The following is a 121,896-nucleotide window of genomic DNA, read 5'->3' as shown; positions in this document are numbered from 1 at the left end:
GGGAAAATAAAAAACAAAACAAAAATGTAGCATGACGGGGTGATTCCGTCTCCCCAAGACGCACGAGCCTGAGTTCGGCAAAGAACAAAAACCCTCGTGGCCCCATGCGTCAGATATCCTCAAGAAGGAAAAAAGTGGATAGGATGGGGGTGAAAAATACAGACGAACCTTGTTTCAATTAGAATCGTGGAGCTCCACGTTTTTTCTTTCACCGACCATCGTTGCTTGACACCTTTGATGGCGCAGGATTTAGCTGACAGGTAAAACCATCTCTTCTTGCGAAAACGAATCAATTATAATATGAATTTGGATTGCAAAAGCAGGAGTGATTTTTCGTATATTATCTCTCCCTCTCCCCCTCTCTCTCACGTTGTGTATAAGAGTTCCGCAAGAGTACACACGCGACTAATCGCTATTGATAAAACCACTAGAGTAGTGGGCCAATCGCACCGCGTGACAGATAATAGTGATCAAACGCGACCGACACTGATAGACGCTTACGCAGTCGTGTCGTCCCTTCGAACTCTACTTTCGATTTTGTCCGCTGGTTTGTTCTGTCGCCAAAACCATGAAGCTACTAGCTTCATGCCAAAACCAACCCGGATCACTGCCCCTAATGGCTGTAATTACGACACGGAATCACACACGCACTGCGTTTCAAGCTTCCTCGTTTGGAAACGCTGGACAGTATTGCTTCTCTACGTATGCGAAGTGTTCAGTAGTAAGCAAGGATATTAACCTTTGCTCTTCGTTAGGTCACCAATTACTTGTTTTGGGGTTGTTGTTGTGCTTAAAGCCGAACAGAGCACACACGCGGGCGCATGCACGACTTAGGTAATGCTACAAACAAATTTAGATTGAGAGTGTGGGAGAGAGACAGTCGGACAGAAAAACAGACAGGCAGACAGAAAGAAAATACAGACAAAGGACACTGACAAAAATGTTTGTGGCAAAAATAAAGCTGGGACGTACATTGCAAGTGAAATGTTTTATCTGTTTTATAAAACCTTTTGTATGGAAAGCATGGCCCCGGATGTTTTCTACGTCAGTGCGACCATAGAAATACCGCTAACGCAATATCGGCACTTGTTATTTTGATGATTTTTTTTGTTTTTGTTTGCGCTGTCTGCTTGATAACTCCCTTTAACATGACGCGTGAGCCGCGTGGTGTATTTCTAGGCAGAAAACAGCTTGAGAGAGACTAACCTAACTGTCGGCCTCGGCTGACACTCGTCGCCGCTTTATTTCCATAAAAGCGTCTCGTTTCACTCTGCCTGTAACGGTGGCTTGATCACGCCTGCTCGACTCAGCCGTTGAGGGGATCTCGCAAGCCCGCAGACTACCTTTCGTCCACGACCAAGTGCGTTGTTCACGGCCATTTTTCACCTACTTCCCTTTGTAGCATCGGCTAGATTGAACCATCCAATGATAGAGAATATTTTCCCATCCTCAAAAATATCATCTGATTTCAGGAAAAGTGAGCAGCACGGATTTTTCAAGCCTTTGTCAGGATCAGTGTTTTGTGTTTCGCAAAGAAATCCTACCTCGCCTCGATGTGTGACTGCCGGTGTTGTCTACGATACGATAACTGAATCGAGTGCGTCTTTCAATCGTTTTTCTTTCGCACTTCTCTATCGCGGATTTTTACCAAAGTTGGCAAGAGTGAACGCACAAATCTAAAATTACATTCTGTGGAATTTGGGAGCAAATGTGCATCGTATCCGGAAGCTGCAACCTTTCAACTTGACGATAACCAATTCGGAAGTGAGTCGGTCAGTCAAGGTGAATAGAGAGGCACACGACCCGCGAAGCATGAGCTGGTTGTGAAGATCTTCGACCCATTGCCCATACAGGCTGTACGTGCATTTAATGCCTGTGTTGTATGATAGCTGCTGGAAAACTGAAATATTCTCGAGTATGAATGTTTCTTGGACATTTTGTTGAATCATCTGAAAATAAAGACAGTTTTTCCTCAGACGACCAGAAATTCGGAGGTGTGAGTAACTATGTACCAAACGTTGTGGCACTTATACATCGTTAAATAGGACAGGTGACACGTAGCGCAGTATGCCCAATAGGTTGCTTATTCACGACTCATCGTTAGATTCAAAATCGTTTCTACAGTATACTTGTCATTTCGCTGTGGTTATTTTTCCTGATTTTCTGCCCTGACGGAAGGAAATTTTGCATATAGAAGTTGCAAATAAACTTTTTTTTTTTTTCGCAAGCGCATGCTACGTAACGTCGTTCATGATATAGGACCGACTCATTGTTTGTTTTTCCTACTTCAGCACACACTTCGCAAGAGAATATTTGTAACGGCGAGACACGTGGTAACATACTTGGGAATTCCGCTCTTAATATATCACCTCGTGCCATTATCGTGCGTGCCCGCCGTCATGAAGTGAGAACATTCGATACAGTTAAATCATTCCTCCAATTAAACGCAATTAGCATCGGGAATTCAGATGACGTCATAAAACGGCGTAGAAACGCGAGACCCTTCTCTCGATCATTCCCCACATCTGCGAATGTTTTGACGTCGCCTCTAGCAGACGGTCGATCCGCATCCCGTCTCTTGTTTCCTTTTTGCCGCGCTCCACGAGGACCCAGCGCTCGTCCACGCACACTGTCTTCCAACTCGGAAGTTCAGGGTCAGAGACAGCGAGTCGTGCTGGAGCGACCCAGGTACTCCCCGTGTAGACTCTCGCCATCCGCCTCAAAGTGATTCTGTGCATGGTAATCTTGACTAGTGTGGCGTGTGAAGAGTCCGCGAAGATCCAGTTAACTTACGCCCTTTCGTTCTTCAGTGTAGTCCAAATGGACCAGCAGGTATTCAAAGGTGAGTCTGAGGCGAAAATTCGATCGCCTTTTTCCCCCCGATTGATTTTGTAAAGCAAGAGATAAGCCAATACAGGTCAAAGAAGAATGGAGACATTGCTAGACGTAGATAGTGGTAACAACGGTAAGTCCCCCTTTTTTTCTTGCAAAAATCTTAATTTTATCAGAGGAGGGGATGGCCATGTTGGAATCATGGGCGGAGAGCAACATAAATGAAATTGAAAAGAGATTTTCGTAGATGTGTGTTGCGTCTTTGATGAATCGGTCACACGTATACCTAGAGTAGGAATGGAAAGAAACCATTTTCCACTTCAAACTTCTTCGGAAGAGGAAAGCAATTGCAGTAGGGTATGTAGTAATGGTGTACTACCAATTTAATTAAAGACAGATGAGCGCCATTCTAGAAATCTATCGCGTATATCAATCGATGCGTGTGTATCGATCACATTCCGTCGGCGCGGATGTCTTCGTCTAAGCCCGGATTACTGGCACTGTTATTACTTGAGCTCTCTCCAGCTCTCTCTTTCAGTTTAGGCGAGTAGGTGCGAAACAGCAGAAACAAAAAGCTCGTTGAATCCTTGCTTAGTTCCGCTATGTCCTCTTGACACCAGCTTCCAAGCCCCACCCCTCCCAACACACATCCCATCAAAGCAACGGTGTTTTGTCCATTTCTGTACATCAAAATATAATTCGACAAAGAAGTATTAACATTGTATCTCATCTTAATGAATATAAATGACGGAGAAAGCAGCATAGCCCCCTCTGCATCTTTCGCATAGGGAAACGGTTTGCTTGCGTGCACTTTAGATCTATCTGGCTGCAAGAAGCAGTCACTTCGATAAAATAGATCCTTGTGAAAATTAAGGCTTTTGCTATTTTTTTATGGCCTTCTTTTAGTAGCCGTAAAAGTCCGATCTTTAAACGTAAATAACTGCATAGCGTCTCATGTTATGCTCTTGCGTGACAAATAAGAATATTCCGAGTTTTCTTTCCTGTATGCGTGCACATCAGTCCGCTAAAGCACCTATAATGACACAACCCAAAATATTTTTTTCATCGATGCTGTCACTTGAGCCTTGAACAATGCACGTTATGGTGAAGGCACGTTTGTTTCGATTTTGTAGTTGGAGGAAATCACTTCTGTATTGTAAGAGGCACTGGCGTGTGTGTGTGTGTGTGTGTGTGTGTAAGACTTCAAGATAAGATATCGAAGATTTCCATGGTCTGCCAAACACTTGTGTTTGAAATTTCTTCCTCGACATACACGTAAGTCATGTCGGCGAGCAAAATCTACGAAGAGAATGTCTGCCCTATGGTAGTAGCGGGAGTTAGTAGTAGTCGGCTCGTAACGCCGTACCCGCCTATATTTAGCCAGTCCCCACGTTTAACGAGTTAGACGTTGCGATTGCGTGTCATTGGCGGGCATGCTGATATCAACGGGAAGCTAGTCTAAACTTTTCAGTCTCAATATCTGTTGCAATTCGAAGACTGCGTACAATCGATAGCGTTTGTTCCTACCATAGCAATCTTTCGTAAATACAGATGTATTATTAATTCAATTTGTTTAAAAATACCCTCCTAAATGTAATCTAAGCGTAATTTTCATAAAATTGATCCGTTATCCAAAAACTGTAAGATAATAATATTGCGATGTAGGTACAGACTACGTACACTAATAACGCCGAAGAGTTAACGCAGGACGGGTTGACGAGCCGGGTTGCGTTCACACTTGGTGTTCGTCTCACCTAGTGAGATATAATGTGAATGTCCCCAAGAACGTTCTATTGCGTGATATTTGCAGTTGACACGATCCCATCTAGGTGTCGTTATAATTTCACAATTTGGAGTTCGTGGTCGTATAAATCATAATTATGTAATGTGAGTGTACCCGATGTAACAGGATTGCTTCTTACTTTACTGGACTTTACTTACTGGCATTGCGGTCGACACTACATTTTGTTTTTGTGTTATTTCCGTTTTGCTTTGTTCGGTGCTGAGATTTGATGTGGTATAATGACTGCGCACCTTGGATGTGTGAGTGTGTGTATGCTCCAAACTTTTTCTGTACAGTCTCTTTGTGTGACTTGCTCTTCCCGATATCGTAAATACTCCAAAAAGTGTGTCTGCGTTACCTTTTAGTACCTCGTCCACACCATCATGACATGCCGCTCAGTATATAAACCCGTAACATCCGCCTTGAGTTTAGCCTGACCTCTCCTCTGTTATCCTTTCGTGCCGACATTGATTATAATACATTATGACTTATCAGGTCCATTTCGCGCTATGTAGAACGGAACTTGTATATAGGGCCTACCTCATAATAAAATCGTATTTATTGTGCCTATCGTCAATGAGCAGATTGTGTGTTTTCATAATTTCCTAACTGACTTTGGATATTATTGTGATGTGCATTTTCAATTTCTAATGTTAGCTCTTGAAGTCGTCTCCATCTCTTACTCTCACCTCAACCCACTTCTTTGGTCGCCCTTGCCGTTACGTTAGAGACCAAAGGTCGACGAGAAAAAGCCATCGCCTCACGTCTCGAGATGGGATTCTGAGCTTGAGAATTTGAGAAGAAAAAAATTGGGCAAAAAAGCAACTTCTCGTGCCCTTCCTGAGAAATTCAGGCCGTTTGCATTTTTTTCCTTTGGCATACATTCATCTATTTTGTTACATTTTTTTTCCTTATACCATGCTGCAAGGCCAGAAGGAATGCAGTCATTATATCTATCATCATGCAAGCTATCTTTCTCTTTATATTAGGTATACAATATTATAATGCTTCTTAATAAATCAATTATATGATTATACGTAGTGTATTATGTTGTATATTATATATATGTATATTAACATGAAAGAGAGAGATTTGTCCCGCCTTACCTTTGAACTGAATGAATCTACAGGAGAATATCACGGTAGATCTGTGTAGTGTGCTTCTGTTGGGATATTTCCGTTCTGTACTAATTTGATCATAATTTTCATTACTTTGATTCTTCCTGCTTAGCCCGCAGATGATAAAAAAGTCACAGGTATTGTACCGTGTTGTCAGCGCAGCAGATTATGCACCTCATGCAGTTGGCGTTATTGAAAAATATCGCCTGTAATAGTCAAATATCTTTTGTAGTGTTTGTCAATGTTTACAATGTGCTGACGTCACACACATCGTGCAAACATGAAAGTTTGTCGGCAGGCTGGCCATTAGCGGCCGATAGTGGCTTCATGATTAGCGGAAAGAACGCATTAGATAAGGGATCGGCTCAGAAAACTGTGTTGGAGTCACGCATTTTTAAGGGGCTCTGTGAGACGATGTGATACTGTAACAACTGAAGCGATGCAGATTAAATTTGTATGTTGTTGGGATTCATCTAGAGAAGAATAAACAGAGAATCTTCATCTTTCCAGGGGTTTCAAGTTCTTCTCTGTTTAGACATGGTTTCGGATGTGCTAAATGTGTTATCTTTTGTTTTTGTCTCATGAGCAAGAAAAAATAGAAGAAGAAGAAGAAGAAGAAGAAGAAGAAAGAAAGAAAGTAGTTACGATTCTGATTGTCGCACTATATCAGTATTGAGGCCAGGGACAGAAACTGAAAGACTATAGCAAAACCACATCCATTATGTACGAAGGACATTCTGGCCCATCCGAGAGGGATGATGTTATATCCGGTATCTAGGTTATTTCTGATTTTAATTTTTTAATTTTTTAATCTTTTTTAAGAAGATAGATGGCAAGGACTTTTTTTTAGATAAGTTAAATGACTTTGAAGACATATCTTTGAAATGATTTTAAGAACTAATATTTAGATTGAATTAGAGTATACAACTCCATTAAAGGGTAATTTTGGACTTGTTAAAAATTACCCTGAAAATAAAGTGTGAAATCAATTCACAAGCCCAAAATTTGATAAAAATCGGATAAAAAGTTAGGGAATTAATTAAATTGTATTGACGTTTCGCCATTTTTCACAAAACAGTTTTTGAACGGTCAATATGAATGTGCAAATAGTGAGTTGATAATGACTTCACCTCACAACTTGCCATACACTTTGTACATAATTATAAAGTCTTGAAATGTCTAGATTTTTGTTCAAACGCAACGCCCCATAACAGTCTTAACTCCTAAAATATCGTGGTAATCATGATTTTGAAGTTTTTCAGCCAGGAATATTATGCTTTATACTTATAAAGTAGAGGTGAATTTTCGTCAGTTTTTGTAACACGATCTAAGATGGAAAATTGTGAGGTGAGACGTCATCAGCTCACCCATGTGCATATTCATATCAACTTTTCGATAAATGTTTCACAAAATTGGCGAATCTTTAAGATTTCATAACGTTACCTTTAATCCAATTAAGATTACGAATTGAGAGTATGAAATATGACCGGAACCAGCTAAAAGTAATGCTCCAAAAGTACTATAGTTGGTTCCTTAGGTTGAATGCGTTTCATATAGTGCATAATAGAAAACAAGATTAACCATGAGACCAAAAATGCTCAATTTTTGCGGATAATGATCCTTAAAATAAACAAAAATAAAGACGAAAAAAGAAGAAAAGGGTAAAAATACCTTGTTTACATCAGTTTCGAAAATACTTCTTTAAACTCTATAGGCGAGGGAAAAAGTTTGATTTAAAGAAATAGTGACAAACCGAATCACAATCTGCCTGAATGAATCAATGTCAACAAGATTAGACTGTTTATTGTCAAAGCTTTGATGTTGTGAGTGAAACAGAGGAGCGATGTCTTCATAAGATAAATTTATGTGTGGAAGTAGCCACCATTCAATTCATTGACCCACATTTCTAGGTTTCTTTCATTTCATATATTTTTGTCGAAGAACGTTGTTGACGTATTTTGAGGATTCGTGTATACTGACTACTTGAAAGTATGACGAAATAGGAGGTGGCCAAAGCAATACATACACATTGGGCTACATTCTGCGGTTACAAAAGATTAACTCTGTTAAATAATGATACCTATAGCTCATAAAACTGAATGACGTGAGAATAATGGAACTTCGGAACGAACACAGCAAGTCATAATGATCATATGGCCTTCTGTTCTCTCGGTTAGTCTCTACGAGTCCGTGAAAATGTTTCGCCCTCTCAATCTCGTGTCACGTGATGCTTTTCTTTATTGCGTCGTTTTCTTGCTCCTCCTTTTACAGCATGTCATTTTGGCGTCTCCTTTTCCTTCAGCTCGGTTTGTGCATCGTTAGAACACTTCTTCTTTCCTCCTTGATGGACTCACTTCATCAGCATATCTTCACTTCTCCAGTTCCACAGCCCCCTGGCATAGGTAACGCCGGCTGAAACTCAATTCTGCTGGTAGGTTCAGGAGCCGTAAAGAGCAGCCTTGCCACGCAGTAATTGTAGAAACGTGATGTTCACGATAATAAGTGCATCCACCGGCAGACCGAACGAACGGAAACTCTGCTTCGCGGGACGGAGAAAAGGGAAAAGGGCGCGCAAATACTGGCAGATAGATTGCCTCGACTGATTTTCTCCTAAAAGCGAGGTGGATTTGGGGTTGTTATCAGTCTGAACAATCCCTGTTTGGTTGTCGTTTTTCCTTTCTCTTTTTTCTTCTCTCGTTCTCGTTCTCTCTGTGTGCCTACTTCTCCCTCCCCTCTCTCTCTCTCCATCTTTCTCTCCTGGTTTTACTTCTTTCCTCTCTCCTTCGTCCTCTTCCTCGAACGTGGCATTCTTTGCTTGACCGATGACGGATGGTTTCGGTCTCGCGTCTGATGTTTCTAATCCAAGCGGAACGCTCTGCGGCTCGAAATTTTGATCCGTGGCGACGAAATTGCGTCCTTCCCTCGGTCGATGCGGACGATCGGTCAGTCGGACATGAATTATTATTCGTCGTCCGTTCAGGAATTAATGGATGAAGGTACAGATCTCGGCTTTATACATCCCCCATAGCCTCTCTTGTCACGTTCTACCGCGGCACACTGTATAGTATAGTTTCTGGTTTTCCGCATGCATGTCTTGAGTCTGCAATGCGTTTGAGTGTCGAGAACAATATAACAATTCTGCTTCTCACCACATAGTAATTTTCACAGACATACACCGGGTTTGCTGGATACACATAACATTATGACTAATACTAATTGCGATCATACATGATCAGTGATCTTTGATGATCATTTCCTTTGTATATCGTTTACTTATCACTGTGAATTGAGTTGGAGGTGGATGTAAGCAATGCTGCGTTGTTTTTTAACTCATGAAATTATACACCAAAGATATGACGCAAAAGTGTGGTCATAATCGTCTTACATTGGAATATTTTCGTACTGGAACACGCACTTCCAGCATTCTATCATGTTACCAAGGATACAATGACGCGAACATTATCAAACATCATTTGGTATTAATAGTGCATTGTTTCTTTCATCAAGATCAAATTTCCTCATAAGCGTCTTAATTTAGAAGCAAATTATGTTGAAGCAATATGCCATATTCTGTTCTGATTTGAGCCTTACTATTTCCGTAGAATACCTCCCACAATAAATCGGCAAGGAAGATACAAAGAATATGTTATGAAACAAAACGATTCAAGTCATGATGTCGCGTGATGACTGTTTCGCTGATCTCGACATGGTTCCGATATGAAAAAATTGGGGATACTGTAAATTTGAGAGGCAGAAAAATGCTCTATCGTTGAATTTATCACACATTGCTATCATGGCGTGCCGAACGGGCTTCAAATTCGAACGTTACTGGTGAGATAAGGGGTGTGGAGATCAATTAAGAAGAACACGCCAATATGAAATGGAGCCAAATTAGAAAGGGGTTCAAACACGACACCAATAATTATTTACACCTATTGGAAATGTGTTTTAAAACACCTTCAAACACCTTGCAAAGAGGCTAACATAAAATGAGCTCCAGCTTCTGTCTGTCTCCATCTCTCTCCATCTCTCTCCCGACTCGTATATCTCTGTATCTCTTTCTATCTTTCACTCGCACTCTCTTTACACATAGCATGCCTTCAATTTCGTGTCGTCGTCTTTCTTTCTCCTGATAGTCCCTGAGAGGTATGTCGCGATACCTGATCAACCGACGCGAGAAACTTTTGCGTCGCTGAATTCTGGAATAATTTGCCTGTCACCCCGTCCTCAATTGACGTTCGCCGCCGACAAGTGTCTTGCATGTCAGCAAGCAAGGTACATTAGAGGAATAGTTTGGTGCTGATGGGGATACTGAAGAAATAAAAATCGAATGGAAGAAATAAAATGTGAACATTATAGTTAGTTTCACATGTGTAATGTGAGTGGGTGTATATTGATGGTCTGAAAGAGAAAGCCGTGTCATATTAAAGATGTATTAAAACCACAGATAATCATCTACTGACTCGTAATCAAAATAATGATGGCGGAAATGATCCGTAAAGGTATGTTAATTTATTGCCGACATCAACGGAATGTATTGGACAATTAAAAGCCATGTTAAACTTTCCACGGAATTGCTATCTAAAAGAGCCTAGAGGCATGGAAAATCCTCCTAAGGGCTTTTTACACTTGTAAATTTTTGCTTAGCCCCGGACCAACGGTGGGGCTAAGGGGGGGGGGGGGGCCTTAGCCCCACCGTTGGTACGGGACTATCCTTAGCCCACTTTCTGTTTACACTCGTTTTTGCCAAAGTGGGCTAGCCCCACCGATAGTACGGTACTATCTGGCCCTGCAAAATAGCAGGGGTTAGCACCGCAATTGCGGTGCTAGCACCGCAATTGCGGTGCCAAGCAAGTGAGTGTAAACAGAACGAAAAAATAATCCTGGGCTAAGCGATGGAGACGAAGTCCGACCCTCACTGACCAATCAGAAACGAGGTAATCAAGTGCTGCCGGTGCGTGCGTGTACGTGTACAGTACACAGCGTAATTATGAATATTCATGTGGTTTGGAAAGTCCGGGGCTAAGAAATACGAGTGTAAAAAGGTCAGTTTTCTCCTTAGCCCCGGACAAGAGATAGTACGGGACTAATTGGCCAGTGTAAAAAGCTGAAAAAATTGGTACGGGACTAACGATAGTCCTGGGTCAGAGAAAGTCCGGGGTTAAGAAACACAAGTGTAAAAGCCCTCTATAGAATGAGAAGTAGATTTCATAAGCTATGACCCGAGAAAATGTCGGCCGTCTTGCTTTCTTGATGGGTGTAAGCCAGATTTCAGCCTCGAGGCTTGGGATGGGAAGCAATGATGATAAGGAAGAGACCGCTTGTTGATACCGCTGCATTCCAATGTTTGTAAGTAGGTTGAACGCCGATAGCGGAGTCGTGTACATTCGGGCATCATTATCAGGTGGAGAGGTAGATTTCATTGGATGATGTATAGCCAAAGATGCGCAAAAATCCAAGCACAGCTAACTCAGACCAGGGAGGTGAGCCACCTCCCTGCTCAGACAAAAAGACAACGTGAGCAAACCAAATAACGATTGTCAGTCACCGAAAGCTATATACGGGTATCTTTGTCATTATGGTGGATGAGGCGGATGCAACATTATTGTGGGAGCGGGGTGACTGACTTTTTTTTTTGGGGGGGGAAGAGGGTTGGTGTTTTTTTAAACATAGTAATGACGCTATTTGAATGTTGGTCATCATCTTCTTCATGAGGTCACATTATACTAGGGGAAAAGCCAAGAGATTTTGGTCTGAAGAATATCTTTTTGAGCTTGTCTCTGTAAATTTGCCTTCACATTGTGTCATTTATAGGAGAACGTTGTTATATTTCCGGAATGTTAATTTGGATCACTGTTAAAACCAATGGATTTTGAAGGAGTATAAAGTAATGCTCGGCTGGCTGTAATATATGGGGGAAGTTTACTACTGGCTCTCCATTATAGTTTGATTCAAATCAGCATGATGGAAGAGAAGGCGAAAAGAGGGAGGCTGATATTGCGTCCTTTAGTCCTCTCCGTATTCTGGCCTCGTCCAAGAGCCGAAAATGAACGTGTATCTCGGATGAGGTGGTTTTTACGGTTTCAAGTGTTGCGTGAGAGGAGCGGAGACAGGCACGGGGCGTGCTGATGGCGTAAACGTGACAACTTACGGCTAGATGAGCATTGCATTTGAATTTCATGCCCTTTGTCACCACGACTAGCGATGCTCCAATGTCACAGCTGAGATGAGTGAAGTGACCAAAGGGTGGAACAGAATTTTAAGGAGGCGGAGAAGGGGGAGAGTGCGGGGGAAATGATAACAGAGAAAAAATATCCATTCGTCCGCGAACCTCCTATTTGGTTAAAAAAATAAAAGAGCGTCCTCTACTTTGGTTATACCGACTGATGTTCTACTACTTATCAGTCATGACGTTAATGTTAATGAAGACGACACGTAAAGGAGTACTTGGGTATGTATGGCACATGTTGTTGGCCAGGCTTGTTTGTGTCAGTGACCTTAACATCGCACCAAAGGGAGACAGATGCAACCCAAGGCAGCGGGAACCAAAACGAAGATTCAACAAACTTGGCCATCGGGTTGAGAAAATGAACCAAACATTTTTGGGTGCGCATTCTGTCAAAACATTTTCATTTCGATTGTCTTTCTTGTGGAGGCTAAGGATGATGGTAGACTCCATGACCTTATCGTTTCGAGGTACAAACATTGCATAACCCAGTTCTCTTTCGCTCCCAATCCTTAAGATCTGTACTAGAACGTGCTTTCTTATCGTTACCCTTGACAGACTCGCCGCAAAGATTCACAGAACGGCGAAAGAAACAGCAATCATACACGCATTTTGTTGTGTCAACACCAATTTGTGCGGCGCAGGAACACGAGAGACGTACAATCTTCTGTTCAGTTGGTACCAATATTGTGGAATCGAGCGCGATTGTTTTCTTGGGGTCATAGTCGTTTTCCCGGTCAGTGTCCCTCCACGCTGACTTCATGTCAGCCATTATAATCTGGTCTGAAAATCAGCTGATACCTTCACAGCATCAGCTCTCTCTTTCACCTTCTCTTTCCCTTGCTTTCCCTCTCTCCCCTCTCGATGTCTGCTATCATTTTCGCTCTCCACTTCCGTCTCCTGCGTATTCGTAATCCTCTAGTGCAGCGCCACTCCGGACCGCAAGCCGGGACGGATGACGTCAGGGAATGGCGTTTGGTAGGCACAGCCTGCGGAGTCTCTAGTCAAAAATAACACAGTTCTGTGAAGTAACACTCTTAGAGGAGAGAAAATCACCAATCAATCGATTAAGTCTCGGTATAGTTCCGTGAAAAAGAAAAAAAGATGTTCGTTTCTTTCCCTCTGTGATACCTTCTATTCTTTAGAAAATGCCATCAAGGATGACAACGTCGAGTGATTAATGGCGAAAATATACCGGCAGATGATCATACCAATTAACTCTTTCATGACTATTTAGCTACCTGCACTTATACAACGTCACGGACAATATGAGCTGATGGGACTAACAGGGTTAATGGCGGTTTGCGGTGCACAGTATTGCAGAAGCACGATGTAATATTAATGACCAATATTCTTACAGTGGCATTATCGGAAGATCGTCACACACGCTTCCTGCTTTACGAACACGCTCATTTCAGTTGACTTAGGACTCTTAATCGGGAGTGAGATTTAAGAAATTAAGGTATTATGTTTAGATGACGATAGGAATGAATATACAAACACTGAAAGATGGCAGTTTGACGCAGCTGGTCATATTCGAGTTCGCGATCTTCAATATCGTCTGTAATCATTCAGTCACGCTGTCAAAAGAAGCTATAAATTATCAGTGAATAATCTGAGCCAACCTCCACTAGACCATGGAGCTACTTGAAGCTCCATGACTGGACTAACCACAGGGCATAAGCGATGTGGCGCTAATCAAAGGTTCAGCTCGCTCTCGAGTTCGGACAGTCACCGCGAACAGTGGCTTCAGAATCCTAATTTACGTGTAGTTAATAAAATCGGAAGGTTATATAGAAGCGATGGTCAAGGTCACTACGGTAGCTGGTCGCAAGTCTGCGTAACTCGGGGACTTCGCGTCCATTGCCTATCCGGTATAGTAGAAGCAGATAAGGTTCAGAAACTATCCGATAGGGTCAGCTGAGGTGACGGCATGATGGGGGATGGAGGGAGGTGACCATAGCAACGGACTAAGTCCAGAAGGAGGTACTAGTATAACATACCTCCTTGGTCTAGTCCTAGAATTCAGTCAATTACAGAATAAGTTTGACTACAGACTTGAGCTGTTCGTTCTCTCTTCTTTGTCTCCTCTCTTTCCCGTGTTCTGTACTAGGCTGGGACTGCGTATGGGAGGAATCAATGCGAATATCGTCAAAATGAATGTCCCAAGACTATCTGTAACATATAGATGATGCATACATACATTAGAATGAGGTAATTTAAAGAGAAGTGATCGTAGCAAATAGGTACAAGTTGATAATAAATCGGCATATCGGTATAGTTCTTTCTTGCATTACGAAACGACGACTAATCCATCGTGTGGTTTAATGCTTTCGGAAGCTTTTCGAGTGAAGTACCGGTTATGAGCGATACTCTGTTCTATTCTTTCTCTTTTAATTTGTTTATCGTTCCTCGGTAATCCCTGTACCCTTAAAAAACAACAACACTAGTAAAGGAGAGAAGCCGGTGTAAAATGCGCGTCACTTAGCGGGGCAGTTGAGTTACGTTGCGCCTAATGAAACTCTACGTTGACAATTAAAAAATGGGGGAATGAAAAAGAAAAAAAAAAAGATAACCGCGGCAACGTCCATCGCTTGAGAAAGAGAGGATGAAAGAGGAGATGGGGAGGAGGAAAAAATGGACGTACGCAGCCGCTAATAATAATCAGACCGGATATGTGATAGCTTTCCACACCGCCCGAGCAGGCTCGGCGCGTCTCCTTGCCTCGCAATCGCTCAAACGTTCACTCTTCAGCAGATATGCGCCCAGTTAAAAAACTTCGTAAATCGAAAGCAAGAATTTATTGGAGTTGGTAACGAGAAAAGAGGGCTTGGTTTTCGATGGGGGAATGTCTGCCTGTTGCAGGTCGATACAGTCAGCGTGTTCACCGAGGAATAGCGCGCGATGGGGAGCGATGGAGCGTACGTGCCCGAAAGGCCCCAGGGACATAATTACTAACACGCTACGCTGGGTTCCGATGCTCGGGCTTTGCTTGGACGCACGCACGGGGCTCAGCCCTGCGGCTGCCTAAAGGCCTGGCGATGTATAATCAACTGCCGTCTGCCTCAACCGTGCACGAAATTCAGGGACCATCTTAAAATATGAAGTCATCCAAAGAACTTGCGTGCAAAACGAAAAAGAGGACGTATCTGTACTGCAAAGGTTTCTTGGTTACCAACGATCAATAGAAATATCCATTCTCTTATTTTCCCTTGAATATTGCTTGGGGTGCTCTATTGCGTTTCTCCGGGATTCGAGTTATGGCATTGATGAAATCATGATTAATAATCAATTTGTAGGAGAATATTAACTTCTCATAGGGTAAGTCACATGGTGCCGCTGTGAGATTGAGCAATAATTGAAAAAAAAAGAAGAAGAAAAGAAGTCGCATCTAATTTCTTATCTGTGGGCTTCAGGCATACAGTAAGACATATAGTACGGCAACCGATGTCTATCATGAAAACCTACCGGACGAAAAGAAAGTTAGTATCAGTTCACAATTAGCAAAGGAAGTACAAATACTTTGAAAACAAGAGATTCATCATCATCAACAACGACATTCGGTCTCAATTACGACTATCATTTGCCGTTCATGAAACCATTAACAAACCCATAATTGCGTCGTTTGAAAAGTTTTCGTCACAATCGAGGTCATGTAAGTATTACGACACAATAGGACAAACAAAAACCAGTAAAAACAAAACAATGCGAATTAATAGCCGGAAAGAGATGCAGGCACGCACGCAAACAGAGGGCGACATAAAACAACTTCATTGCGAACATTCCGATAGGTTTTGGCATTCAAAGAAATTATGAGGAAAAAACAAAACAAAATGAGAGGAATCAGAGAGAGAGAGAGAGAGAGAGAGATGGATTATGACGAAGGAGGTGAGTATTTCTTTGGACGTGTATGTGTGCGCATGTATGATGTTTGTGTGTGTCTGTGTGTATGTGCAGGGAGATGATCCCACCTCCCTGGTCTGTGTGTGTCTGTGTGTCTGTCTGTGTGTGTGTGTATGTGTGTGTTTGTTTGTGTGTATGTATGTGCGTGCGTACGTACAGACGTGTGCCTGCATGTGTGTGTGTAATATAGTAAGAGAGTACTAGTAACCCGTACCATGGAGCTGCCTAAAGCTCCATGGCCTTCCCAATAATATGTCGCCTATTTGCAGGTGACGCGTTTGCGTTTGTTGTCGTTGTTTCTTTGAATTTCTCTAGAAACTGTTAGCCCATAGTAGCACGGCGACAGCAGCTGAATTATCGCAGCGAGCGCACATACGGTGATCCCTGACTGAGCGTGCATGCCGCGGCCGCCAACCAGGCAGGTTTTTCAAAGGCCGCTAAATACGGTAAAAATATGGAGAACATGAGATTTTATCTTCATCCATGTGGGAATGTGTCAAAGTTGTTACAGTTATTTTACGCTATATATGCTAACTGATAGTTTTCTACGTCCATGCTATCAACAATGTTGATACAAATATAAACGAAACGAAGTACTGCAGTAAACGGTTTTGCAAGAGAGAGGGTGAGAGAGGTTATTCCCCGTGCGTTGTGTTTTGCAAACAAGGCGTGTCCCGCTTCCGCACGCGGCTGTCCGCTCTCGTAGATGGATGTAGCCATTGCCGTCCGCAGTTTGACGTCAGTTTCTGATTATTTCTCTGTGAAGTGAGTGTGATGTTCAGCTCGCTACGAATTAAACTGGTCATCATTTTAGTCATCCACAATGATGCTATAGGTTCTACCCTCTATAATTTCAACATCAGGATTGATAATAATGACTGTTAAATTTTTGTCTTCAAAATTAGAATGCTCGCTCTACGGCTAAGGCCGCATGAAAAGAGTCATTCTATGCATACTCATTGCATCGTGACACTCCATATCGCTGGATGTTGTCAGCCCGAAAATATCGCATGATTTCATACAGTGAGGCTAATTTCGAAAGGGAAACTACCGTAGCTTGATGATATTCCGAGTAATTGGTAATCCGTGCGGAGTACGTGAAACGTGCTTTACGTGTCGATTGGTTGGGGGCAAGTGCTATATTGATGATGCGTAACCATGACACTGGTAAGCCGATGTAGCTATTGGCACCGTGCAGTCCGACGTCTGGCTTTAGCGAAACCTTCATTTGCGCCTGTCTTATGGTGATTTTTAATCAAGTTCTTGTCCGTTCAATGGCTTTATTTCCAGTGTATAGATGTCAAAGAAGGAATGTTATAAATGGCTGTCCGACCATGTAGGAAAATGAAAGCCAATCCAATGCGGCGAACAAAATGCACTCACAAACACTGCCGACCAAAATGGTGATTCAAAAGTGTTACTATCGGTGTGAGTGATCACTATAAACGAGTCTGCTTGCACGAGACTAGTAGATCACTACCAGGAGGAAACGGAAAGAAAGGAACGTAGAGAGGCGTTGCGTGTCTGGGAATTATTTTCAGACCAAACGAGCGTGACGAGTCACCGCAGGTATAGCCTTTTCCCAAGTCACTCGACAGTTTTATTATCTTCTCGACAAGCGATCGCCCTTACGTTAGCAATGTAGCAAGTGCTTCAAAATTCTAACAAATTTTTCAAAGAATGGCCAATTCACATCGCACAATAAAGAAAGAATCCACCCACACACAATATTTTTTTTTACTCGAGAAATTGACAATAATATAGTTAATGCATGCACAGAGCACAAGTTTTGTGTATTTTCTCTTAAAAAGATAAATCACACTTGATTTCTAGTTTACTAGGTGAATCATGAGTCTAAGGTTTAATCTAGGTCATAGTACAAAGTGTACAAAGAAATTGCACTTTCTGTATGCCGGAGCTAATGTGCGTAATCAGGAAACCTTGAAGCGAGTCAGTGTGTCATGGAAGTTGTTACTTACACGTTAATACCTAGGAATAAGATAAAGAAGTTGTTCTTTGCATTGTGTTTTGCGATTGAGTGTCGATGTTGTCTGCACACTGTGTCCTGCTCATGAACAGCGTGAGATTCAAGACAGGAGTCTGCGCGAGAGACAAATCGATAAAAATGCATGCTTCGAAACCGATCGTAATCCGCCACTCGCAATCACGTAAAACGCGGCTGTGTGTTAATTTTCTCCTGCCGTATCGCGGTTTGAAGTCGCTTGAGACACACTCGTTGTGATTAACATCTCTTGTGGCAAGTTGAAGGAAGCAGGCATATTTTACATGCATTCCTACATGCTCGTTAGGATTCGGCCTCAAATATTTGTCATAGGCAACGCAAGTCTTCTGATCTAGCTATCTTTCCTTTCTTTCTCCTTCCTATCGTCTCTTCCATGTAACAGATTGTGTAGATAGTTTTTCGTTATCTTTATTCTGTGTACGAAAGGTAAATCGTTACTTCATGCGAAAGACGGAGCGGAAACGCCATCGATCGGAAAAGAGGTAAAAAGAAAGAACAGGGGAGAGAGGAAAAGAAATGGAGAAGATGAAGAGTTGGAGACGGTCCCTAAATTTGCGTAAATAGGTCTGGAACCCTGTTCATTCCCGCCGAGTCGTTGACACCTAATCCTGAACCAACACTTGAGCGCTTCAGTCACGTACCGGGATACTCCACTTTCCTCACAGGGGAGGCCGCTTGACTGAGGAATCCAGGCTGCGATGTAAACATTCACTCACGCACTGTACCACGCACTGGATTCGATAGTCTGTGCATTCGAGCCCGTTTTCAAGATACAATCGGTGAACCGTCACAACGTATTTATTATTATTATGCTGTGTCAATCTTATGGCAATTTTTGCGATTGTTCGCAGAACAATAACAGAAATTGATGCTGGATGGGACGCGTATGTTCGCAAAGGGGATACTTGGAGGCAGCTCCGTTTCTAATGATCTGGGACAGTATTCGAGAAGCGAAAATGCTGTATACTGGAACTGATGAAATCCACGTATAGTATCGTGGGTTAAATTTGCCAGAATGGGAGGTAAAACACCCCTTAGAATTTGGAAATAGATAAGTGTAATATAAGAGCATTCGCATGTCCATAAGCGTTTTATAGTGCGACGGCGCCACACTAGTATTGTCTCATGTCTCGTGCTACACGATTGTGATGTCATAATATCATTCGTGATCGTTCAAAACGCTTGAACGTAACCCATGGCAATGTGCTCGGTCTGCATCAGTAAAGTCTAGGCAGTCCTTCTGCGTTTTCCCGGCTCCTCAATAACCCGAGCGACCTTTCCCTAACTATACGTCCGCCCGTCTCTCTCCGGCTCGCTACCGCAAACCGTGCCGACGCCATGCTTGATGCAATCCGACATCGTAAACCACAGTTCTCATCTGAAAGCGACGGTAGGTCACGTTTCAGGCATGCTGTGCAATTTAGCTGATATTTCCCTCGGCCGTCAATTTCCCTCTTGCCATCTCCCTCCCGCGCGCTGGATTCTGCGCGCCATTTGCATTTTCCGGATGACCGTTTCGCGCAGTCTGCTTTATACGCCCACCGACTGCTCTAAGCCTTCATGTTTCCCTCTCGTTTTAACACCCTCGGGGTTCATTTCTCCTCTTCCACTCTCCCTTCTTTCTCTTACGCCTACCCTCAGCCCTTCGTTCAGTCTCTCTGGGTATCCATAATTCCTTCTTTCCTCCTTCGCTATTCTCCTTGTACCCTTTATCACACGGAGCTGGGAGCAAAGAGAAAGAGAGAGGAGAGAGCCTCTTTCACCGCTCTTGCCTTCATTTCTTGGCGGTTTCCTTTGACAACGTTCTGCGCTCATCAAACAGGGGTGGGGTAAATCTTGCCATGGAACGAATTTTACAACTTTTTTCCTCTCCATTCTGCCCAAACCTTACTTAAATAGTCCAGTTCTCTCTCCCTCTCTCTTTTTCCCTCGAACTTGGAGCTCACGCGAGAATTGAAAGGAACGTGCGTGATGGACTCGGGGCGAGCTCCGACCGGAAAAAATAATAAGGAGAAGAAAGGGCAGATTTAAGCCAGGATAGCTTACGGAGACGATGTCAACGGTTGAAATGTTTTCTGCGCAAATATTTCTAAATCTTGAGCTCTCTGGAAAGCATTATCACTCGAATGAACCCAGCAGAACCTCAGTCAGTAGTCTTAAGATCGCACCGTCTCTGTCTCTGCCATGTCAGCTTCTCCTGTTATAAGACTCCCAGCAACCATTCGTTCAAACAAAGACTTCAGTGTCCAAAAATTACAAAGAAGCCAGGATACCCATTTTTTTTTTTAATATCATCTCACAAACTAGTCTGTCTTTAATAATTTGTAAGGAATGTATATTCTTCCCATGCATCCTTTATTCCACAGTTTTTCTGCCCCTTTCAAATTTTGTAATAATGAGTGCAAAACTCACATGTTTCGTTATCGTTGGAGGAATGGGCAGTTGTTCAGCAGTGATATTTTTGTTTTAATTTGTGTCTACTCCTGTGGATAGGTATCGATACTCCTGTAAATCTCTGTGCCATCTTACGTAAAAGTCCTGAGTCCTGTTGCACAAAAGGATGCAATAAAACGTATAAGTCAGAAAACCAAATATAAGGCAAGTATCAGCCAATCAAAATCGAATATTCAGAGACTTTTGTTTTGAGTTTCTGACTTGTGCTTGATCTCCACTGTTATGAAACAGGGCTCTGGTCATTAACCCTGCCATTCACATTACTTCGATTACGAATAAAAAAGAAAGATAATTTACCGATATATGGCATCATTGCCCCATCTATTGCAGTAAAGAAGTATCGCAGTTTCATGAAGGCACGAAGTACCAATACGTCGATAGTCCCAGTCGGGTATGTTAAAAATCGCCCTCTCTACTATCCCCATATTTGTCTGTATCCTGGAGATAATTAGGTGACGATTGCGATCGCATATCGCGCGAGACGAACGCAAATAGAGATGGGCCCAGATAGTCGGCTTCATACGCGCGCGCTCGCGATGCGGGAAGTGATGACTGATAGGAACAGAGTGATAACGCGGGTATGGACTTTCGTACCCCACGTAATGCCGTATAATATAGAGAAGGAGAGGGGATAATACGAGTGAAAATAATACAAATGACAAGTCAATGTTTGGACGGTGTGTTGACATGAGAGCCTGGAATAAATACATCTCTAACTGACCTATTTGTGAGTTCGTTTTAGGGAACGGTAAAGCCGACAACACCCCCTCGTGTTTGGTAACCTGCGCTACAGCGAAGCCCAGATTGCCACTGTAGACGTGGGACGATTATGACGCCTGAGACGGGTCAATGTGCGTCATGAGTATAAGGGAAACTAGGCTCTTACCTTGACTACGTCCAACATTAGTGATATCGGAGTATCATCATGATATGTTTACATTGCAATATGGACGAGCTGAATACAGCAACATCGGGTTTATTTTCGTGCTATTTCCTTATTTATGTTTGCGGCTTATTTGTAAACCTGAGATAGTTATAACAAATTGTGAACTAATTAAAGGCAGGCGATCAAGTTCGTTGATGTTCATGAAACATCGCGTGCGAGTCAGTATATAGCCAGATTACAGAAGAGGGAAACATGAAATTTGAATACTGTAAAAGTTTGTATTCCTCTCGATGTATAACGTTTGTTTTCAAGCTCTGTCGAAGTTTGGCCACTCTTTATTTTCAGCACGATATATTTATTAAGTAGGCTCCTACATTATAAACTGAAACTTCACGCCGGTCTCAACAACCAACATTCGTTTTGATACTTTTCTACGAACACAATTTCAGCCCGTTTCTGTATTTTCCTTTCCGAGCTACAAAGAATCTGAGAGAAAATCCGACCAAATTTCTGTCAGTTTACTTTTCCATATCAAGTCTGTATAGGGAGTCTGACATCATGATAGTTATGTTGATTATCTCAACTAGTTGTTCCTCAAGTAGTCACGAGTGCACGAAACCAATGAACATGTGATTGGCCTTCATAACGAAACAGACAAGACAAGGTAAGGAGAGCAATCATCATGTCATTCATTGCTGTGTGCATCGAATCGTGTTGTCGATGAACATGATGGTAGTATTATCTGCTTCGTCCACTGGGTTACTGTGCTGAAGCTTTCGCTCCGTAAGAATTATTGTGATTTCTTCATTTTGAATGCCGCAACTCCCAAAACGTAAGAATGAACAATAGGTTAAGAGGATACCCAACAAAGAGATTTTTGTTTGTGTATTTTGTGCTTCTGCTGGATAGTATATCCCCCACCAAAAAAAAACAAACAACCAAACATAAACAAAAAAGACAGAAAAATATAAACTATTCCATTTGCTTCCCTGTCATTATACTTTTGACGTTATTCTTGACGACTGAAAACGTTAATGTTTCATTAGTGTGTCTGATAAATGCTCGATGTATAGTAACCATCAATCATCCCATCACCAACACGCAGAGTTTGACAAAGGTTGTTCTTTTTTCCTCGGTTACACTATAAATCTACAATGGGCTGCGAAAGGAGACTACGTTACTCGTCTCATTACCGTGGTGTGGCACGCGAGCTCCGCGTTACGCTTGACTGCTCTAGCTGTCCATTCAACGCAACCAATGTCAGTGCTCAGTCCCAGGCCGAGCCTCGCCAGTGATTTACCGACCAGCATTTTTTCGGACTACCCACCCCCTCTCCCGATGTCATCCTCACCCCACCTCACGCTCTCCTTTTCCTCACCTCCTCCAGCAATAGATCTCCGCATCCTGTTCATAATTCATACCCCAGTTTTCGTCCATAGTCATTTGCATTTTCGATGGATCATCCATCGAAGCACTCTTGAAACGCTCCAAAGCGGTTTCTTCTTTTCTACTCAGAAATTCTTGAGTGTAATTATTGTGCGGTTATGTAGGAATGATAATATAGCAGATGAAAAGTAGCGTATATTGATTTTTTTTTTCAATTCTTGTATACCTTCTCAGCTAGCAATGATTTCCTTTGATATATGAACTGATATACTGTAGAAGCGTTTTATGAGTTACAATAATTGTATTACATTCTTTGCTCGAGAAGATGAGAGGATTCAGTCGCAGTATAATATGCACTTGTTCTGAAAGGACGCTTGTCACTCGAAAATGTTCTGGGCGGTATAAGCCCTGTTAGGCTTTCGGGAATAGGAAGTGAATAAGGCGCAATGGGAGCAGCTTGAGGTTTCTGTTGATGAAGCCTCAAGATTCCAACCGCTTTTGCCCACACTCCACAGTATAAACTCCGATACACACAGGACTCCCCCGTTGAGGAATGTAAAATCAGGAAGTGACCTTCGTCACCCTAACCAGGCCAGCTTTTGGGTCAGGGGTCGTTTCGGGACACGAGTTGAACTCGTAAATGTGCGAGCTTGGTTTGTTTACACAGCCCCCGTCTCCTGGCCGAAGATGACGTAACATCGAGAGTGGCTGTCTGTGTTTCAGAATTCCACCGCGTGCCTTACACAGTGGAGCTCATACTACTGTCAAGGATTTATGCCAACACCACTTTGGAGTTACTGTACTGTTCCTCCATGCCAACATTATCCTAATGAAGTATGATAACTTCTTGACTACCTCCTTGACTCATGTATGTGTAGTATTATAGGCCTACGTAAAGCCATGATTTTCATTTTCATATGAATATGACGCATCGGTTTGTAGGCATGGCACTCTCAGAATTCATGATAATGATAATTATACTCGATGCACATAAGCGACAGTATTTAGAAACTGTGCACTTATAAGTTGTTTCGACGATCAGAATTTCTCGTGCAGATTGAATTCCTGGTGAATATTTCAAGAAAAAAATGGAGGTTGTCACACCCAAACAGCCGAAAGTGATTGCTAAGGCCTTGTTTAAACAGACCAGGGGATGCAAGGAAAATTTGATTCCAAACGCTAGTGTGTGAGTACAAGCCCGCAAGTTTGCACCTTGGAAGAGAGCGAGAGAGAAAGAGAGGGGTAGCGGGAGGAAGAGAGGACAACGTGATAGAAATCATTATCTCTAAACCCTTGGAGAATTTGTGTTTCGAGCGGAGCGGGTTTAATCTCCCCGCTTTCCCCATCGCGCCGCTCTCTCTGCCAAGCTTGTCCTCGCTCCTTCTCACCCTCCGCAAGTATTTTCTCTTCGTCTCGCGCCTCTCTGCTCACCGGCGCAGACGACGCCCGCCTGAGATGGGGGTCATGACCTTGAAGCAAGACGTGACGTGACGAAAGCTGAATCTCGCGAGATCTCGTCACCGATTAGTCAAGTGGGTTCGGATTACCGACCATTTGCGGGGGCCCGACTTGTGTCGTTGAAAATAAGGTCCTTCGCTTACAAAACCTCCGCTAGTGAACATTCTGGCTGGCTGCTACACATGTCAGATGATAATTACAGTGTTGCTATGAGTTATGCTGCTTCACATGAAGTAGGTCAGACCAAGTGGTTATGTCAAAACTTCAATGTTTTTTAGCTTTGGGAAAAACAGCCCATCGTGTATAGTCAAAGCGTATGATTATACTCACTGGCTCTAACCAATGAACTTGGTACATTTTTCTTCTCAACATTCAGTTTGTGTTTGTGATACATGCGTCAGCCACATCACTTCGAAATGATTTTCCCTTCTTTCATTTCTCCATAACACACATATTGAAACACGCACTCCCCTTTATTTCAGTCTTCTGTGTCGTTAATCTACTGAAATGCAGAATTGATCGTTGAAGAGAATTTTAGGGAGAATAGAGAAGAAAGAAAGAAAACTGCAGATGACACGAACAGCTCTCGTTTCTTTCTGCCTGCCGGTTGTGGTGCCGAAAGTATCGAGATAGCTTGTGCAATGATTGTCTCTCCCTGATGATTGCTACCATGTGATGTGCCTCAAGATCTTTTTTCTGGCGAAGCAATTAAAGATGGTTAATTGATTTTGTCGATAGTTTCTTCAATTCCCTGAAGTCTTCAAACATTTGAAAGGAAAAGGATCTTGAATATGATAGATAACGGAGTCACGTTCTCTCATTTTCGAATAGGACTATGTTAATGGCGGGGGGGGGGGGGGGTCGTGAAGCGTTGTTTTCTTGGTGATTGGTTTGGCTCGGACTTGCACTCGCCTGCTGCAATCACTCGTAGCAAACGTATTTCATTAATCACCTCGTAGCGTCATCTCGAGGAGCGTCAAGTTCATTGGTTTAGAAGAAAAAGGGGCGCGTTTTTGCCTAGAAAATCTCTGCTCCTCTCGATTTGGGTCGCCTGCTTAGGCCGTCTTCGCGAATTGTCTATCACTGCACGATCGCCGACCTGCAACCATCAATCATCGAAGCTGAATTGCAGGGCCGGTTGAATTCGCTTCTGCAGGAAAATATACAGATGTAAACTCCTCGTATCGCAACAACCACGAGGGAAAATAGCCGAGTCGTGGTGTTCTCGCGGCAGGTATTTCGCTGCACTCTCCCTGTAACCAGTCATATTGACTACTTCTTTACAAGTGCTTTCTCATTCAAGGTATATTTGACACAGGTCTATACATTGGAAGTATACAAAAACCCCATCCACCATGCACCCCACCCCTAAGTAATATAACAACAGATTGAGTGAGAAAGGAAACGATTTATCAACGAACGCCATAAAAAGTACATAATTATGAACGTGCACACCAAGAACCCCTAAACCAGGGAGGTGGAGTATCTCGTCTCAGTCACTCGCCTCCCTGCATAAACCGAAGTAATCCAACGAGCAAAAACTCGGGTATGTTTGGTGACTCTAAGAGCATCCATGATGATGCTTTGGAGAGGTAAATCGCAGCAAGGTGGGAGGTAGCACTTCTCTGGTAAAACGCGAAGTCATTTGCTGAATAAAAAGCATATAACCTGTGTTTGTCCTTTTGCCTCACCCTTACATTCCTTAAGAATTGAAACAAAAGTAAAAACCGAGTTTCCAGGTTTCCAGTTTAATTACTACTAACTTACAGCAGTGTAGAGTGCGAAACTTGTGCGAACGGACTATTAACGTCACAAAATTGGCATTTTTTGTCCCTAACACACGCACACACACAAACTCATACGAAGTGTGCATACAATATCAACGTTACAATCAAGTGACAAATTATTATGGAGATAACCACATGCAGGGCATGTAAGTTTACTCCCTCTTATATATTTTACAATATTGACATCATTTTTCATAATGTATTCCCACTTTGGTCTGTATTTTCGTCTGTTGTAGGCACTTTCTTTTATATTCTTTATAATTCTATCGATGGGAACAAATTTTCCTTTAAATGCATGTTGATGTACGAAGCGACGGAGAGTAAGCGGTGTATTTTTGTATACAGTTTCGTATTATTGGAGCCGCGTAAACCACTCCGTCCGCGTCTTTAGCGGCAGAAAGGTGGGCACAGACCCTCGATATTCAGACGTGACGAGAGACGAAATGTTCGGCTAAATAGAGAGGCTGAATTAGGAGAGGGAGAGGGAGAGAGAGAGACGAGGGTTATATCCCAAGGGATTGGGGGGGGGGGAGTGGGGGTGACGTGGCTATCGGATTTTGCTTCGATCCGACGTGCCCCGAGATGCAGGCACGAAGTATTTAAAAAGAAAAAAAAAACACACTGTACATCTCGATGATATTTGAAAGTAATGTGCGGCAGACATAAGCCCATCAGTTACGAAGTATCTGCATTAAAGGCATTACGCTATAGCAATTAGTTTAGTATCTCTTTTGCGCTACAATACTCTCAGGCTCGCCGAATACCGCCAGCAGTCTTGTATACCATGGCAACAAGCAATGAGTGCAAGGGGAACGCCACCCAGGCCTGCATCTGCTTGTGTCCAGTGACATAGTACGAGCTATCCGATGGCAAAAGGGACGATTTTATCCTTACCCCCTTCGTCTTTTGAATTATATCAAACCAAAGCCAAGATTTATCGTGTATGTGATTATGGTTAGTGCCATTTTGAGTCAGTATAGACCCGAGAGACTAAGGAGAAATCCCCATTACTGTTTACTATGTTGTAAATATTGAAAAGAATGTAGAGCCTATAACTGTGTGTGTGTGTGTGCGTGCGTGTGTGTGTGTGTGTGTGTGTGTGTGTGTGTGACGGAGGGAGAGAGAGAAGGTGGATGGGTGTTTTGATGATGTTGATATTCTTTGTTTTTGCAGTTTATCTTTCATTTGGAGTATAATTCTGCGTGTTGCATCGCTTGGCATCATCCTTTAGCCTCTCTTAGCCTCCATTTAGCCTTCAGGCTTCTGTCTCTATCTCTCAGAGTATAATTTATACCAGTGTAGCTGGGCTGTATGTCAGTTTGTCTATTTGTCTATCCGTGGAAGTCTGTTTTCTCTATGGCCCCATGCCGTTCTGCCAGATATGCTGTAATGTGGCTAAATTATTCTGAGCACGGCGTCGAGTTCCAGGCCGATATGACGCGACTGAGGGTGGGCGGCTCCCAAGCATCGCTAAGCTAGTCCCTGTGTAATAAGTAAAAGTGCAAATCGGAGGCGAGTGTCGGCTAGGCTGCGTGTCGGAGGCCGCCGAATGCGGTGATAGGCTTTTTTTTTTTTTTTTTTTCGGCGAGAGAGAACCAGGTCATCCGTGTCCCTCCCTTAGTCTTCTCGCGTGTGCGCCACTTCCCAAGGCAACGCATATTATTATCTTGAATTGTACCCCGACGCGACGCAAAAGTGCAAAGATGACGATCCCCTGTATACGTCAGTGACGCATTCCCATGTTGCTTTCAGCAAAAGATCTTTAACGATATCTGGTGGTGCATCCAAATCCCTGAATAACAAACGAACAGACACACGCACACACACACACACACACACACACACACACAAGAAAAATAAACCACCATGGTATACTTTTAGTAACCTTGTCCTACTTTTCCTCTATCTTGTGACAAGCTTTTCCATCCACCCTTTATTAATACTCAGTATGTCTCGGTACTTGAAATGCACTTTACTATCATTAGTTGTTGCCATGTCGGGCAAGCCTCGGACAAGCCTCGAAGATAGCCATTTTGTTTTAAAAGGTGTGGATAAATTTGAATATGATGTTGGCGAACAAGATCCAGCCAGATACCGCAATACCCGATATGAATGCAAGATAAAACATCTCATTTCATCCTCACATTCATAAGATAACTTACGACACAATTTCAAATCGACGGTGACATCTGGCAAAAGTGGTACGTTATACATCTTCCAATTTGCGTCTGTGGGACAGTTTCAGATACACCGAGTTATAGCACATCCATATTCCATACGTCGTATGGATATACACGTGTTGACATGAGACCTTCCGCACCAAGTTATCGTATACAGTGTGTCACATTTGAAGTATGGTGATTCTAAATTTCCCCCAAAACCTGCAATTATATAATGAAACCTAAGCAGCATTTCGTTTATTTGATTTCAGCAATGTGAAAGTGCACATCAATGAAGACTATGATATTATGTCGCAGGTCCTGTCTTTAGGCCTTTAAAGTTGGTTTGTATTCATTTCATTTGCTTTTATACCTCCATGTCTGCACCGAACTGACGTTGTTGCTGTCCTCTGAGATCTGTTTTCCCTACATTACTGAACACGCCGCCAAAGTGGCATTGTTTTTAGGTCTGCGCAACCACTGGCGCCCGAGGCATACCAATATTGTTAGGGTGTTCGTTGACATGGTTGATCGTCGAATGCACACGGTTCGCTGTCCGAGTAATTGGCGCGCCTGTCGCAGCTAAATTTACATAGATGCATTCATAAGGTGTATCACCCGAGATGTGGCCTAATGTAGTGATAATGAAACTCACGATGAGTGTGTTCAATGCTTTAACCGTCTGAATATATCACAGCTTCTTCAGTGAATAATTCCTACATGTTTTGGAAACGACGAACTAAACGTCCCTCTTTTATTATTGTACTGTTGTGTAGCTCATTCAAATAATGGGTTGATATAGCCTTTTTCTGACAGCGTTTATTACGTTTCCATTTCTATAAGCGGAATGGGGGCCTCGGGCAATGCCGTCCACTTGCATGACTATTCGCGAATATCGTAGCACCGTCATTTTTTTTTTCGATCAACAATGGACTTATATAGACGTCAGGCTATCCAGGATACAGAGTATTTCTACCCTTAATCAACATCATAATTTCAGGCAGTTTGAGCACGTCAGGGATCAAATTCAAGTTTAATCTTGAAAACGTCACAGTAAATGCAGTGATGTTGGACGCGTGTATACGTAACAAATTTTATACTTGGGATTAAAGTATATGACGATTGCAGTGATCCGATGACAACACCATTTTGGACGAAATGTAAGGAAAGTCAGCATTGAGCTTCTGATTAAAGCAGACGAAATGTCATTTTTTTTTCAATGGTACGTTATTTTGATTAGAGTGGGGTATATTATGACAGGCTAATTCATCGAATAAAACATAGAACGAAACCCGATGAACGCCATGGGTATGATGTTAAGATCAAACGTTCTATCATTTACACAACCAATGTTACCAATTGTATCAAATAATGAAAGAAGGTCACAAATAATATCTGCAGGTAAGAGGATCAGATCAACGAGGAAGAAGGACCCAAATCTGTCAACGTCGTTTATGTCGACAATATTGTTAGGATATCTCGTATTCATCATTTTATTCGTGAATCTCAGTGAGACTTGATTTTATACGGCAAAGTTTTTAGGGATAAGTAGAAACATGGAGCTACAACACAGATTATTGTAGCTCCATTTAAGAAAAAAGAAAGCTACTGGAGTACAAGACTAGTAAGGCTGGCTTTCGCGGGAAAGCGTGCCGGTCGTCTGATTGTTCATGAATTTCACGCACTTGTCTTGGGCGCCAAGAGGGAATGAGAGTTATCACGAAAAACATGAGAGCTGGAGAGAACGAAAGCTTGCACAAATTTGAGATTTGATCGCAAGATATTGGGAGGAACATACAGAGAGAGATGGGGGCACGGAGTATTCGGAGAGAACTGGGTTCGAATTGAACGATTGCGCGCCAAACGAACAATAGGCCCGCGTGGAGGCAGATGAAATTGCGGAGAAGAGGAGGCGAGCTGGTTGAGTCTGAGAAGGGAGGCGTCCGGAAACGGGAATAAAATTTGAGACAAAAATCGAAACCGCTCCCGGACAAGGATCGATAGAATGAAGCAACGAGACGCGGTTGTCCCTAAGCCCCCACTCCACTGAATAGAGACATCTTACGTCTGTTGCCAAGGCGATGAAACTTCCACGAGATGTATTGCTCGAGTTTCAAGGCAAAGCCTTCACACAAGCCCCTTCTCAGGCGTAAAACTTTTCTCGATTTTTCCTCTAATCAACTTATTGGGAGACGCATTCATAATTATATTTCGCTTATAGTCAACGTCCCGCGTGGCCTATCTACCATTACTTCTCATAATGTTGATACGATTACTTTGCACACTGTACAGATTGTGCTTATGTTCGCATTGTACTGAGGTTATGTGTTTTTTTTTTCAATAAGTTTCTAATATCATTGCAACAAACCCAACTTTAATCGCATACTAGTATATCATTATACCAAAAGATCTTAACAACATTGCTGAATTGACATTGTTGATTAATGTTTAACTATGTGAAACGACAACAAACGTAAGTCGTTTTACCGGAAATGTAAAATGCAGGGGAAAAAATGGCGCCCGTTTTCCCTTGCGTATGAGAGTAGAGCTAAGATAATGATGGCTCCTTTCTTTGCAGTCCTTATGTCACTGAAAGATGCATGATCTCTGGTTTGCGCCCAGTAGTGAGTATGTGGGATCCTCAGCTGCCAATGTGATCAATTCATGGCAGACTGCAGTAGAGACGGTGTCTACCAGTAAATTACTTTGTTAAATTAGAAACTAAGAGAAAGACGGGCAGAGGAAGAGATCGTGTGTTGAAATAACGAGTGAGCGAGAAGCGACGGAGCTGGTGCATATCGTGCACAACTAGACTCTCATTAATGATCATTAAGGGGCCCAATTTGTGTGGCTCATCACCGCCATTTCACCGTGCGTGCGATAAAAAGTCTCGACGCATTAGAGACGAGAGCCATACCAGCAACCGAGGCATTTCAGAAGCAGGAGGGAAAACGGCGAGAAAACGGCGCAGTGTTTCCTTTCAAGACCTCGGAGCGTGTAATCTTCGGTTTCTCCTTGTGATAGTGACTGATCTATAATTTTCCCCTCCACACATCAACGCTATAGGACACTGCCACACCGTAATATTAATAATAGTCACGATAATAGTCACGCAACAACTGTCAGTAGTGTGATAAGGTATATCTACGTACTCCTGAAAGTCGTGTCACTCCCTACATGTCCTTCATAATAATCGACGGGCAGGTGATTTCCGCATTATGATCTAGCAATTCATTAATATCTAGTTTGAGAGCGCCATTATGATATGGAATCTTTGTCAACAGTTAGACACTGTGCCATGATCAAGACATGATATAATATATGCGACATGCACTTTTGTATACACTGTACACTCATGCCCAAAGTGAGAGACTCGCGTTCTTGGCGTGAGAGAAGTGAACACATTAATTTATCAAGCACGAGATCTTTCATACGAAATCAAAATAGAAACTTGGGGTTGGGACAAGATGAAAGTGAACTGGCTAGCCTTATCTTGTTGTCGTTCGTTTTTTATGTTCTGCAGGCTCGCCAGACCATTTTCATCGTATCTATTCAATGCCTCCCATATGACTGCGGGCGTGTATGCGTCCTCACGACCCTCCGCTCGATGCGACTGGTGTATCGAGCGGCGTCCTTTCTCCGCTTCCCGAGAGAATCGCTGCATCAGTCGGGAGGAAAAAAAACAGTAAGAAGAAAAGATAGCCGTCGTCGTGGTCGTCTGTGGCTGGAGAGATAGCCTTGTTTAAGGCAAAACTTCTCACATTCATCTCTCCCTCTCCGTCTTCTTATCTTTCTGTCATTCTCTCTTTCTCCCTCTTCCTCCCCTCTCTCTACCTTTGTGTCTATTTCTATCTTCATCTTCCTTTTTTTTTCAGGTACAAGTCGTATAAAGACACAAACCCGCTAACATGATGAAACTAAGTCTCAGATTTTTGCCCTATGACACCAATACCCAAACTTAGCACATTCCCATTAATGAAACCGTATACGTTTGAAATCGAATGGAGGGCAGATATAGCACATACACAATCTTTAAACTTTACACGATTAGCTAATAGATAAGGCACACTGCATTCGAGGTCAGCTATTTTTGTTCTTTTCTTACGCGATGCCACATAACAAACCCTTAGCAGTCGGGTTTCAATTTTGCTGTTATGTGGCGTATTTTTAGTTTTATTTAAAGAAAACAGCATTTCCCAGTCTACTTTTGATTGCATGAGTACTACAAATATTTGTTATTCATCCGTAAATCTTTCGTCACGGGACATCTTAAAAAGGGTTCTTTATTAATGAATTTTCATGGTGGACTTTCATTTATTACATCATCAGCATTTTACTTTGTTATATCATGTTTCATACAGTCGCTCAGCAATACTCAGTGAAAAGGTCAATATTGCTTTAGTCTGTTTTCCCGCTAGTATCTTTCTCCCTTTCCCTCTATCGATGCTATCAATTTCTTCCGCGATTTTCTCTTCAGCATAATTGTGTTGGCGGTGACTAGCCGCCTTTTCGCCTGGTATATATGATAAGCGGATGAAATTGAACTAAATCCGTTTCCATTAAGTTCGCGTCGCCATTGTCTCTGTTGAGATCGCGCTCTTTGCGGCGAGCCCAGAGAGCGAACAGATAACGCTAGGCCTAACTGATGATGCTCGTAATTTGCCGTTCTGTCTCCATGGCAACGCATCCTCTTTTGATTGCGTAGAAAAGACGTCTCCGTTTCTCAACGGAGACGTTTTATCTCTAATACAACTCTAGTCCCCCTCTTCCTCTGCCTCTCTCTATTTCCCCTTTTTCCTGCACTTTTTTTCTTATTCTTGAAGTCATATACAGAGGCGGTCACTGCAAGCGTGAAATGGCGGTAGCTGTTTCTGCTCGAGAACCGTGGTTGTATGGCTTTTACTAATTAGGCCACTGGGATTAGTGGGTGTTTCTTTCACAGAAACGAAAACATCACGCACAGATCATTATCTTTCAATACATTTGTCGATGCACATAACAGTGACTAATTTCTGTCAATATGTATTTTTATCTAAAGCCAAATAGGGTTGTAAAGTACTGCTTATTTGGACACATTTAAGTATATACAGTAATATACAGCTAGACTAGCAGGAACGGTGGATGGATGTCATCCTATACGTAATCATTCCAATTTATTGCCGCAAGTCGCCAAGTGAAGTGGGCGTGAATAATGATTGTTTTTTTTTTCTTATATGGCCGTAATATATGAAAGCGTTACTAAGTACCGCTTTGACGTCCATAGCTGCAAAGAATGAACGTTTGAATCGGTATATTATGAGTGTGGCAAATGATTACGAAAGCGGGAAAAGCGGCTTGTCTTTTTGTTGTTGTGTACAGTCTTTACATTTTTATTTCTCTTCCATGAAGTTTTGGATAGCTTGAAGTTTAATACATGTGCAGATGTGCAGTTTCACTCACGATCTCTCTCATTACCATCCAAACTATACTGGCTTCATTTTCCTGTTTTTATTGTGCCAGGTTGGAATTATAGATCGAATTCACTGCGGTTAAAGTATCGGTGATAATGGTGTTTTGCAGAGATGCCTGTTTTACAGGACATTTTGCTATCACTCATACCGGAAGAAAACGAGGCCTGACTTTCCAGTCAACACACTGCATAGTCAGATTAAAAGATTTACTAGGAGATTTGCAATTTTGGAAAGAGCTGCCTAAATTCATTAGGTCCACGTGCACCTGGTTTATCCTATATCGCACTGCATTAGGCGGTCATTTAACTCTTTGCTTGTTATACTTAGTAGTACATGGCGTCATACAAGGTGGTGTATGATAATATCAGCAGAGTACTGTACGTATAGGAAGATGCGTTGCGTGCTAGGTATAATGAAGTCACGGTCACCGATTAAACATATCCACTTCGTACTGCACGATATTCTCATGCGCGAAAATAACACGTGTACGCATGTAGGCCCTAAATCAGTTCGTAAATGACATACAGTAGCATAAGACAACAACTTATAGGCTCTATTCCATGTCATTCATATTCAGACTTTCTAATGTGTATTGATACATAGAATATATTTCAACCAGGGTGCATCTATGCTGTGTTCTTGTCAACTCAAATTATAGTGGTTACACTAACGAAAAAGACTAGGCCTACATTATGCAAAGAGCATTCAGAAGCGGGGGGAAGACACAGGTGTGGTTGGTTCACTGATCGCTGGTTGACTGGTCTTATGTCCGCATTCTATGTCGTTTATGGTCTTTAGATACGTTTTTGAAATTCCTCTCTTCAAGATTCGTGGTTGTCTCGCACGAGCTACGAACCACGACACGAAGGTCGGCTCGCCCGGACTTCACCGCTTCCTCGTGTCTTATATTGATATTCTCGTCTTGATACCCCTGATGGCAGACAGCGCAAAAGGAGAGGGGGGAAAAACACGTCGCCGTCGTAGTGTGAGTGCGCCCTCAAGCTTTCGAACTCGACTTCAGACAAAGCAGCACGATTTTCTTGAAGAGACGGTGAGGGAGAGACAGAGTGAGAGAGACAGAGGAAGAGAGGAAGACGGAGAGAGGAAGAGAGAAGGGGTGGCGAAGAAAGCGTGGCGACGAGAGGAAATTTCTCCGCGCTCGCCAAGGCTTTCCCTCTTCCTGGCAACCCTGCGCGGTCCCCAATTACTTCCCCTCCGCGATCGGCATCGATTATTTAAGCGATTTAAATCGACGTGACTAGAAACGAACCGAGAGAGCAGGGATAGTGCTTTTTTCCCTCTTTTCCTTAGAAGGAAAAAAAAAAAAGAAATGAAAGATGGGACGCGCCACGCAACGCACGAGCTATAGGGTAGAATGTGTGTAATTCGGAAACGTACAGACGAATGAGTTGGCGTGGGTTTTGAACGTGGAGGGGGAGGGGCTACACGAGTGAAATATTACTACGGGAACATGTTAAATGTCTTGCTTTCTTTAGCGTGCGGTAGGGTATCGTGAATATTTCTGTAGCTGCAGGCAAAGAATTGCATTACAAACATGGGAATACAACAGCCAAGAATGTCGAGTAGGTGTTCAGATGCACTGTTTTCACATCATTGTCTCACTAATTTTCCTCGTAGACGCGGGACATAGGGTGGATGAAGGGCAAATATTATTAGACATCTACAGGCGAAACAAATTTTACATTGCACATGCTAAAAACGGAAAATCAACTGATAGGCTACCCCATAATAAAAGTATTTTGTAGCTGAAAAATATGAACTTTAGTCAGAACCGTTTCAGTTCACCCTCCCCGCCCCCCCCCCCCCTCGTTATTTACGGTAATTTCATTTTCCCCTAAGGGTTAATTCTTTTTTCTTCTTTTTTTTTTGCGCTCTTCACTCTGTACATTTTGATGACATTCCGTGGTCGTTCCTGATGTATAGTAAACTTTACTCATTCGAGTCCTCTGTAGAGTGCCTTTGGTTGTTTGTTATTATTCAGTCATATGTTGTTGTTTTGTTGCTTTTTTCAGTCTGTGAAATGCCCTTACTAAATGATGACGTGTTCTCATCTGTCGCGAACGTGCGCACAAGAATTACACACGCAATACAACTATCCGTAGTTGCTATCGGTGTGAGAGAATCGTGAATTCCAAACCAATGCATCGACGGTGCTAGCCCCCCCCCCCCCCCCCCCCCGGCAAGAAAAGAGAGAGAGAGAGAGAAAGAGAGAGAGAGAGAGAAAGAGAGGGAGGAAATAATAAAAACAAAGAAAAAGAAGAGAGAGAGAGAAAAGAGGAGACGTTCCTATCTCCCTTCTTCCTTCTCTGCATGTTTATCTGTGCGGGTGTATTTTTTTTTCCTCGTGACGATCCGATATCTATCGCTCGCTCACCACGCTTTCTGCCTCATCTCAGCGACAGCTCCAATAATCCTTTTATTTCTTTTGCTCTTTCCGCCCGGCGGGACGCTTTTTATATCAAAGCCATCGCCGTCGCCGCAAAGCGACGTGGTCCACCGTTAAAGGGAAATCGCAGTGACGCAGCGGCCTTTGTTTCTTTATACAGCAAGCAAATGTTCTATTCATGCCCCTCGTAATTTCCACCATGATCATAATATCGAGCTGAGTTTCAATGCGGCGTAACGCGCGTTAGTGAGTTCGGGAAGCACAGGGCTGCACCCGGGTATCGCAGCCTGTTCTCTCGCATTGGCCGTCGTTTTATTATGTTAGCACATACAATGGTCATGCAAGTGTGGGAGTTTTTATTTAGATTTTAAAAAAGAGCACAAATTCAACAACTGAATGAATATCGTGTAGAAATAATTGAGTTAAAGAGAATAGTCATACCAGTAATCTGACATTCTATAATTCTGTGAGGCCATACAATTTTGTTTTGGCACAGAGTTATTTAGTGTAATGGTCAAATTTAAATTAGCGAATAAATTTTTGAAGCCTTGACGTTTCGCAAACATTCCATTCGTCACACCAGAAACAGTTTTTCATAGTAAATTACCTCTCTTCCCGTGGTGTGCTGAGCTTTATCGGTCGATTAATTCTTCTTGTTCGAGGTGAACTGAGCGTTCCCTTTAATAAGCGAGGCGGTCGCTTCCGTCTCCTCACGCCATCCTTTGTGGGTGCTAACGATGCGTTATGCACGGTTCACGAACGATCGTTATTTACGTGCCTGCAGCGATCCAATGTGCTGGAGACAGACCCCACCCTCGCGTGATCGGTCTTTGTTATCTTTCTATTTTTTCATCTTTGTTGATTTTTTTTTGTTAGTTATCTTTCCTGAATAGGTGGGTGCATGAGCTGGAAGTAAAAAAAAAAAGTCGTTCTCTTCGCCTACGGAAGCTCGATAAATTTCTTCAAAATGAACGACGAAATTTCATTCGGAGAGGCGGTGCGTTTGGTGGAAAGTGGAGATTGCAAGGGAATTCAGGCATACTTGCACATGCATCTCCACGACTTAAAATTATGCGTGTGTGTGTGTTTGTGTGTGTGTGTGTGTGTCCTTCCGTTCACATCTCTTCCGTTTACGTCTCTGTTTTGTTTTACCATGAGGATGAACCAAGTGTGATTTTGTTTAGTTTTGCGCTCAGACATTACAATATACTTGAGACGGATTTGTGACTCCTTGTGCTCACTAAATAAGAAGACAAAATTGGAGAAAACATTTTCCTGAACGAACTATGACAACATTATGAATCTGTATAGCTATAAAGGCACGATGGAAATGGCTTTAGCCAGTGAAATAAACAGACTTCACCACTTGCACCATGCACCAAATGCCTCTTGTAACGATATTGTGTTTATGCGCGTGCTTTGACGTGTGTGCATGTCGTAGGTGTGTTTATGCGCGTTAGAGGTTACAACAGTAATATAATTACACTGTAGTTCCATTACCAAGCTGTTCTGATATCCGCAGTGCTGGGCTTGGAAAACGACACTGTCTTCCGCACGAACTTCTGAAAGTTCGCGTCCCCGAATAGCAAACGACCTGCATTCTGGTAAACATGCGTATCCCTACTGTTTACTCACGACTCACCATAGCATGCTACCAAAGCCTCGCAGCCTCTTCCCGCGGAGGTCACAACTCCTAAACGCGAAATGATAACACAATGCGTTCACTCGCCTGCCGTTTATTCCCGACTTGCAATTTATTTTTTTTTTCTTCTCTTCTTTCCTCTCCGAGTTCTCTCGCCTGTCTTTCCATCTGTCTCACCTTTTGTCAGTTTTCGTCGCTGGAGCACGTTGCGTCCTAAGCTCATTGACCTGTATTGACACTTGACGAACGGAAACAAATCGTTGTCACATCAAATTCTGCCCGGTTCGGGGAATCATGCCCCTGGAGCGGATTTTGATTTGAGTTTGAAGATTTTTGAGATGCCCTTAGAAGAAGTTCAGTAACTCAGCTGTATGTCAAATTTTTGGAACTAGAGTGGAAATTGGTGCGTCTTTAGAGTTGGGGGTTCAGACACTACAGTGCTGGCAACCATTCCTGCTGGAACGATGCGACACAATTGTAGTGGAGAAGTGTTATAATTAATACACGTTACATTTCGCTATCCCCCTTGAGTCTATAAAGCCTCCACGCCCAATATCGTCCACGTTTTTTTTTTTATTTGACGCAGAATACTTTCGTTTCAACCATGTCCATTACCACTCAGCTTGTTCTTCATATATTTTTTTTTTTGTTAGATCAAAGAAGCATGTTTAAATGTTTGACGGTCTTGATATGGGGAAATTATTTATTTATTCATTTTTAATACTTAAACGCACCAGCTGCTGTTGATCGAGATAAGAGGGATTACCGCTCTAATGCCCTTGAGCCACTCTTTCCACGTTGATTGCCGGAGAGATCCATGTCCTTTTCAAAATGCCCACGAGAAAACGTCGCCAGCACAGGGCGATACGTTCTCGGGAGCCGATGGGACAGTTTTTCCCAGACGGGCTCACGATATGCTCCATCATCGGCACGACGATCGCTACTTACGATATGCCCGTCAGCCGCAAGGTCCGAAGCCGCAACGCGACGAATGCCCCGCCAATAAAAACCTGCGAACAATGGCCACCAGAACAAGAAATCCCGCCGCACGCATCGACGCGCGTATATGGAAGCCTGATACAAAGACGTCCTGAAAAGGACCGCTATAAAGACTTACCTATATTGGTCGATTATTGGGTTCCTTCGCCATTCATTGCGCCAATAGAGTAAATTCTCCCGCACTGTATGACGTACGATAAGAGCAGAGATGAACGTCCTTTATTTCCCTTACTAAAGAATGAATTGTACCTTTTGTGCCAATCTGGAACTTATTCTGACGGGCTTTGCAATTATAAAGCGGTATTCCCGCTGGCCAAACTTTTCCCTCACAGTTTGCTAGTCTGCATTTTTCTACTCGAGTTAGTGAGCGAGGGTAAAACTTTCGAGATTATTAGTTTTTTTGTCGTTTTTTTTTTTGGTTTTGTTTTGTTTTGTTTTTGTTTTTGTTTTTGTTTGTTTGTTTTTTTTTTTTGGGGGGGCACACAGATAATAAGATAAGTATGATAGCTGAATAATATTATTAATATTATCACTCTAAATGCGTCATGTACCACAATAGTAGACCTACACTAATACCGTCTTCGGCAGTATATTAGCGAGGGGATAACTTTACCTGCTGCGATGAAACGACAGTCTGCATTTTGTATGACGAAGACTAATGTGTTCGATTACGTGCCGCAGCTTTTTGCCGCGCGAGTTTCTTCTCGTGATGAATTAGTTCACCCGAATTTAAAAGAAAGGTAGCGAGAGCAACGCAGACAGATAGATACTAAAAGACAGAGAGGGAGAGGGAGAGAGAGAGGGAAGGGGGGGGGGGGGGGGTAGGGAGCCGGTGACGCGAATTGTGGCGCGCCGTATTTACGCAAGTGTTTAAATGTTCTCTATTGATCTTCTAAACTTCGGCTTGACTGCTTCTGAATAAAATTCATGGTTTCGTGGGGAAACCCATCGCCAGCCGGATCAAATGCTCGGCTTTCGATCTTTACTACAGCCACCCTAGCTTTTATCAGCCTTTATTTTTTTCCTCTCTCTCTTTCTAGCTATTTCTGTCCTCTCACGGTCCCATTATATACATCATGATTGTGAGTAATGACACGAGGCTGTTAGTTACAAAGGCGAACTTATAAACTTGAAAATACTGTTGTAGATTTGTGTTTGTACTGAGCAAATGTATTAATGCATTTCTTGGTCTGGTGTTTGTCTCCACAAACAGACGATCACGAGAGGGGAAGATGAATGTTAACACGGAAAATCAGTATGGCTCATCACAAGCAGACGAAACTGTTGAAATCTAGATCTAGGTTAAGAATTATCCTGTAATTTTCAACGTGAGATTCCCAAAAGATTTTTCCCCCTTTGGAAGGTCCGGGAGCAAGCAACAACCATTTCGACCAGAACAATGATAGCCACTAGGTCAACAGCAAATAAGAACACACAAACACAACAAAATATACTGAGTTTGGGATAATAAAGTTCACACCTTCTAACCGCTTTTTATTCGTGTCTGTGCCCAGCCCGTATAGCTCGTTGCAAAACAAAATGTCACGTGCAAGGCCGCTAATAGCAGAGCGTCGTATAAGTCATTATAAGGTTATTATGATTATGACTAGCATCTCGATATCCAGTGGCTATGACTGTATGAGAGCTATGGAAAGTCGGAATGATTTATCTCAATGCTGCAACGTTTCCCTCTACCTGATGTGGGTGAACGACTGCCTCAGGTCAGGGCAGGACGTGTTTAGCCATCTTGTGCTTATTCGTCAAGCCGCTTATTTTTCTCCCACCTCTCACCTCGGGCCCGGGTTTTCAGAAGAAAAAAATAATAATAACTTTACGCAACGTGGAGAAATTGTGTGCATTATTCCATCAGGTAAAGCTTCTGTAACCTTCCAGTGAAAGTAAGGGCATCATACAGCCATCAATAAGTGACAATCATTAAACATGGATTGCCTGGTGCTACAGACATCACGATAACAGCGGTGAAGTCACGTTACTGGTATATCGGCCCTAATGTTTTGCACAGGCAGTTATTATTGCTTTCGCCTAAACAAAATGTTACCCATGTTACTCGTTTTCGGAAAAAAACAATCTCTTTATGACAGTGACGATGTTGACAAATTATTCTCTCGATTTTCCCTAGTTCTCACCTTCTCAGAACATCACTCTCGCAGAGATTCGGAGGGAGAACCAAGAAATCGGGAGGGGGATGACAGTGGCGTCCCAGAGTTTCTGCGTGGGTACGAGACCGCGTCGGGGTTTTTGTGTTTGTTTGTGTTGTTGGTGATGTTGTTTTAAGGGGTGTATCGATCAATTCGTCTAATCCTTGCAATGAATGAAAACAATCCTAACCGTTCGATAATGAGTAACATGGGATGTTCAATCTGTTCTCTTGTGCCAGGGTGTGGACAAGGTGCTTCATATCATCCCTGCTGCCTGGGAATTACGACTGCATGCTGAAGTGTCGCTCAGGTAAGCCTATTTAGGCTAAATACCTCTTGTATTTTCACTAATTTTCAGTATTATTTCAAGAGACTTTCTTTCTTGCTTTCTTGTGTAATATAAAATGCATTGCAGAGTCCCTTTTACTTGCCTGTTAGAAACATCTCACTACTTTCATTTTCATTTACGATGTCTGCTTCAAAGGTGTCTTGACGTTGGCCATACATTGCATATGGAGGCAGTGAAATATTGTCATAGCTGGAGAGAGACTTTCATTTTTCATACGGGACTTGCGCAAAGACTAACGTCCACGGTCATTAACGGGGATATAAATTGGCGCAGGAGGGGGAAATCGAATTACGGCCCTGGCTTCCGTGGAAGTTGAGACGCGATTTTTTTCTCCCCCCCCCCCCCCCTGCCCCTCAGAGGGGATGGCAAGCAGACCCCTGCACCGTGACATACGGGGCGTACGGCGGGCTCGGCGAGTCGTTAACATACTTACCCGACCCCTTTCAAGAGATTGCGTTGAACGACGGCAGCATAGAGCAGACATTATGGTCGGGCAATTACGGACGGTAATTGCGCAGACGTCGCCTAGCTGATGCTTGATTGCCAATAGGAAAGGGAGGCTGACGTTGAGTTTATGATCAAACGGAAGGCTAAGGAATTGGAAAACAAGCTTTCAGGGGATAAGGGAGGTTGATCTCGAGGTAAGAAAGCGCGGATACTGTGAAAACACGTTGAAAGGAATTACTCTGCCACGCACGAACGGTGCTGTGCTCACCGAGGAAATGGGATTTATGTCGGTTAATGCGTATTTATCATCCCATATTTTCAGCAAAAGACGTACATTTTGTGTTGCCTTACTCTGCTACAGTCTCACCAGGGAGGTGTCTCTCTCACACCTCCCTGGTCTCACCACATCACTAGTGCATTTTATATTCGTTTACTTTGGGGTTTGGCATAGAAGAAAATGGTTGAGTCCTACCATCTATAGTCTGCTAGCTTGTCTGTAGATTACAGTCTCGTCTAAACTCTCAAAAACCATCGTTATGTGTTTCTCACGAGAACGTATTCGTAGTCCGCATGGCGCTGGTGTTTTTGTTCCGAACATAACGACTTCTAGTCGCAAGCAGACAATAAATAAAGGGGATCAGAGCCGGACATTACGATCATGTCTGCCGTATGCTGTATTCCCAGGAGATAGTTGACGGCTGGTGGGTTCGCGGCGCAAACGATTTAGCACGACGCATTGCGCGACACGTCCCGTTGAGCATTCAGCGACCCGATTAGGGTTTACACTGGGAACTGTTCTCAAAGCCGGATCCGTTGACGTTACCTGTGCACAGCCGTTCCTTGACTCTCCCCCTCTCTCTCTCCCTCCCCTCTCTCCCTCTTCCTCTTTGCCTCCCTCATCAACCGTATGACTGGGAAATTCAAGGACATAAAGAGCAAAGTATCGATGATATTTTGCTCTGTTTTAACCTTCATAATTGCCTAGTCTGTTCCCTGCTATTATGTCAGTTTGCCGTTCCAACACTATTAAAGTTAGCGCTATACTTTATACCATACTGAATATAACTGACGCTAGTCAAACATGTATCAAGAAACCGACGTGCGTGTCTTGCCCAATCATATGATCGATGCCATGAAACCTTCAGTGGAAACCCCTCTCTCCATGACTAATGCCCTTATTCTGATTTTAAGGCCGAGTTGAATATATGCCCTGAGCAATGTCTATTGAATTCGTTAAGACTGAAGGTCTGTTCAGCTGGGTTCCCTCGTCGCCAAGCCGTGGTTGGAAATCATAAGATAAAACGAAATGATCTGCTATTGTTGGCACGTAAACCCCCGTAATTTGTCTCTTCATTTCTCAAGGACTTTGTTCCCCATAAGCACGCTTTTTGTTAAATTCGGTCGTATGAACTATCCGTTTCCCCCCTACGTGATTCTTCAGTGATAGCAGGAATAATCTATTTTCGTCTTCAGTTCCATTATTTCAGATATCCACCACTCATTTACGTGATCAACTCCGTATCTGCGACTCGAAAATTCCTAGCAGGTTCTGAAAGTCCCGTCTCTTTCCAGCCGTAGCCAGCCAGCAGCGCGAGCGTTATTCTGACGCCCCCCCCCCCCCCCCCGTCACGTGTCCCCGCGAGAGAGAGGGGAAGAGAGAATTGTTTAAATGGCTTGGCAAGTCTATGATCTATAGTCGCTCATTCTGAACCCTTTCCTATCTAATCAACGAAACTCGTCCCTCTCATATGCGATCGGTGGCGTATTTCGCCGTTGCTATGAAACGGATCAGCTTGATCGACCGACAAAGGCACTTCAAAGACGCAATCGTGCTAGACCGCAAAAGTTCACGGATTTGCTCGCGATGCGACGTAGGCTTGGTACCGAAACCGTTATGACACAGAATAATTGACAACTCGAGTTTCATCGCACGAACGCGTCAGAGGGAGGGAGCAAGACGGGGGGGGGGGGGGGGGGGGGGTGGGGGGTGGGGGGGGGGGGGAGAAATTTAAAGCGTGGGGGAGAGGGATAGAGCGATAGATAGGAAAAGAAGATTATGTCGCTATTACGGTAACTGTATAGGTAGACCTATATGTAGAGCCTCGTAGTAGTATCATATCGTAATCATTAGGACATGTAGAACCTGAAAACATTTCTTGCATTTCAGTGCACTCCTACATTAATTTTCATAAATTTACATAGAAAGAGTATAAACATGGTATGAAAATGAACAAATGTATATAATGTATTTTAAAAATCACGAAGGATATGGAGTAAGCAATATTATGTTAACGAGTTTCCTTGGACATCCTTGGGTGTGATTATCGCCATGAAATTCGGCTATTGACAGCGATAAGCACGTACCAGTTCCTCACTGAGCACGTTTCCAAATACGTGATGGGAGCACTGGTGGTTGAATACTATCTAGCACGCGCTTGCTTTGACATTTTGCGATTCAAGCCTGGATTATTCCTTCACGAAGAGGTGGAAAGATCCCCACATAGTGGCAATTGAGTTGGAATCAGACGGGTTCATTTTGTTTGAAAATATCATGCGTTGTTGCGTTGTTGTCTGTCGCTGACTTCCTATCATTTTAGCGTCTCGGAGCAGATATTGCCTTATATCTTGATATCCACGTTCGCTGAAAATATCAACCCTTTGCTGCGTGTTATGGAGAGTCGAAGGAAAAACACCCTTTGATAAAGCCCCGATTGCATAAACGTGTCGCGCAAAGTTCAATTTCCCTCCCACCCCCGTCTGGTCTTTTAAACTTCCGCCAAGGCTCGCACCGCCGCGATCTATTTTTCTCGCGAAATCAAACACAAACACTGCTAGACGAGGAGTAAGTCAACAGCGCACAGGCGGGGTATAGAGCGAGCGGCGGGGACCGGCGGCACGCATTTCTGAGGATATTAGCGGGGAGCATAGGGTAGCTATCCTCCTCGAGCGAGCGAGCTTTCCAGCGGGCTCGGCCGACGTTCGCGACAAACCACCGGTCTGTGAGCAGACACAGGTACAGCTACGTTTTTCTTGTTTGAATAGGCCTTCGTATCTGCGTTATTACAGTAATGTCATTGTAATGGTAATGTCATATGGTATCCATTCACTGATGATCATTATGTATTTTCTGCTCTTGACACTAAACGCCTTGCATAGCCGCACAGCCTTGTGATGGCTTCGCTTTAAAAGTTCCGTGAAATCTTAATTGATATTTTACGTGGTGAGACTCTGGCATTGTGTAAATTGCTAGAAATCACGTGGCAGTTCTTCTCAAGGAAAAGAACGATCATTATTTGGCCTGTACAGTAAGGATTTGAGCTGTGTGTGCTTGTGCCGTTTGGTAAATGTGTCGTTGTGTTTGTTCAGAAGTAGCCCTTGTTTGAAGTCGACGTTTTTTACCCTTGGAAGAGACGGTCGAAAGCCAAACGCTTGGTTCGAATTTCACGTCGACGCATAGGTCACCCGATACGCAGTTCCTCGCTCTGTGCATGGCATACAATAATCGCTTATAATTTGATTGATTGATATTCCCGAATCGGAGCGGCAAACGGCCTTTTATTGCGAAACATCTGCGGGTAAAACAAACGCGGGGAGAGTTGCGACCCGGCCGTGCGAAATCGCCGAGGAATCGTAACAATGTGGAACAAAGCAAATACTGCATAAATATTTATGATTGCCGCGCGCCGTAGAGCGAGGTGCACTGTTAGCCAATCAGTGAGCGAGGCTGCGTTGTCTGCGATAGTTATGTGATTATAATTGCGGAAGGTTCTCTCGGCGCCGATGCTGCTTGGAATCGTGCAAATAATTTCATTCTAACCCTCAGTCACGAACCCGATAATTGCAGACCATCGCTCGAATATTTTTTCCCTCTCCGGTGAAATGTGTCGCGCAATCATCGTGGCGAGTTAAAGGGGGAGTCAATATTTAGTCCACGTACAGTGTGTATGTAATTCCGGGTGCATTTTGTTAGCTTGTGGGTGTGTGTGATTAGTAGTGTGCGATCACCTCCCTGTTTGTATCTGGTTGTACATGCATTGCGTTGTGTATGGTAAATTACATGTAATAAAAACGAGACGAGAATTGCTCTACGATATATGTATCGTTAGTGTAGTCTTAACATAATACTGAAACAGCAGACAATTCTGATTAGTCCGGACAGAAATGTCACGTCTACGTAATGAATTCTTATTAGTCTCTCCCTTAATGTCATCTGAGACTAAATTTATGCATGTTTGACGTGTAGGTATGAAACAATACATTGATATAACTAATGATCTCGTCATCATTATTAGGGAACTGAATACTTTACACACACAAAAATATCAATCGCATGTCATCATAGATAATTAAAAAAAAGAAAAGTCTTTTCCAACACTGCACACTGTATTTATTTCATGTGGATAACACAGATTAAATTTTTGATTAGATGTTTTCATTATACTTCTCTTGGTATTCCTAATATCGTAATATTTTTCCTCACTTTTGGAATTGGAATTTTTAACTGTACTTTGATGGTAGTTGTTGGTATCGGTAACGCACTGGATGAGAAAGAAGTTACAAAAAGGTAAAATACAATCAAATTTTCCTTAAACTTAATTATAGACATGATGAAATAATTATGGATTTTATTACATCACTGTAATCAGTTGCATTTTGAAGATACTGTCATTCCAAGAAACGCTAGTTTCGGAATTAAACGCTGAGAGAGGAATGGATAGTTTTAAGCAGGTAAATGACAGTTTATATTTTGAAAGCGAAAATAATGAATGAGAACAATTTGAGATATTAATATTAGTTTTTATATAAGTAAAGAAAAAACACACAAAAGAGTGATCTTCATAATCTAGTAAAGAAATTGCTTTAATCAGAGAGTGTATAAGAGGAAGATGCTATATGCGGCGCCTTCAAGGAGTTTGTCATAATTTTATAGGCATGACTGCAGATTACGGGTGACAGTAACTTGGTTTTGCCTACAAACAACGTCACCACTTTTGATTTTTTTTTTTTTTGGAGAAATCGACCTCAAGTCAAAAAAACGACATCCTTTGTACGTCTTGCTTTTGTGGCAGCAATTTCAGGATATATGCTTTTACTCTTATCTTATTGATTCTAAATTCGTCCTGAACTTTCAAACAGGGATAGAGTAGACACTATATTTGCCTGCTATACTGGCCACCACAGTGTCTATTTTGAAATCATGTTATTATCGTAGTTCGGGAAAAATAGTATCATTCATAATTGGACTTCCATAATGTATGATAATGTTCGTAAATATGACCTCGCGTCGGTACGAAACTATATAGGAAAGCAGACAGCTTCCCGCTGCAATCACCCAAATGAGACAAACCGACAAGGACGCGTTTAATGCCTCCCAGTGGACGACTTTTATGCTTACGTATAAGTCATGCAAAATGTAGCTACCAGTTTCATTTCTGGATTACATCTTTTTACCTCCCTAGTATACTCACGTATATAACATACTGTTTTTATTATGGGGGTGTCGCTTATTGGCGATAATGGTACGCACACAAGCTCACAAACAAATAGGCCCTATATCTCTCGCTCAAGCACACACACGCCCCGTTCCCCCCTCGTCTGATTTACGTGACGTGGTTTTGCGATAGGTTGAGATGGTCGAGGCAAGCACGTTAACATGGTCGAGCATGGCCCATGAATTACATTTCTTCGACGGAAGTGAGAAGGAAGGGAGGGATGATAATGACAGTAGGGACTGCCCCCTTTAACGACACGAGCGGCGAGAGGCGAGAGGCGTTCTTTCCGACGCGAAATCAGCGAAGCGGAGATAATGAATAATTGGATAACGGCGCTATCAGAGAGCTGCGCGCCGCGCCGAGTTGTCATGCGAAAATGCGCCTTACTCCACCCTTTCGGCGTACTGATGACAATCCCAGCTGGGATGGGTTTCGTGCATACGTAGTACATATAGAATGTTGAAAGGAAGTAGAATTGCTATCATGATTTCTTATCAATGTTGTATTGATCAGTGATGATGCTGATTAACATTTGCAATGGTGAATTACCACAAACTGGGACATTTTAACTGTTTATCTGTACTTTACCTCCCAATCAAAATATATATGGCTTTTCTGCCTGGTTCAGTATTCCGAAGTTGGTACAATCGAAAAATTAAGTATCATCAATCCCTGATTGGACATTCAAAGAAGCTTTGTCGTCTTCCTATATCCTGGATTGGGTTGCTGAACTTCAGAAGAAATATGGGAAGAAAGTGAGTCACTTATCAAGTTTCTATGAATTTTTTTCGCAAGGGTATTTGGTGACTCCATTTCCCACCAATATAGAGACTGGATCACACACGAATCTTCGTGCAATTTCTACCTCGTCATGCACATCAATATTTTCTCCGTAACCCGCTCTGAGCTTGGCAAGGCCACATCATCATCAACCCCTCCCAAATCGGCCCCAACCCCTCCCAAATCGTCCCCAACCGAGCTGCGGTGTAGAGATATCAACGCTTTTATAGTCACAACGGCCACATGCTTTGATATACAATACCAGTAGAGTTTTAATATGACGGTTCCGAAAGGGTTAAGGAACTTAAGACATGTGTTGCTAAAGGCAGGTTAGTAGTACTTAGCCTGCGAAACACCGCGACGTCTTGGGTTACTCCCCCCCCCCTTTTTTTTAAGGGGGGGGGGGGGGGCTTTTCTATCGTAATTTTTGTAACCATGGATTAGTTTATAAGAATTATTGCTGATCACAAATCATTTCAACGATGTTAGGAAATGTATATAATTATTTGTGGTGTTGCGTTGGAATTATGTGAACTACTAGTAATCTCCCAGGTAGTGGCAATTCGATTTTAGCTTTATACTTTTGGATATGAAAAAGATCTATGTTGTAATATTTCACTTGATATTTGTTGTCTTCATCTACTTTTTCAAACATCACATACACATAGCCAAGATTCTTGAATGTATCACGGAATTTCCAATTCATCCTCCTGGTCTGTTCACCCATGCAGTTGTATTCTTTTTGTATTTTCGGTAGCACGTCGCTAAATATTGCTCTTTAGCTATTATCCGCTTACTTGTGTGTACCGAACACTGCTCGATAGGACTCCGCCTGATTGAAATAGGAGACTGCCCTCTGTAGTCAGATTATATATAACGTATATCAGTTGATGAGTAATATCCCCACACATCGCGTGATAGTTTTCTCTGAGCAGGGATGTAAAAAGAGCTTCATGTGGCGAGTGGAATTGTTTTTTTTTATGATGAACTTGTGTTGAATTATACCCTACGGCCAGATGTCTTCTACCTTAACATGATTCATTTCACATTAAAATATACCAAATATTAAGCGTCACTGTTTGGTTTTTAATTTAAAGTTGAATATCAAATCTGAAGCCTTCATGTACCGGTATACGATACAATATAGTGTTTATGTATTAACTTATTTATGTGCTTCTGAAGATCGTCCACCTCTTAAATCCAAGGAATGGAATGTTCTGAAATGCCTGAAAAGGGATAAGTTCATGGTAAATCTAGATCCCCTTTTGGGTCTTCCACGATAGTTTATCAGTTATTATATGCGGAGAGCGTACCGTGTTGACTAGACGCTTAGTCATATTATGATGACTAATGGGAAATTGTTGTTGGAGTTTCTCTTCTGTGAGGACAACCTGTGTTTACGTCTTATTTGTTTTGTGGTTATGTGCTCATGAATAATCCGTGTGGCTGCGTAGTCACATGGTTGTGGTTGATTTGCTGGGGTCGTCCCTTTATCTGCGTGTTTTGCCGTCCACGGTGGATTCAAACGTTGAAGTGAAAAACAGAGAACAACCCATCACCCTCGTTACACCTTTAGTGTTCAGCTCAGTCCCACCATCGTCCCACTAAGCTCGCGTGGCAGCCAAACAAGGGGGCGTACCCGACTTCGGCTGGAGACGAGCCTATGTCGCAGTTATTTTTTTTTTTCGCGCCGCAGCCCCGAATAAAGCCTAATCGGTTGTTTGTCAAAATAGAGCAGTTTCTCGCTTGATCTCGACTCTCATTAGCAGCGACGTCTCGGCCAAACTTTCTCGAGGAAATTCCGGAATAAACACTAGCCTATACTCCGCTTGTCGCCTTCTAAAATGCTAAACATAAAGGGTGCTTCAAGAGCACAAATTAGAATGAGGTCTCTCAAGGCGCGACTGCATGCTGTTTTTATTTGAGGTGACAAATTTAGCGTGGTTCACCGTCCAGGATGTTTTTATAGCTTCCTGCCTCGAAAGGACATGATTGTGGACTTTGTTTCATTATTTTCATTGGCAGCGATTTTAATAGCACAGGCAACTGTTTCATCACTACTGATTGCCATGGAAACGTTTCCGGAAGAAGACGATATTTCTTACTGCCTTCTTACTGTTATATTGAGTTTTGGTGTTTTGTTTTCTATTCTTCATTTATACTTTATCCAGTGATAATTTGGTCTTGAGTTCGTTCACCCATTTGTTTGTTTGTCCTAATTGGTTGCTCTGTTGGTTGGTCATCTAAGCTTTCGCCTTTTGGATATGACTTGGCAGTGTGGACTATGTTTTAATCGTTCAGCATTTTTGTAATATTGATACGTTTACAACCATATTATAATGCCGATTTTGAATCATAGTAACATCATCGTAGAGCACATGATCCACTTTACACGCGCAGGTATACACACACTCTTCTCACACATGTTGATATGATTATATGAAGATTTTAATGCAAAAACAGGTATTTTCGTTTGTTTACATCAATTCAGATATTTGAGATTAAAGCTACTGAAACTGAAAAATCTGTAATAATTTTAATGATAATCCTTCAAAATAATATTGTTTCTTGTTATGTAACGAATGCATTATCATTGAATAGATTTTATTTTTCTCTATCTGATTATTACCTCGTTTAAAAAAAGTTTAAAATGACGTTTATCTGTTTACGTATTTAAACTCTTTATACATCGACGCATACACACACACACACACACACACACATAGGCCTAATACACTCGCGAACTAACACGATATAATGCAGAGAAGAAATCTTAATTGGGAAGGAATGCCTTCACAAGAGAGACAAAGTGTGCTTGGTCGAACGAGGACAAAAGTCTCTAGTGGTTTTTTTTTTCAAGATTATTGCCTCGTTTATAGGGATGTTGAATAGAGATGTCACATCAATGCGATGGAATCGTGATTCTGTGCTCCTGTGTTCGGGTCAAAGCACACTCCTGATGCGAAAAGGATTCGAGTGCGTCTGGTAGTGATGACAATGTAACAGATAGTAGTAGACTGTCATTCAGCATATAACGCACGCACACACACACACACACACACACACACATACACATACACACAGGGGAAAATGAACGCAGTTACCATTGAAAACATACAGGCAGCCGTAAATAGCTTAGGATAATTTACCTCCTGCAATAGAATGTTGGTGTTTTTATCGTTATTGTGGTTTCATTACCAATTGTTGATATATTTGCTGTAGTTCTTTTTTTTTTCACTGTACCAGGATGTATTCGGTCTGTCAGTGCCGCTTGCACATGCGAACAGACCACATAGTAGGCACGCATACGAAACCAAATAAAACGAATTTGGCATTGCCAATGACGGTAATGGGCGGTCCATCTAAAACTCCAGAACACAGTCGCCATGCCGACAGCCAATATAGCCTTCGCGCCTACATGCAATAATAATAGCAGGCAAGTATGTCATATATTCTCGCAATGGAATTACGTCGTCGTCGCGAACCCGCTATAAAGCTCATCTCAGTTCTATTATTAGCGGCACGAAAGCGCCGATTATTCCGGTCACCAGCCGCACGTCCATGTAGTTCGCTGGCGATGACGTAGACACCCATAGGAGCACGCCATATTTGCCTGTCTGTCTCACCGTGCTGTGGAGGCACACTTCACCTGGGGACAAAATACGCGTTAATTCTGGAATACGGGGGGGGGGGGGGGGGATATCATTGTCATCGTAAGTTCCATAAACCCATTGAAGTCAATCACCTGCTGCACCCCTTGTAATTATATTTTCAAAATCACTCATATTGGAACTAATTATGATGTTTACAAAATGCATCCAGTTTTATTACAGGACTGCAAGGTAAAAATGTGGAGAGAACCGGACGTGCTTTTGTGGAAAAAAACTGCTTGCAAATGGCTGGAATGAAATGCAATCAAGATATATAGAATCAACTTCGGCAACAAAATTATGCTGCTTGTCAACGTGCCATGCTCTTTTCTACAATATTTTCTAGGTTGCACTGTCCTCAAAAACACGAAGGCGAGAAAGAGAAGGGGGAAAGAAGGAAGAGAGAAAGAAAAAGGAAGAGAGAGGATCTAATTGCGTTAGCCAGCGCCATTTTGATGACCGATAGGCATATCGAAAATCAAACATGCCGGTCAATACAAGAAAGGCATGGACCAAAGTGCTCATTCAATTCGAGTCACTAACATAATTTATGTATTTATGCAAGCGGTAATGCCATAATTTGGCAGACGGGCGATACGACGTGTTTCGTGAGCCCACGTTTCGTGGTCAAAACGGCTTTGTTTGCCTCGTCACGTTCAGACGTGGCTCTGAGTAAATAGGCAGAATGCGGCAGCTAAGTGATAGTCTCCGTTCAGGACGTTAGCGTGATAATCCAGTCCCAGTTTTTATTTTCATCCACTCGCACAGATTAAAAACCGAAAAGATAAGTTGATGTCACTGATTCATCTTTCATTTCTATCGCCCTGTATACAAAGCAGCAGGAGAAACCGTTGAGAGCCATTATATTGCTGAATCTTGACAATTTCTTGGTGTAAGCATAAAAAAGTGTCCAAATAGAAATAGTTACGCGCACAGAAAAGTATGTTTATACACATAAATCTGCAAAAACCCGTTTCACGCACACAGCCACAGACACACACAATGTAGGCTACATCTACAAAGTTTAACATTCTTTGGTGCATGATAACATGATCGTGATCGATGATAACTGAAAGTCACAGCTGTTGTCAAAACCATTAAAAAAGTGCCATTGTAGTCACATTATTCCAGATTCTGAGTCAATTAATTAATATCTAATTTGTAACGACAAGTGTCCTTCACAGAGGCGAAGGATGCAATATGAATCCTGTCATGAAGACCTACATGAATGTCTCCGCCTGTAAACTAGACGCCATGCTTATCAAATTAATGCTGTGAGTATTTTAGCTCATGTAAATACCGACTTTGAGTAGGTAAGGCTTATTTGGTTTCACGCACTTCATATCGTGTTTACCGCATTGTCAAATTGTATCTGTATTATTGCGATATTAAAGAATAGAGATAAATACAGGACTTTTTCCTTGAAGGAATACTATTCTTTGTTTTTCTGTCAGGAGATTAAATCAAGGTTCGGAAAAGGACTTGTGACACATTTTGATAGTCTTTTTGCAAACATTTACACTAACATAGTATTCTAAGACGTGTTTGACTCGTCAGGAGGGGCGTCCACAGGACTGTAATGTGTCACAAGTTAATTTTTTTGCCCAATAATTTTTATTATTACTCCTAGTCTTTCATTGCTTTGTTTGTGGACTTGCTATTTAGGATTGTATACTACGCGTTAATTGTTGTGAAGTGATTCAGATCGAGATTTTTGTTTGTTTATCTGATATATCTGGTGCACTGCTGCATGGCTTGTCTATCGATATTCAACAATAAAACTTCTTGCTTTCGGCAATTCGCTCAGCATGACTTCTGACTCTTGTTTCTGATTTCGCGGTCGCCAGCTTCCGCCTCTCCAGCAGCCAATATTGCATCCACATAACGCTCAATAAAGCGCTTCAGATTATTGACAGAATTTCTTCTATTGGTCAAGTCTGCTGACATAGCAGGGGTTCGACACCAACTTTTTCCTGTGGTGGCCCGTTTGGGGCGCTAAAATATTTACATGTGAAATTTTGGTGGCTCGAAAAAAGAAATGTAGTTGCCTCAAGTGAACGAAAACGCAACAATCCATTTTGAAGCTGAAGTGCCCCGATCGGGCCACGAAAAGAGAGCCCTGGTTGGAAATTTGTTAGCCCGACATCAATTTTTGTGGCTCCGGGTCACCGAGCCACAGCTAATGTCGAGCCCTCTGCACATGATAATTCCTGGGTGAAAGACATTGGTGTAGGATAATGATGTAGAACTTGCTTCGAGGTTGGAAGAAATAAATCTTGTTTACCGAGACATAAGAGTGAGTGTGTGGGATTAAGCACGAATGCCTTAACGACTAGCAAGTCATGTGTGGTGGCGGTAACAATGCGGGAGTCATAAATCTCTCTAAATTATAGAAGCGCGATGAATAATAGTACAGTGCACCAAATGTCTGTACACAACACTGTTAAATGAATTTCTGAAAGAAAGAAAAAGAAAACGGGAAGTGAAAATCATGATTATACTACTGTGTTTGCAGTGTCAGGTTTTGGTTTTTATCATAATGTTATTCGCCTCGTGTTTACTGCATGGAATGATTGCTCTACTAAATATTATTCAAGTCCACCCTCTAGATTCCATTGGCTTTCCCCTGGAGATATTAAACTGTCAGAATATCGTGTGTCGTCAGCTCACATTAGTTGGTCAGTGTGAAGCGAAAAGGTCGTCTGAACTTGAGTTTTATTTGTCTGTCGACCAATCTTACTAATACTCTTCGTGGTTTGCCAATTTATAGGTCTCAGATCGAGCGCAAAAAGAGTGCAACCGATTTGGAAATAAAATTGCAGATGTTCGTTCGATTTCGGACGTGACAGTCCATTGGTCGTTGTGTGTGCCACCGTGCCCGTTATGTCAACACTCGTGTCAGTTGGAGCCGAAGTGCAATGTAACCACTAGAGATGGGCTCATTTAATGAAAATTGCATGATATTTGACATTATTGCTACCGGGAAGCTTTCTTACTATGCTGTTAGAGGCACATACACTTTTTTTTTTGGGGGGGGGGGGGGCTAAAGCCTCTTCTTCACGCTGTCAAAACCATGAGAGATAGCCGTTGCCTCAAAGTGCATGTAATCTCCAGTCTATCATAAGAAAACAAACAAACGATAGTGAACAATAAAATAGCCGAAATAACATTTCTATGTCAAAACAATGTGGAACACATATCTTACACACGCTTGCACGCCCACACAGACTCACGTGACATAGTGTGTAAGAAGTTAGTTCAACGCTCAAAGCCCAAATTCTTCGATCTCAGCTAGGCCCCTCGTGACCCTATAACTTTCCTTCCCCTCTCCTCTTCCATATTTTACATCAGCTTGCTCAAGAAACGTTTGATTACAGCGAGCGTCACGCCGTGCGCCATTTAATCAAGGCGAGTCGTGACTTCGCAACGAAGTGAAGCTGGAAAGAGTTGAAATTCACGTCTTGTATTATTCACCGCCCGCCGGCCTGTCACAGAACAGTGGCGAGTCAGAGAACGCACGCACGTCCATGAAAATTTCTCGGCGTCGAAGGGCGCACCCGAGCGTTGATTTTTTTCTCCTCTCGTGCTTTAGGAGAATGTAAAAGCCTCACAATTTATGCCACCGAGCGTTTACATGGGCCAAAGTGTAACTGTATATTTCTCTTTTTGTATATTGCTGTTTCTCGTAATTTTATAGAAGAGACAGAACAAACAACACGCTCTGTTATGTCACTCGTGGGGTTATCTGCGTCCTTGCTCTCGTGCATGTTCGCTAATTTGTCTGGATGAAAGGTGCTCAGTCTACGCACATACGCCCACACACACACATACACCCCACACACACATACGTACATAATACACACACACACACACACACACACACACACACACACACACACACACACACACATGTATCTCGCGAGCACATTTTTCGTTGTTGTCATGCTGTAGTTTGCAACACATCTCCGTCTCGCACTCTCTATTACACACACACCGCCCAAGCACACACACACACAACACACACGCACACACACACACACACACACATGCACTTATGTATTATTTCTTCATGACTGCAAGGTTTCTTCGGCAATGAAAGAATCACACGAGGGTCTTTCTCTGTTGGTTGGTTGTGTCACAGAACGGAAATGACTACTCGGATGCTTTGACACTGGAAAATGGAATCTAGAGAGGAAGGGGGGGGGGTGAAATGCAGGAACACTGTTTTCCGATATCAGTGTTCTGATTAGCATCGAATGTTATGCGCTAGTGTAGGCATGACATTAATGCAATCAATTAATAATTGGTACTCTACTTCATTTTTATTATTGTTGCCATCTTCCTTCTTTCTCATTAAAATGATGGAATCCCATTTTCTTTGCTCGATCGATTTCCACTAATAAAATTATCATCGTTAGCAGGTCGTTACTGTAATCAGAATCACTACTAGTAGTAGAAGTAGTGACATCTATACCATCGTCATCTTCATCTTAATTTCCTTCGTTATTATCTCTTGAACCTCTTTATTTTTCATGCCGTCTTTATCTGTACCCCTTGCTGTCTCAGTTATGTTGTTGTTTTTTCTAAATCTTGAGGAACGCAGGAGCTGGCTTGTCTTCGTGTTGAAAGACTCCAAGCGTTCGCATCGGTTATTTCAGAGCGTGCGGCAGCTCTTTTGCTGCTCCCTCTTGCCCTGATCCCCCCATGCAAATGGGATCGGACAGCCCGCGGGCTCCGGCGAGCTCGTTGCGTGTTTAATTTAAACGCTGGATCGTTTTCCAGCGGAGTGCTTTATAATTCATCTCGACTTGGACGCATATATGTTTATATTCACATCGTCGGCTTCTGATTTAGGGTTACCGCGAACGCACGTTCGCCCAGTAATTGATTTAAAAGTTCGACGTTCACGCATGGCGAATGTTTGAGACGGCGCACTGTCGCTTGTTATTTACTCCCTGGATGCTTCTCATTAGGATATTCGTTCCTGCGACCAGCAACTCGCTGTGAGGGGAGGGGACGCGGAGCGAAGGTTTACGTACCTCAAGTATGTACATATTCATGAACACGTTTATGATTGATTATCGATGGCTTCATCTGTGTATTCTTGATATTGTCATACTCAGTTTGATGTTCCGTTTGATACGATCGAGTCGTCAGCGGGTCGTCTTTTATTGCTGTTTTTGTGTTTCAATGAAATCACACTACCTTCGGTCCTTTCCAAGTGATGATGCTCCTCGTAAAGAGTCATTATAATTATTGTTCTCCGTCGTAGTCTGGTAAGATATCTCTCAGTACTCTTGCACGTTAGTGTTCTTCAAGCCTATAACGATAGGCCTAAACCTGGACCCTGTTCCCCGCCTCTCTCCATTTATCAGTGGTCACGCCACCATTATTAAATATTCCTTTCTTTACATAATTATTTCCCCACTAATCAAACAAACACGCACATGTACTTACGAACCCAAATACGTATCAATATACATTCACTCTTGCACATCATAAACACGCACTGACCCTCACACACAATACATACATACATCCCTTACACATAATACTCACACAGCACACACACACACACACACACACAATAGAGCCCTCATATTTCACATGTGATTGTATTCATTCTTGTTATTTGTTTGTATTCGACAATTTACTTTGCATATTCAAGTGTGGAATATGGAACAAACAGACTAGCAACACACACACACACACACGCACCATTCACATACCACACCCTTACTCCTCGTACACACACACCATACCCATACACAAACACATCAGGCACACACACATCCTTGCACACATACGCACTCGTATAAACGCAAACGCACCACACACACGTAACCAGACAAGCTTACACTCATCAAGCACTGTCCTTTTTTTGTTTTTGTTTTCTTGTTCACTGTGAGAGAATCTTTCGTCGTTTGTGACGTGTGTTCTCCCCCAATCCAAACTGTCAAGTCCCAGTTCTAAACCGAGCATCATTTTATTCCCATATTCTTTTGCTCTCCCCCTCTCTCCCTCTCTTTCTATTTCTGTCTCTTTCAATGCGTTTATCTATCTTTCTGCCTCTCCTAATTCATCTTTCTATCCACCCCTCTATCTATTATTTCTCGATCTATTTATCTACTTATGTATCAGCGTAGGGCTCTCGTTCAATCTTAGGCCTGTCTTGTCTATCTCGTACAGTAATGTGTTTCTGTCGATCTGTTCACGTCTATCTACCCCTCCTCGTCACACGCAGCTCCCGCCGGAAGCGCCGGTACGTCAATAAGCTATCAATTCATGAGACTCGCAAGGCATCGCAGGAGATTAGATTGCCGATTTTTCGTCGGACTCGTTAACAACCAAACTCCCTGCGCCGGTGACGCTTGAAATGCCTCCTTCCTCCATCAACTGGAGATGTTGACGAAATGCAAGGTGACTGGGAAAAGCCTTGCTTCGAGCCTCATTGGAATCGCGAAATAAAAAGAATAAGGCAAAGCGGGATTGTGGGCGGGTCTTGGTTCCACAAAGCGAGCTAGCCGTGTCGAACCGAGAAATGAGACGTGTAGCGTCCTGAGCGCGCACTCCTCTGTGTGCAAAGAATGCGTTATGCCTCGCGGCGAAAGAGTATAGACATTAGTTTATTTATCCCAATTCGCAATGGATTATGAGGCTTAGGTGAGAAAATGATTTCATTGAAACGCCGTCGCACGATTATCCTCACTAAATTCAGTTGATCGCCACAGCATGGAGTGACTGTTCATGAATAAATCATGTTGTATTACTTACCTGAGTCTCGAGGTGCAGTATATTTATTAACAATACTTCGTCCTTCTTATTTCACACTAGAACACAATTTCGTAGTAACATTTTAGTACATTTTTTAAAAAGTTTACATGTAAGTGCTAGATAACTCCACGTATATACAATATCACACAAAAAATAAAATGAAATAAAAAATAAGATGTTCCATATACCAATGCATGAAATCTCTGACGATATCATTTAAGACGCACCGAGGATAGGATGACAATTGTTTCTTGGTTGCCGACCTGCCGAATAGTTTAATGTTACAGTGTCACTGATTACTGTTTCTCCTGAGTTGCAGCCGGGCTAGGGTTCAGTTTACTTTTTCACAAAACAATTTGACAATTCATCCCATTGATCAGATTTAATGAATGGCACGAATTCTTTCCTGATGTCATAAACCGGAAGCTATCAGTTGAGCTCGAGGTACAATGTGGTGATAAGACACCCGTGATAATTATTTACGTTTTTTCTTGTTGATGTAAAGAATTCACTGCTCCTCTAAGATAGTCCCTCCTGGTTGTGAGAAGTCCCTCATCGTGATAAGTTATTTTCCTGTACACCATCGTAACATTCGCAATGCTGGTTAATGACCAACAACTTTTCTCTCTATCTTCAAACCCCTTCTCCCCTGTATCTCTCTCTCTTTCTGTCCGTGTCTGCTTGTTTCTCTCCCTTTCCCTCTCCCTCCCTACCTTTTCTCCTTCCGCCAATTTGGTTGGAATCCTTCCATGTCCTCATTTACGTTATCCGCTATTCCTCCTCGCGTATCGCGCGGATCATTATCAGTAGGAAAGTCACCGAGAGCCCAAGGACGACGCGACTGACACCTCTACCTCCCTGCATGCGACGAGGCGCACATCGTAACAGTACTTAAAACGCGTTGCTCAATTGCCTTAGCATTTTCCCGTGACTATTATCACCCGTGGTGATAAACTGGCATTTTGCCCTAGAGAAAAACAAAACAAAATATTCAATAAGGCTTTATGATGGTTTATGTGAAAGTGGTTGCGGCACGTCGGCTTGGATAAGATTTCTTCTCTTTTCTTTCATTTTCTGTTTTAAGGTCTTTTAATGCTACGCAAGCATTTTTCTCTACGGTTATTATTTTACTCACACACACACACACACACACACACACACATAGGCCCACACACACACACACACACACACATACACACACACACACACAAAATGTGTTTCGAGATATTGACACAAAATGCGTTGTCCAGCATAGTATGATTGACACAGAATAGAAGGAGTGGGTAAAATTTAATGTGTGCGCTCTCTTCTAGTTTACAAGGAAACATTTTTCTATTCCAATCATGGAGTGTATATTATTGTCGTATGCTCTTATTGCTGTTCATGAGTAATATTCACCTATGAGACAGCAATCGCTATTCTGAACGTTAGTCTGATCTATGAAGACTATAGTCTGGACACGGTCGCGAACGGACGTATTCTGAAACCAAAATTATCTAAAGAGGGCGCTGTACAGGTCAGGACAGGATGCCGTCATTACGCTGAAGGTTCAAAGGGCTACACACTCTCTACGAGCCATTTTTGCTAAATTTCGTTCTATTATATATTTATTTTATTCCTTTATTTTTAATTTCAGTAAGCATACGCTCTGCTGGTCGTTTTGAAGAAGAAATTTCAACTACTTATAGTGTACATGCAACAAAGAAATGAGCATCTCTTGGTTGTGAGCAGCTCATAAGTTAGGTAAAATGTTTATTAAAAAAATACCCATGCGATGCCTTCTCCATGGTCTGGATACACCCTTATTGACAGTGGTCGCTCATGCCGACTTTTTGTCTGTGCTGTTTTTCCTCATCGAATTTACCGCATCGACTCCCCGTCCCCTCCTCCCCCCCCCCCCGCTTCACATACACTCGCCCACGTGTACACACACATACTACGAAGTGCACGCACACATTATAGACATATATCACCCTACTCTTCCATTTCGCATCACTTTTCCCCCCTAATGTCTGTCACTCTGTCTCTCCCATATTCACGATAACTCCCTCATACTTTCTCGTGCACCGCATCCCCAATAATTTTCTCTAAGCTCCGGTCGGCATCAATTCATCTCGACTCGCTCGCTGCACCAATCAAAGAAAATCCCGCCGATTCGCTCTCGGAGGACGTCTGCGATCGCATTTCGCCGGGCCTTATATCGCTGATTATGGTTATGCGTTATTAAGAATAAAGTATGTCATATATCAGACGGAAAACCGCGGTTTAGATTGCAAAACAGGCCGCACGCACGTCCGCCGCGACGTCAAGAGTCGTACTGGTGTCGTGTTCCGGAACACTGTAGCCTACATTAAAGCCTTTGATGGCTTTATGTCAATTAGCCGAGTTCGGTGACGTACGGCAAGCAGCATGGAGCCAAACGCCTAAAACAACACATAACAAACCTAAATTTAACTGAGAAAAAACACACAGACGATGTAAAAAGAAAAGTTATTCGTTGCGTGCGACTTACCATGTTAATGATGCAATCTTTTCACAACTTTAATGGCTGAGTTCTACATAATGATATTCTTTTCATTTATTTTTTTTCCGGATAATTGAAGTGGTAGGGAGGTAAATGCCAAGTATAAACAAAATGACACGCCTCATACTGTTCACAACTACAATTCGGCGACTGGTGCTACGAAAGAAGTTACTCAGTATCAAAATGTTGATCAATCTGTCAATATCACGCGATCAACAACTGTTGAAGTCTGACGAGAGCAATAATTTGGAAGTGGTTCCTGTCGTCAGTAGATCGATTGAATTCAGCACACCTGTTATTGAATTAATTATTGAATGTTTTATTATTTTCCAATGTTTCAATAAAGCCACCAATTTCATCATCGATTTTTGACAGACTCAGTTCTTGACCACATGTCTTCGACATCTTCTTATATCCATCTCTTTCTCTTTCTTTGTTTTCCAATCATAAATATTCTGCCGATAGTCAGATAGGAACGCCCCTTTTGCAAAGCCTTTATTTTCCACATTTTGTTTTTCTCCAGACGGTATTTAACGTCGGAACATGTGTCAAAATTAGAGCACAAACTATACAGAAACAGAAATAAAATCAATTTCAGAGTGTATTCCTCGTAATATTTTGTGAGATTATGTTTGCATTATTTTGATAATTCCTCTGTGAACTAATATGATATTGTATTATGTAAGTAACATCTCTCTACCTCTGTCAAAGAATTTGTTTCCTTGATATGATTTGCTATCATTGATATCAAACAATTTCTATAGACTTACAATTTTCTGGGTTTTTTTTTCTGTTTCAGAATGTTGAAAGCCGGTGACACCTTCCTACAAATGGCGTCCGGAAACCTTGTAGAAGCCTTGATCAGACAAACTCTACTGGAGGAGAACATTCCTGGGGGTCATGACCCTCCATCCAGGAGTGACGAAGGGTGCAAGGTCAAGAGTAAGAAGCGAGCCCGCGAAAGTAATAGTGATGGACACCCTAATGGACAGAGGGGGTCGAAGACAGGGAAGGGAAAGGGTGAGGGAGGTAAGGGTGGGGCGAAGAAAAATGGTGACCCAAAACCACCGAAGAAAGACGAGTCGTCCGATTCCAAAAGGTCTAAGACTGACCAAAAGCCGATAGAAAATGGAAGTAGTGTTGAGGTGAAGTCGACAGGTGACGTAGGTGGTGACAATACAGACGATAAAGTCTCTTCCAAAGAGGAGAAGACTGAAAGCAATGAAAACGCCTCACCAACAGAGAAGGAACCCGTGCAAGGTGGTAAGAACGTTGTCAATGAGAACAACAATGTCGACGTAGCGACAAAACTAGGAAATGACACTACAAAGCAAAGTGATGATAAAGTGAAAAAAGTTGATGAGGACAAAATGTCGGATGTTATTACAAGTGATACTGTGGCTGACAAAACAGGCGATACTAAAGAGCGTAAATCAGTAACTAATGAATGCATTGACGTGAGCAAAAGTGATGTCAATTGTAATGCAGCTGAAAAAACGGACATGTCCAGTACAGATGCCCATTTGAAATCGCCAGAAACAGTGAAATCAATTCGATCTCACACGATAGGTGGCCTGACTATCGCAAGTATGATCGAAAAGACGTTAGATGCCGGAATCATATCGTCACTCAGAGGCGAAAAGTTTAAAGCGCTCTCCCTTCATCACAAATTCAGAGCGAAGGAAAGGGGACTCGATTTCGACAAAGCAGATCATGGAAGTAGTAAGATCTTTAGTCCCAAGAAAGAGAACAATCCCGGGCCGCCATCATCGTCTACGATGTCGATGACTTCGCCGGTGAATCCGTCGTCGACGAATTCGTCAGGTGTAAACAAATACAGCGTTGAGCGCATCCTAGCTGTGCCGACTCGATCAGACAATCCCAAGAAAGATCTCCTCCTCAAAGGCATCATTCCCGCCACGCGAAATGTGGAACAGCAGTGCCTGGACTCCTCGAAGCTACTGTCTGCCACGCAGGGATCGTTGGCGCCCTTCACGATTGACATTCCCAATGCGACGAGTTCGACCGCAGGGGGCGGTAACGTGGGCAACGCATCGCCCAGCTCGGACAACCTCCTGTCGCCCGACGCCAGTGAAGGATCCATGTCTGGGAATCACAGCGGAGCTAGTGATAATGGGGCTACCAGCCCCACTCCGGCTGATGGCAGTTCGGGCAGTCAACAAAAGAAGAAGAAAAGAAAACGCTGCGGCGTGTGTGCGCCGTGCCTTACGAAGCAGAACTGTGGCGAATGTTCAAGCTGTAAGAACAGGCGCACTGGACACCAAATCTGCAAACAGCGCAAGTGCATAGAACTTAGGAAGAAACCTCCAGTTGGTTTGGTAAGTGAACACTAAGTGACATCAGACAGGAATAGGATGAATTCCTACCTCCCTCTATTTTAGCAGTTACACGCAGATGGTTCAAAATGTTTGGAAACCCTGAGCTATCTTAAGACCAATGAAATGGTTATTTGCTGGGTTATCGCTAATTATTGCAGCATTGTTTCATATAATCGATGAACGAAAAAAAAAGTTTAGGCAATGCTTTTGCTAAATGTTTAATACTTGACAATTTTGGCCATAATTTTCAGTTCCATGGTCTCTTAAGATGCACCTTTCAAAGAATGAAAAAAGAGCATTAATGATTGTTATTCTGATGCTGAATTATGTGTATGTTGCCATCTTCGATATTTTTTTACATACACCTCTTGATTGATGATGCACTGTTCTGTTTCGCTCTTTGGGGGTCGTAGTTCACCCAGGCCTAGTTTTTGCCTTGTTTGGCTTGTCGTTTGCGGAGATTTTGCTTTGTTACGATTTTTTTTTAATAGTTTGTGCATTATTTTGTTTTTCTCGATTGAACTTTATTCCGAAATCTAAACACTTTCAATACTGTGTGATTTTGTACGCACGGATAGAGAGGGACAGTACACATTGTTTGCATTGTTTACCGCCAGTCTTTGGGTGTTGTGTTTTCATCGTGACCTTCAAATTTGCTTATCATTGTGCTGCATGTACATTGTATTCCATAGTGGATTATTATCATGTTATTGTTATTATTGTTATCATTGTTATCATCATTATCATCACAAGCATCATTAACAACATCATTGGCATTATCATAATTCACTTATTGTCATTATTCTCATCATCTTGTCATGCAGCGCAGCTATCAGGCCTTGATATCCAATACTTAGTATTCAATTCTTTCTCGGTGTGGAGAAACGTCAGGCAGGGCCCTGTGTAGGCTTCACATCGAGACGTTTTTCACTAAAACCGTATCTTCTATTATTTAATGTTACTCAAACCTATTTTGATGAAGGATTTATTCAAAAGAATATAAACTGATATGAACAGGGGACGAAATTGTTGACGATATTTCAAAGGATCTGACATATATACCGACACATATAAATACCCGCCGGGGACACTCACAAGCGCTGTATATTCCATATGCTCGCACTCTGATATACCAAAAAAGTTTCATACCAGATGCAACACGACTCTGGAACAGTCTACCTGATCAGCTCATAAGATGTACCTCCCCACTTACATTTAAGGAGGTGCAAAGTCTTCAGCTCCGTTAGACAGTGGGAGTGGTTTTTAGCTGCACATTTTTTTTCTAGCATTGTACATAGCCCATATGAATTTTATCTGGAGCACTGCCACTGTAAACTGCCTGCACTGCACACCCAACCAGTACGCTGATACACCTCATGGTGGACTGAACTATACTAGAAGAAGAAGAAGAAGAAGAAGAATACATCAAGCACCGGAACTTTTCCATGCCAAGATTCCCTTTGCGATGTATGTTTTGGTTTTAAACCTTGAGACTGCACCCCGGACTGCACATTGAATGCTATTTCTAAATCTAAGTAAGAAGACAACCGACTTATCTCTTACAAGTACTGCTCGCTGAGCAACCAAAATTTCCATTTACCTTGAAAGTAAAAGAAGATAAAAACAACCAAATATATCTAAACAAAAAGCGTACTTTGAGTAGCTTTTTCAACTGCCCAACCACACCAAAGTACGTAATCCTTCACTGAACTTATCGCAAGCTGTAAATTCGACTGCTGCCCTCTACTGTTGACATTGGGATAGCTAAGGGGAGTTTCGAAACTCGGTATACTATTACACGCGTTGGCTGTGTGAGTGCATGGAGATGCCCAGTGTCACCACACAGTGTACAATCCCTGCCCGCTTACTATGTATGCACATATATACATGCATGCTACTGCTGTTACTGTTGGCTCAAGGTAGACGCAGCGGGGACGGAAGCAGACAACAAAGCCGAGAGGCGATACAGTAAATTCTGCTATTGTAATTGCTGCAAACAATTTCTGTAAGTAGCGATCATATTTGCCCGATTTTGCTGAAGGTATAGTTTGTTCCATTAGGCCATGTTTTTCTTCGATTTTGATTTACACAGAGAAACACGATGATATGATTGGTTAGTCACTCATGTTAGTCATGTTATGACTTTGGAATAGTAGCATGTGTATGTAGGGCCCTACGTACAAATTGTACGTTCTTACTGGAATCACTATTAACTGTAGGCCTACCACTGATGTGAATGGCACCGCTACTGCCGGCTGCAGTATCTACAATACATGATCTAGGCCTCTTTCAGCAGGGGCAGCATACACTAAAGTTTAAACACACGGGACGGAATCTATTTAGGCTACTAGATCTACACGTGTATGTACCGGTATGTACTCCCAGGGCCAAGGCTTTGAGTTTACAGATGAGAATTGAGATCCTAAACCAGCTAACGTTACTGCAGGGCTGCCAACACTGGAAACTAGTTGAGAGTGAGACTCTCATAGGCCAATTAATGCTATAATTTAGGAGTCAAAATGAGTGAGATTAATAGAAATGCATGCAAATGAAATAAAGTTTTAGAGTGGGAAAGGACCAAAATGCGGGAGTCTCACGCTCAATGCGTGAGAGTTGGCAGCCCTGCTACTGTACTCGTCGTGACAAATGGCTTTTCTACCAGCCCATGCTCCCTCCCTGGTTTGTGGAGGGCTGCGTTCAAAGTGGATTTGTGGTGCCAACACATAGACACCCTAATATTTTCCATCAACAGATACTTACAATATCTCACAATTTGCCTGCAATTTTACTCACATGTACCATAATTGTAAAGAAAATACCCCAGATTCACAAGGGTGCATTGAAAATGTTATTTGCGATACACGCTCCAAGGTAACTGCTTCGAACGAGTGGGTTGTTATTTTGACGTGCTCAGTTGCGCCGTATTTTGAAACCATTGCGCCCCTACGCTCTATTGACAATGCGTGTGAAATGCACATTAATGCTTTTCCTATGTGCATTTACAGTCTATGGTATCATTGTTTTGCTATTGATCTTGTTTATTATCGGGTTTTAATACTTAGACATCTTCAAATCCCCAGTAAAGAATGCAAAACCATTGCGTTTAGTCGCATTTGTGAAAGTTCGTTCTATACACATAATGCTATAAATAGAGGGGTGTTGGATTCACTGTAGATCTACTGTGACAGTCAGTGTTGATGTGTTGGACACTATAGTACTTCTACTAGACGATCTACTGGGCTGATGAATACCACCTTCACTGACCAGTTTAAGTTACATGTTCAAATAAGGGAACTTCAAATGGTCAAAAGCTTGATATTTTTACAGAGCTTAAATTCAGAGATTTGTTGATTTGATTTATTGATTCCTTGGTCGGTAAGGAGATAAAATTCTCATTGAATTGATCGCAAGCTTCACTTGCTCTGGCTGATTTGTACCCCTCTGGTGGTGGTTGTGTCCTTTTTTTTACCTTTTGTTGGAGAATGACTTCTGTGAATAATGCATGTCCACAGCTGAGATTGAAACTGTCTAGACACCAACTAGGGTGGTCTATTGTAAATCTTCATTGACAAGATGAGCAATGAAAAAAGATAGAAACAAAAAGAACACCACACATACTGCCTTGTGTTTCTTCAGCACTCGCTTCATGTAGGCTTGTTGGGATTAAGGTGTGTAGAATCAGTGAGCATTTGTCCATGAAGACCTGGAGAAGACATTTTCAAACTACAATAAGCACCAGTGAAGGTTGCTTAAAGGGGAAGGCTAGTAACTGATCAGTGGGAATCAGTGGAAATGCTGGGATATGATTGTTCCAATCCTTATGGGATTCATTCAAGAGTTCATTGTATATCTATTGTTGTGTGAAAATGATTTGCTTCAGAAAGGTCTCATATTCAAGTAATGCGCAGCTTAATGCTCCGTCACTGACCAGGGACGCTAACCTGGAAGCATTAAACTGCACATTACTTGAATATAAGACCATTCTGAAGCAAATCATTTTCACACAACAATAGATATACAATGAACTCTTGAATGAATCCCATAAGGATTGGAACAATCATATCCCAGCATTTCCACTGATTCCCACTGATCAGTTACTAGCCTTCCCCTTTAAGGTAGCAATAAAGGCATAATTTACCATTTGCAGATGAAACAAAAACCCAGCATTAGTGTTTCAAAATAGTTCTAAAATGTGAGTTCGGGATAGAAACAACCTCTGTAAAAATTTGAATTGGTAAAATCAGTGTTAAGTATTGTTAGATATAGGCCTACAAAATGTGAACAATAGTTATAGTAAAAATGTTTCCAGGCTAAACTGTCTACAGATACAGTTGTATCTCCTTATATTTTAGGCTTTATCGTGAATATTTTATATGATAGGATGTTTTGTGATACAACAGACCTACACACTACACATGCTATGCATTAAATGTCATATCTTGATTTATTTTTTTAAAATCACTGTTCCCAAAGGTGAACAAGACCTTAAATGAGTGTATGTTTATTATAGATACTCATTTGGATTCAGAATAGCCACCAAATTCCAGTACTTTATGTAATTAGATGAGTATTGCTCTTTGCTATCAATGTCCAATTGTTCAAATCAAGCAATAATCACACTAAGTCCAATGGAGGCTGCAATAGGAAAGAGATATATCAAGTAATAGAAATAATCATCTATGCCCCCTGAAGTCTTTCGGAGAAATAAAAAGTGGATACCAGAAAGACTGAATAACAAGGAACTGAGCAACAAGTAAAAGAGTCAACTAAAGTCCAACGCGCAAAAAGTTAACTAACACATAACGTCCATCTAACGAGAACATCTGATGTACTTGTCTTGCTTACAGACTCGGCATTAGATTTCAAATTCACATTTCAAGGAATTCAAAGATGTCTGGCCATTCCGCAACATTAGGTAGAACCCCATTCCGTTGTAATACAAATGCATTCATAATTCTTGTTGCAGACATAAACAACAGCAGTTCATAGACAACTTCAATGATTTCACTTTTACGCGTGAGTGAACGCACTTTTCGTGGCTTTCAAATGAAGGGGTTAGGCCTACATGACCGTTGTGCTGTCACAGTCGGTATCACTTATATGTGCCTTTTCACGCGGCAGCGAAGTTGAGTGAAAGTGTACACTAGTATAGTGCTTTATACAAAACACCTCCCCATATACAGTAGTCACATTGCACTCTATTCAGATTTTGCTTTGAAATACTCCAATTACTTCCTGTTTACATACCAAAGTATAATTTGTAGGGCATCACAATCTGCTTCATTTTGCTCAGACTTAACTCTTTTGTTTATGCGCCATGGTTTAAACCCCCTGTTTGCCATATTACTTTGAGACTGCAATGCAGGGTGCTTTGGGAAAACATTCTGTTTTCCATCTTCATCATGGACATGTAACTTTTATAGATTTTTGTATTGCTGGACATATGCGCTAAGAAAGGTCGCAGAGAAAATTCAAAGTGTTGCTTTGATGTGAATTTTATGACGAATCTATTATTAATTTTATTTCAAAATGACCAGTAGCTACGGTATTGTAAAGGCATGACTTTAGCACACAAAACAGTGACAGAAACTTAGAATTTACTCAAAAATCCAATAGGGAACGCCACTTGATATTCAGTCACCACACAATGCAAGAAATGCGTTAGAGGAATGGGATCGCAAGTAAAGCTTTCATTGTACTGGGGCATTTGGCGATTTATCGATGTGTGTGCGAGGTTGTGCGTTTGAGCAAAATATGCGAACTTGGCATGCTGTCGACTGAGTCCGGGCATGCAAACATAGCACATAAAGAATTAAAAGGGGGAATGAAACTCAAATATACATGTACATGTGGAATGAATGAATGCAGTAATGCTAGTAGTAGAACATGTCAACAAAGATTTGAGACAAATTTGACAATCCGTTCAAGAATTATGAGTGTAGATTACATTACAATTACAATAATGATGATTCCCTCTCCAGTCCAGTGCAGTTTTATGAAAAACACTGATAACTTCCACATGATCATGTGGATTATTCCTTTGTGGCTGTCAGTAATTGTATCATTGGTCAGTGATAATCTGTCTGAAGTTGGACTGATCACATTAACCATGTTAAAAACAGGATGCAAATCACTTTCTTTAATCTTCTTTCCTCTCTACAAAGGGGGAGTATTTAGGGGCATCATCTTATTATTGGCTCCCAACCTAATTTTGCGTACTTTTGCATAGTCCATTGGGAAAAATGAAGTCTTGTTAGAGTTTGTTTTATTTTGTTTTGATTTTATTAGGTACCAAAAATGTCTGGCAACATAGATGCATGTCTTCAAAATCCATGTCAAATTTCCCTAGTTTTTATTGTATGTTGAATGCTCTTTGAACAATGAGGTAGATAGTCTCACAAAAATTATGCAGTAGTAAATTTACCCAGATTTACAGTGATTTTTGAAGTTGATTTGATTTTGCTACACTCTGTAAGGCTGTAATGTAGAACTATATTCATGTTCTTTCATAAAAGTAATATTTCTCTTCTAAACAGAAAAAAGAGAGAAAAAAGAGAAGAATATTGTCAGTTGAGGAATATGACTGCCATAAGCACTGACCCATTATTTATAGATGATTAGATTTCATTAATGCATTCTCAAGAGACTGTAACAAAAACGTGGACCAGGGTAAATAAATAAAGCTGTAGTATTCGGGGCATTAATATCACAGAGTACCGAGGTTGAATACCGGTATGATCGAAATCAAATTGCTGTGAACTAGAATCATGTCTTCTGTTTTTTGTTTTTTGGCCAGCAGTTTTGTTCACATGAATGAAGGAGAAGAAACATATTGGACAAAAACAGAAATTCACGTTTATGTCTTGTAAACTGTTTTAGGCATCGGTCAGAGCGTATAGTCAACTGGACACGAACACAGGGAAAGCTGTGTGATTTGTCCAAATGGTGGCTGGGTGCGGAAAAACACTCGTTGCTCACTCACGTGGGTTTGTTTGTGGGGGAAACCCCACCTTTAAAAAGTTGTAGTCACTAAAGCGGTCGCCAAAGCCGAACAGCCCCGCTCTTGACTTGGACATTACTTTGACTTGGAAACACGATCATTCCATATGATTTCAAGCACATGCCAAATGCCCTGCGAACGTATGGAATAGCCCATTTTGTAGATCCAAAATCTGATGTTGAATGAACCCTGTGGAGTGGCCACATTGGTAAGGACACCCCTCTATTGCAAGTGGAATGGTCTGTCTGGAAGTGTGCAGGGAAGCATGGTATTTATAGGGAGGGAGACCAAGAACAAAGAACGACCAATCAGATTCCAGAATTTCACAACCCTGTACACTCATTGCAGCTGCTCCTATTGACATGATAATAAGCGTGCTGAATAGATAATGAGCTGAACTCCTGACATCAAGTCATGAGTGTGTGTAGGAAGTGAGTATGCATACTCCCCGTTATATTTTGGGTAGTAAAGTAGGACTTGTCCGTGTACCCTATAGTATTTACTTGTGTGTGCTGTGTGTGAATTGGCTCACACACTGCATTGTAGTGAATAGGCCTTTGTACGCTACTTCAGTGTGTAAGAAGTGCACAGCAGATGTTTTCTGGGTTTGTACGTACACACTTTTCTCCACAGGGCTATGGTTGCCCTTTAAAAATACAAGGTGTGGGGTTTTTTATGATACTGGAGAGGACAACAGAACAATTTGCTTGATTCTCCTCCACAGAAGTCACCTCTGATATGGAATTTCATCTAGTTGTATCAAAATGGATCAAGCCATTCATATATTTTCTGAAATAAGCTGGATTGGCCTTAACTGATCATTGGGATGTGGAAAGCCGGAGACATTTTTGGGAGAGAAAGGCCGGTTCACACATCTGACATTGTGTGCATGCCAGAAATTCCATTCATAGACTGAATGTTTTGTGTACAAGCTCAACTTCGCACGGTTGTGATCAGTCGGTTTCCTTGCTTACGCAATCCGGTGTGTGTGTGTAGTCGATTACATCGGTCCTCGCTGTATCGCGTGTGCGCCACCACATTCGTCCTGTAACATACCCGCGGGATATACGATTTGCTTTTGAACATTCATGTTTGCATACGCTCATGCGTTGCCGACTCATTCATCGGGACAATCTGTTCATTCTCGTTTGCAGTTTCAGTCTCTTTCCGATAACTGCACCTTGGATGTCATTCAGGAGGCGTAATTATTTTCTCATTTAACATTGCTTAAAATTCCTCAATACTCGGAATAGAATCCTGGGATGCAAGTATATGTCACTATGCCAAGCACAAGGCCAGCTGTGGGAGTCTTGGGGACAATCGTTAATTAATGTTCATACTGCCTCTCTGCACCAGTGACAGGCATTTACTCATAGGAAATCCCTAGCTAGCTCTGGGTTTCCGGATGACAATTTGACTGGGGGCCCCTAAGTGGAATATCATGCTAACCCCTTGCGGGAAAGGTTCACTGTGATCGCTAGCAGTGCTTTTGACGTGATTGTACCGGTCTTATCTTAATTGGCCCAATGCAGGCCCCTGGTGCACCTGGGCAGCAGCCCCCGGGCCCCATAGATGGAGGGTCGGCTCCACCCAGAATGAAAAGTGTACGTCCCCCCCTGCCACCCACGGTAAGTTTATTTAATATATATACCTCTCCAATTAGTGCACCCAGAGTCAAAGAAAATATGCTTCTATCATAATGAGAAATATCAGTATTCATGAGAGTGATGCACACTGGCCACTGTCCTCGAAACATTTCTCTCTTCTTTAAATTTCGAAGTGTCAAGATGTCTACTGGAAGTCAATATAACACCGAGGCAGTCAATATACTCAGAGGCAAGGCATCCTGTTTTTTTTTACAGTCATGTGTTGCATCAAACCATTTACATAATGCTGTGGTTTGCAGCATGTTTATTTTTCAAAAACTTTTGAAACTATTTATCTTTCACAAAGGGAAGTACGTAGGCCTACTGATTTTGAAGCGTGTCAGAGTGAAATGAACATGCGCCAGTTCTGTGCTGCTGTCTTTCAGTTTAGCGTCTTTGATCAGATTCTCCCCTCTCCCCATGTTTTAAAAGCAGAAGAAAAACCATCCACAATATTAAGTCACAAATACAATGTATTGCATGAGGCAATCATTCAAATCAATCTGGGAATCCATAAAAAGAGGAAGGATTTCATTCAAGGTACAACGTGTACATGAAAAATGTGAATGAACCAGATATTATTGAAAAGAAAACAAGTACCGGTAATTGAAGATGCAATCATCGTGGAATGGAAATGACAAAAAATTGTGAATAAGTGTCCGTAGTTGACAAATTATGGAAATAGCTTTGTTTAAATCATCTGTAACTATTTTTGTTTATACAGTTGTACTGTACATGTACAGTCAAACCTGTCTGTAGCAGCCACCCAAGGGAGACAAAAAAGTGGCCATTACAGACAGGTGGCTGCTATAGTAGACAGGGTCATTAGCATCATGGTGGGGGGGGGGGGGGGGGGGGGGGTGGGGGGTATTGTTTTTAGTGGCCATATACAGCAGGTGACCGCTGAGGCAGGTTTAACAGTATTCATTACAAAACAAAACAACATGAACAACAACAACTACAACTGGTATACAGAACTGTACTTGTAAACAAACTGTCATATCCCAGTGTTTGCCCCCGTGAATCAAAGGAATGCAGACCAAGGTTTTACACGTTTGGAAATAACCATGATACACTAGTTTTGTTCAATCGCAGTTGCCAAACTTGAAGTTTAGGTCAAAAACTTAACTGTCGATGATTAACTGCACTCGTGAATTCACGACGCGGGTCCACACGCGCACCTAAACTTTAAGTTACAACTTACAAGCGAGCCCCACTCGATGTTTACAACGGAAGTGCAGAGTCTTTGCTGGATGACCTTGTGCCCATACAAAATAACGCAGCAAAGTTCACCCTTAGATGTCTTGTGGTTCTAATCATCGACTAAACTTTAGGATTGCTAACTTTCGAGTGCGTCCACACGGTGCTAAACTACAAGCTAATCATCAAGAGTTAAGTTTTTGACCTAAACTTAAACTTAGAGTTTAGGAACAGCGTGTGAACCTACTGTAACTACAGAGAGATAGTGTAGATATTCTGGTCAGATTACAGTTTGAGGTGACCCCTAAGAGTAGGAACAGGAAATTCAGTTTAGTAAGCCATGTGCCATTCTTTCAGCAATGCTGATTATATGTACAACAGTTGTAACTATTGCCTAAAAGGCCAAACCTCCACAATTATAATTCATGGTAATTAAATCATTAAGATGCTGCAGCTACAGCATAATTTCTTAAAAGTAGAAATTTGGATAATCTGAAGACATCCATCACATTTTGAATATGAGAATTTGTTTTCAAATGATGACATCAATACACAATTTGTACAAGCTTGCCTTCTTCTTCTTCTTCGTATATACTGTCCAACACCCCCTTTAGTTTAGTAGGGGCCAACCAGACAGGGGGTGCGCTGGTGTTAAAGTTGCACGGAGAGAGAAGTGTAGGGTTTAGTTGCTTTGCTCCTGGATGTATTGTAGGGTTGCTGCTTTAAAAGAGTCCTTGCTTGCGATGTTAGAAACTGTTGATGGGAGTGAGTTCCAGTCTATGATTGTTCTTGGAATAAACGAGTATTTATAACAGTTTTTGTTTGTGGCGATTGGGATGAAGCTCGTAGTGGATGATTTCCGGAGAACCCTTCGGACCGGACGCAGGGCTTTTTGAACTGGGATGGATAGGCGACCCGCAAGCGCTTCCCGGAATGTGGTGATGCCTGGTTACAATGACTACATTTGTACTGAAGTGATATAAATGTAAAGATTATTTACCAATGACTTAAAACAGTGATAGTATTATAGACTTTTTTAATCCACATGTGAATTAATTTCCCCAACTCTCTGTAACAAGTTAGATTGGGAGTGAAAGTTGAAGTACCTTTGTCTTCCTGTTGGTATTTGGGCTGCTTTTGGTACTTGTACACAAATGTTGTGACCCACTGCCATTTATGTGATAAATTTATAGGCCTTGTTTTTATTTTCAAGAGCTGTTTTAATAATTTTTCAAGAAAAATCTTCTGACAATTGGACTCTAATGACAAGGAAAACACATGAGAACATCAAGAAACAACCAAGCTTGTAACATCTGTACATACACGTAGTATACAGCATATCCCACTGCAAAGCACAGAGAAACCATTTAACCCTTAATCAGTCATGCTGATCTTGTCAGGGAGTGTTATCCCCTACACGCTGCTGTGGATGGGTTCACTGATAAAACGAGTCCTTATTGGGTCTGGCAAAGCCTGTGGTTTATTCCTCCTTTTGATATGCAAATGAGAGCTATTGACATAGTATCCTATCCTCCCAAGTGAATGTAAAAACTCATCAAGTTTGTGATAGACAGGCAGAGAAGCATTGATCCGAATCCCCCACCCCCCTTGTGATCACTGGGCCAATCCAACCCTTCTTTCAAAACATCTTATTCATGGCAGAACAAGTGAGCTGTAGATTAGCTTAAACCTACTTATCCAGCTTTGAAAAAGAAGTTATGTTGGGACATGTGTCTCCCAGTGGAATAATGAGTTTGCTTCCTTCGTACTTTCCTGCAAAAGGCAGGATTTATACTTGCTATAAGGTTATCCACAATTGCTTTGGCATGCACAGAACATGAAATGACAGTATTATAGTACTCAAGTGAGTTAGACTATGGAGAATTTCAAAGGAAAGCTAGTTTCACTGAAAAAGGCATTTCAATTATGGGATGAAATAGGTTGCCATTAATCATGTGCGAAAGCCCCAATAAAGTCTAATAGCTATCAAACTTTGAGACAGTTTGCTCTCTAGGCAAAGATGAATTTCAACAATTCAGTCAATCAATTACACTGTGTCATCAGTACATGGCATTAGAAACCAAATCTTTCTTTGCATTATGACATTAGCAACAAGGAAAATTAATATTTTACAGTGTGTGTAGTACAAAATGATCATGGTCGATGTTGTGTGATGAAATACACATGTATACCCATAGTTTCCTTCAGATGCAAAACTACAAAGTACATATCAAAACTATTAATCAAATCAAGAGTGTCTATCAATATCGGCAAAATGGATTCTTTTGTAACACTGTTTCAAAAAAAGTTTTGATACAGAGGTACAGTGTACAAGATTTGTCACCATTTTACTGATCTGAAAACGGATGTTGGCATTTTTGGGTGGTTGCCTTGGACCATAAGAGTACAGCAAAAGAATGAGAAATTATGTTGTAGAATGTTGAACAGTGATTTGATATCATAGATATCTACACTATGTATTCATGCCCTTGCTGTAGGACAATGTAAAACCTACGATATGCAAAGCACATGTAAATTAATTTGCTGAATGCAAAATGCATGTTGGTAGTTTTAATGTGTTTTTGTTTTTGTAAGCATTGTGTAACCAGTAATGAGGTTGCATTCATGCACCATTTATACACAGAGAATGATACAAACATGTACGGTAATTGCAGTGACACTGATGCTCATACCAGTATCATTATTTAAATTATTCTGCAGAATAGCACAGCAGTACATGGATATGACTATGTGGTGCTAGGAATAGCTCCTGGGTATTTATCCATAAGAAATAGACCTCTTTTATTTTTGTTAGTCTTTAAAAAGATGGAAACATTGTATGTATTGAATTAATTGAAAGGTATTCTATTTAGATTCACCCATGGCAGCCTGCAGGCTGAATTACATATTCTGTAAGGATACTTTTTGCTTGGAATCTTTCTGAGTTCAATAAAAGTAATATGGACAAAGCCATAAAATATTCTTGTGCAAAATTTGGTCAAATTGCATTCAAAGACAGCTTTCCAACGCATTTCAAAAATTGACATGATTTTATGCTATGTATTGCAAATACCAGTACTTTATGAATGTGTATTTCATACTGATAAGCTGTTTGTTACTGTATGAAAAAGCACACTCTGCATACACACACTGGACACACACAGGCACAAAGAAGAATGGAAGACCATGGCAAACGACTCACTTTTGCAAAGGAAATGGTATTTTATCTAATCAGGAAGGGAATCTGCTGTAAGCTCTGATAGCGCTCTTTTCCTGGTCTGAGAGTGATTGCAGTGGAGGAAGACACAATTTCCAGGTATTCACAGGCTACAGGAAACTCGACGTAAAGCTCGCACCACTCCGGCCCAAAACTAGACTATGTTGTACTCTACATCCACATGTTATTAGATGAGATGTGGTTTACAATCATACTCTTTATATATTCCATTTCATGTATGAACCGAAATATCCTATTCTATAAAAGCCAACCCACCAAGTCCCAAAAACCATGTGTGTATCGTTTGGTGCTGTACATGTATCCTTTCATTATAAGTTTTCACCTTTGATGTTGTTTGATATGGTAATTAAAAAAACCAAAAACATAAGTGCTCATTCGAACAGGTGCTGTTCGTTATTCCGAAGGTTCGCTATTCCGAAGGTTCGTTATTCCGAAGGGTCGTTAATCCGAAACATGCAAATTCCCTATACCTAGAGGTTCGTTAATCTGAAAATGAAAAAGGGTTCGTTAATCCGAAAATTTGTGGTGTTATTCCCAAGGTTCGTTATTCCGAAGATTGGTTAATCCGAAAATGAAATTCGGAACAATGAACCTTCGGAATAACGAATCTTAGGAATAAAGAGCCTTCGGAATCACGAGCTGTAACCCATTTGAACTCCTTATTATTCATGCATAATTGTTTCTTTTGTTCTTCTTTTGTTTTGTTTCTTTTATTCTGAAGGTTCGTTAGTCAAAAAATGAAATAGGGTACATCATGAAATTAGCTTCGTATTCTGAAAATTTGATAGTCCTTCGATTAAAAAAGGTACATGTACTGTATGTTATTCCAAAACAAACATGAAGGTGCGTATTAGTGAGCATTCTCATTTACAAACCTTATTTCGCTTTTGAATTAATGAACCTTCGAAATGATAAACTTTTTTCATTTTTGGATTAATAAACCTTTGAAATAACGAACCATCAAAATAACAATCGTTATTTCATTTTCGGAATAACTACATAACTTTCAGAATAACGAACCCTTGGAATAACGAACTGTAACCATGATTGAATAGTGTGGTAATATTTGTTCATAGGTAATTTGTTAGTGACGGCATAAGTTTAAAAACTATGAACTATATAATGTATGCACGTAGCTCAGTCAGCCGAGAAATGTTTCTTCGCATCTTTAATCTTCCACGTGTGTGAACAAAACCTTTCAGGTTAGGATACATTTGGAGTATATATTTTGCCTGACAGTTCATTTGAGTGTGGACCTCCACTTCTAGTGCTTGAAATAGGCAGAGTGTAGGTTACCTCGGAGACAGACCAATATATTCCTTGCCAACAGGAACCAGGTTGCCTTTTTTTTTACCTTTGATTGTTTAAACATCTAGGAAGCAGTGGGTTCAAGTGTCATGCACTCCTTCCTGTTTTGTTGTACATTGTACATCCGTATGAATGCTTATTCTTTTAGTACTTCTGCCGTCTTCTGCATGGAGAGTGATAACTCTCTATGCAAAATTTTTTTTTTTTGGGGGGGGATTTTAATTTTAAAACAAATTCAGTGACATTATGCATGAAGGGCAGTGGGGGTATTTGTGTGTCAATTCAGTCACCACCTCTTCTAATATAGGTAATTGTATTTTTGATCAGTGTTAGTGTTTGGTTTTTCTATTGAAAAAGTAAATGAATAAATAAAGAATAAAGATAAAACTTCAAAATTCTTCACCTTTTCCTGTAATTCCAACTTGTGAAAACCACCAATGGATCCATTAATGCATTACAGAAGAGTGGATTTGTTTGCTGGGAAGTCAAATTCAGTGCCACCTGTTCATAGCACAGATTCATCCATCCCTAGGTGGCGCTGCACACTTCACATCATCATCATCATATATTTGAATCTGTGGGTGTCAATGAACTTTCCTGACTGCTATATCACTGCCAAAAAGAAAAAAAAATGTGATACCAATTTCAAAATAGAATTTAAGTGACAATACATTGCATGGAGGTTAGTAGGATCCATTGTATTTGTGAGGCAATTCAGTCACCACCTTATGTAATGTACGCAATAGTATTTTTGGTTAATGTCGGTGTTTGGTTTTTTTGTTGTTTTTTTAAGTAAAACTGCAAAATTTTACCTCTTAGTTACATAATAATGTACTTCCAAGTGTACACACAATATTGTGTGTCTGACTCTAAAGAACTTCTAAAATTACAAAACATGCCTTATTCAGGAGATATAGGTATGATTGATATATGACCTATACTTCATGAGTTCAATGAGTTGTTTTTTTTTTGATAATGTGTTATGAGTTATGAGAGTCTTTATCAGTGTTTTAGTTGTGCAATGTTTCGAGAGATTTGAGACATTTAGTTTAGTAATGACTTGAAACATACAATTATTTGTCATACTTTGTAGCGCAAGGAAGTTCTGTGAATTTGTTAAATGTTGCTGCATTTAAAATCATATTGTAAATACCAATGAAAGTATTACTCCCCCCCTCCCCCCCCCCCCCCCCCCCAAAAGAAAAAAAAAAGAAGTCAAGAAGCATCGTGAATAATCAGATAAAATATTCAGACATGGCCTAAGTAGATCTGGGGGGGGGGGGGGTGGGGGGTGTTTCATCAACGTTTGTCAGTGCTGACAATTTCAGCAAAATCCTTGGTTTTGATTGGATGAGATGCTCTGGTCACTGACTGTTACTATGGTGATTGTCAGCGCTGACAAACGTTGATGAAACACCCCCCTGAAATGATCTGTATCACTGTATAGGCCTAAAGCTTAGCTGGGAAGCGTACTCAACTGTAAGTTGCAAGGTTCATGTAAGACCCACACAGGCACAGCAGATAAACCGCTAGTGCCTTGGCCTTGAGAGCCCTCATACCATCACATCCTACAAGGTACCTTTCAGTGAAATTTGAGATATAATACCAATGCTGGCACTCATGATTTCCGTTATTTATACACCGTAAGCCAAGTCAAATGGACAGGGCTCGCTTTCATTGCCAGCACAAAAAGTAGTGGACACAATGTGTGCATATACTGTAGTATGTCCTCTTCTCTGAGAAGGTGAAGAATTTGAAGAAGGAAAATAACATAGAGGTTGGGGGAGTTAAAATATGAAGTACCATACAAGGAATGGAAATCTGATTACATTGCATATCACAGCCTAAACTTAGGATAAGAATGATAGGAATACAGTATGACTACCTGGTATGTGAGCGTTTCGCTGGTGTCTTGTATTGGGAATAGAGTGGAGGAAAATGAGTGAATATAGTCTTGCACAATTTCACATTTTAAATCAAATTCAGAAGATATGAAATCTTATTGATATAGGCCTTATGACATACACAAGGCTGTATGTGTGATATAGCCAGTAACTTCTAATTAAGGAAATGTTATCAATCTTGACTGTAGATAATGCTTCTCAAAAAAAAATTGAGTCTGTTTTATCTTGGAACATGCAAACAAAATGAATGATTGTATCACACTTGCCAACCAACTGTTGTTGACCAGTGTCTCGTAAAATTCTATTGGTTAGCCCTTGCTACCAATTCAAAATGAATCCCATTTGCACCATGCTATGTATACATGAGGTAGTGTTCTTAGAGGAAAAAAAAATTGTACACATGATAGCAATGTTCGAAATACAGTTGTATTTGATTACAGATAAGGACTTCATTACATACCGGGGTAAAATGTTAAACTCATTCTGTACTTCAATTTCAGTCTGACATGGAAATGCATACAATTTGGTACCTTTTCATACAGAATTGATGAATTATTACCTGCTTCTTATTCTCAAGGGATCAGTAATTTTTCATTTATAGGCATCACAGTTAAGAGCTAGAAATGTATTAGAGGGAGTGCTAGATTAGTGGCGGACGAGCTGTCTTTGTCAATGTGGTTGATGCAGAGCGTGAGTTTCTAACAGGGCCAATAATGACTGCATTATGTAGGCTTCCTGCTTGTGTGTGTCTGGTTAGGCCACTGGGTCAATTTCTTGAAACAGAGAAATTATGAGTGCATGGAGCTCAGCAAGGCAACAAAAAACACCGCCATTGAGTGTGCCACTCCATGCACGCACACATACACACACTTTAATACACACAGATGCATGCAGGCTGGGGCCAGGATATTGATTGCTGTATGATAAAAAGGTGTGTTTATCAAGCATAGTGTGCCTGTGTGTACGTGTACGTGTACGTGTGTGTCCATTTGTGTACTAGGGTGACTCCCCATCCAGTACAGTGCATTAAAGACTCCCAAGTACAGTCACAAGTCCCAGAATGCAGTGCTCAGGGTGTATTTTTAGGTATTAAATATTGAGGCCTAGTGTTGAGTACCTGGGCAATGAGGGTACTAGGCATACATGTACAGGATATCCTTTAAATGTGTGTAGGCCTAAGCATGTACGGTACAGTATATCCTGGATCAAAGGCATTAAATAAATGAATATATAACTGTTGGGTTCCAATCATATTCTGCACTCAGGTACATGTAAGAATCCCTCAGCTAGAAATCCTCTCTTTGTTCTAGCCTTTTGTAGGTACAGTGTAGTCCCCAGACAATAGAAATTAATGTGCTTTTGTTTTGTGTTTTTTTTTTCACTTCAAGTGTCTTTTACATTGTATGTTATGATTGGGGACCACATGTAGGACCATATGATTTGACCATGGGTCTATCATACAGGCAGAACACATATTTTGTCAATTGCAGCAAAGTCCAATGATTTGTAATTCCACTCAAACTTTCACAAAATTTCACAAATACTTACGCCTAAAGCCAGCATGTTTGGAAGTGTACATGTTTGTAGAAAGGCATTGTATGAAATTAAGTTGAAATGATCGATCCTGCGTTCACCCAAGTCCTAATATTCATGTAATGTAGGATTAAAGTTGCCAGCCACAAGTACACAAATAAACATCAAAACTGGCTGAAAACTGCACTCTTAACATTTTGTACACAAATGCACACTTTGAATATGGAACAATCTATTACAAACATTTTGTGTGTGTGTGTGTGTGTGTGTGTGTGTGTTTTTCAGGGGGGGGGGGGGGCTGACATTCTGCATTCGAGCGATGTGAATTGATATCAATATTTGGTACATTCTCTTGAAAGCATTCAAGAAAATTAATTTCAGGAAAGATACAGTGTATCTTTCAGCAACCTACACCATTTGAGCATGATTTAAACACAATGTACATTGTACTCGATTCAATGGAACTATCATCAGAAAAATAAAATGTGCTATCTAGAATGGGCGTATAAAATGAATGTCATCAGACAAGTATATAAATATATTGTCATGTTTATGTGCATTCATAGCTTCTTGTCTATTTTTATCTGTCATAAATGCTCCGACACAATGCAAATATGATCTCCATGTGATCGAGAGCGAGTGATAAGAATAGTCGTAAAGCTATTTCTGTCTCTCTCTCATGTCATACTTTTTTGGAAGTATACCAGTTTCTTTTCTCATTCAGAATATAGGAACTACAGAATGATTTACTCCGTAGCGCGCTGTGCGTGATTACGAAAACTACCAGAAGGGGAATATCATCGCTTGCCGTTGCTCAATATTGTCATGTTTCGATTACAGGGGAGGGACATCTTTCATAAGATGTCCATGCCACTTGTAGTTCATGCATTTCAATATTTATGATGATTATGAATTATGCATGCCTCTTCAATTGAGATACTGTTTTCTAGCAGTTTCTTAAATTCAGTGATGCATTGTTCAGGTCAGAGATTAGCACGGTGTAGAGTATGCGGACAGTACATAATATGTAGGAGAGTCTACATACACACATGTATTATGTGCTGTTTTGTTTTTGTTTTTGTTTTGTTTTTGTTTTATGTCAAATGAGGGCTTTTTTTTTTGTATTGTCACTGCTCTGTGTGTTTTCATTACGTATTGACATTAAAATCCCTTGAATTGTTGAACCGTTAGAACATCACTTTTGCACATTTTCCTTCAAAATTAACTTTATACAGTCATTAAGGCAATGTTTTGAGATATTGGTACAGACTTTACCTGGCAGAGAGACTAGCAGGAAATGTTTAGAAGAATATACTCTAATCACAGATTTATAAAAGGGGAGGAGTTATTTGTAGTACAGCAGTACACCCTTTTCCTGAAGTAGAGGTTAAAAGTGTCTATAAATAGCTCTCATGGAAGTAGATGTAAATGATATTGGTAATGCCATCTGCCTTTCTGTGGATGGATGAATTGTACAACACTGAATCAAGATTGACTGAACACTCACCAATACTGGCAATACTGGGCAATACACTGTACATTCATTTCATAAGTTTGATATTTGTGTTATTTGTCTGTCAATATTACACCTCTTGAATCCATAAATCCATTTCTCCACATCTTCTTATAATCAAGAGCATACATTATTCTATCATCAATCACTGATGCCTTTCTAGCTTTCAGTTTCTGTGATTGTGAAATTTGGGTTAATTGCTGATGTTGGCCCTACCCACTGGCCAACCTGTGTAGTTCTACAGCGTCCATAAATATGCCATCCTTTGAGCACTGGTGGCATGGCCTTGCTGGCTTCTATAAATTTGATGAAAGCGAGTTGTTCTCATTTCATATGTAGGGCAGCACTGGCCTGCAGGCCTGTCCAGTTGAGGAAAAAAAAACATAGTCTACAAACCTAGACTCCACTGTGATTTTGATACAGGTGTAGTTACCGAGATGGCAAGCAGTAGCCGTTTTAGGAGCTACTATACATTCTACAACCCTTGTGGGATCAAGATATGTCACGAGTTGAAATTTTTTGTTTTACTCGGTACTCTTTTTGTTCCCCTCTCTCACTTACATCGTATGTGCGATTGATTCACCCTCCATGATAATGAATACTGTTGACTACTGTCTTTCCAGTGAGGACTCCCTCAAAAGCTGTGGCTGAGAAAGGAAGCGAACCCCCCAGAAAAAGTTGGTTTTGCTTTCATACTAGATGCACATGTAGCCAATCCCACATACCACAAAGCCATTGTTTACACTTTGTGGGAGAGAGAAAAAAAGCAATCTCACTCTCCCAGCATCCAGACTTGACCTGTATATTCTAGATCCCCAGACCTCTTTGTTGGCAGTCGGCTCTGCGGATGTGACAGTGTGCTGGTTGTTGTTTGAGTTTTTTTGCTGTTTGGGAAGAATACAACCACTGGAGGGAGGGAAAAAAGGCTACTTGATGTGAAAGCTGATCAGTATCGCTTGCATTACTGTCCACACATCTGTGATCAATTGTCGCGTTCATTGTCCTGATAAATGATAAAGGATTCTGTACACGTGTAGATTGTACCAAATGGGGCAAGAGCACTACTCGAATCTCGGCATGCTTTGCATTTTATAGAGCGGTGTTTGGAGTGAAAATGAAATCTTTGTGTTTTGAGTAAACAAGTTAAGCAGCGTTTGCAGGTTTCTCAGGCTTGCATCGATTTCCATCCTATTGTGGTTGTTCTCACTGTACACCAGTCATTGCATCACAACACCATCCGAGCTATCAGAACCAATTTGTGGAATGACATAAACAGGGTCTATGACTCATACTAGTCCCGCAGCTCGGCTGGGGGGTTGCCCTCTCTCTGACCTCATGAGGACAAACCCTCAAACCTGAGGAGCAGAGGGAAAAAATATGTGACTGAAGGGGGGCCTGTGGTGGTGGAGGTAGACCTTGTGTGTAGCAGGCAACTTGTTTGTCTGTGCATGAGCTGGCAAAGCAAGACAGGACTTGGCTGTCTACACTCACCATGCTCACGCTCGCAGTAGTGTTGGATTCTATTCTAAAGATGCTTCAACTAAAGGGAGTACAAGTTTAATGTGACTGAAGAAACCAAGGACAGTTTACTGACTAATGGAAGCTTGATCGGTCATTGATTTACTGTAAAACATGATATTTTAGCGGCATGAAATTTTAGCGAACTGGAGCCGACTGCCTTTTTCACGGCATGAAATTTTCACGAAGTGCCTCAGGCATCCAATGCATATATTGTAGACAAGAATCTTCGCGTGCATATATTTCGTGAATCTTGGCTCTCACGAAATTCACAAAATTCAAATGTACGTGAACATTCCTCGTTCTACAGCATGGAGCGAAGTTATCCTTGGATGTACCAACGGTGTACAATGTAGGCTTACATCTTTGTATGTGTATTGCAAGGGTTAGGAATGCCATCTGATGATGCCTCAGAGAACATGCAGGGAAATGCCCTTCCATGTGTAGCCTACACTGTGTTTGGTAGTGGTGATTGTAGCTGTCTTGGGTTTCCTTGGTATGCTTTGGATCTTGGATGGAGATCAAGGGGATTACCCACACAATAAGTGGGATTTACCTGACATGTAAATATACTCTTATGCACTTGTGATGAAGGGGGTGGGGGTGGGGAGGGCATAGAGGAGTCAATGCTGTGTTGTATACGACATTTAGTATCGTGGTAGAGGTTGAGGGAAGGAATGTATGTGGATGTTTTTAACAGTTGCCAGGATTTTCATTTACATTATAGTTAAAACACTTTACTTTATCATGTTAAACAAACTCCCTTTCCTGTGGGCCTATATAATGCACTTCATGATGGGTTATTGCCCTTACTTGTGAAATACCTGTGAAGGAGAAATGGGAGTGTGAAACAGAAATATTTGCAGCATAGTAACAAATTGTGTCTCTTGAGATAACACTATGAACAATCTTCAGTCATGGTCATATTTGAACACAATACACTCTTCAGTGACCATTTTAGTAGCTAAGTAGATAAATACATCTGCAGAGGAAACCATCATATCATACTTTTATTTTTCTCTGTTATGCAAGTAGCAGGATTGAGTTTCATTTGTAAGGCTACGTGTACATGCAAAATGATGAGTAATAATGGTTTCTATCATCCTCAGGTTAAACTTACTGGAGAGCACAATACATGTAGGTAGCTAGGTTTCTAATTACCGGGACATGTGTACAGCTGTACAATGTATGTGCAAAGGATGCATTTTCGCTTCAAAACGACATGAGCTCTTACTTCTTCGGATCTTTCGTTACATTTGATGACATGTTCTCAAGGCTTCTTGTGGCCTGCAGGGGCAGTTGTAGAGTTCATATCAGCAACTGTATCAGTTTAGGGGTTAGGGCGTGAAATATGGGAGCTGGGGTTGGCACATACAAACACCATTAGTGCGATGAGTGGTCCAGATGTTGGCTTTGTCAATACGCAACATTTACTCATGCGAGTGCGTGAACCCTTCTTCTACCAGACAGTTCAATAGCCTTGGGCTATGTCTGGTGAAGTTCAATGGGTACCATAAACAAACATTGGCTCCCACGTGTTCCCCCGTTTGCTTTTATCCCGGAATCCCTTGGACTATGTACAAGTTGTAACTGGTACGCGTCAGACGTGATCTCCAATGCACTCACAGGCGAGAGTTCTATTGGAACTGTATACCTATAGTACAGCGCAGCATACCTGGAGGGAAATATATTTATCATTATCAGTAGCCAAGATCCGAACATTATCTGCTGAAAAGCAGAGGAATGTCAGTATCTTGTAATAAGATGTTCGCACTCTCTTTGTTCTGGATTGATAGTATCAACTATACAAGTGTGGTCTTGTTCTCTGTATTAAGCGATTTTGTGTTTGTATAAAAGCACTTTTCAACAGTGTTTTCATCCTATTTACATGGCAATACACTGTACTGTCCTGCTGATATGAGGCTACCGTATGAAAAGTCAAGATTAAAATTGATTGCTGAATTTTTTTTTTAAAAAAGTGAAAATCTTGGGGAGATTTACCATCCTCAATATTTCTCATAAACAGTGTTCAAAAGTAAACTGTACACTAAATGAGGTTAGAGTTCATTATTCTGAAGGTTGGTACAAATGTGTAAATGAGATAAGGTTTGTTATGCTGAAGGTTAGTTAACCTGAAAAAAAGAAAAACTTTTTATTATTCTTAAGGTTCATTAACTTGAAAACAAAACAAGGTTCATAATTCCGATGGTTCATTAGTACATGTACACTGTGTTTCAGAATAACAAACCTTCAAAATGATGAATATGACCCACTAAATTGTTTATGAACATGGTGGTATTTGTTTATTATGGATCTTTTAATAGTGACAGAATAATTTTCATAACTTTTGTATGCTGGACGGCTTTGTTAGTGTGTGTGTGTGTGTGTGTGTGTGTGTGACTGTGTGTAACTTTGAACATCATCATATGGCACAGTCAGAAAAGTACAAGAATATTCTGAAATTGAGCCATTATAATGGTTTCAGTATCAGTTTATTTTATTCAATCGTGGCAGCTTGCTTCAGCAAAGCTGTCCTTGTATGAATCCATGGTAAACAGTGTCTTTTTCACAGAATAGTCAAGTTTGGCAGGCACTTGAACATTGTAGTAACACTATATGCCTGTTTATGTGAGAGTTCAAACCCAGTTCTTGCTCCAGCCCTGGTGGCAGAGAATGAAACGTGTCACTTGCTCTTTGTGATCCTGAAATATAATACGTACATGTATTCCCAAAGAGGCAGCGCTTCTGTCTAGTTCACCACACATGTGACTTCATGAATACTCTGCTAACTTTGCTAGCAAGTGTGTGGGATGAAGCACCATACTGCATGAACCTCTCTCTCCAAGTTTGTGAATGGAGTTTGGACGTGGGGAAGGTCAACATGAATCCTTAGCTGGGACAGCAGCCAAAGTTGAATGAATGGACGGCTTGTGTGTATTCTGGACTATTGCTGAGGTCACTAGCATAGGAGGCACTTCTTATTGTGTTGGTTTCCTTACTATGGAATACTCAACCTTTATCAAGGTACACTACAGTGAAGTCTAGGCAGATTTACTGATCTACTCATACCACAGCACAATTCTCTTATAAATTTGTAATTAGTAGATTGTCTCACACCTAAACTGTTCCCCCCCCCCCTTTTTATTGAACACTGTACTTTCATCAAAAAGATGATGCATAGAATCTATAAAATTACATTTCACCCTAAGTTTTGATTGCAGTACACATACCGGCAGTTGTATTCACTCATATTACAATAGAGCTGTTGTAAATACAGGAAATCAAACTACAGCTTTCTGTTTTGCCCATTTCATTTTCACACAGTTAGGAATAAAACCCATTGAGGACGGACTGATTTTGCTACAACATGCATTTCCCATAGACACTTGCCCGAGTATACTTGGGACTTATACTCAACGGGTTATAAGGGCAAGTCCAGCCTTGTATTGTGTTGCTTGTCATGACAGAAGAAAATTCACAGAGAAGCCAATTGGTGTATTATTGAGAAAAATCAGACACATAATACAAGATGCTTTCAAGTTTCATGGCATAAAATTTTCTCAAATTGAACTCGTCTGTCTTTTTTGTGCCATGAAATTTTCATGAATTCCCACTGGCATTTGTGCATATAATGTACAATGTAGAAGAACTTGTGTGTGCATTTTGATTTTGTGAATCTTGTCCTTTGCAAAATTTGCTATCATTTCTGTTTTTTCTGTACTCAAGAACTGTTTTCTTGAGAGGAAATTGAAAATTTGTGAAATTTTTGTGTGTAAACCGAATAGAGAGCTGCTCAACACTTGTACATGTACATCACAGAGAGTTGCCAGTTTGACAGTTTATTTGACTCATGTAAGCCATACAATTTTAAATGGTTTTAGTATGAACATGCATCGAGAAATCCTGTGGTTATGGCAATGTTGGGTCAGTTTTGTGTTGACACTAGTCTGACAAATGCCTTTGAGATCATATCAAAGGTTTGAAGTGAACAAACCTGGCCTGATCTGTCAACATGTGCTATAGGAAAGTCCCAATAGATCAGGATGCAAACTTCACAGAAAAGAATGATTATCTTTAGAAGTAGGATATCTAGGGCCGTTAGCTGAGTGATCAGGTATGAGATTTCCATGTCACATGGTACCGCATGCTGAAAGATGAGGGATGGGAACAATCTCAGCGGAAGCACGGCTGAAAATTTAATTTTGATCTAATTGTGACATATTTATATTTCACAAGTGCTGAAACCTGTCCTGTAGTGTAGGAAGTCTATGTCTTTGTAGAGTGGTCAAAATTACAAATTTTGTTCTGGATTAATACCTATAAATTGCAGGGTCCCAGCACTCACAATCTTTAAAAAAAAGTAGCATCTAATGCAATCTTGTGAAGAATAGTTTTAAAAGACCATTTATGCTACAAAGTAGAAGAATTACACTATGTATCTTTAATCCACATAGCTGTTTGTTTTGTTTGGTTTTTTTTGCAAGTGGTACTTGCAACAGGTTTTCAGCCTGCTTTGGTGAAGTGAATTTTACGTAGCATCATTATCATGGGTTTTTTTTAAAATGAGTTTTCCAATGATTGCAAGTAGGGAACTGAGTTCAATGTGTTATTGTAATCCAACATTGCCTGCATATATAGTACATGGTTTTGTTCAAAGTGAAACAAACAAACATGAAGTGTGGAATAATATTTCTTTGTAGTTTCTTTAAAAGCATATTATGACTATCAAAGCAAGGAGTACAAAGTGTATGCAAAATGCATTTTGGTCATTCAGTATCTACAAACATTCAACCATTGCACAATCCCAAATTGACTGTCTTCTTTCATGTTTGAGTGTGCCAACACTTCTGTCCAATGAAAGAGGTTGCATGACTGAGAAATAAACAGCAAACCCTCCCCCCCCCCCTAAAAAAAGAGAAATCAAACAAATTTTGATGTTTATGAAAAAGGTGTCATCAGCTCCCTTGTGCCGCTCAATAATCCATTGGAGAGGATGTTTCGACTTGTAAAACTTGATGCATATGTTATGTCCTTATGCTTTGTTGCTCTCCCCCACACATGCCTACAATGCTAGTGTATCTCTTTTAAACTGCCAGTTGTATGCTGCTGCACACTCCCATCCAAAAAACCTTAAACAGAGTGAAAAACAAATATCAAAATGCAGAAGCATGCTCAGGATAAGCAACCACCGGTGCTCGTTAGGTATTCGACAAAGCATGTGGCCTTCGGCTTCACGTCTAATATTCCCCCTTTTTCCTCTTCCTCTCCGTCTTCTCTTCTGTCTCTCTTCACATCTCTTCCCCGCATCCTCTTCTTTAATTTCCTTTCTCTTCCAGCAGACGTGCTCTGTTGCCGGGCAGAATTCATTTGTTTGTTTTAGGAGACTGTGCACAGTACAATCTGTTGTGCTGTTAGTGTGATGGCTGACAAGCAAGCAAAATAGAGTAAAAACATCCTCCCCCCCCCCCACCCCAAACTAATAATGATTACAGGGAAATCCATATTTCAGGTGTAATGGCAAGTACATGTTATACATGCAGACATTTACAATTTCCAGTAATTGCATTCAGTGCCTCAACCTGAGCCGAGTACATCAACACAAGAAGAATTTTACTTTGTTTTTTGTTTTTCCAAATAGGCATACATTGTGTGCATATACTCGTAGTTTATGTATCAGATACACTGTATGCAACATGCAAGTTACAGGTGCATGACATTCTCTTCAGGTTTGGCTTTCACATCAGATTTATAGAATTTCACCAATATTGTCTCCTATTCTCTGAATAACTGAATGTGGGTTTGTGTATAAATGATTAATTTCATAGAGAATTTTGTACCTTTCTAACACTTCACATTTAACACTCCATATAGTACCCACATTTTCTAACCAATTTGTTTGTTTTGTTTTTTTTTGTCTTTGTATCTTACAGAGTTCTACTGATGGGCAGACCATGCCGAAAGCAGCGTATGTACCAGGTGGGCCACCGCCACCTCCCGATGCCACAAGACCACAGGTGCCTGGCAAGAATGGTTCCATCATGCAGTGGAACCCACCAGCCCCCAATGCTCCTCCACCACCCCAGCTGATGAATGGCTACTCTGATGCTTACCCCCATCTCCAGAACCACCACCTCAGCCAGCAGCAACAGCAGCTGAAGGCAGAGGAGTCCATGAAGCAAGGACCAGAGCCTACCAGGAAGGATGGACCCCCTCCCAAGACTCCAGGAGAGCCAAAGAGTGTAAAGGGGACTGACAGCAAAGAGCAAGGCCTCTCTGCCTTCTCCCCCACACCGGACAGCGGTAGCAAGCCTCACATACCGGCAAACACACCACCAGCAATGGCAAGGGAGCTGGTAGAGAGGCACCACTATTATGAGAAGATGCTCCAGCAGCAGAAGCCAGGAGAACCCCATGCTGCCATGGCACTTAGAGGCATTCCACCCCCTGGCTTCCCCCATCATCCCCATCATCAATCCCTACCCCATAAACCTGACCTCAATAACCATATCAACATCAAGAAAGAGCCCACATCAGGTAGTAGTCTCCCAACAACGTCAATTCCACCCCCAGAAAAGAAGTCTCTCTCACCAGTTGATGCTGCAGAATCTTTACTCTCACTAAGCACCACAGTACCTGACAAAACAAATAAACTGACTGCAAGTAGTTCATCTAGTCAAGCCAAGCCCTCCATCAGTACCATGATGCTTGGACCTCTCCCACAGGTTGTCAAGAAAGAGGGCATTGATCCAAAACCCAGCACAGTTCCCAGACTGACTGCAGATTCATCTCTTCCATCGTCTATTTCATCATTATCAACATCTAGTTCATCTAAGATTCCCTTCAACCCTCTGGACCCTGTCCATCCGGATGGGGTGGCAGCTAGGGCAGAGGTGCAGAAGCTAGCCCGGCAAATGCCCCCCAGCCCATACAGCAATATCATGCTGCCGACCCTGATGCAGAAGTCTGATGGGCGGCCGACGCCCTCTAAAGGGGGCCTGTCCATGGGCTCACATGGCACCAGCTCCATCCAGGCCATTCAGGGAGGCACGGGTGACAAGGGAGAGGGGGGCAAAGGTACCACGCTGCACCCGACCCCGCCCACTGTGGACTCCCTCTTGGAGAGACAAAAGCTGGAGAAAGGCTTGCAGACTCCACCAAGGCCAAGCAAGCCGGAGCTGGACACCCCTGAGAAAAGACACATGCAGCTGTTGTCAGAGGATGCTCGCATCGAGGCCCCCGACTGTGGCTGTCTCGGTAGGTTGCCTGCATCCTCCATTGTTTGCTCATGATGTACACAGATGATAGACTTAATTTGGCGGTATTCAAAGATTTGCTTATGGCACATGACAATTCAAAGAGTCATTTGATAGATTGTATACGTGTTATTGAAAAAGAAGCATTTCCTGAATGCAACATCATTATAGAAATGAAGAATTATAAACAATTCTGGTTTGGTAACTGGAATAATGCAACATGAATCCTCAATACACAGTGACACCCCCCCCCCCCCCCCCCAAAAAAAAAAAAAAAAAAAAAAAAAAGGAAAGAAAGAAGAGAAGTGCTGTTTATTGATTTCTTTCAAACTTTAAAGTTATTACAGCCATATATTTATTCCAGATAACAAACTTCCCTCAAAGGAATTTACATTTTGAACACAGTTGCTGTTTTTACAATTTGGTAACAATATTCTTATTTTTTACTTGTCTGTATGTGCTTGTTCCTTCAGAAAATGATATGGATGAGGCACCTTACTACACTCACCTGGGCTATGGACCAAACCTGCCAGCTATCCGTGAGCTTATTGAGAAGAGGTGAGGTGGTTACATTAACCTGTTGAAGACTAGTCCCGAGTATACTCGGGCAGGTGTCTATGGAAAATGCATGCTATAGCAAAATCAGTTCGTCCTCAACGGGTTAGATATCACCTTAGAGATTTTCATGTAAACGATGTGCGGGATTAAGTTACGCCATTGACTTATTCACGTGTATTAGATAATGAAATCGTATTGAGCGTTCCAGTGCAAGTTCTGGCACTGAAACTATGGTATCATTTGAGATAGATAATCATCTGATAGTTTTTCAAATAAACCTTAAATATGTACAGTGTTAGCTAAAGCTCTAAGGAAAATGATAGGAGCTGGATTTAAAAAAAAACAAAACACGAAATTATTGTACATTTTATAATGACATTGTACAAGAGATATAGTTTCCCTATTCCAATGTAGTGTAGACCAAAGAATGCCAATGATTAATTCCTGTGATGAATCTTTGCAAATACAGTGTAAGTTGAGAAATTCTACAGTTATATTATTGCCAGCACAGTGTATGGTAAGGTCTGCCATTGCCTACAACATTTCTGTGTGATATCATTTTGCTTTAAGGAAATATCATGTTTTAAATGTGTTCTTACTTTGACAGGAGTTCTTACCATGGTCCTCAGGTGAGGATTGAAAAGGTGGTGTACTCTGGGAAGGAGGGAAAGAGTTCTACAGGATGCCCCATTGCAAAATGGGTAAGCTATGTGGTATCTCCCCTAAAAGCGCAATATTTCTTATTGTGTTCAATATCATAAATTTCAACTTCTTATAAACTAGTGCAAAAAAAAGTAGAAAACACAGGCATTTTTGTCAGATGAAATAAACGCAAACAGAGGGAAACTGACCAGAAAAGATTATGATTTATTAGTGGAAAAATGAGCTAGGAAAACAATGTTGTGTGTACAAACATACCGTCCTCTCTAGCAAGAGGCAAAACACTTTGTCCCTCGGATAGGACATAAAATGGAGGTCCTGTGTATGAGAGAGTCACAGCGCATGCACGTAAAAGATCCCGCTTCCTTCATTTATCGCAAAGAGCAGGGTGTTTAACCCGGTGAAGTGGTCCCATCTCACATCCAACTGGACCCCATGGAAGACCAGCTTCACATAGCTGAATATGGGATATCCAGCCATCTTCACAGATGGAAATGAACAAGCAAACAAACAAGGATTTCATCAAAATGGAATCCCATTTTCTTTGCTCATTTTTCCACTAATAGATATCAGAATATGTACGTGTACATCCTCTCCAAGAAACTCCAGCTCTTCCACTCTGAGGTCATTTTCGCAAAAAAAAATCTCTCACTCTCCTGCTTGAGGTTGAATTTCTCCTGCTTTAGCTGCATGTCTTTGCGCTGAAGATGCATTTTCTCCTGCTTAAAATTTAGCTTTTTCTTGACCAACTATACCTCTTTAAACACTTAACTAAATTCAAACAATTTCAGTATTCATGATGTCATCATTTGAATACATGTGCTTTATTTTGTGATATCTTATAAGTTCCAAAATAAGGCTATAAGACAGCACCAGAGGGCATGTGTAACCAATAGCGCTTGGACCACGGACCCCAGCCCAGGGGACGTCACACTCCGTGCTTGTGATGTGCGTTCTGCTCATGCTATTGTGCACGTTTTCACCCAGTCAGAGTCTCCAGTTTGCTAGAGGGTCCATGTGGGCAGGAGAATCTCCTGTGTAAGAGATGCATGAGGTTACGGTCTCTGCTCTCATCCATGGAATTATAGCCAAGAGACGTTCGGTCGAATCAGGCCCAGTGCAAAAAATGAAGTTTCCACCTTAATGAGCACTGTGATTGTGTGGGAGCAAGGTTGCAGCCTGTGAACAGGCAGTCAATCTTGCAACTTACTCATTGTGCAGCTGAAAATTGGTTCAACTTACTGCTCTGTGACTTCAGAAAGCATTTTGTAAGAAGAGTTTCTGCAACATGACTTTATTATGTGGGAATTTCTGCAACATTTTAGATCACTTTTTACTTGTTAATTTGATCAGCTCTACATATTCTAATTGTATCATACACATTTTTCCAGTTTTTTGTCCCTTGTCTGTTTCGCAGCATTAAAGGCGCATAATCCCGGTAGTGTAGAGGGCGTTGTTGATGATACTGCCGATCACCATTAGCATTGATACGAAGATTGCCGCAGTTGAGCTGTCATCAAGAGTAAAGCGCGTAGGTGGTGCTAGGTAATGTTGCCTTCGTTGTCTTCTCTGCGCATCACGCAGTCTGTAGTAATGCCAGGGTGCGTGCATATGTGCTTCTTATTATGACATCACAAAAGAAGTTTGCTAAAGCTGTCATCCCCCTCAGCCGAATCATGAGCCAAACTCTGATCGGACCACTGACTACAGTGGATCAGACTTGTTCGAACTCAGGGGAAATGGGTCACAGTGTAAGCGCTAAAGAGGAGTCGATAGCGTAGGTCTCTGTAGGAAACTTGCGCCGTGCACCCACATACGCATTTGACTAAACCACTAGGACCATGTGCGTTGGATAGAAAGAAAACAACATACAAGAAAAAAGGACACGCACACGCACACACACACAGCTAGATATAACACAGCAAATGTTTGATTGGTCATGCCCTGTCACACAGACACGCCTCCTCAAGGGGCATCCAAGCATGGCATTTCGTTCAACCTGAGTGCTTCATAGAGTCCTATTGTTACAAGTTTCTATAGAATCAAGTGTCTGGTGGGGGACCTATCGGTTCTTTCAGTGGCAGTCATTCGGAAATTCTGCCTGAGATTCACCCGGGCAGTCTGGCAAATAAGCTCCTGATAATGCTCTATATAGGTGTCTTGTGTGCAGACTGTGGTAGAGATGGCTTTTAAGGCAGCTTATGTGGCATGTCTTGTGACAGTCTGAACCTATTTCAGCCAGAATGTACCAGAGACAGATGTGAATTAGGCCCACTCTCTGTATGAGAGAGTGTTTTCTGTGTGTTGTTAGGAATGACAGATGACCATTGATTGCTTTTATGACCATTTTTTTTTTTTTTTTGGGGGGGGGGGGGGGGGAGGGGGGGGGGGAATGGGGCACAAGTATATGGTTTGTATTGCATTTGAGGGACTTACACGTTCCTCTTAAAGGGTCACTTATACACTGCATGAATAAAGCCAAAGGATTGATATACTGTAAAACATGATATATTGGCGGCATGAAATTTTCGCGTATTGGAGCCGACGGCCTTTTTCGTAGCGTTATTCGCGAATTGCCACTGGCGTTCAATGCATAAAGTGTAGACAAGAAATTTCGCTTGCATTTTAATTTTGCAAATCTTGGCGCTCGCGAAATTAAAATGCACGCGAACATTCCTCGTTTTACAATACTTCCTTCAAATGCAAAATAAAGCTCTTGTGCTGGTGCTATCACTGTTAGTCAAGAAACCATAGGTACATGTAAAGAGCTCCAGATAATGTCTTCATTTAAATGTCAACAGAAATGTTAACAGTCTTGTGTACTATGACAGTGATGTTGAAGTAACACTGCGATTTTTATGCTTTGTTCCATGTGTAGATAATCAGGAGGTCGAGCAGCGAAGAGAAAATCCTGGTCCTAGTTCGACATCGACCAGGACACCGCTGTGACACTGCCTACATTGTCAACGCCATCGTAGCTTGGGAGGGTGTGGACAGCCATGTTGCGGATGACACCTATGAGCTGCTGAGGACAACACTGCCTAATGGTGCCATTCCCACTGTCAGGCGATGTGGAACCAACGAGGAGTGAGTTTGTTTGTTTCATTTCCATCCGAGAAGATGGCTGGATAGCCCATATTCAGCTGCAATAGCTGGTCTTCCATGGGGTCCAGTTGGATATAAAGCAGATTTAATGAGAACCATTTCACAGGGTTGTAGGGGATGGCTAGTAACCGATCAGTGGGAATCAGTGGGAATGCTGAGGGATGATTGTTCCAATCCTTGTGGGATTCATTTAAGAGTACATTATATATCTACTGTTGTGTGAAAATTATTTGCTTCAGAACGGTCTCATATTCAAGTAATGTGCAGATTAATGCCCCGTCACTGACCAGGGACGCTTACCTAGAAACATTAAACTGCACATTACTTGAATATGAGACCATTCTGAAGCAAATAATTTTCACACAAGAATAGATATATAATGTACTCTTAAATGAATCCCACAAGGATTGGAACAATCATCCCTCAGCATTCCCACTGATTCCCACTGATCAGTTACTAGCCATCCCCTTTAAACACCCTGCTCTCTGCGGTAAATAAATGAAGGGGCATCTTTTATATGCATGAGTTGTGACTGAGCACATGAGTGCTCACCATGATGTCAGTTGCAAGTAGTTCAGTCAAGATATTTCCCTAATGGTGATGCAACCTGGATCCTGTACCCAGCAGGAAAATCTAGAGAGATATAAAAACCACCCAAGCTTAGGGAAAGATGAAGAGCCATCAATTTCAGCACATTCCTCTTGGAAGAGGAAACAGAGTGATCAGATTCATAATTTTCACATGATTATGGAGTAGGCAAAATCAAAACTTCCTTCTCTCACTACTAGACTGATATTAAGCATTTGTTTTATCAAGGACCACATTAAATCAAAAGCAAATATAAACTTACAGATTCTCAAGTAAGTGTCAACCTCTTCATTGTCAACAAATTCATGCAAGTCTCGGTCAAAATGATTAACACCAGCTATATACATCATGGCATGTTGGGGCAAATTCCAGTTTAGTAGAGCATCAAGTTTCTATATCCATTTATCATTCAAAATTTGCAGTATCTTCAACAAGTTAGAGGAGGAAATATCTTTTGTTTGTCTTGTTATGATGTGTCAAAGCTTCCGTTGATAGAAACCAGGGCAAGGGGTAGTGTAATTTATGACGAATCTAAACCAAAGACCATGATTAAATGTATCTTGTAACTCTCGGTAGACGGAGATGAAGAGAATCACTATGATACTTGATGAGGTAATCCCTCGTGCAGCTCCAAGATACTAAACTGGGATGAACTATAGATATGTTTTATGGAGGTGTCATGATGATAAAGAATGTGTGCTGTTTGAGTAACATATGGACTCATCTTACTTGAAAGAATAAGAGTGCGGATATCAATATAATAATGGGATATCAGGACAAAGGATATTGGGTGATTTCAAGTTTGGTGCTAGTGCTAGTGCTATCTCCCAAGAAACTGCCATTGAGCTCCAACACCAGAGGCCAGATTAGTGCAAACAATACCAATCACAGTCATCAATCCCCAATGCCTAGCCTTGTCTTTACACCACTGCAAAGAAAGTGGGATCAGGCTGAAATTGCACGACCGAAAAAGTGATGGCACTTGGTTCAAGTCAAATATTTAAAGATGTCTTCATGACTGCTTAATTTTAGACATTTGATGGGGAAGATGGATTAAAATGCCACAAATTTCATGTCTTCTGCGATCTACAACGATATCAATTTTTCTCCCAGGCTCATTATGTGGCCATGTCTAGGAGTGTTCTTGTACATCCCACAGGTGACCATTACTTTAGCATAGACTAAGCATGTACAATGTGTATCTATTATGGATGTGAATGTGGGTCTTGCACATAACGACACTAACACCAACACCGATCATGAAATGACAGATATGATAGAGGCTGTTGTACACCAATGGAGAAAAAGCATGTAAATAACCAACGCAAACAGTGGAGCTCGGTTCACCAGACGATATTCAACACCGGGCCTAGCACCAACTACTGGAAACCCATCATATTTTTTAGGTCATCCTGCCAACACCGACTGATTTTTAAGTTGGGTTGTATCGCCAGTGCTAGTGTTTAGATGACACTAACACTAGCACTAGCACCGAACTTACAGTCACTCATTGATAATCAGAGTTGTGCCACCTCTCTGTATTCCATCAGTGTCTCATTTCTCTCCACTATCTCCCTCTCTGCCTGCAGGAAAACATGTGCTTGTCAAGGATTCAGCCCAGACACCTGTGGTGCCTCTTTCTCCTTCGGCTGCTCCTGGTCCATGTACTACAACACCTGCAAGTTTGCACGCAGCCGGACACCAAAGAAATTCAAGTTGCTGGAATCTAACCCCGACATGGTGTGTGCTTTTTATGTGTCCCTTTTCCCCCTTTTTGTATATACAGTATGTCATAAAAAAATTACAATTACAATCGGATTTCCACAATGATTACTGTCAATAGGATTAAACTGTCTGAATGCTATTTCAGAGTCTAAAAATGTGACATTTTTCATGTATTTTTCAGAAAACCCCATTTAATTTCGTTAAGTGGTCACAGAGAAATGTGGATGTAAAGTATGTCTTGGGTCTGTTTCTTCCAAGTGTAGCACTTGGATGCTCTTGGCACTGCATATTAATGTGGGAACACAATAGACAGAAGTTGGAGGGAAGGGGTTCCTGACATGCTCTACAAAGATCCTCATTTCTCTTTTACCACTGAAGCAAATCAGATGATGTTTGGTGAAAATGTGGGTAATAAGTTATAGTTTCATACCTGAAATTGTATTTGGATTGAATTCATATTTTTAAAGTTACCGTTATGGGGGGTCCGTTGTATTTTTATTTTTTTCTGACGTACGGTAGCCATAGTCTTAGCTATCTCATTTAGTTTCCTTTCTTCCAATCTTTCTCTTTAGTATCCCCTTATAGCCATCTCTGTTCCTTTTTGTTGCATTAGTGAAAGACACCCCATCAAGGGATTGATGATCTTTCTCCAGTTAGAAAATTAAATTCCTTGAATTCAAGCACATTGTGTCCCACACATGTGATGGGCAGACCCTCAGCATTTAGTTACAAGTTTATGGGATAATTTTATCCTTTTGAAAGTAGAGGGCAGCATCCAAAGCTGGCTTTCTGTTTTTTGAGGAGGATGTGCCACATTATGGATTGTTTATCTGAACCAGTTCCAAGATTTGATGGTTATGATAATGAGTTGGTTTAACCCTAATCAGGCTGGGGGGGCAGAATCCGCCCCCCCCCCCCTCGACGTTTCGCGCAATATCTTCGCAGCGCGATAAGCTCCCGCCGCGATGTTTCATGACTTTTTTCTTTCAAGTATCGCGCAACTTTTGAGACCAAAATTGTTGCGCCCGCGCGTACCGTTTTGACGCGACGCCCGTTCGAAAATAAATTGTCAACCCCAAAATTGCTCCAAAACGTGATTTCGTGTACAAATCCAATGCAAATTGTGTTTTTTCAATTAATTCACATAAAAATTCATATCTTGACTTAGAATGAACGAAATTAATCTATTTTAGCATAATAAAGCTTTGAAAAATGTCTGGGACAAATTTTGGCCAAAAAACAAACAAAAACAAAAGGTCGAAAAACAAGGAAATACATAAGAAATTCAAAAAACAATCAAATACATAAGAAATTAATTTCGATACAGATTTTTTTTTATCCTATGTCTCAGGAGAATGATACAAGAAACATTTTTAAAAAGAAATTAGCTTAATTAGAGCATTAATAAGTGATTTAGAGCCCAAAACTGCTTTTATGCATAAATTACAATAATTAAGTGATATAAAATATAAGAAAAATTTTTCGGAGAAAACAACCTTACATTTTGATAGTATACGTCGCGGGCGTCGCGTGTGCCGATTTTCGGGGCGATCACGCGTTCCATAGGCGAGATCTGAAGGGGGGAGCGGAATCCGCCCCCCCCCCCCCCCCCCCCCCCCCCCCCCCCCCCCCCAAGATATAGCATAGCCAAAAAAGCCCAGCATGATTAGGGTTAAAGGGACTGTACAGTACTGGTTGAGGTGTTGATTTATGTTTTTAACATTCTTAAGTGAGATAATGAGAAACCTCTTACGAAATATGAAAGAACATGTAATTTTAAGAAGGATTCAATGTTTATTTGATGGATATTGGTTTTCAAATGGCTGAGATATCAAAAAAAGTGATAATAATAAAAGGCGGCAGGCCACAACTTTATTAGGATCTCTTTGTTTCACCTTGTTTTTGGGTATCTCAGCCATTTCAAAACCGATTTTCATCAAATAAATTTTTGATACCCCTTCGAATTGCATGCTCTTTGACATCTCATAGAGTGGTTTCTGAATATCTCGCAAAACGATAAAAGCTAAATTCTCACCTTGACCAGAACTGTACACACCCTTTAATGTAATTCTAAAGAAGTGAAAACTGATTCGCTGCGTAGAGTTAGGATTGTTGTCATTTTCATGGCATAGTAATAATAATAGGCTGATGTAGCACATTGAGTTTCTGTCTTAATGCATTTTACATTGATGAAAACTACACAAACACTAACCCCCCCCCACAAAAAAAAAAAAAAATGCAGCTATCTTACTATGATACATATATAAATATGATATCAGACAATAACAATGGTAGTGTAACAGATATTACTCGGAACATAATCTAAGAAGCAGATGGCAGAGTATTGGAGCCAGGATGGAGAAGGCCCAATACCCGTATTATTTGGTGTTGGTTCTTGGAAGGATGAAGAGTTGAGAGTCTTGAGATTGTAGATATGTCTCGCTGGGACTTCTCTGTGATGATGTCAGAAAAGTATGATGGCACAGCATTATTTAGAGTCTTATAAACTAAAAGTAAAATCTCAAGGTGGATTCGCTGATAGAGTGGCAGCTAGTGGAGATCTGAAGGAATTGGTTTAATATGTTCATCTGCCATTTCCATCTACACAGAACAATTCAGAAAAGTGAGAGAAATTTGGATTTAGGTATCTCATTTTGTGATTCTTGGTTTCTTCTTCAGGAGGAGGTATTGTCTGAGCGCTTCCAGAACCTTGCCACAGACCTGAGTCCTCTCTACAAGCGCCTGGCCCCAGAGTCCTTCAACAACCAGATAGCCTTCGAGGAGGAGGCCATTGAGTGCCGACTAGGGAAGCAGCAGGGGAGGCCTTTCGCTGGGGTGACGGCCTGCATGGACTTCTGTGCACACGCCCACAAGGACCAGCACAACATGAACAATGGATGCACAGTGGTGAGTATTGCTGCCTTGTGGCTGCGGAACTCTACAGTCAATCTTGATATTGGCATCCCAAATTCAGTGATTGCTACACAGCGTTGTAGTGGACTGGTGGTCAAAAATACAAAAAGGATAGACACTAGTAATATCCCTCAAGCCAGTTGATAGACAGCTTATAAGGAACTGAAAGGCCGGTGGGTGATGCACTACTCCACCTGATTAGATACTGTAAAACCAGACATTTTTGCATGCATGAAATTTTTGCATGCATGAAATTTTTGCAAAAGTTAAAAGCACACACAATTTTTTGTCTACAAAATGCATTGAGTAACAGTATAATATGCTCAGAAAGAATGAACAGTTTGACCCTACTTATCCATTACATCCTACTTGTGCCATGAAATTTCCTTGTACTTGTTAGCATTTCCTGTTGAAGACACATGGTGTGTTGCTCACTGCTAGTGTCTTTCATTCTTGGTCTGTTCACAGGTGGTCACATTAACCAAAGATGAGATTAGGAGTAAGCGACCCGACCCGGGAGATGAGCAGCTGCACGTCTTACCACTCTACTACCTAGACAGTACCGATGAATTTGGCAGTGCTGAGGGGCAGCAGAATAAAGTACGCAATGGAACTATAGAAGTCCTCACACACTACCACCACAAAATGAGGCTGCATGGTGGGGAGCCAGTAGTGCCCAAAGGAGCTATGAAATCTAGGAACTCTTCCAGCAATTCTAGCCCAGGCCGAGCCAAAGCCGCTGCAGCTGCTGCTGCCCAGGCTCAGAGGGAGCTCGAGAAGGAGCGTGAGCGGGAGAAGGAGCGGGAGCGCGAAAAGGAACGAGAAAGGGAGAGGGAGAACGAGAAGCGAGCAGCAGCAGCAGCTCAGAAGGAGCTGGGAGGAGGAGCCCATGGGATTCCCAAGGTGGAGCAGCCAGTGCCCCCACACTTGAATCCTCAGACCATGCAGATGTGGCCTCATTACCAACAAAGCCTGGAAGCCTTGCGTGCCCAGTGGCCCGGTGTGGAGATCCCTCCAGGTTTGATGGGGATGCGCCCCGAGTCCCATGCCCTAATGATGATGAATGGCTTGCATCGCGAGATGTTGACTCCTGGCGGAAGTATACCACCAGAGCTGGCCCACATGTATGCCCACTACTCCCGTTTCATGCCCCCTGGCTACGTTCATCCTGCCATGGCTGATATCATGATAAGAGAACAGCTTCAAAACAATCCAGCTGCACTTGCACGGTTTGTGACACCCTTCGGTCAGGATCCATACAGTGGACAATCAGCAAATCCTTATATGCAATTTCCTCAGTACCCTGACATCAAGCCAGATCCTGCACTACTCAACAAGGCACGCCTAGAAGGCCTCTATAGTCCTTTCCTTAGCCCTCATATGATGTCCCCTGGTGGGAGGGAAGCAAGCAGGGAAGCCTCACACACTCCTGCAGAGTCCTCAAAGTATCCTTCACCAACCCTGAATGGGATCCGTCAAGACCAGCATCACCCACAGCCCCATCATCCGTCTCCATCGTCGTCCTCCTTACCCTCTGCTCCTCCATCCCATGGTAGCTCTCACGGCTCCTCACACAAGGATGGGATCTGGCGACCACCCATATTCCAGGACAGTCCTAAGAAAGCACCCAGCCCTGCTCATCATCCTCACAGTAGCAGCAGCAGCCATCATGCCGAATCCTCCAAGACACCTCAAAAGTCGCCTGCACCTGTTGACAAATCAATCCGGCCAGGAGATCCCAGAGATCCGTATGTGTTCAGGGACGATACTCCAAGTACTAAGCCAGTCCATCCCCATTTCAAAGGCTGTGACGGGAAGCAGTCAAAGAGCAAGTCTGACAGCCACCCACATCCTGAGAGAATGAATTCTCATGACAGCAAGGACCTGAAACATGACTTGCCTCATATTGCCCCAAGTCTGCAGGATGCTGCACATACCCCACCCCCAGCCAGGAATGAGGAGGAGTATTTCTCTGACAGCGAAAAGTGTTTCGAAGACCCAACCATTGGAGGGGTAGCGGTTGCCCTCACCCATGGCTCCGTGCTGTTTGAGTGCGCCAAGCGTGAGCTTCATGCCACCACGTCACTTCTCAACCCTTGCCGCCAGCGCCCCACACGAATTAGCCTTGTCTTTTACCAGCATAAGCGGATGACTTTTAAGAACCACGGTCTGGAGCTGTATGAGAAGAAAATGGCGGCTCGCTCCCTGGAGCAAGAAAATGGAGAATCGCCTGGCACCCCGTCAGGCAAAGGCAAAAAGAAGCGGCCAGCTTCTACTGACGATTCAAATAAAGAATCTGCCAAGAAGAAGAAGACTGAGGTTGAGCTGCCCAAAGTGCCCACAAAGTGTGCTGTAACTCCCTTCACTAACAGCACCGTGACTCTTGCATCTTATGCTTTCCCCACAGTAACAGGACCATACCAAAAGTGGGTTTGATGTGAAGACAGGTGTTAGTAGCCCCTCTGGTGATGCGCAAGTCTTGGTGCAAGGTCCCTCACAACAGACACATTCATATTAGTAGTTTTCTCACGCACCATTCTAGCTATGTCACTTCTCAGGATGTGTTTTGCAAGCTGTCTTCAAACAGAGTTCACATAGGTGGTCCTATAACCAATCATGTAAAGGAACATTCTTCCCCCAACGTTTCTTCTCAACTGCTGTATCAAAATGGAGTTTAGCTTAGATGCTTTGTTCAGTTGTTTACATTGTGCCATTCCAAAAGCCACATTCAATATTGTGCAGTGTAAACGTGCCTTTTGCCTTTTACCAATTTTGATTTCTCATGTGTGTAAGACCAGATCTCTGTCATAAATCTTTTTCTTACACTTCACTTCACTGCACCCCAAGACTTAAAAACAGTGATATGATGTCTTAGATATCAGTATGAAGCTGCAGCATCATTTACACTTTTTCAACAGAATGTGTGATATTGTTGCATAATTGATTGTATGCATCAGAGCATGTTCACACTTGTATCCTCCCACTAGTTGCTTTCTTTTTACACCACAAGATAGTCGAAGTGAACAGGGACCAAACTTTTTATATGACAGCATACTCTAATGATAGAGTTAGATTTTATTTTTTTGAAGCAATGAAGTAGAGGTAGTTTGTCAAATGACGTGAGGTGCTTTTTCGGTGTGATTTTTATCCGGTCTCAACCTTCGTGTTTTTACTGTACAAATCACCCTAGCGTCACACTTGATAGATTTTCTTCTTTTTTTTTAATGGATGTATCATAGTTTCGAACAATGCAAAACTGGATATTGTATAGTGCTGTTCTATTTAATATACTCGAGTGTATCACGCGAGCCATCATGGGATTTATTTTGTGTGTCTTAGTGTAACTGCTTACTGAAATGTGTGTTTTTGTGAAAATTTAGTAGCAGAACCCTCTTAGAAAAAAAAAATAGCAAAGGGGTGTATAGTGATTGGATAGATGGTTTATAAAAATCTGCCCATAAAGTGTGTGTAGATCAGCTTTCTCACAACCTGCCATGGGAAGTAGTGGGTGAGCTATGGACATTTTCAGGACATGCTTTTAGAAGTCCTAGTTGCAATATAGACAGCTGTTTCGGATTGAACATGCCCTGTTTGAATACATTCTTGGCTGCAAATATATTTTGAGCTGGTTTTAACAGATGATCTCTTCGAGGTGTCAGCCTTTGGCATCTTTTCACTTTTGGTCATGCAACTCCTTCTTGAACTCTAGCAATTGTTTTTGATGGCTGCCTTGAAGAAAACAGGTAGTCCACTTGGATCTTTGCAAAGTATATCAACTTTCCTCGCTTAGTTTGATGAATGTTGCTTGGGGAAAAAAACTCAGAGATATTCAGTGAGTAAGCATCTTGTGTATGCTGTATCTAAGAATCTTCTGCTTAACCAGGTATTGTCAAACACAACTCATGCTGCATTTACCTAAGGAGATGGTTGAAGAATTCAAATTATGTGATTGAAATTTGTGTGTTTTTTTAGGCATATTTTGAATACTCAGAGACAGCACACAAACAGATGATTTTTGTGTGGGGAAGCTAGCTGCATCCAATCCCAAGTGTTGTCAGATCCTCAGGACTCACTTTAGCCAGCCCAAGTTTATTTGGAATATGAATTGTACTGCACATCATATTCTGTTTATTTATTGTGTAAAGTTTTAAGATATTTAAATCTTAAGGGGAAGGCAGGTATCGAAATCTTGGTAGACCAGTTTTGATCTGATGTTGGAAAGCAGTTTTGAAAGTTATGTTTGTGATTAATGAACTTTGGAATGATTGCATAAAGATGTGCACAATGATTGTTTTGTGTATTAGTTTTGATCAAGTGAGTTAAAAAAAAAATGGTTTGAGTCTTAGAAGCTGGCCTTTGGATAAGTTCTCTTGGTGGTTCAAATTGGTAGAAATGCTCCTATCATCAAGCTGAGTGTCCTGTAATGTTTTCTCTCTTTTTTTTTCTTTTTTTTCGGTGGGCGTGGCTCAGAAGGTAAACTAAACACTATAATAATTGTAAGGTAATGTGAAAATTAATCATGTACAACGACACCTACCTCTCAGGAATACCAGAATAATTGATGGCTAGTTGGTGTTATTACAGAGACAGGCATGTCTCTGTAGTTAGCTGTGTGGCCATTATTTCATTCCACACACTGTCTAAGCTTTTCATACTTGCTTTCAGCTCTAAGAATGCTAATGCTGCCTACTTCAGACACAGGTAGTGAATTCATCAGTGGCTCTTCTGTTTTAGTACGAGCACATACCAATCATTGCTTTGATTGAGACTATTTGTGCTAGCTGCTAGCACAGCTGCTCCCTTCATCTGCCATGTTTTCCTAAACTTAAGGTGATTTCCACTTCTTTTTTTACTGGTATCTATTCCAATGTAAATTAATTTGGTAAAATGTGTGAATCACATAACATAGTGATATGTTTTCCTTCCTTCTGACTGATTATTGTTTGGGACAGTGTGAATGGTTCCATTTTTTATTTATTTTTTATGTGATAGTGCATTACATATAGCTCTGTGCTCTGCTGTGTCTGTGGATATGTGTTTGCTGTTCTGTTTTTCAAAGTGTGATTAATTGTTATACAAAAGAAAAGGATAAACAAGAGTGACTATGGTTGGGAGATTATCTCTGTCAAGTACATTGGCTGTGGATCATTGAAAAGGTAGCATGTGTGAGAAATGACACACACACAAAGTTTATACATTGTATTGTGTATATTGCAAATGAAAGTACGTTTTGGAAAGTGTCGAATGAAAATACGTAGAATTGCCTTGTTCTTGTGCAACTTAGCATGCAATGTATTTTAAAGAAGTGGAATAGGTATGGCTGTTTCACTTCATTTTTTTCATCAATTTTTAAGATCAAAGCTGCTCAGCATGAGAACTTCAATTTTAACTGGAATTTTACAATCAGCCATCGTGCTTTTGACAGGCAATTCTAGAATGTGTTTTAATGAAATAATGTGAAATGAAATTGTGTAAATTTGAGATTAGAAGATAAATTTGTAAATTGTATGACATAGAAAAAGCATGTAGATTTAGTAGAAAATGACTAGCAGGATATTGTAGATTTATGCTGAATATGTACGAATTTCTCTCAATTTGATTTGATCAAACTATTGAATTCATTGTTTCACTCAGTGAGTTGATTTGTAAAACCGTTCAGCCCTGTGTAGCAAGTCCATATTGTGTGTATATGTATTCGTGTGTGTAAAATGTATAAATATTGCATCAATTATTGAATAGATTTGAAATTCATGGACGTAGACTGAGGAGAGAATCAAAGAAAGTGATTTTTAGGTCAGGCCTAAAATTGTCTTCAAACGTAAATTAAAAATGTCTAATTTTGACATATCTCTTCTCAAGATAACTTGTGTTGTATTGTCTGCCATTCTGTGACTCCTTGGAGGTAATGAGGGGACCATGAGGGAATGTAGCAAAGCCTTGTTTCATACAGCTTTTTTCCTTTCATTGAAACTGGAGCAACACACAAGTGAAGATGTGAGATTTGGATGGTCAAGTAGATTTTAGTGGAGGATGACCATTGCTTGCTATTGCTCTCTGATACCTCTTGAATGTTCACATACTATCGTGTGCCATGGCCATGATAACTTTCTATGTGTCGTTTGAAAGTTTACATGATGATGTAAATGAGGAAGAGAGGATTGTGGTAACGCCATGTGTATGTAGTCCTTTTTAGGGATCGTGGCTTGACAAAAGAAGAGCCTAGAAAGAGGAGAGTGGAGGAGGGAAGCTACATAGGGAGAATGTACGGAAGGCAAATAGTGACAGTTGAAGGGCAGCGGTGAGCTGACGGTGGAGGTTGCACTAGTGGAGATGGGAGAATTCATGACAGGGAGAGTTATGAGGAAGAATAGAGCGAGAATCAGGTAAAGGTTGGGAAGTCGGTGGGGGGGGGGGTGGGGGTGGGGGGAGAAAGATTAATTCGAAGGGAGAGGGAGAAGAGGAAGTTAAAAATCCTAACGATAAGAGAGAGAAATGATGAAAGGTGTGATATTCTGAACGATGTAGGGCCTACATTGTATCACGAAACGAAGTGACAGAAAATGAGATCGATAATCGATGCGGACTAGGGAACGCGGAATCGAAAGACCGAGTCCCAAAAATGAGGGGGGGGGGGTTGAATCCTAGAAGGACTCTTGTAGGGGAAAGCTGTGGGAAAGCTGAAGGGAGAGAAGGCAGAATAATGATTAAAAGTATAGTCCTGGAGAGGATTCCTGTAGAAGAAGACAGAAGTCCTGAAAAGGTTCTTGTAATACAGTACTCTCTAGATAGCGGGAGGCAGGGTGTGGGTGAGTTGCAAGCACTCCTGAGTAAACTATTCATCAAAAGTGAAAAATCGAGGGTAGAATCCACGGCAGAATCAAGGAGGGTGGGTACATCAGTGGAGAGGAGATAAAACAAGGTGACAAATTCGGCTTACCTTTGAGGTTTGATCACCTCGGATGGAAAGAGTGATGCCTGAAGTAAAGAAACGAATATTTGCACTTGCAAAGGAGACATTCATAACCGAAATGAGAGAACAATATGCTGTAGCAAAGAGAAATCTAAACATGACCACTAAAATTCGGGTTCTGAAGCGTAGTGGACGGTCTGCCGTATTGTACGGCTGTGAGAGCTGGACATTGTGTAAATCCCTGGACAGCAGAATTCATGCATCAGAAACGTGGCTCTTGAGAAGAATTTTCAGGATGAAAGCAAGATAGTAGTCAGCAGAGGGGTTAAGGCCGAGGTGTGAGCTTTCTTCAATTTGTCTCCCTCTATAGATGACAGGTTCAATTCCCGCTGGTTCCCCTTTTCCCGGCATGTTTGTTAAAAATTATAGATTTAGCAGTTGCGATCGTACAAATTTCATTTGTAGAGGGAGAAAAATTAAAGAAAGTTATCTGACAGAATATCAAATGAAGATGTACTCGATGAGGCAGATGTTTGTTTGTTTGTTTGTTGTTTGTTTGTTTGTTTTATTTCAATGCTGTTGAAAAAATCAGCATCAGCATCAGGGCTGTTTTTCAGTGAGTCCGTAAATCAGTGTACAGCATATAAAACAACACAATACACTATGATATAAAACAAAAGATAACATTCACAACAAGAGAACGAACATAAATTATTTGAAAAAACAACAACAGGTTACCAAAAAAAAAAAAAAAAAAGCAGAAACGGCCCATTAGACAAATAGACAGAGATAGATGTATAATGCATTTCAGTTGGAGAGCCTTGATTACCGATGTCTGGAACAGAGACGGCACCTATCGAGCAATCTCGTGCAATCCTCAAATATCTTTCCTGCTGGAATGAGCTCGTTGCACTGTAGAGGTGATAAAAGGTTGAAGATGTTATAAAGATTGAAAGCACTTGCCTTAAAACGCGTGACTTGGTGTATAAAGTACAATGATCCCCGCTTATGTTCAAGAGGACTCTTTCAATTCATTTTGTTTTCAGCTCAACAATTTTGTTTCCAAGTTTCCAATCAATCGGTGATGGGAGAGTGAGGCTGGATTGTAGTCATGGTGATGGCGATGGCTATGGTGTTGATTATGATTGTATTGGTAGTTGCATACGATGGTGTAATTGCATAACTATATTTCAGTAACTATGAATGACAACAGCCAACTCCGTTGCATTTGATAGAAATAGTGTAGTTTTAATGGAAGTCAAGAAGCGTGTATTATAGGCCTACCACATACAATTCCTGCATGCTGCTCCAGTGTAGTACACGTCCAGCAAGAAATAAAGAAACAACAGTTGCTTTCGAGTGAAACACCTCTTTTAATTCATATGCTTTAAGTGACCTTCAGTTTTTTTCTTCCGGTTAATGATAAAAATCTAGCTGTTCGATTAGCTTCACTATGGCAAGCAGGTTGCAGAAACCACGTAGCGAGTGCATAATGGAGGCTGTGATCGCGCGCCAGGAGGTACCACAGAACTCTTACGTGTAAGAGTTCTGTGGGAGGTACATTGCCTAGCCGTATTTAGCGCCCTCTGACGTCCAGTTCGAGTTATGCCATCACGACGAAATCGAGAAATCGCTCCTTGTCTGCTTGAAGACATAATACTGTAGTGTCATTTAAAAATCTAGTACAGATGCGCACATGGATACAAGTCAAAATGATCATTGTCACAGCATTTGAAAGCTGATTTAACCGTCAGCTAATAGATATGCCAGTGTCATCAAATCACCATAAAACGTAAAAAAAAAAAAAAAAACAGGATGTAAGTGCTTGAATGTTTTTTGACTATCGAAACCTTTGATGCAGCCAAACAACAAACAAAAAATAGTACATTTAGATAGTGCAGAAAGAAATAAAAAGGGGTGGATCTTTATTTCCATCCTCCACGATTGGTGAAATATCCTATTTTCGATGCTGCGGATATGGTGACATGGAGCTACAACTGATAATCATTATGTTACGACGTTTCGAACTTGCTTTGAAATTCACCGATTGTTTACCATCTATCCCCCTCCCCAACACATCCGACAAATGACCAGGGAGGTGAGACTCGTATGGCCACGTCCTTTATCAACACGTTATCTCTTTAGAACTCGAACAGATATCAGTTATTATTGACCAGGAAGAAACTTTTGCAAACACGGTCCAAAATATTGACAGTGTCCAGAGGTCAGAGCAAATATTGACCGCGGTCAGTCTTTCAAGGACCATAGGATTTGCTAGAAAACAATATACTATCAATCGCCCTATAGTATGACGGCCTCTATCACCTCTATTTGCAAGATTCTCTGACTTACCTCCCTTTCTTTTTCTCTCTGTATTGTAGCTCATCGGTATACTTGTACATACATACGTACACACACACACACACACACACACACACACACACACACACATACATACATACATACATACATGCATACATACATACATACATACATATATACATACATGTACACACATACATATATACATACATACATACCTACATACGTACACACACACATACATAGTACATTACATACATACATACATACATATATACATACATACATACATACATACATACATACATACACATAGACACATATAACTATAATGCATTATTTTGTAATTGTATTAATCAATATCATGTTCCAAACAATGAAAATGTGAACACTTGCTGGTTACTATAATGACTGTCAACTCCCATGTGAGTGAAAATGAAACTGCGATCCATTTATAAATATCGAATGTATTAAAATACGAGTAAAATGGACGAGGTTTGCAACTCACATTGACAAAATCTTCACTAGATATATTTTGGATGAACTCATTGAGAGGAAAAATAATATCCTTTGCATCATCTTCTGTCAGCGTTGCAATAATTATGGCAAAAATAACTACTACTTTGCAGAGTGTAAGGAGCTGTTGTTGCTGAATTATTGGTGGAACAAAACACTAGATAATTCTTATTGAACTGCACTGTTAATGTTTACCATATTTTACAAACACAGATTTCATATCGTGTTATAGTTGTTTCTGTTCATACCATATTGTTCCTATGTTTGTGTATGTATGTGCATATTGTTCATTACACAGTATACAGGGCCTCCATGAACAACACTGCTCAGCTCACTGACGGAGCCACTCTGTGAAAATTGGATAAATGAATAAGTAAATAAATAAATAAATAAATAAATAAATAAATAAATAAATAAATAAATCAAATAAATAAATACATGAATTGATAAACAAATTTCAATGACATAAAATTATTTCTGCCAAGCAGCGGAACTTTGTCTTTCCTATGAGCAAGGTAGTGGTCTTTCTGTCATGAAATTTTTACCAAGTTTCCACTAGAGGAGACCTATACGGATTTTACTTATTATTTGCTCTCAATATCGTTTTGTCCCAAATAGTCACGACCCCTTGGAAGAACGTTTCTATCTAAAGATTTAAGAAAAGAAATGTTGACTTCAGAACCCAAAGGTCGGGAGTTTTACTAATTATGCACTGACCGGTGATAATCACGATTTGCATTGTCCAAAGGGAACAAGGATATGGAGATAAAATAGGACAACAAACTTGTTACTCAAATTAGAAGCAGCATCTTCGTCGGGCTATATTTCGTGTTCTTGCACCCCCCCCCCCAATCTCTCCCTCTCTGTCTGTGGATTTTAAAACGGAATTTATGAAATTCACTTTGTATCGAGGGACCTGACCTAACAGATATTTACACGAGCTCAGCCAGACAGCCCGGTCCCGTTTTAGTGTTACAGTGTCAAGGCTAATGCTTTTCCGATTTTTATTTTTCTCACCCCTCGGAATGCATTTTGTTGTTTGTTTGGTTTTTCGGCTTTTTTTTTTAAGCGGAACGTCACCCCGGAACATCACACGGTAAGGGAAAGGCCTTGCCTAACCCTGCCACAGAGTCAAGGTGAATTAAAAGAACCCAAAAGCTTATTACATTGAATACTTTATTGATACTGCATCATAATCCATTCCACTAGGTCCTCTCACTCGCGATGCTATCCAAGTGTCTTTAAAACCATTCCTTATACATTTTCAGACCCGAAAGCGAGATATCTCTTGCCGTCAATTTTGTGGAAATGATTAAGATGCTGGACCTTGGTCAGCTCATTTCAGTTCAGGAGCAAATTTTTCGAGCAGATTGAAAAAAAAAATAAGAAGAACTCCATCTTCTATATTGCTCACAGAGGAGAGATATAGTTAAAAAATGTTCTCCAGGGAGGGTTATTGTAAAGGGATCATCCTACGAGACCGACTCACACGAGTCATACAACCCACGAGTTCGACATTGGAAAAAAAAAAGGTCCGTGAGTCATACAGCCCACGAGCCATACAGCCCAAGGGGTTCGACGAGGTAGGTCGAAGAGAGATCCACCTCCCTGGTTCGACACTTCCTAGACAAATAACGCCTATATGTAGCTCACGAGTTCGACATTACAACACGGTCTCGTGGGCATTGTATGCTTAGTGTCGAACTCATGGGATGTGTATGACTCGTGGGCTGTATGACTCATTCGCTGTGTGGCTCGTGGGCTGTATGATTCGTGAGTGTCGAACTCGTGACGTGCACCCGTTGTAAAAGGGGAGGGGTGCTGCAAAGAGGAACATGGCAGGGGGAAGCGGTTGAGGATGGGAGGAGGTGTAGATGTATTCTGCATCTCGCCTATATCTTCTCTGAACCCTTCCTCATCTGCGATCGTTCTCGAAGCTCAAACGTAGAGTCGACGAGGAGAAGGCACACGTATAGAATTCAGTTTTCGTCTACGTATATTATGTACAGCTATTAGTAAGGTCCCATCTCTAAGATATGACATGGTTATTAGGCGCAGCTTTGACATAAGTAGCAGGCGTCCATTAATGAGTTTGATGACTGCACTTATCACGTGGTCCCTCATTCACTGTCACATGATTGTCTAATGGTGGGGGGGGGGGGTAAAAAGTTGATCCCGCATAGACACAAATAATGATATTCATAGAAAATAGGATTACTCAGTCTAGCATTTCAAAATACCTGCCATCGGAAATCAAAGCCACATGCTCAATGTCACTTTGTGATTATGTGAATTTATCACCTTTTGAGTGAACACACACACACACACGTACGCACACACGACCAATGGGCGACGTCAGTGATCAGGTATTGCCACGCATCTCGCATGCATGCTGGTATTAGAGCCTCAACTTATATTACAGTCACCACTTCACAGAAAATTTACTTTAAAACAATACAGCATTCATTTCTCACAACTATAACGAGTATAACTACCTGTCATTGAATGAATTATGCTCGTTGTAAAGAGCAAAGGAAATTTCCAGTATATACTTGTAGGCTAATGTCCATATTCAAACAGGCTGATTTTTACGAGATACCATTTTTTATGGGCATTTCAACATATCCAATGTTGACATGTATGCAGGATATGAATTAATTGGAGTATGGTGCGTTGATATGCAACAAGGCTTATTATCATCATATTATACTAATTACTGTCCGTAATACGTACAGGTAGAAGAAACTCGTATACAATGTATTTCGATTTGCTCTTTCCTTCCTCTCTTACGTATTTCTTCTTCCACGAACGTAGCATTTATTACCAGAATTGCATATCATTAGCCAACATTTAGGCGTTAGCCCCGAACTGTAATCGGACGTAGTTAGACTTTTTAAGTGTTCCTTCCCTTTCGTGCGCCAGATTATTAAGGGAATTTCCCCATTACTTGTAGACTAATATCTCTGAAGAAAGAAATGTGTTGAAGCTCTTCTAATTGACCCTACCCAACATATACCCATACCTATACGTAAGTATGACGTTTACAGACAAGCAGTGATATCTGACAGTGGTGCGAAGCGGGTTAATGGTATGTTTCTACAGAATCAGTCTGGTTTTTATCTCATTCAGTGGTTTAATTTCAGGCTGCTCTGAAACCAGAACTTACGTAACATGCTAGAGGGCAGTGAACTCAACCGGTATGTGATTCTGTGGTGTTTTGACTTCATTTCGAGAGTTTGACACATTTAATCTTACGTAGACTCGTTGGCCATGATACAGTTCCGCTATGCAATGCATTCGTCATGAAGTGGCATAATTCTCTATAGGCTTAAGAGATAAGAACAGAAACAAAGGCCACAGAAGTGCCCACTTAAAATGAGCAGGGGCTACTAAATCGTCCCGGCTTCATTTCGTCCATTCATTCACTTTCTATCATCCATGATTTTCATAATAATAAGTGGAATGCAGATACCACAAAAACAATTCTTGTCTATAAATCCACGATTAATATACATCTGCAACATTGGGATCCGATTAGAAGTAGATTGTTTTTAGTTGTTGTTGTTGTTGGTTGGTTTTTTTTTTGGGGGGGGGGTTGATGAAGTTTTGGTTTTACTAGAATGATGGTTTGTTGCAGTCTCTGTTGAAAAATTTCGTACTTCTAATCCTATTATGGAGCTACATGGTCCTATCAATGACACAGGCGAGAGTGGGTAATAATGAAGCAAAGTAGACAAGTTAGAAGAGTCTTACAACCTTAAACAATTGATTTGACGGCTGCCAGTGGTGGTTATTTGCTTAGAAGTATATATTTATTTCTCCTTTATTAACCACGTAAGATGGATTTACACTTCAAGGCAAAATCCACATCGGAAATCACACTCTCATGGTTTCTGTGATCGTAAGGCAACACTGCTTGTCCTTGGAATGTCAGCGATGTTTGATCAGGGAGGTGGGGCCATCTCCCTGGTTTGATGTTCAATGTTCAATGAAAACAACAAGAATAAATTTGGTTGCCATCGTTTCCAGCTACGTCTATGTCTTTTGCATTATTTTGTCAGCGACAAACGCCGTAGCAGACCAGACTAACCAGATCACAATCACCTATGACGTAAGTATTGTCACGAGTTCGACCTCAACGGCTGCTATGGTCCAAGGAGACCTCAGGCCTCACCCCGGTCAAAATATGGGTCGAGGAGCGGAACTGGTTCACTTGGTTTGGGCCTCGTAAATATCGAGCACTATTGTCCGGTTTGTCCGAGTCGTGAGGGCAAGGTTCTAGGACTGCTTAGTCCAGCCAAAATACACAAGGGCCGTGAAAACGACTCCCATAGGAGTGTTGGGGATAGCATCTGGTGGCAGTTCGTCAAGTTTATGATTTACACATTTCTTTGTTAGGCGACATTGAACGAGAACTGAGCACGCCTTCTGAAATTTGTACATTTCACTTTTGTATTCGAGGCATCTATACGGGGGGGGGGGGGGCAGGACCATGCAAATCGACATCTACAATGATATCACGTAAATATATCACATCCATTTGTGATTCCAGTATGGGTAGTGATTATTGACTGGTTAATTACATAACAATGCATCTTTAATAAGTAACATTAATATGCCCGGCAACCTCGCGCTGGATGAGCGATTCCTCATTACAATACCACGTGAGATTAAGTGTCAGGATAAGAATCTTATATTCTTTTGGCTTCCGCATTTTATGACGATATGTGAACTGTGTCATATGGAAAAAAACTGAGAGATAATAAAATTGAGCCATATCTTGATTAGCAAGGAGATATTAGAAAGCTATCATGCAAATATGCATACATCCATATCTTTAGAGGCTATATGTGGGCTTCATTGAGACAGTAAGTCCATGACAATGAATTCTGTCTGGAATGATTGGACAAATTCAAATGAGAACATTAGATATTTTGCAGTCATTAGACTTCTTAACAATTAGATGACACCTAGATTTCATTTTTATTTTTCAATATACGGAAAATGTTTGAGTGACGACAATTCTAGCCAACGGATTCATATACAATGTATAGCATTAATTAATGGAAAATAGACTGCACTATAGTCATTACCGTTTTAATCGGTCCATCCGTTTTCATCTCAATGCGTTTATTTCAGCGGAATAACATTCGATTAATGCAAATCTCAAGACTGAGACAGATCCTGCTCATAAGAGAGAGAGAGAGAAATGAAAATGAAATATATACATGAATATATTTATATATATTTATTTCTGTGTGTATGTGTGTGTGTGCATCAAAATCAGAAGAGGCGAAGAAATAACTCAACTGTCTATTTGATATCTCTCATGTGACACAAGTTACGTAATGGGTTATGTAACGTATTGTCCCTTACACAGAAAAGAGAACAAATAGCTCTGAGTGATAACAAGGAATTAATCGACTAATGACTTGTTGTTAACAGTCGCTGTACGACATAAACATGCCCTTGATCCATTCGAGTGAAGTGGCACGTAACATTTCTTCAAAATTCATCCCATTCTTCTTCTTGGTTGTATTCAGTTGAGAAGGTTTCCAACTGGAATATTCACATGTAATGATTAAATTCAGTCAAGTCATGTCCTGAAATTAACAGAGCACACAGCTCTGTTATCGAAATGATTCTGTGAACTCCAAGACAAACTATTATTGGTTCTATTTCTCTGTGTGTAGGAACATTGTGATACCAGCTTTTGTAATCTTTGAAGAAGACGTTCCACCAGGGAGGTCACACCTCCCTGATTTCGCCACAACCCAGAAACTGGTGAATGAGTGAAAAAATTGTGCGAAAGGGGAAACAGTCGTCAAAACGTTAGGAAACACATTCAAAACTTACACGGATGAAATAAGTTACCCAAAGATAGATATTTGTGAAAACAACCAAAAAGTTGGACACACAACAGGAGAGACATACAGTTTGTCTGTTAGTTGATCATTTTTCATGATCTCGCGGAGAATCCGTTCAGATCTCGTGACTGCACTGTGCCATGGCTCCTCTCCATGTAGCCGTTTGCTTTCAAAATTTTCTCTCGAACGTTCTGATTTCCATTGCAAGATGTCAGGAACATTATCAGAAGTCTGCGCCCTCACACACCACTAAATATCCCTTTTATAGCCGTGGGCAAAGCGAATTAAAAAGCTCTTTATATTTATGTAGTTAAGAAATTACTTTTAATATTCTTGGCTGTCCCCCTGAATGATTTGCAGACATTCATATAAGGCCATGATTGGTTCAATATCTCAATCTCTTTCACACTCTTATGCGAGTTATGCCTTGATTTAAGTGGTGCTGATTAGAAAGGTTTCCCCCTTTTATGACGTCACATCTGTCAGAAGGTAAACATCAGCCGAGAAATCATTCGCTGAGATGCGGAACGCGACTGAAGACGGGATGACGTTTCCATCATGAGGTCGACTTTAACTCAGAGACAGTTTGTGGCGAAGAAGAGGCGTTTAGGACGCGCGTGTTGCACGCGCGTTCCCGACTTTTCGGGAAAATGGGTATATTCTAGGGGCTTAATTCGAGAAAAAAAAAATCATGAAACATCATTGAAATCGATGGGAGGGGGGGGGGGGCTTTAGTATTTTTCCCCGAAATATTTTTAATCAAGGGTGGTTTTCAAATCTTTCCTGAAAAATCCTGAAAAAGGGTCTCGAATAAGGTTAGTTTCAAACCCACAAAAACTTCTGAAATAGGCAGAAAAGGGGTAGTGCGGCTTCATAGTGTTTGACGATTCTCTCGAATGTACTTCTTGTGCATGTTTGCTGCAAAGTATGCCGGGCAGGCCTTGTTTTCGCAGAATATTATTTTCGCCACATGCGCTGCACGTATACGTCACGCTGCTGATATACGTACACTAGGAGGCTTCCCTTCCAAAAACCCGTGACAGTGGGGTAATTTCAATGGCTTCCCTTCCAAAAAGCCTGGGATAGGGAGCCAAACTCCTTACTCAAACATTATGTGTATGCTTGACCGACTGAGTGGGGGTGGGGGGGGGGGGGGAGTTAGGCGGTGTTGTCGTTTACATATGAGGAGGTACTTTTATAGGGGTCGTCCCACGATCACGACACCCACGAATCATACCGCCCACGCGCTTGACATTGAAATAAGGTCCATGAGTCATACAGCTTACGAGTCGCATGCAGCCCACGAGTCAACAGCCTAAGAGTTCGGCACTATGCAAGAAAGGTCCACCCGTTCGACGCTAGGCAAATAAGGCCCATGAACTCGACACTCTACTTAGAAAATAGGCTCACGAGTCCGTCACTAGGCAAACAAGGCCCATGAGACCAACACTGGGTAGGCCTACATTAAGCCCCGTGATGTAGGTCATCGATCTCAAGGGCCCTTTTTACCTATAGTGTCTGACTCGTGGGCCTTATTTGCCTAGTGCCGGACTCATGGGCTCTATATGCCTCGTGTCGAGCTGGTGGACCGTATAGCTCGTGGACCCATATTTTACTTGATGTCGAGTTTGTGGGCCTTGTTCACTCAGTGTCTAGCTAGTGGGCTGTATGACCCGTGGGCTGTATTACTCTTGGTGACGAACATCCGTAATCGTAGACACTGCATGTTGAAAAGCTCAGAGATATGTGTCAGCTCTTATAGTTGGCAGTGTACTAGTAGTCAGGTACGTTGGCAGTCTACGGAGGCAGTCTACCTCCACAGACTGATATTTATTGTCAACGATTAATAGCTTCCTTTCAAATCTTGTCTATCCATCACTGCTGTTCGAACAATGTAAAATCAAGTTAAAAAGCATACGGCATTAGAATATGAGCAAAGGATATGTACGGATATCTGTTTTAGGAAATAACTTTGATAGAAAGACAACTCGTATAGTCGAAGAGAAATGGCGGCTGATGAGTTTTGGGGGAAACTGGTGATGGGAAAGGGGGCTGTCAGGAAATGTCAATAGCTCACCCAGCGATGGTAGGAAGCTATGGCTTTTTTTTATTACAGCAATGGGAATCAAAAGGGGCTTCAAAGTCACCTTCCATTCATGGATTTTGCATCGATGTTCTACCTGGTAACTGTTCTCTTGAGAGGGGAAATGTTAACCATCACTGCACATGTGCGCGTCACATGGTGTTTGAAAATACCACATGCCACATAAATTTCCTCGCAGGTTGATTGGATTCAGGAAAGGGGAAATTAAAAAGTCAGTTTAGGAGTGTCTGGTAGGGCTGTGGTTAGGCAGACAATCTAGTTCTCGCTGGTACAGCATGTAGTATGTGCATCTAGGCCTTGGCAATGCTTGATTAGCGCGATTGATACTGACACTGACATTGTCTTAATGACATCCATTCTTCTTGACTGTTCGTTGCGAGAGAAGCTAATGAAGAAACAGGAGAAGAGCGGGAGAGAGAGAGAGGGGGGGGGGGCTGGGGAGGGAGTGAAAGATGTCCACCTATAACATTCTAATCTTCCCTTCCTCGCCCCCCCCCCCCCCCAAAAAAAAAAGCTAAACTAAATGTGGAGAGAGAGTAACTATACCCCAGCCTAAAATTATAACCTTCTATTATGGTGTTAGACTCCAAAATATTATCAATATTTATGGCATCACATTAAATCTATTTCATCATTTGACTTCAATATGCCATGCAGTCATTCCAAAATAAGGGTATTTTAAGTAAAATTCAATTTTACAATGAGTGTATTCCAATAATCTTAATTATGAAGTATCTTTTTAAAATTTATCTCAATATTTATCGCTTATGTCATCCTTGTTTTGTTTTTTGTGTTTTTTTTTGTTCTTTGATTTTCGCAAGTTTCAGCTTCACGTGCACCTTACTATTAGAACACACACAGAATATCTGATTATCAGAGTAAGGGTCGAAGGACGGCTTTTGAGGAATTTCCTATTAGTTTAGGTTTGTAAAGACACCCGTATATTCAGACATAATAGTTAAATATCATGAGCCCTTTCCCCCCTTTCCAAAGAAAAGAAACATAATTTGCGTTCTGTTAGCAAGATAAAATATCATTACTGGAAAGTATAGTGAGTAAACGGGTCTTATCTAATTCTAATCCGCAACACACAATATCCATAATGTCATTATTGTAAGTCACCTTCGAACCCTGCCATTCCCCTTAACATGGCATGCAGAGATTGTCATCCAGTTTCCTGATTTCGTTTCTGTCACAAATCACCTTTATCAAGTTAACTCCATAAGTGGCAAATGATACTAGTAGGTAATTTCGTGGAGTCATCCTACGAAACCGACACTCACGAGTCATACAGTCCACGAGTCATACAGCCCACGAGTTATACAGCCCACAAGTTCGATAGTATAATAGGCAAATAAAGCCCATGAGTTCGATATTACAACACGGGGCTTAATGTGTCGGTCTCGTGGGCCTTGTTTGCTTAGCGTCGAACTCATGGGCTGTATGAGTCGTTGGCTGCATGTGTAACTCGTGGGCTGTACGACTCGTGGACTGTATGACTCGGGGGTGCTTAACTCGTGACGTGCACCCTGTTCATGTCTGCCAAGATTTGCTAAGCCTTTCATTTTTTCTAAGGGTTCATCACTCAGAAATTCCCTAAAAAACGATATTTCTAACACACACATGCCATTAGAAATCTTCGAAATACATGTACCGAGCATTTCACAAAGAATATGTGTCAAATTCGGACGATCAAATCGACTTCTGGTTTTCGCACACATTATATGACCAAGCTGCTTTTTGTTTTTCCTTCCGTTTTCTTGGTGATAAAAAGTTAAAGGATGCGTATTACTTGACTATCATTAATCATGATTATGTCGCGATTTCTGCTTCCAGATAATATATGGTGCTAAGGCATACTTAAAGTTGAGAACCCCTCACCATATCTCGCGGTTCCCCTGCTCGGTCCCCGTACAGTGAGCATTGGTGATGAGAATCTGTAACGTCGAAGCGGTCAGAACTTTTGAGTTCGGTGGTCCGAAAACTACAAACTGTACTAAGTTTTCCTTTTGCAAGTCATTTTGTCGAGATAATTCGGATCGTTTTCGATGATTCGCAGCCACTTCCATAACTGTAGTAAAGACTGTGAGTAGTAAAGGAATGTATTGTGAGGGAGGGGTCCCAGCGAACTTAATCTTTCGGAGAGAAAACATTAAGTGAAATAATGCTTATCTTTATTTTGCCAACATGCATAAGTTCGTAAAGGTAATTTTGTCTAGGGTTGCGATAAAAAGATTATCCATCGCATATAACAATTTTCGAGAAGACAAAACAGCTATGGAACCACCCCATGACTGTCTACTCGATGTATTGTTAGGAAAACAATGCTTATGCCAAGTTTATGTAGTCAACTAGATTTTCTTTTATCTGCTTTTTACTGTTTTTATCAACAGTGCAAGCTCAATTTGTATGTTTTAAATTTCATTGTTTTGGCAACAGTGACAGTTTATTTTCCAATTACACCAGTGAAATATCTGCTTTGAAGCGTCTTTTTGGGGCGGGTATTGTATTGAATTATGATACAGTGTAATAACAAGTTAAGTGGGGCGGGTAAAGCATATAACAAAAGAACGTGTAAGCACAGCAAGGGACTGTCTTTGTTTACATTCTCCGTTTCTATTTGTGGAAGAAAAATCTTTCAATTTGCGTAAATGATAATCGATATTTCATTCACACATTGATTACATGGATTACATTGTTTCAGACCTATACAGAAATATAATAATCAGATTTCTAGCATGATGAAATAAGCACTTTGCTAGCCTCATTAAGAAGGCAGGGTGATATCTTGGACATAGATATACACTCTAAATCCATCATATAAAATGTTCCTCGAACATTTTGTGAATGCTGAATGTAAAATTCAATACGTTAGATTGAACATTTGCAAAAGGTTCGAGGAGTGACAACATTTGAAATGAAGGATTTACCATTTCATTTTGTATAGTGTACTTATGATAAGAATGATCATAATGCATGTAACTTGATGAGAAAAATTCACTCTGCAGAATGCAAAACAAAGAACCAATCAAGGAGCACACGGAATGGACACAATCAATATAGAAGTAAGCAGGTATATGTTTTTAAGAGATTCTTAAAGGATTTAATTGTGATATTTACATTTTTATGTCTTCAGGAAGATGTTCCGTAGGCTCTTTCTTCGTGTGTTTTGGTTGATTTTGGAATGAAATGGGAACGAGTATTTAATGAGTGTAATTTTCGAGCAAGTACTCTAAGAATTTATTGAAGATACGTTATATTATGGAGCTGAACCTCGAACGCAGTGAAAAACCAACAACCAAATGTTAAAAACATGATTTTTAATCGGTATAACCAGGGCAGAATTTGTCAAATTGAGGCAACATGGGTGAGAAACAAGGTGAGCAGCAGCTTTCTACGTTTTTTTAATTTAGACAACTGAGTTTGGGGGAGATTACACAAAATATATCTGCGACAAGTCGAGGGAATATGAATACTTTGAGTGAAGA

The 121,896-nt window shown here is 41.3% G+C and overlaps 1 protein-coding gene across 1 annotated transcript; it reads left to right on the top strand.

Annotated features, from left to right (window-relative positions):
* Positions 1-1,443: 1,443 nt before the first annotated feature.
* LOC139731331 (uncharacterized) lies at positions 1,444-105,305 on the top strand. The gene is made up of 11 exons (XM_071642224.1): positions 1,444-2,842; positions 40,912-40,982; positions 61,488-63,027; positions 71,560-71,655; positions 89,818-91,141; positions 91,614-91,698; positions 92,306-92,399; positions 95,237-95,445; positions 97,641-97,791; positions 100,456-100,683; positions 101,158-105,305. Exons 3-11 carry the CDS (start codon positions 61,489-61,491, stop codon positions 103,123-103,125), a joined length of 5,694 nt encoding a protein of 1,897 aa, XP_071498325.1. The 5' UTR covers positions 1,444-2,842; positions 40,912-40,982; position 61,488; the 3' UTR covers positions 103,126-105,305.
* Positions 105,306-121,896: the final 16,591 nt, after the last annotated feature.

Source organism: Diadema antillarum, unplaced genomic scaffold, assembly GCF_040938485.1.
Source record: "Diadema antillarum isolate AM-2024a unplaced genomic scaffold, OU_Dant_1.0 seq00000368_RagTag, whole genome shotgun sequence".
NCBI lineage: Eukaryota > Metazoa > Echinodermata > Echinoidea > Diadematoida > Diadematidae > Diadema > Diadema antillarum.
Note: the sequence above shows the minus strand (reverse complement) of the source record. Positions and strands in the feature narration are given on the sequence as shown.

Excerpts from the sequence above, each read along its gene's own strand:
- LOC139731331 (XM_071642224.1), top strand. The coding sequence starts at position 61,489 with ATGTTGAAAGCCGGTGACACCTTCCTACAAATGGCGTCCGGAAACCTT. Across the intron at positions 63,028-71,559 it reads AGAAACCTCCAGTTGGTTTG|GCCCCTGGTGCACCTGGGCA; the intron begins GTAAGTGAACAC and ends GGCCCAATGCAG. Across the intron at positions 92,400-95,236 it reads GATGCCCCATTGCAAAATGG|ATAATCAGGAGGTCGAGCAG; the intron begins GTAAGCTATGTG and ends TTCCATGTGTAG.